This window comes from Colius striatus, chromosome 4 (assembly GCF_028858725.1).
Source record: "Colius striatus isolate bColStr4 chromosome 4, bColStr4.1.hap1, whole genome shotgun sequence".
NCBI classification, from domain to species: Eukaryota; Metazoa; Chordata; class Aves; order Coliiformes; family Coliidae; genus Colius; species Colius striatus.
This window is the reverse complement of record NC_084762.1, coordinates 23,765,009-23,907,569: the sequence shown is the minus strand read 5'-3', so window position 1 is coordinate 23,907,569 and position 142,561 is coordinate 23,765,009. Positions and strand designations below refer to the sequence as shown.

Here is a 142,561-nt window from a genome sequence, read left to right as displayed (position 1 = left end):
ATATGACTAGTAACAGAAATGGTAATATTTCTGCAAAGCACTTACCATCAATAGGCATCTTAGAAATGCCAGCTGTAATTAAAATACTTAGATACAGAAAAACAGTTGACTATTATCATGATTGAGCAAAAATAACTTAAGCAAGTAGCATCGCTATTTATATACTCTTTTGGTGGAGAAATCTCTTTTCAAAAATTATCTCAAAATGTAATTACTTTGAAAAAAACTTTTAGCAATTACCATAACTTAAATAAATCATTTCCTATCGCTTCACAGAATTTTCATATCTAAGTAAATGAATTGAAACTATGCCAATTGATCATTCCAGTAGTACCTGTATTTTATTAATAAATAGATTTTTAAAATTATTTAAAGCTCATTTTAAATTCAGTTTCCTGCCACTGTGATTTTCAGACCAAATGTAATTTTCTGATGAATTATTATGAAGATGATTAATTTTGCAACTGTAATGCTCAGTTTAAGACTAAAAGATTCAGAAGAGAGTATTTTATGAAACAGATTATATTTTATGTGAAACTTTAAGTGAATGTGTGGCATTCCCTTTCAGCTCAGTGGGCATAGGAATTTACCTGGGTGCCTTCCTTGAGCAGAAACTGGGAAGGACCCTCTCTTTACCTGGCACTGCTGTAACTCCCTCTGACCAGGGAGGAGGTTGTTTGTCTGCGGAGGTTCAACCCAACTCTTTCCTGCACTCACAGTGAGACTCTTTCCCCCTATACGCAGAACCCCTGAGAAATAAATGAGCTCAGTTTCTCAGTGTTTGCATATAATTTCTATGTCTGCCAAATAGATTTAAAATGCATCCAGTAGAGTGTATTTTACACTTAAATTTAACTCACTGTAGGATCTTTAGTCTGTTTCGGTAGCATAAATTAGTAGCAAGGCTGTTGAATTTAACTCCATTAGATTTTCAAGTTGCCCAATGAATCTTATGTTACTTTAGCAACTTTATATGGCACCCTTGGATTCCAGCCTTTGGAAGTGGCTTTTCAGGAAGCTGTGAAGCTTGAATCACCCTGGACTTGGGGGCAAATTACCTAAAATTTGCATGTGTTGAATATGTGAATTTTTCTTCATCTGTGTTCATCTCTGCAAAAGGAGCTATTGCTTACACCTTGTATTGTGCCAAGACACATACTCTGTATTAGTACAAGACAATGAAGAATCAGAGCATATACATTTCTAGTGCTTTAGGTTGCTTTAAATTAATTCAGAAATGTAATTTTTTTTTTAATTAGTACAATGGCTTTTCCCAATGCAGATTCAGATTGAAGGGATGAAATAATATACTGACTGATGAAATAACTGCTCAAATAATTTACTGGCTTTGAAATGCAGTTTAAGCAGTTCCTTTGTCCTTTATTTCTTCTTGTTGCTCTTTCTGTATGACTTAATGACTTCTTGATACTTTTTTTCTTATGAAAAGTGCTCTTTAATCCTGATCACATGCAGTCTTAAAATAGAGAGTGAGAATGGGAAGATCACTTATGCTAGAGACTGCTGCAGGAAGTGCCATTCTGGAAGTGCCTCCAGCTCCAGGAGGAGAGCAAAGATATTAGAGCCTGAAAAAAGGCTTGGAAAAAAATTAAAAAGCAGTGTAGAAACTGAGAGGGAGTATGAGAGTGGGGATTCATATGTGGACAGAAGCATTTACTCACTGAAATGGCTGCTATGCAAGTGAAATGTGTACTCAAGAAAGTACATCTGAAAGAGCATTTAATCTGACTTTCTCAAAACCTAGCATGCAATGTCCTTGAAGATACCAAGCAAGTAATTCCAGTTTTACATTATCAGCTTTCAGTAACTATATTGCTTCCACTCCTTCTAGTTCTTTTAAAATGAAACAGTTCAAGAGCTCCATCTTTGGGTTTAAATTATTATTGTAAAAAAAAATACTACTTTCCTTTTGCACTGACTGCGTAGTGCCTAGACATCCCATGTAGTTCAGTAAGTCTGTTCATACCTTGTCAGTTTGCAGTGCTTAACTTTTCTAGATGCATTTGTTCAGTTACCTTTTGATAAACTTTTACACACTTTCTTGTGTAAAGATTTCTGGTGTAGGGTCTAGAAAACAAATTTCTGAGGAGTGGCTTAGAGAAATGGGGATGTTTAGCTGGGAGAGGAGGAGGCTGAGGGGCCACATAATCACCTTCTACGACTTCCTGAAAGGGAGCTGTAGTGAGGTGAGGGTCTCCAGTAATGAATGAAGAAATGGGTTCAAGTTGTGCCAGAAGAGGTTTAGATTGGACATTAGGAAGAACTTTTTCACTGAAAGAGTTATTAAGTACTGGAATGGGCTGCCCAGGGAAGCGGTGGAGTCACCATCCCTAGAGATATACAAAATATGTGTATGAGATGCTGAGGGACATGGTTTAGTGATGGGCCTGGCAGTGTGAGGTGAGTGGTTGGACTTGATGATATGAAAGGTCTTTTCCAACTGAAATAGTTCCATGATTCTATTATTGTTGTTTTCAGGGTTTTTTTCTCATTATTTGTTTTTGGTGGGTTATATTTTTTGAATTGTGATACACAAATAAACTTGACAGTTCATAAAATATTTATGGACCATATGGACAGCTAGTAGTGACAGAAGGAAATTTAAACAGATTGATTTTCAGTATGATTTATAATTTGCTATAAATAAATATGTTTTTATTAAAATCAAAGCATATATAGATTTTTGTCAATGGAGAATCTGATCATATTCTTTTGGGAGCTGGATTTTAGTGAAATACTAGTTTTGTTTCTGCTAGTGCAGCAGAATTCTAGAAGAAGCCTTAACATAAATATTCCAGTGAGAAAAATTTAATCTAATATGGTTTTCAGTAAAACTCCTCCAATCCTTCAAGGACGTCTTTGGGGAAAATGAAGTAATTTTAAAAGTTCTGCTTCTCAAAACAGAAGTAAATGAAACTATTAATTATAGAAAACCATCATGTATGAGACCACTTTTATTATTGTCTTACCTCTGTGTTGTTTTTTTTTTTTCTCTCAAGCAAGGTTTTATTTCTTCCTACTTTCCTAAGCATTTTCAGTTGCATACTGTGCCTACATTCTAAAATGATGAGTACAGGCAGTTCCTTTAACATACTTTGATTATCTTGTCCTGATAGCTGGAGAATCTGCCTGGCGTCTGTTTTCCATAACAACATTGTAGAGAAGTACAAGTACCATTTGTATAATAGATAGGGTGAATTGATGATTTCCCATCAATATTTTCAAATATTTAACCTAAGTTAGCAACAAACACGGATCTAGTGCCACATAATTATGTAGCCCATCTTCATAAAAAAATTACACTGATGACATATTTGTTTTTTTAATACTGTCTTTTGTATTCAAGACTTTCTGTTCCAGTTACTTTTTCCCAGATTGCCCAAGAGAATTAAAAATGACAAGCATACCTTACCTTCCAGTAACTTACATTCTTTCCAAGCAGGAGGTGGAGACAAAGAACACAAAATGCAGAGAAGTCTAATAGCCATTGTTACCTTTCTGCTGGACACAGTTCTGTATCTCTGGAAACTCTGTGAAAGAAACTCAGATCTGACTTATACTAGAATGCCTACCTGAAAGATATGTCAGTATTCTTTCAGACGCCTTGTAGGTCTTGCACTGCTTCACAGTCTTTATGAACATGTTTTAATTTCTGTGTAAAACAGAAGAAATGCAAATTAAAATAACCATAAAATACCTTCTATTTAATTTCTTGGGGAAATTATGAAAATTACAATTATGACAGAAACCAAGTTGGTTGCTTCATTACTGGTCAGTGAATACATTGATTGACATCCCAGCTGAGGGTATCATAACAATGGAGATAAATATTTTCATTGTTTTGGACTGTGCCTGTCCCCATTTCCCCCACTGTGGACCATCTTAATTTAAAATGTGACAGTTCTTTTGTAAAACATGACTATACTTCAAACTAAACCTAAAGTTAGATGCTGTTCAGAATAAAGATGTTTTTCCTCGTATTAGGCCTTTGCCATTGTTTTTTATTCCCTTAATGAGAGTTATGTATAAAGACATTAGGCAGACATTAATATCCATTGAAGAACAAGTCTGTTAAAGGGTGTAGATTAACCTAACATATACTGCTTGCTTTTCCAGATAAATCATAGAATGGTAGAGTTGGAAGGGACCTTTAGAGATCATCTAGTCCAACCCCCCTGCAGAAGCAGGGTCACCTTAATCAGGTCGCATAGGAACATGTCCAGGCGGGTCTCGAAGACCTCCAAGGAAGGAGACTCCACAACCCCTCTGGGTAGCCTGTTCCACTGCTCCATCACCCTCACAGTGAAATAGATTTTTCTTATGTTTAAATGAAACCTTTTTTTGTTCCAGCTTCATCCCATTACCCCTTGTCCTGTTGCTAGATACCATAGAAAAAAGGGATGCCCCAACCTCCTGACACCCACCATTTAGGTATTTGTAAATGTTAATAAGATCTCCCCTCAGTCTCCTCCAGACTAAACAGCCCCAGTTCCCACAGCCTTTCCTGTTGTATGTAAATGGTTGTATTAATGTCACTGCTTGTTTTTTAAAAGTCAATCCTCAAAAAGATTTTTAAAATTTGCAGGGCCAACACATGATAGCTTGAAAATAGTGGGATCTGACGTATTTCCAGGTGTTCTTCTTTAAATATAATGTAACAAATTTTAGTGAAAATATTGTTTTTACCAAGAAAGGACCTTTATTTCATCATATCCCTTGTTGTTGAATTGTATTAAATAGTTTTAAGTGGTCTAATTAATTATAACTCTATACTGACTTAAGTATACTTATAAGACTATCCCAAAGAACATATTTCTGTCTTTGGAATTTATTTCTTGTAGGTTTTTTTTTCATTATTACTCATAATTTTTATGAAAAATCAAGATAATTATTTTCTGTAATTGTTAATAACAAAGTTCTATTTACTCTGCTACATGACTGTGGGATTCTTGCTCCAAAATACTGCTTTATTCCACTGTAGGATTTTTTACTTCATCTCACTTGTGATGTACACGAAACTTGAAGTTTGAAATTTATATTCCACAACAAAAATTTAAAAGACCTAAGAATTAATTTCTAAGTTAAATCTTTCAAGGTCCAGAATATAATATTGTCACTTTTTCTTCTCATTACACAAAACAATTAATGAAAGCATTGAAAATTAAAGACCAGTCTGTTCCCTATTGTCATATGTTTACTTACGTTGCTTTTTCTCTAAGTACACATCGCTAGCTTGGTTTTTTCTAATACTCTTCCCCACAGTTTTCTCCGTGTGTGTTTTCCACCAACAGTTTTACTAGTTACATACCTAGAAGTGATACTTCTGTTGTTTAGGGTAAAGCTAAAAGACAACATTTTTTTTTACCTTTTTTGATACAAATTCTTAATTTCTTTTTTTTTTTGTCCAAAGGTGAAACAATGCTTGGAAAGTATCTATTTTTAAAGGTTTCTCACAGTGGCTTATCTTATTATACTATTTAACGTTAAATAAGGGCACTGAATTGTCTAAAGGTTCATCCTATTAGTGTCAGTTTTCACTCTTCTGATTCTGACTCGTGTCTGTAAACATGGATACTACTTGAGTGTCAGGGAGCAGCTTGAAAGTTAGAAGGCAAGATTAAAATATTTCATCTCAATTCTGTTTCTAAACAATTTAGTATTAATAATGTTTCCACCTTCTCTGAGATAGACTGTTATTAATATACTATATTTGGCTCCAGTGTTTTTTTGAGATGCTGGACAACATCTCTATTTTGTGGGGTTTTTTTTCTAGCAAAGTTTGGTTAAATACAATCCTACACTTTTAAAATCCGTGACATAAATGTTCATTTTTTGATCACTAAGGTAAATATTTTTACAATGAAGAGAATATGAACAAAGAAGAAAAATAACAACTTTAATTAAAAGAGTAAGACTTCATTTTGAAAGCAAGAAAAATAAGGGTAGACTTGGTAGATACTTTTTCAGCCATTATTTTCTAGCAGAGGCCTTTCCGTATTCTATGATACTTGCTTACAAAAGTGTCATGGAAATTTACAGTGGTGGCAGAGAATTTACCATCTTGGCAGGTTATTATAATAGTGACACCATAATTTTATTACTTTTTATTATGAATAGGTAACATTTAGTTTTTTTCCATATTGCTGTAAGACAGAACAAAGTGACCTTGAGAAAATAAAACCTAAAACGTGAAGTGGGAGAGGTATGTAATGTGTACTATTTTACCTCAATAGACTACTACTAAAGCCAATAGATAGTAAATTTTGAGAAAAAGTATCATGGATTTGCAGTGGAAAAAGTCTTAAACATATTTCACGCTTTAGGGTTAAAAACTGAAACACCATCTGTAAATGACATTTATTTCCATGATATATTATTTTAACAATTGAAAAAATATCCTTTATTGTTTTCTGCAGTATAAGCTACAGTAAAAAAAATTATCAGCTGGGATGGACATACCTACTGATGAAAATTCTAAAGTTAATCTTATTTGTTAAAGGTTATACCTAAGTTTTTATTGTTTGAACAACTTAATACTGTAATGTGAATTTCAGTGGCTTTACATTTTTTATTAAAAGCAAACAGTCATAGTTGGAGAGGAGAGAAAACTATGGTGGCATTACTGCCAGTTGCCATAATGGAAAAGGAAAATTCTTTTCTGAGCATTAATCCTTTCCTGCAACAAATACTTAAATTATTTTCCACTTGAAGAGAGTCTGAAATAGTTGATGGTAAGATTACATTGTGATAATTTGCTTGTTTGATTCAGTTTTAATTATTACTCAGCTTCTCCAAATCACAAATGTAGTAGTTCAAATGTTTTATACTAGTTGTAGCTTTTCAGTGGTATTAGAGTGGACTGATACAAAGCATGGTATACTCAGTTTTAGACCTCATGAGAGCACATATATATATACCATCCCATAGTTCTGAAGAGAACTTGAGTTCTGTTACTTGGTTTCCTTCTGTATGTCTCTCATTTACTCTTTAGTAGTTTCATTTTTAAAAAGAACAATAACCATTGTGATGAATTTATAAACCTGTTTAATCTCTCATTTTAGTTTACAATTTAGGTTATGAACCATTTATCCTTTTACAGTGACAGTGTTTCAAAATCCCATTTTCTTTCTCTTAGTCCATACTAGTGTCTATCAGAACTCTTGGTCTTGTATTTTCCTGTTACACACTCTCAAATACCATTTACGCCATAGGTATACTTTATTATCATTTTCTACCTACCAACCTTCAGAGTAAAGCCCTTCACATTTATATGATATTTAATCTGTGTTTTTGCTCTGCATCTGATAACAGATTTTTAGCATTCTTTACTGCAAAGAAGTATAGGTGTTTTTTTTTGTACTTAAGCCTGTGGGCTCTGTTGTTTTACATGAAACTGCTCATCTCCCTTGGAATGGATATATTCTGGTTGTCTGAGTGTCATGCATTGTAACTGATGTATTTTGATACCCAATCTGTATCATGATAGACAAAGTATCAGGTATATTGTCATGTGCTTAAGTACTGAACTGAATCTAATTGGAAGATAACCTCCTGATTCACATTTAATAAAAATTTCACTCCTCTGACTTCTGTTTACTCAAATAGCAATTTCGATAGTGTAGAACAGAAAGCCATGGAAACATTGAACTTCTCCCAGATGACAGATTTAAATCTCGTTGGGCAGATTGCTTCAGTAATATCCCAAGTTGCTGTGCCGACCTTGGTTCATTAGAAAAAAGCTATGGTGGAATGGCTCTGTGGTGACTTCAGGTGTACTAGAATCAGCAGGTGGGCAAATAATATTTCAATAATTCTATAGGGATGAGATAAGTTTTAGAAAAACTTTCTAGAAAGAGCAGTAATGAGAGGACTTCAGCTTCAGCCACCACAGTTTTGGGTAAATACCACAGAGGTACTTTTTAGTATCCTAGGGACTGTTGAAACTCTTTTTTTTTTTTTTAATTAAAAAAAAAAAAAAAGACTAAAGGCTATTTAAAGTTTCTAGCTTATTAAATGGTTGTGGTGGTTTAGCCACACCAAATTTAGTTGGTTTAGTCCACCAAGTCATAAAGTCACTCCCCCTCCCAAACTGGACAGGAGAGAGATAAGGACGGAGAAATCACTGGCAATGGGGCAAAACAGACTTGGGGGAAAAAACCTCTCCTCTTCCAGGGACTACCTTTCCTTCCGCCAGTGGCACAGGGGAGGGGGGATGGGGGTTGCGGTCAGTTCATTACAGATGGACTTTGCTGCTGCTTCTTCTCAGGGGGAGGCCTCTTCACACTTCCCACTGCTACAGTGTGGGGTCCCTCCCACGGTAGACAGTCCCTCACAAACTTCTCCAGTGTGGGTTCTTCCCATGGGCTGCAGCTCCTCACAAACTGCTCTGGCGTGGGACCTCCCACGGGGGCAGCTCCTCATACCCTGCCCCAACATGGGTCATCCACCAGGAGAACAGTCCTTCAGGAACAGACTGCTCCAGCCTGGGTCCCTCACAGGATCACAAGTCCTGACAGCAAACCTGCTCCAGCATGGGCACCTCCTCCATGAACTCCTACAGGGACAACCTGCTTCACCATGTTCATCACCACATATCACAGGGGAGCCTTTTCTTTCAGTGCCTAAGCAGCCTCCTCCCGCTTCTCCACCGACCTTGCAACTGCACAACTCTAATCCTTCTCAGGCGTTACCTCCATCACTAATTGGCCAGGCCTGAGTCAGGTGCAGGATCCTGCGTAGAATTGATTGTCCCTAACCCTGTGAGCTACAGGGGAAGCATCTGGCAACTCTTTGTTTAAAGAAGCCACCCCTGTAGCCCCCCTGCTACCAAAAAACCTGGCCCGGGCAAAACCACTACAAGCTGTGTAAAATAATTTGATCACTATGTCTCCATTTAGAATGTGTGTAATCCACCTGAAGTGGTAAAAATTATGTGTTTTGATGTGACTGGCTTGTCTTCTAATACTTATCATAGAAAATCCCTGTAACAGTGGGAAATTAGGATTCATAAACCTTGTTTGATACATTATTTCATACTTTTTCAGTGTGGTTCTAGGAAAGAAAAAATATTTTCATTGGAAATGTAGAATGGTGAATCAAGTTTTATTATGGACTAACAAAATTAATGCAATTATTTGTGCATAAAATCTCTAGGAAGAGAGCCTATCTTTCATTGTACTGTCTGTTGTAGTTAGAAAAATCAGATTCACTTTCAGGCACACCAGCCTTTGAAACACACCCTAAGATGGTTTCATACCACAAAAGTCTGTCTAGTTATATACATCAAACCATGAATACAGTAAAAGCTCACAAAGAGAGTAATAAAGACTTTTCTTTCTGTAGCCATTGGAAAACAGTTATGTTTTTAGAACAAGCAGCTTTGTTCACAGATAGTTTCAGTCCACTTATGTGCAATTGAAAGAGTAATGAAAAATACTGCAGAAAATGTAATTTAAAACCATCAAAACTTTAAAATTAGCACATCATTTATCTTCATTTGGCATAGTGACTCTTTTGTACAAAGATCTGGAAATCGCATTTGGAAGTTTTTAAAAAGATGTTGAGCTGGTTGAGAAGAAGAGTTTTGCAAAATACGCTTTAAGTGGAGGAAAAAAAACCCCTTCAAAATAATTGCTTCTTATCTGGATCTTAAAGTCTTATTGCGTAAACCAGCATTTTTGATGGTGTTCTGAATGGCTACATAGAACAGAAAGTATCTGTATTTCCAAGTGCAAACATTAGAATAGGTCTGTTGTAGTTTGGCGAACATGAATCTAGTAATTTGGATTTACAAGGAAATTACTGCTTTTCATAAACACTGACACATAGTATATACACACAGGAATACTTATGTTGGAAGTTCATGACTATCCTTCCATAGGACTGAAAAAAGTGTGTACTGTAGTGTCCTGGTTTGGGCTAGGATAGAGTTAACCTTGATGAGGAAGTAGGAAGGGGCACAGCATGGGCAGCTGACCTGGGCTGGCCAACAGGTATTCGATACCATACTGACATCATGCCCAGTACCTAGAAGCAGGGAGCCAGTCGGGGGCGGGGCTTGGGGAGCACAGGCGGGGCTGCCGGTCGGAGGGGGAGTCGCGTCGGGTCCCGGGTGGTGAGCAGCCGCGGCACGCGCCATTCCTTTTGTATATTCCCCTCGTGTACTGTTAAAACTGTTCCTTTTTCCCCCTGAACCTGTTTCTTCTTATTGTTGTTCTATTAAACCGCTCTTATTTCAACCTACGCGGGTTTTTCCCCTTTTTCTCTGGTTCCCCTTCCCGCTCCACCGGGAGGGGAGGAGTGAGCGAGCACCCTCGTGGCTCTTTGTTCCCGGCTGGGCAAAATCACGACATGTAGTTTTGTAAAACAAAGCAACTGACAAATCAAATACCTGCACTCAACCTCTCAACTACAAGCTAAACTCCAGATATTTTAAAATCTTGTATTGGTTTATCAAACAATTATTCTGTGGAGAGGGAGACAAAGAGAATCAGAAGAAATATGAAGCTGCTTTAAGGAGATGCATTTATCTCTATACTCATGCTATCCTTATAACTGATGCATTACTTATATATATGTTTCCCAAGAGACTGTCAAGTCTTATTTAGGCAACAAAACTGTGTGTTTCATTCCAAAAGGATTTTCAGGTGAACTCAGGTTTATTATATACTGTGTTTGTTTCTGTACATGATCACTGAATTTACCTGTTAAGACATCTTTAGATATTGCCTCTATTTAAATTTGATCAAGATTCTCAGTAGTTGAACCTGTATCATCTGGATTGATAGCTGGTTCTAAAAGTCTGAAAGATCTCTTTCTGAAAATTCCATTGGCCTGATTCTACCATCACTTACTTTTGTTTTTAGTATATAAATTCAAAATATAGAAGCTGGTCTGGTTTGAATAAGAGATAGCATAGAAAGATGGGGAGTAACATTTATTTTTTACATTGAAAGAACTGGAAGGAGATTCAATCAGTTTTAAGTTTAATAAACAGAGAAACTAAAATACAGGAACACTTAGCTTTAAATATAGTTATACAAGGGTATGAAAAGTTAAGGGATTTAGTCTCCATAATATAATTCTCACAGAAACAGCTGTTTTGCATCCTTCTAATTCCTGAGGATCCTGGAAAATGGACTAGCTTCCTCCCTTAACATGAATTAAAAAAGAATTCTGTTGTGTTTTAAATCATGACATTTTGCACTGACTCCAGAGAACCTCTGAACTTGATCACATTTCTTTTGGTCCATCATGCATGTGAAATGCCTCCTGTGTAATAGAGGCATATTACATCAAATACTGTAATTCATATCACAAAATGTCATGAGAAGTCCTGCTCACCTGTCTTACTGAACCTGCTGCAAAGCAATAATATGGAAATAATATTAGATTTCATAAAAAGGTGGATAGCTTAATCACTTGTAAAATTTTGTTTTAAAGTGAACAGTCTGTGAACCCAAACTCACCTGAGCAGACAGCATTCATCCAGATAATCCCAAGGAACAAGGCATTTTAGATGTGATTTCTTTTATGACAGCAGTGATCCTCCCCCAACAAAAACGTAACAGACATACCATTAAAATAATTAATGGTTGCCAAGTAAAATTTCTGATCTTTTCTGGTATGTGAATAATAATCAGTAATTTGGTACATCAGAAGAACACTTTTCCGTTTCTCTTAATGCACTTTCAAAAAACATTTGTGACCAAATCTCTTCACAGGACTTCCAAGCTTTGTCTTTTGCAAACTTCTTGTAATCTTTGCAGTTCCATAATGCATTTTGTGTTCTGGTTTAGCAAGGAGTAGCTTTTGGCTTAGTAACAGGGGGAGCTGGTTGCAGTGAAGACCCGGTAAAGAGTTTGCGGACTCTCCTCCCCGGCTCCTGGGTTCACACCCACCTCCGGCCGGGCTGGGCCAATGTGGCGCCTCTGCGATCACTATTTAGGGGACGGGAATTTGAAATGCAAGGCAGGAGGTGTAAGAGGGATAAAAGATGGCGGCGACTACGCGGACCCTTCAGCCAGAGGAGGAAGGAAGGAAGGAGAAGCAATAGACCAGAGACTCCTCTGCAAGCCATGGCGAGAATGCAAGGTGTGCCCCTGCAACCTATGGAGATCCATGGCAGGACCGAGGGTTACCAGCAGCTCCATGTGAGTGAGCCCGGACGGGCGAGGGACTGTGTGGGGAGACGGCCATGGCCCAGGCCGTGTTGGAGAGCCTGCACGCCGCAGAGCAGCCCCACACGGTAGGCAGAGAGGAGCTGCAGCCTTTGGAATAAGTGCGCATCAGAGCAGGCTGTGCAGGTCTGTCATGCGTGTGAGTTACCCCACGGACTTGCAGGGAGGACTGGTGTGGAGATGGCCCGTCCTGAGGAGGGACAAACGGCAGAAGCTATCGGGAACAGACTAACTGAAACCTCCACTGCCTGTCCCCCCGAACCGTTCGGGGGGGACAGGGTAAAAACACCGGGATCAGGGCTCTGAGCCCGGGAAGAGGGGAGGTGTGGCAAGAAGGTGTTCTTAAAAAGGCTGGTTGGACTCTTCATTGATGTATTACTCTGTGTTGTTTCATTTTGGTTATGTTTTGGGTTTTTGGGGGTATGTTTTAGTTGCTGTTGCATTAAATTATTTTTCTGTTTTCTTCCCCAAACCGAGTGGCCTGGTCTGTTTTGTCCTGAAGCTTAAGCGGCAATTAAACTCTCCCTGCCCTTGAGCAGTTCTCAGCCTCTTCGGTCACTCGAGGCTAATCGTGGTCTTTGTTCCCTGATGGGCCTAAACCATGACAATTTTGTAAGTACACAAAAGCTATCTGTGATGGATCATAAAGATGATACAGCTATCCAGTCAACTAAAAGTGTTGTTGCTTTTGGCCTACACAGGGCAGTTGCATATGACAAAGATAGTTCTGAAATGCATGCTGTTTTTCTGACAATATTAATTTGATAGCTATTCCAACATACAGTAGCAAATGACATTCAAGTTTATAGACTTAGCATCCTGAGTAGTTCATCATCAGATTAAAAACGTCTTAATTATCCAAGAATTCGAAGACGGTGTGCCATTAATGTGAGAGCCTAGGCTCACGTGGAATTCCAAACCATTCTTGTAAAAAAAATGTGCACTTTCAGTAATTTTAATAGTATACTTTTTTACCAGCACATTTTAATTATAACACAGTGATAGATATATGATAAAATTAATTAAAAGCTGAAATAGTTTCTTGAGGAACAAAGTTGTCCTACAGCCTCCTGTCAAGTATGTAAAAATATGCACTTCAATCAAGCTATTTTTTCCCCAATATCTTTCTTAAAATCACATACCAGAAAAATCAGCATGCATCTACAGTGACGTGTTAGTTTGAACAGGAGTGTGGCTTTGAAGTTAATTGCTTGATTGGATGTACTTACCACGTTTTGTTTGGACCATGGTCTGAGTGCACAAACTGGCTTCATTTTGGATGAAGGTAATTGGAAGGGTTTGCTTTCAAAAATAATGTGTGCTCAGTCAGTAAAATAAGATTTGGACTGAAGTAAAACCCCTAAGATGTATGATAAAAATTGTTTTCTAGAACTGTTTTGTCAACCAATACTTAAAAACACAGCAGCAATAAGGCATATTTGTGTAATGCTGAACTGAGTGACAGTCAGCTTCAGTTTCTGAATCCTATGTCTTCTGCTGAATCCATAATATTATGATCTTATGCACAGCTTCACACAAATTAAATTGCCATTTCAGCATTTACTTTCTGCATTTTCCCATGACAACAACTAAATTTCTGTCATTGTGTTTACTAGAAAATAGCAGTGCGCAAATATCCCCAACGGGAACTTTAATATGGAGACAGTTCAACCTGAGTGAAGTTTTCATTTGTTTCATTCTTTATAAGCCAACAGCGATGTATCCTGATGAAACCCCTGTAATAAAGTATCTTATTCATGGTACCTGACCAGGTGTGTTTTTATCTTGAAAAAGTTTTCTTTTTTTAAAATGTGTTGCTATTTTTAAGTAAGTGGACTTCCTTAGGATTTAACTTGAAGAGACAAAGACATTCTGTAGAATTGTATTGTAGAATCATAAAATGGTAGGGGTTGGATGAGACCGCTAAAGATCATTTAGTCCAATTCCCCTGCTAAAGCAGGTCTACCTAGATCACCAGGAACGCATGCAGGCAGGTTCTGAAAACTTGTAGAGAAGGAGACTCCAAACCCTTTCTGGGCAGCCTGTGCCAGTGCTCCCTCACTCTTACAGTAAAAAAGTTTTTCCTTAAGTGAAACTTTTTGTGTTCCAGCTTTTGTCCATTACCCTTTAACTTGTCACTGGACACTACAGAAAAAAGTGTTGCCCCATGCTCTTGACGTACGGCTTTTAAGTTCTTTTAAGTATTAATGAAGTTCCCTCTCAGTCTCCTACAGACTCAACAGTCACAGATCCTGCAGCCTTTCCTTGTATGAAAGATGTTCCAGTCCCCTGATCATCTTGGTGGCCCTGTGCCGGACTCTCTCTAGAAGTTCCCTGTCCCGCTTGAGCTGGAGAACCCAGAACTGGACACAGGACTCCAAATGAGGCCTCACCAGAGTAGAGTAGAGGGGGAGGAGAACCTCCCTTGACCTGCTGGCCACATTCTTCTTGATGCATCTCAGGATGCCACTGGTCGTCTTGGCCACGAGGGCACATTGCTGGTTCATGGTTAGTTTCTCTGGGAAATTGGTTTTTGTTATTAGTTACTACCAGGCAGTTCATTTTATATAATTTATAAAGACTTAAATGAAGCTCAGTGTCTGACTGAGAAACCTATGAATACTGTTATTTTTAAAAAGAAGCATAAACCATATAAAACAAACTTGGATAGGCAATAATCCTTCATAACGTGAGTATCATTTTAAAATGAATTATTCTGTATGAGACTAATTTTAGCACAATTGTATGGATTTATTTCACACACGTTAATGGCTTAAATATGATCTGATTGTGTTAATTATCAATATTTGTATCTTATTCTTTCCTGTTCTGATTACATTTCCTTCTGCCAGCAGGTAAAAAGCATTTGATAAAGTCAAAGATTTTAAAGGCAACATTACAATTATTATACTCCTATTTTTTATTTAATATTGTGGTCTATTATCTTCAGCTTTGGGTAAGTGGAATGGTTATCATGATGTAACTCGAAATGCACTTTTGATGGAACATTAGCTTGTTTGTAAAAGATGTCCAGATGTGCATTTAGCTTCGCAATAACAGCTGATCCATCAATAAAAATAAGTTTCATACCTATATGTAAGCTTTTTCAGTTACCTTTGCTCACAGAGAAGGAATTTGCGTTCTTACTAGATCATCTTCTATTGCTCTCTGGGGAAGAAGTTTCAGTTTTTAAAATACTTCTGTGATAGTTGACTAAAAATATGTAACACAATATTATAGCTGGCCATAATGAGTGAAATGTTGTGCCACATAGTAAAGACTAGTTTGCTTTAGCAAACCTTAGCATTCTTATTCCTGATCCCTTTACAGTAATCTCCCGCTGGTTTAAAAAATTAAAAAATTATAACAATAAAGAGTAAGACTTACCTATGAATAAAAATAGCAATGTTGGCTTGTAAAAACCTTGTTTCCAACTGGCCAAGCATATGCCATTTTATCATTAAAAATTATCTCTGGGTGCAAATTAGGGATTTTTAAGTAAATGAAAGATTTAAATCTTCAGTTTTGTTTCCAAATATACCAATTACTTTTCTAGTTTTTTCTGTTTGTATGTTCCTCATAATCTTCCACATCTTTTCCTGCAGCTTATTCTGATCCTAAAAACTACTACAAGTTCACAGCCTGGTATCATGCAGTCCTCTGCAACAGTTCTCATAACACTTCTTTTGAGAAAGCATTGCTTCAGATACTAAACAAACTGATTACTGAACTTTCTTATGAGGTTAATTAAGTCAGAATGCCATCATGTAAAGATGCAGAGAGGTCTACACAGTGTAATCTTCATTACATTTTCAGTTAAAAATCTGCCTTGCTTTTAAAGAATGAATTTTATAGTTGATGGAATGTATTTCAGAAAGTATTTCTGAATATTTCTTTCTTTTTATGCAGAAAATATTGTAAGGGTTTAATAATAAAGTTTATTGATTGTAAAAATGCTTCAAAGTACTGCATGTCAAATTCATATCAATAGTAAAAAGACAGTTGATTTACATAGGAGTGTGTATTTTACATCATTTCAGAAGAGTATTAGAACATTTTATAGCTGTTGACAGATCAATATGTTTTTAATTTTGTATCATAAACCATGTGGGAGTGCACCTACAACAGGTGTGTGAATCACCCCATAGATGTGTCTTAGGCTTTATGAACAGCTTCCAAATGACAGACTAAGGCTGTATATCTAATTTTGAAAACCAAAAGTTAAATGAGATGATGAACCTCAGAACTTCTTTAAGTGCCAATAATTAAAGAGAGACACTTCATTATTTTCTATTTATTAAAACAAAAGGACTCTAAATTTAGGAGACCTGGGTAAAACTGAGTTGCCCAAACTATTGAGTTGTCTTGATTCAAAGCAAACCATTATATGGCTTGGGAAGATGGCACCAAGAATGACATGTTAATGGACGTTAATGTTCTTAGTGAGTGTGATTATGTATTGTAATAATTATAAAATCTTATAGCTTGTATTTGGGAGTGTTTAACATGAATGAAGACTAGCTCTCCTTCTTTAAGGGATATTTTATTCTTGCGGAGATGTAGGCAAGAGCTTATTGCATTCAGCAGGAACTATGTGTGATCCTGAATTTAAAATGTGTACCAGTGCTCATTCAGAAACATGGTACAGCACAATATCCTAAATTGACCTCTGATGTTAATTTAAATTCCTAAATAGTTGCACCAGAAATGACTAGGATCTTAAAATAGTTAATAAAAAATGTCAAATTTATTATTTTATAAACAGATTGTGTTTTCTTACAGTTACTTCCTTAGAAAGAGGAAACCACAATATACGTCAGCAAAGTGCTTGTGATGCATCTCATAGACTAAACAAGGTACAGTAGATGAAAGAATAAAAAGGCAACTAAAATGATAAGTTACTGATGGTAAGTGTAATGATAAGTGTAATAGCATAAAAAATGAAACACTTTGTTTAGTGGATTAATAAACTGACAAATTGTTAGTGGATATAAAATATCAGTTAAAATTGCTGGTATTCTGTTGCTGTTATGGATCAGGCAGATCACACTATCAGTCTGTATTAAAAACAGTATAATAAGAGTATGAACCGTGGTAAGACAATTGAGAAACTTTGAACATGTGCTGTCTTATAAATATCAAACATGCTGTTTTGCAGGGGGAGTGCCTTTCTGTCACTTCACAATGTTTATTATTGATATGGTAGATTTTTAGCTGCTTAAAGGCATTTGGCTTTTGCAGTAGAGAACCAGAAGCTGGAGTCTGGGTCTGATAAGTCTGAGGTCTTTAAAGAGGAAAGGATAAAGAGGAAGTGAAATAAGTGAGGATATCAAGAATCAGAGGGTATGCAAATCATGCCCTGGGATTCCAGAGGAGGGATGAGGGAGTCTAAAAAACATTGTACTCATTAAGCAGCTTCCATCCTGCCCACTGAAAAAAAATGCTAAGTTTGTGGGGAAGGTTCATGATGAAATTTCATACAGACAAGAGAATCAAGAGAGAGTGAATAAATTTGGTTTTGCCAATTTGTGTGTGTACATGTACGGAAAATTCCAAGCCTATCAAAGGGGTTTTTTTTCCAGCTTTCTGCAAATATATGCAATTTGTGTATCCTGGTACACAAATTAAACACTGTCTGGATATAAAGCATTGATGCTTTTTACTGTTAGTTTCTGAGATTGCTAATGGGTCTGTTTTTTTGTTATATATTTTATATTTTGTAGCCAATTAGAAGTCACATTTTTAAGTGCCATGACTTAAAATCTTTAATGTTCCAGTGGAAGACACTTCATAAAATATTGTCCAAATTCCAGCAAAAAGAAAAGATTTTAAAAAATAAATACTGCCTTTAGCAAGACAGATGTAAATGAGTACTAGATCAGGTTAGTGCTTGGGTAGAACTTTCATAAGACCTTAATGATTTAGATTTTCAGGCCAGACTCACAATTTCTATGGATTAATTTAAATTAAAATAAATCTGATTAAGTGCAGGTCTCTAGATAGCAGGGAGGTTTTTGGAATTAGCACAGAAGGTACATTTCAAGTGCTGTTTTATAGTAAGACAAGAAAGACAATTACTTCTGTTCTTAAATTTATAAAAATTTATAATGCAGTGTTTTCATCTGTTTACAAACTTAAATGTTATGTTCCAGATATGAGTAAGAATAACATATAAAATAATCACCCTGTATAACTTTGCAAGTTGAAGTTAAATTTGTAAATATTTCTGATCCATTTGGAAGAATAAGGAAAGGAAGTGAATGAATTCTGTCAATTTTTTGTCAGTCCTCATATTAAAAATAAGTGATATTATTCTCCTTGAATGCTAAGGAGCAGATTAGTGTTTTAAAGAATGCCTTTGCTAGACTGTGTTTTGCCCAAGAAAAGGTTATTCATATGACTCCCAAATATTGAGCCTGAGGTCTGAAGGAAACAATGGAAGACAAGACACATAGAGAATAAATCTGTAGTCAAGCTTTTGACAGAGATGATTCCCTATAGACGTAGAAACAGTGAAAGAAAACATTGGATTACATCTGGAATGATAGTTTACAGAATGGAATACACTTCAAAAAGAAATAACAAGAATATAGAAGAAAATAGAGACAACTCTAAAATCACAGGACATGCAAAATGTTTAATATGTGATAGCTTTTTCCAATTTGTTGTCTTCACTAGGAGAAACTTAAAATTTTGTGGTCCATATTTCCTAGCAAAAAAAGTGACAAATATCTGGAAAGGATATATATAAATACAACATTTATTACATGTATTGCAATTCTGAAAATTGTTACACATGATTTCAAGGAAAGGTACATGAAAATCAGATTTAGAAAAGCATGTCTTTAGGATGATTTGTTTTGTACTGACTGCAATTTTGTTTTGTGTTTTCCCCCAGAATACCTTACTCCATTCTAATTGAATTTGGGTTCTTTTGTTCTTAAAAACACAACTTTCATCTTATCTCTGGTAGCTGTTTAGCATAAGCAGTAAAACTTAAAACTGTTTTCTTAGCTGCCATGCACCTTTACCTACAGTCCTAGACAGAAACAACTATATAGCCCCACACTAGTGTCAACCCAAGAAGCTGAGCCCTCTTCAGCTGGGATCATAACAGATTCCTGTGTTAGATACAAAGGCACGCTTTCACATCTGAGATGAATCTGACCCAAGAGTCTGACACAGCCCTGAAACATGACCGATTACTACTTCCCATTGTTGAGGACATCATTCTGTCAGCGTTCTCAAACATATACTCTTTTCCTTAGTTTACTTCTTCGTAAGACTAGTAACTCCCTTTCCCAGGATCCAAAACACCGTGTCATAGGCAGTAAAACTGAAAGGGTCCTCTGCTTACCATTCTACCTCAAGGCAAGATGTGACCTTCACTCACTCCTGACAGAAGCATCCGGCATAACCTCTAAAACCTCAGAAGACTACATGGACCCCTAAGGAGATGTAACTCAGGATTGTACATCCTCATCATTAGAAAGCTTTTTTTTCCCCTAAGATATTTATATAATTTCCCTTACACCTGTTACTTTGTGTTGTCTCAGTAAATCTGGAAATGATTGTTATCTTTGAAATAGCTTTTTATATCCTAGAAGACTCAACCATTTTCTTTTTCTGATACTGTCTTCATTAAAATAAATTGCCTCAAATTCAGGCTTCTTGGTTGTGTTTGACAGACCTCTTTTCAGTCTGATTACTGTTGACTATAAGTTCTCTACATTTGTTTTCAATGCTTCAAACTTCATGCAGTAGTTCCCAGGAGACCATGCTAACGTGAATTAGTTGTGATTTGCTAAAATCCCTAGATCTGCTACTGAAGTAGAAAATAAAATAATTTTCCCATATCTGTTAGTGGGGGAGCTTTTTTTGAAACATGCATTTACTCGTAGAAACATTTTGATGAACACATTTCCATGGAAGTACAGCAGAGTTCACCTTCTTGGGTCACTCAGTAGTTTCCCTTGTAGTTGCAGGAACTAGGTCCTGTAATCCAGTTAAAACAGTGCTAAGGTCCATTTTAGAACTATTTTTGAGTTTTGGTCTCTTTAACTACTCTTGTTAAGTAATTAGAAGATCAACCTTTCAATCTAAATTCATTCACATCAAGTTCATACTGTTTTGCCCTAATGGCCAGGTACCATGCTTCCCCTTTTCACTGTGACCAATTGTGTTCACAGTCAAATCAAACAAATATACAGGCTTTGAATTAAACAAATATACAGGCTTTTCTCATTCTTTTATTTCTTCCTGCCTATTTAAATCTTGTCCTTATCCACAGCTTCTCCCAGTTTTGTTGTCAGCATAGTTCACTGTGACTTTCTGTGATAATCTTGGTAGTGGAAATTTGTAGTAAAGTCTGTCCAAATGCCAGCTGATGAGTAATGCCTTTAGCAATTTTCACTCCCACTCTTATTTCACTTTTCAGCATCATTCAGTACTCTTTAAATTTCATTCTAATGGTAGTCTTCTGTAATTTATTACATTTGTATGTTCTACCATTTCAGGCGCTTTCAAATTAATTATGTGTTTATTGCAAAACAATACCAAATTGTATTACGTTCGGCTTACCTGCATGTGTTTCACCGTTCATGAACTCTTTACATATATGGAGGTCAGATCAGCTCTGCTGTGGTTTCTTGGATTCTTTCCCTTTTCTGAAAAAATTATAATACATTTGTTGCCAGTCATAGAGTATCACTGCAGATATATTGCAAATATCAGATTATTGTTTGTATTGTCCTTTCATGGGCACTTCTGTTTTGGAACTCGAAAATAGATGTTACTCATACTTTCCATTTTAAGTACATTAAGTGTGACTGTTTCTAGTCTCTGGATCTTGATAAGGATATTACAGAATGGAAAAAGTTATGGAGTAGGCCCAGGAACATGGAGAAATAAAAAAAGCTATGCATGTCCTCTACAGGTTTCATAAACAAACTTACTCTATTTTTACTTCTCATCCAGCAAAATAACTGAATGTTCAGTTACACTTATTCATTCCTCTGTTACTTTTAGAATATCTAGTTTCATGTAGTGTTTTAATAGTTCTGGTAGCTCTGTGCTGTTGTGCAGTGCTCTCTGAACGATGCATCATTTATTTTACGCTGCCATTGCACAGTCTGTGCCCTAAGTTTAAAACTTTCACTTACTGCATCACCTACTAATCTAAATCTCCTGTGTTAGGACTTGCATTCATTTTCTTCCCCATGCTTCAGTCTCATGTTCCTTTATATCATGCTATACCCTCATTTGTTTTCCCCTTCTCTGCTTTTAGAGTAAAATGGCATTAAATAGAGCTGTTGCCTCAACTTCTATTCATGTTTTCTAGTCTAAATCTCTTTCTGAATCAGTTAAACATGTTCACCTGATTAGTCACTGTGTGATGTATCTATCTTTAGAAGATTCCTTTTGGCAGAGAACACCGGTGACAAAAAAGCAAATTTTTGTTCATCGGGTACCAGATAAGCCTCAGGCAGGACACTTTACTGAGTGATTTTGTAGAGGTAGTAACTTAAAGACATGGAGTTACTGTTGATTGGTACTTCCATTTAGTCTTTTGCCTTTGTAAAGCAGCCTTGAATAAATAGAATCAATGAGTACAAACATCTTAAAAATTATTTCATATGATTTGTCTTAATTTTTATGTTTTTCTGCTTTTAAAGCCCTGTTTTATGTTAAATAAAACACGTTATTCCAGGATAAGTTTTTTAGTAATAGATACATGAGGTATGAACCACCATTACATTTTACTTGAGTTACTGTCACATCATCAAATTTTCTAAATATTGTTTTTCTTCTTCAGAAATGTGGTGTGTTTTTTTTTTAATTGGATGTGGCTGTGAGATTAATACAGTAAAAATGTCGTATATTTCTCAGGGCTTCTTTGGAGATAGAATTTGATATCATATCCTGTACTAGCTTTATGAAATATTTTTTTTGTCCTGCATTATTATTCTGCAGAGTTTGACTTCTGTGGTATTTTTAGTAGACTAGATACTGAATAGTCAGTTCTAATTTGGTTTTATTCAGTTGCTTTTCACAGTATGGTGGGTATTTATATTACTGAAACACAGCAGCTTGAAAGTTCAAAGGGAAATACATTATTCAAGAGAATAGTGAAATAGTCATAAAAGTCAGAAGACTGTGCAAAGTGCTAGTTAGATTATAGGATTGAAGAACAAATTTAAGATGTGTGCATTTCAGTTTGTGAGGTCTGAAGTGGCAGGCATATAAAATATGCTATAAAGATAAAATATATTGCTAAGAAGTTATACTTTCAAAGTGAAGCTATACCAGTAGGAGCTGTACCTTAGTGAAAAGACTGAAACGAGTTTACTGGTTAAAGAAACTTTCCAGCACATGGCTAAATAAGCTGCATATCCCTACTTGAGATTCTTTTCTCTTTTTTGTGCTTTTTGCTAGGTAGCAAACAGATGATGCTTCTGAGAAGTAAACTTTTTATCCCCTTGTAAGATAAATCTACCTTGCTTAAATTAAATAAGCTGAACATTCTGAAGGATTTAGTAGAAGTGTAGCTATAATCTTCATAAAAAGAGTAGAATTATTCCTCTGGTACACAAGATAATTGATTTTTACAGACAGATAGGTTGGAGAATGTCTTTATTTACATATATTTGTAAAGCTTTCTCCTACAAAAAAAGGAGAGGTTTTGACATCACTGACAGAGGACTCCTCTCTTACCTTTCGTAAGACTCTCTACAGTCAACAGCAGTGTCAAAGTGTTACTGAGAGATCTAGATAGGCTGGATGGCTGGGCCAAAGGCCAATGCCGTGAGTTTCAATACAGCCAAGTGCCAGGTCCTGCACTTTGGCCAAAACAACCCCCAGCAGTGTTCCAGGCTTGGGGAGGAAGGGCTGAGGAGCTGCCAGGCAGAGAAGGACCTGGGAGTGTTGATGCCAGATGGAGAGGGACCCGGGAGTGTAGATTGACAGCCAGCGTAACATGAGCCAGCAGTGTGCCCAGGTGGCCAAGAAAGCCAATGGCATCCTGGCCTGTATCAGGAATAGTGTTGTCAGCGCGACCAGGGAGGTGATCATTCAACTGTACTTGGCTTTGATGAGGCTGCACCTCGAATACTGTGTCCAGTTTTGGGTCCCTCTCTACAAAAAAGACATGGAGGTACTGGACAGGATCCAGAGGTGGGCATCCAAGGTAGTAAAGGATTTGGAGCATATCTCCTATGAGGAATGGCTGAGGGATCTGGGGCTGTTTAGCCTGGAGAAAAGAAGGCTCAGGTGAGATCTTCTTGCTTTCTACAACTACCTGAAAGGAAGCTGTAATGAAGCAGGGGTTAGTCTGTTCTCCCTAGTAACAATCAACAGAAAAAGAGGAAACAGCCTCAAGTTGCACCAGGGTAGGTTCAGGCTGGATATTAGGAGGAATTTCTTTACTGGAAGGGTTGCCAAGAATTTGAACAGCTGCCCAGGGATGTGGTGGAGTCACCGTCCCTGGAGATGTTTAAGAGATATTTGGATGCTGCACTTAGGGAAATGGTCTAGTGGTTGACAGGGCTGGGACAAAGGCTGGACTCGATGATCTTGAAGGTCTCTTCCAGCTGAAATGATTGTATAATTCTAAAAAAATAAAGCTAGACAAGCTAATAACAGCCACTGGGGTTCAAATGCATCCCACAAGTCTCAACAAATGAAGATAAACCAGATCCAATAGTGAAAATCCTGCAGACAGTTAGTACAGCAGTGACTAAGTCATTATGAAGCCAGGGAGAACCCAAGAACCAGATAAGCACCAACTTTGCAAAGGAAGAGAGGATTCTAATTACCTTTGCATACTGAATACTAATACTATTAATTAAAGATCTGTCATAAAGAATTTAAGTATGATTTGGGATAGTCATAGTCAAATAGTTCAAATTCTGCTTTTCTCTGCCAAGAGCATAATGCTGAGTTAACTGTAGCAGTTTATTTAAAACATTATTCGATACAGACCATATTAAAAGGTAATTTATTGGAAAAGTTTAGATTGGAGACCTTAAATACTGTGTTCAGTTCTGGGCCCCTCACTACAGGAAGGACAGTGAGGTGCTGGAGAGTGTCCAGAGATGGGCAACAAAGCTAGTGAAGGGTCTGGAGGACAAGTCTGACAAGAGGCAGCTGAGGGATCTTTGAATCTTTAGCCTGGAGAAGGAGATATGATCACTCTCTCAGCTACCTGAATGGGTGTTGTAGTGAGGTTGGGGTTGATCTCTCTAGTAGTGAACCATAGGACACAAAGAAATGGGTTCAAGTTGCACCAAGGGAGGTTTAGATTAGACATTCATAAGAACTTTTTCACTGAGAGGGTTGTTAAGCATTGGAAGGGGCTGCCCAGGGAAGTGGTGGAGTCACCATCCCTAGAGATATTCAGAAGATGCATAGATGAGGTACTGAGTGATATGGCAGTGTGAGGTTAGTTGCTAAACTAACTGAAAGGTCTTTTCCAACCAAAACAATTCTATGATTCCAGGGCATATGTCTGTAAGTAGATGGAGTGAAAAGTGATGAAGAGAAAAATACAGTGTAGTAAATAGAGGATGTATAAAATATGTAACATTTTTTTGTTATCGGCTAGCAGAATGCTGGAAAAAATTGATTTTTTTTTTCCAAATAGATAAAGATGCATCCTAAACATTTAAAAAAATAAATATTTTTTTACGAATATCCCATTTTTTCCTTGCTTTTTTTTTTGTCCATAGTTGTTACAGCCCAGGATCATACAATCGTGGTAATGGAATTCACTGTCTTCAATGAGACTGCAGTTCACTATATGGAGCAAATAAATGCTAATGGCTGAGCAATTTGCACTCTTGAAATTTTATTATTGAAATAATAAAATGTATTTTAACATGGTAATGTTAATAAATATTTTTTAAATCTGTAGAGTTTGTTCACTAGAATACAGTTGTTTTTAAGAATGGTTAATCATCAGCATGAAGAATGTTTTAGGTCATACCACTTAGGACTACTTCATTTTTAAGGTCTTTAGAATATCTGCTAGGTTAATTCAAATAGAGACAACTAACTATTTAAATCACAAGAAGAAAATACAAAAGTAGAGGTATTTTGCATACTTAGTCCTTTTCCTGACAGTCCTCAGCTCCTCTTGACAGGGACTGGTCTACAGACTCTCTATGGTAATTTAGATCTACCTGTCAATTCAGTTGTCTGTTACAAGGTCTTTAGTGACTAGCTCAAGGTGTACATCAAGTGTTGAAAGGTCATGAATGTTGCAAGGTAGCCTCAAATGCAAGAACATCCTAAAAACTTTCTTTAAAGATAAGTTATAATATCACTACTGACCAGTTGGTAACTTCTTCCTGAAGAATGTAAAATTCTGCTTGGGTCAGTCATCTGTTCCACTTTTAAAAATATTGTGTGATAACACTTTTGCTTTTACCTGAAGAAAACAAACGGTAACTTAAAATACTCTGCACTTTTCCTGACACTTCTTTACTTTTGTAAGACTCTTGAGAAATACCAAGTGGTTGGCTCAATGCATTCCTTGTAATTGTCATTCATTAACAGCCTTATTTAAGTTGACATTCAGTAACAGAATCCTGTTTAAAATACTATTTGTTTTGTATTTGCAGATCATACTCCAGTTTATGCTCTCTTTTCACCTCAGCTCTTTTTTTCTATCTAGTTCATGTATAAAAATGTAAGCTAGATGTTAAGGCCAATTTTAGCTCTTCGTTGTGTCTCGAAAGTGATTCTGGGAAAGTGGGGTTTGCAGGTGTTTGTTCTTTCAAGCACAAATATGGACCACAGGTTTAAATATGTATGTCTTCAGGAACCGTACCCTGAAAAAAGGAAAAAAAAGGAATAAAAATCTAAGAAGTAATTTTTCACCTTGATATATTATCTTAGATACTACATTATAAACATCCTACTAATATACTGTTTATGTGACAGAGCCTGAAGCTCTGAATATATGATATGTGAAGGACACAAAAAATGAAAACAGTACATTTGAAAGTAAGTAGTAAGACTGCATCATTTGGCTTTTGAGTTTGAATGAAGTAACTTTTTATATAAAACATATGCAACTAAAGGCATTTGAAAAAAAAAAAGGGAAAAGAAACATTATTCAGATTCCATAGTGACACTGTTTATTGCTCAAACACCAGTAAAAACAGCATAACCAGCAGGATATTTAAAATAGCTCTTTTTATCAAATGCTATTTGAAAAGAAATAGCTAGGAAACAGCAAGTTAAAAAATATTTAGCAGTTAAGAAATTAAACTATTAAACTGTAATCTATTGAACGACTAAAAGCTACCTATTCCTTTTTTTTTTTGAGTGGTAGTTAGGAATGAACAGACTACATCAGGCTGAAACATTGCACCTCCATATGTTACCTCTGTAATTTCCCACTCACAAGAGCACTAGTTAGCTTTAGATTGGCTGAAGAGAGAGCATAGTTTGCAGTATTGTCTTTGTAAAAATACAGTTTGTTTTTGTTAAAAAAACACCCTAGGAAGCCATATCAGCACATGGAGTGTCCTACAGCATGGACTGCAAATTAATTTGAGAATTACTCCCTAATATGAATGCAGCTTTTTAAGGCAATAACAATATAGATGAAGCAGCATTTTGACACTTTTGTACATTTACCTTCCTGTTGCATATAAGAAACAGCTAGCTCTGGCAGACCATTTCATCAGTTCAAGGCATTTATAGAATTGTATTTGTACTTTGAGGGAGGATAATAAAGCTGATGTAGTTTTCACTGAGGTATTCTACACATGGAATATTCTCCATGCATACATTTATGGATTTTGTCAGAGTATAGAAAAGATGTTTTTTGGTCCTCCTGAAAGGTGAAAATCACTTTTAATTCACAAAGTTTATACGCCCTTTCAGACTTACTGAAAAAGTAAAGTTAGTGCTTATAAGGGTTTGTCTTCAATTCTGCCTGCTATGATCAGAAGCACTTTACACAAGTACTTGTGAATTCTCTCTCTCTTTCACTGATCACAGACAGGTACAGTTGCTTTATTATAGGTGCAGTCTGTGGAAGAAATCCAGATCTCAGTTAACAGTATTAACCTGGGCTTCGAAATTTCTCTTGATTTATGCTGGTTTAATCAAGAAGATTTTTTTTTTTTGCATGTAAAACCATGGAAACCATCCTTGTTTATCTCTTCCCCAAAACGACAACAGTTTAAACTTGCTTTCATTTCCTTATGCTATACCTGCTGTATGTTTGCCATTTTTCTACAATCTGTGTAAACTAATATTTGCATTCCTTTTTCACCATTTTTTATAAATTCACCTCTTTGCCACAAGGTACAATCTGTGCACACAGAAAATACTCAGCACACACCACCTTTTCACTTAGTCCTGTAGTTTGTTCAAAATCTGCAGCAGTGCTCGATATCCTACTGGAACTGAGTGCTTCCTGTTTATGTGGGGCTTCACCCTTTTTTTGCCAAAGAAATGTGAAGCAGGATAACTTCTTGAGTTCTACTAATCTGAGGAGATTGCTGACCAATTTTAGTGGCAAACTCCATGTTTACACTCGATAGAGCATACATATGCAAGAAGACTAATTTGCAATTCTGTTACTATAATCTACCTGCCATTTTCAACAATAGCTTTAATTGCACTGTATGTTTCTTAAAAGCAATGATTAAAGACAGGAAACTGTTAAGTGTTGCAGAAATAGCATTACTCTTAGCTAATGAATCTGACATGAATAATGTAACAAACATTTCTGGTAAGTTGGGAATTTTTATGGTTTTTAAACATCAGCTTGTGTGCTGCTAAGTATGTGTTTTCCTATCACCAAGCAATTAATATTCTATATCAGTGTTTCCATGTAGCCTCAACAGGTAAACAATAAAAACTTCTGTCTAATTGATAAGTCATATAGCAGTTTTTCTGTACTTGTTTTAAAAAAATATAAAATGAATGACGCATGTATTATGTATGATTAATTGGAAAAACATACTGGGTTGTGTTTATTTTTCCTCTGCTGTGGGAGTTGTTTAATGTGACATTTCAAAAGACTGAAAATTGTAGTCAAGTATTTTTTAAGAGGAAAGAGGATTCTGGGAAGGAGTGGCTGTCTTCTCAAAACTGAACAAGTTGTAAACTTTCTGAAGTAGTGCTTACTTTTATCAAAAAGGGATACAAAATTTGAATTCTTGGATAGCCAGAAAACTAGTCTGTGGTATTCAGTTCAATGCTGTCTCCCCAGTTGTTTTTTGTTCTTAATGCAGCAGGAATAAACAAACCCCATGGTAACACAGGCTATGAAGAAAATTCATTGCCTGATAAGGGGAATAAACTAAGCGTTTAGTTGGATTGCATTAGATTCTTTAGTATGCTTTCCAAAGCCTCCTAGGTATAATGGAGCTATCAATTTAGATATTAAAGTTGCCATCAAAAGTAACATCAAATGCTTTACAATCATGACAGTACAGTTTATATTACACCATTATGAGAACAGAAGAGACTCTGCTCGGGGTTGTGTCCAGTTGGGTTTTCACCACCCTCAAGGATGGAAACTCCACAACCTTTTTGGGCAACATCCTCCAGCATGGACTCACCTCTACTGTTGATTAGTATTTTTCTGAATTTCCTGCATTTCAATTTGTGCCCAAATAAGTGTATCATTTACTAATGTCCCATTTACTCACTTACCTAAGAAAGGATAGTCTTTGAGAATCTCCTTATGAAATACTCATATGACATTGTAGCTATTTTTCTTTTGAAACATTCATTCAGCTCTCTTTCTCATGTCTTTCCTCTTGTAACCTACTTTTTTCCTCTTTTAAATTTCAGATAAGTACTTCAGCAAATAGCAGCACTTCCCTTTTTGTGGTTTAAATGAGCAGTATGAAGAATCCTGTTGTACATATAAGTATGCAATTTTATAATTACCCAAAACCATCTAGAATACCATTTTTTCAGGCACCTACATAAACAGGTTTGAAGCCAAATTTAACTATAGCTCAATTCTACAAAAATGAATGAGGCCATTAATTTGTCTCGATTTCAACTGGGAAATAAGCAGAAGCAAGCAGAAGCAGAAATCTCATATTCATGCCAATGCAGGTACATAAGAACATCTGATATTATCTAAGCCACAGATGTTCAAACATGGAAGTGTTCATGAGCTATCAGTGTGTCTGGAAATACAGCTTTTACAGACACGATCTACCTGCAAAGCTGAAGAACTCCTCATATGCACGATGCATAACAGTGTCTGCACTAAGGAAGAACCATATGAGTACCTAGGCTTTGGTAGGGAAGCCAATCTTCCCTGGAGTTTGGGTCCTTGGAAATGATGCAGACAGTTTTTCTTGTATTTTTTAAGGTTAAATACGAACGGGTGTATTATATGACCAAATCATAACATTCAGGTAAGTGCATGTGGCCACCACAATAGTTCTGTTTTTTTGCTTAGAGATTAAATTAGTTTAAAGGTGAATGGTTTCCAGCTGCATTCCATAGTGGTTAACTTTTAACTTTAAATCTTTTAATTTCCACGTTTTCATTTTCCACTATATAAAGAGAAGGGAAGTTTTCTGGCTCTATGTGAAGTGACATTGTGGAGCAGGCTGCAGCTTTTGGCTCCCCAGCTTCCCTGCTGAAGGTCCACATGCCACTTGGTGCAGTTGCCCGTGGCAGTTTTGCCTGCAGGGTCTCTGGGTTGCTGAAGCCATCACTGCATGCTGGGTCTGGCTGGGATGGAGTTAACTCTTTCTAGCAAGTGGTGTGGCGGCTCTGTTTTAGATCTGTGACCAAAACAATGCTGATAACACACCAGTATTTTGGCTACTGCTGAACAGTGTGTCCACACTGTCGAGTTCTTCTCTATTTCTCATTGATCCCCAGGGAGTCAAGTAGGGGTGCTCAAGAGCTTAGACGGGGACACAAGCAGGCAGGTGGCCTGACCCAACCAAAGAGAGATTCCATGCCATTTAACACCCTGCTCACCTGTAAACAGGAGAGCAGTGGGGTTTGGGTAGGTTAGCTGCTGTCTTTTGCCTAGGAACTGGAATCCAGTGCTCTCTCCATGAGAAGTGATGGGTGATTGCCATTGCATCCCTTCTTTTGTTTCAATTTTTCTTTTTTCTTCTATTTCTCCCCTCATTATTTTCATTGCATCATTTTCATTTCATCAAGATGAAAATAATAATTTTTCTTGCTTTTACTCTTTCTTTTTTTTCCCTACTCCCCTGGGGGTGGGCAGCGGGGGGAGTGAGCAACAGTGTGGTGCTTAGACATCTACCACAGTTAACCCACGACATGCTGCCTGCCAACTGTGGTTCCACAATGGGGAGACACTGGTGAGATCTGCCCAAGAGGAGATGCTCAGCCCATTTCCCATCTCAGGGATTACCAAAGAGCTTTCACGTAATAATACGACTGGGAAAACTGGATGTGGCCATTGACTGCAGCATAAAGAAGGTCCAAAGCTCATTATGACTTCTACCTCACTACATAAATAAAATCAAAAGACTTGAGGTTTATGTCTCAAAAAGAAACATATATCAAAATATAAACTCTTTAAGAAACCACCAACAGAGCTGGTTGTCAAGATTAATCTGTGCAGAAAATTCCATATGAAACGGAAAAGACCAACCTATTACTAGTAACATTGACATGAGTATGTTGGTACCAGGACTGAAAGACAGAAAAATATTTTGAAAAATTATGAAATGGGTGATATTTGTAAAAGCTACACTAGAAACACACACTTTTCACTTACTATTTCAGTAAAGAGAACTTCCCCAAAGAGCAGAAATTCAAGCCCTGGGAAACAGTATAAGGCTTAACAAGAACCTCCAGTGAAGGAGAAGCAAAGGGTGACTAGTCTGAGGTGACATTTCCAAAAACTTATACATTATGGCCCTTCCTGGAAAGATACAAATTCTGAGTATCTCATAATTTCACTGCAAACACAAGGATCTCTTAAAAAGAGACAGTATAATCAGTGTATTAGGAAAGGCAATCCCACGCTGAGTTGCAAGTCCACCTTTTCTTCTCTTGCTCATATCCCACAGCTGCTTTCTATGAGGGGTGCTTCCACTTGTCTTGAGGAGACATGCATGGAAGATGCCTGGCGCTCCTGGCACTTTGTCAGAGCTGTGCAAATACTTGTTTTCAGTAAGCAGAAGCCTACTTAGCCATGAAGCATGGGTCCTACTGATTTAGGAGTTAGCTTTCTGTCATAGGGGTACTGAATCTTACAAAATGGGTAGATGTACTTAAAATAATACTTTCTCTTTTTTTAGACAAATCATACTTATGTGCACATCCGCTTAAGGGAACCCTAATATTTACCTGATTTTTGTGTGGTATAAAATTATTTAAATTCAATAATCCGTCTTCCCCTCTTCTGTTCTTCTCATGAATAGACTAATACCCTGTGTGACTGTCACAGGAGTGTCTGTGCAAGCGATGGTTCCTTGATTTCCAATTCTGTCACTCTTCTTCCTCTCCCGTACTATCACTGAAATCATTGGCAAAAAATCAGGATTCACTGGCAAAAATTCCATAGTCTTCAGGAGTAACAGAAATTTATACTTCATATGGATGCACACCTGATAACCAGGTTACTCCATGGGAAGAGGCAGCAAAGAGTAGGTGAGAATCTAAGCATTAGTCTTCTGGTTTTAACTATTCATAGAAACAGAATGGTTTGGGTTGGAAGAGATCATCCAGTTGCATTAAGTCTTCCCTCTAGCAAAAGCTTAAAGGTAAGCCTGTGTTTAAGTGTTTTCTTGAGCTGTTAGCTTAACAGGTACTCAAAGCAGACAAAACATAGGAATTGGTGGTAAACTAAATGGAAACCGAAATTAATGTAAGCAAAGGCGGCTGGTGACTGAAGCAGGGAGATGTGATTCACCTCACCTGTAGTCAGTGTCAGCTTCTGTGCTAGAAATATTTTTGTGGAATCAAAGAGCTGGTTCTAGACCTTCCTCAACAGAGTCTCACAGATCCTGTACAGACTGCCAGAAAGAACAGAAAAGTTGAACCAGCACCAGCAAGGTGGCAAGAGCAGAGTCTAGGGAATGGTGCAGCTACTAAGCAGTTCTCCTACCCATGGACTAACAACGTGGAGTCACATCAGTGGAGGTTGGTTTGGCTGCTGTAGCCCTCCCAGGCTACACTGCTCCACATTCACCATGCGTTACATTAACAATGCCTTGTGGTTACTCACCGTCATTTCCACCAGCTGGATGATGCAGTATGGATTGCCTCACAGAAGAATTTGTCCCACTGAAATGTGTTATGGCTGAACTGAATATTAGAAACTGATTTTGTCTGATTGCATTTTTAGAACAACCGCTCTGAGAGGCCAGTTTCCTGTTACCCACCACTCCAAGTTACCTCAGCTGTGGACGAGTAGATCTGTGTCAGTGGAACTAAGAGGAGCTGACCTGCCTCTACACTACAGCAGTATCCATCAATAAGTGCACATTCCCTGAAAGCATATTCTACTCCATTTTTTCCAAAAGTGAGAACATCATATGTTGTCTCTTTCTTGGCCTGGTAAACTGAAAGCAAAGAAACCCCCAAAAATCATAACTCAAAGAAATCTCAAACCAAAAACAACCCAAGAAAACCCTCATAGGATGAAACTAGGACAGAATTGCAATGTTTTAGCCATGGTGCATGTAGATAACAGGACAGGCAACGATACAGTACTTTAATCTGTATTGTCTATATAAAACATTTATTTTTGTCTCTATAATGGTATTATAGAAATACACAGAATATTTTATAGAGTGTATTTTAGTGTACTCACTGTGAAAATAACACATTTAAGACAGGGATTTTTATGTCCGAATGTTTTAAATATATGCACTTCTTTGCCTTGCAGTATTACGTTACTTTGAAAACCAAAGTATCAGTTATTTTGTTCTTTGCTCCTCACCAGAGTCTTCTCAATCAGATTCCCCTGGGTCATCTAGGGTGCTCACCACTGTAAGTTATTTTATAAAAACCATGGAAAGTACTTGGGTTTGTAGATTCCTTATATTTGTCTGCATTCATGTCTAGTGCACATCGCTTGCCGTTCAATTCTCCAAGTGCCTTCTTCATAAGTACAGTGGCATATAGTGCATTCATCAGTTTTCACCTCCCGGCCTGCTGGGATGACAGTGGTTTCTGCAAAGCAGTTCGGGCCTAAAAAAAGGAAAGAGTTTATTACGTGATATTTGTAGCACCCTGCAACTCAGCACTGTTCAGTGGTGATCTGGAGAGTGGGAAAGCTCAGGCCAAGCTCAGGCCGCCACGTATGTGAAATGGCCGCGAGCACTGCTTGGTGCAGGAGGCTAAGGCAGCAGAGGAGGACTGGTGGCCCTCCCCGTGGCTCTCCAGCCCTGCATGGGCAGCGGGCTGTGCAGCCTCTCTGTGAACATGCCAGTCTAGCACAGGCCTGGGTGCAGGCTGATGGCGCAGATGAACACAGGTTTAAGCTGGGGAAAAAGCCTGCAATTAATGCAGCAGTGCTGCTGTAGGCTACTAAAGAGTGATTGTAAATGTTACTATGTTTATTTACCATTGGAAACAAGCACTGTATCTTGTGTAGTAATCAAAGGTAGGTTTATTTTCCATTTCATGAGAAAATAGTCCTTTTCCAATAGAATGGAATAGCTCCAGCCTCTTCTGAATGAAGATGCTTTTCATGTACAAAATGAAATATTATATATTATATAACTCAGCAAGTCTACAAACAACCCTTTTCAGAGTAGACTGAAATAACTTCCTTTCCAAGGATGAGGCAGGAGAACAACCCACCAGCACAATGTGCACAAGACAAACTTAGTTCTTTTGAAAGGTGACATCCTCGCATCTCTCTGCCACAGAAGGCTACGAGTGCTGTATTATCCACAGTTCTTTTAAAAAGAAAATCCACACGTGCTTGCAAAGCAGCACTAAACACAACCAACCACCTATTCATCTATACACTGACAGGTCTTTGGAGAAACCAGACGTACAGGGCTGGACTGGGCAGAGGTGGGCAGCCTGCAGGGATGGGGCACAGACAGGACCCTCGGTGCAGCCCTTCCTTGGCCCTGCCAGTCCGACGGATGGTGCTGATAAAGCAGCTCATGATACGAGTTTCCATCTGCGTAAAATGACAGCAAGGAAACTGAGGAATTGAAGTTTTTAAGCAGACAGTGGGGCAAGTGAGCACACAAAAGCTGAGTCAAGAGTGTAATTTTTTCCCACCTTCGCAAAGGGAGGCAGAAGCAGGCGTTTCCTTCATATTTAGAATAGATAAGCTGCCCTGAAGGCATGGCATTTGCTGAAACTACTGCTGTGCATCAAACCAGTAGCATACCCTGATTTAGCACCATTTTTCAGGTTCCCATAACAAAGGGTAAGATATTTTTGAGTTTTTAAAAAGTTTTCAAAATTACCTGACTTGGCACACAAAAGCATTTCTAAGTAAATCAAGACTGTTTCAACTCCAAAACACTGGTGGGCTTTTTGATTAGACATTGCTGCTGAAGGAGCAGAGCATCTCTTTTCCTTGGTCTACAAAGCAGGCTGCCTGCCTGCTGAGCTCTTGCTTGGTAACACCACAATGCCTGACTTCAGCACTTGATACTCATTCAGTGCAGTAGGACCTTGTTTGAGCTTGTTTGATACATAGCATAAACTTCTTGGGCCCTGTTCCCAACTGTATACACTTCTATAGCTCCAGAGAAGTCAGTGGTGATGCACATCTTCACAGGAGATGAAGATCTTGCCATATCACTCGTAAATCTGTCAGAAAATTCAATATGACACATTGCACCAATTCCACGTGCAGTTTGAAATCTACTATGACAGCATTTGTTTTCCTAAAGTATTTCCTGGTACTGTCAGACTGTTTGACCCATTCTATGCTGCTATCAGCAGAGATTTCCTTCCTAGAGCTAAGGTACAGTTGCTGCCATCTCAGTGATGTCTTGAGGCAGCAAGTTCAGTGCAAATCCTCAGTTTTCACACCAAGCACTAGATTGGCACCCAGCGGTCGTTGTTCTTACATCTGAAGTAATGAATCCTAGCTTTGCAATTTATACTGGGATCTAAGGAACTAGAAAGGCATACTTGGTGGTTAATTCATTGAGAGGGTATAACGGGATCCTCACCTCTGAAATGTTTGCAAACTAAAAAAATTAAAAAACATTATTGGGGTAAATGCCACTATTGTCATTTTTTCAAAGTCCTTATGCTGGTCCTGCAAAAAGCTTCAAATGACTTATGTGTCATGCCTCAGTGTTGATAAATGCAACAGTGTAATTAAAATGCAAATGTTGTTATCTTGGAACAAAACAGTCGATACCAGTTATCAGCAGAGAATGTTCAAGCCACTCACCTACGGAAGCACTAGCACCTGTAACCTTGACAACTCTGCAAGCAGCTCTCTGAAGCTTCTCCTCCTCTTCCCAAAGCCAGCTGTGCGCTACAGAGCTGTGCCTATTTCCTCTGCAGCCTGACTGCTTTCACACGGGCACATCTTCTCATCAATTCAAAATATAAGATATAGCAGTTTGGTAAATCGTGTTTTAATCAACTGTTTTCATCACTGTTTTCACTGTTTTCATCATCCCTGTTAAGCGGAATTATGGACAAAGAAATCTGTTGGACTGCACATTAACGCCTCTGCCTGCAGCATAAATCACAGCACACGTTTTTTGCCAATTAGAACTATAGTGACAACCTCTGTAATACAACACTTTGATGTAAGACTGCTCAGCTCCCTCTTAACTGCCCTTTTAACAGCCCCTTGTCACTTCCAAAGCACCCGACAAAAAATCCAGTCAATCTACCCTACAGTTTTATGGCATTCATCAGAGTGGTACTGCAGCACTCTGTAATAGACATAACCTCAACACTTAGCTTAGCCCCTATTTTTTTTAATATAGATATACTTCCCATGCCTCCCCCTCCCCCAACTTCGTAGAGAGATTTCCACTGGTAACAACATGAAAAGATAGATCTTACACTTTGTCCTGGAAGTCCTGAGAACCATGACATTATACAAGAGATAGCTGTGGTGACTGAGATCAGAACAAACAACAGCCAAAAGGAGATGCATGTAGAGACAGAGCAAGCATGTGTAGCCAGCTTCCACCACTTTCTGCATCAGACACTTTATAAATGGCTCCCTGTTCTGGTTTAGCAAGGAGCAGCTTTTGGCTTAGTAACAGGGGAGTGGGTTGCAGTGAAGACCCGGTAAAGAGTTTGCGGACTCTCCCCCGGCTCCTGGGTTCACACCCACCTCCGGCCTGCCTGGGCCAATCTGGCACCTCTGCGATCACTATTTAGGGGATGGGAATTCGGAATACGAGTCAGGAGGTGTAAGGGTGATACAAGATGGAGGCGACCACGCGGACCCTTCAGCCAGAGAAGGAGGAAGGAAGGAGAAGCAATAGACCAGAGACTCCTCTGCAAGCCGTGGCGAGAATGCAAGCTGTGCCCCTGCAACCTATGGAGATCCATGGCAGGACCGAGTGAGCCCGGACAGGCGAGGGACTGTGTGGGGAGACGGCCATTGCCCAGGCCGTGTTGGAGAGCCTGCACGCCGCAGAGCAGCCCCACACGAGAGGCAGAGAGGAGCTGCAGCCTTTGGAACAAGTGCGCGTCGGAGCAGCCCGTGCAGGGCTGCCATGCATGTGAGTTACCCCACGGACTTGCAGGGAGGACTGATGTGGAGTTCACCCGTCCTGAGGAGGGACAAACAGCAGAAGCTATCGGGAACAGACTAACTGAAACCCCCATTGCCTGTCCCCCCGAACCGTTCAGGGGGGGACAGGGTAAAAACACCGGGATCAGGGCTCTGAGCCCGGGAAGAGGGGAGGTGTGGCAAGAAGGTGTTCTTAAAAAGGCTGGTTGGACTCTTCATTGATGTATTACTCTGTGTTGTTTCATTTTGGTTATGTTTTGGGTTTTTGGGGACATGTTTTAGTTGATGTTGCCTTAAATTATTTTTCTGCTTTCTTCCCCAAACCGAGTAGCCTGGTCTGTTTTGTCCTGAAGCTTAAGCTGCAATTAAGCTCTCCCTGCCCTTGAGCAGTTCTCAGCCTCTTCGGTACTCGAGGCTAATCGTGGTCTTTGTTCCCTGATGGGCCTAAACCATGACACACCCGTGTGCTAAACTGATAAGATTTAATAGATTTTGTTATGATTAACCTGTCCAACATCCTGCTGAACCCATATAAACATTACTTGGCAGCAAGGAGGTTCACAGCTCTTGCACACAGGGTAGAACAGTTTTCTGTTGCTGTCAGACACCTTCTACTCACTATCTAAACTTGATATTCCCCAGTCCTCACAGCAGAAGCAGGATTGACCACCCGCCTCCTTTGCCACCTTATAGACCTATATTATCCTCCTCTTTCCTCCTATCACCTCATCCGTGACCTGAGTAGGCTGGTTCTGCATCACCACTGTCCCTGCCCACTTCCCCAGGCCTCTCCCAGTTCCACTGCCTCCTTTTTGGGCTGCCAGGACCAGGTCTGTGCATGACACCCAAGCTGTAAAAACACTGACTTGCACAGTTGTGCAGTGACATTCCTTGGTTCGTTTACTTTCTGCTTCCTGATGCTGGCCTTTCTTGTTGTGACTCGATGAAAAAGTTGAGCTGATGTTTTCATGACATAATCAATTTTACAACAGATAGAAATCTTACAGAAAAAAAATGTTTCATTACATTTGAATCAAGCCTTCTCCTATTTTTCTGTTACAGAAAAGTATCACTTTCCAGCAATGCTACTTGACAGTCTTCCACGTACAGCAAGAGTGTTCCTGTTTTCAGTAACTGCAGGAATGTGCCAGTGAAAGCAAAGCCTTTCCTTCCACGTTTCTGATCTTTCTTCTTTCTGACGTTTTGAGACTTTCTCCAGGATCTACTGCAGATGCCAGAGAGACTAAAATGCTGAGGTGGAAGAAGAAATGTAGACAAGCTCCCTGTCTGCACCTCAAGTTAGCTACTGCTGCAGATGACCTGGGATGTCACAACGGAAAACCAAGGACTCTACCACACCTCAGCTGGAAGTTACACTGGGGAGCTTGGGCAGCCAAGGACCAAACCACAGATGAAGAGTGGCTGTGTCTGCTTCCCTGTGCCCTGGGACACAAAGTCCCTTACCCACCTGCTGAGATAGTTGAGATGGGTTTTGAAACATGTTGACACACCATGGTGAGATAAATTAAGGCAGCACTGCAACATGGCATCACAGCAGCAAGATTGCTGAGATACAGGCATGGTCTCCCTCATCCCTCTCAAATCTAATAACTTCCTTCAGAGATTATATCGGTACCTACTTTGTGCTCTTCCAGTCTCTAATCTCTTCCCATGAGTGTGTATCTCCCTCACTTGATTTTGTTTCCTTCTTACATGGACATGGATATACTATGTCTATCTCCTGCAAAATATCAGCTTGGAAGATAAAGCACAAAAAGCATCTGGCAAAAGTAGTCTGTGACTAGGATTACAGCTGACTCTTATTCTCTCACAAAAATGAATTCATCATCTCTGCTGCTGTCACGATTATGACTGCTCCCAATCCACCACAACCATTTACTCACCTCAGTACCTTTGGATGTGTCATGGTTTAGGCCCATCAGGGAACAAAGACCACGATTAGCCTCGAGTAACGAGGGAAGAAAACAGAGAAACAATTTAATGCAACATCAACTAAAACCCCAAAAACCCAAAACATAACCAAAATGAAACAACACAGAGTAATACATCAATGAAGAGTCCAACCAGCCTTTTTAAGAACACCTTCTTGCCACACCTCCCCTCTTCCCGGGCTCAGAGCCCTGATCCCGGTGTTTTTACCCTGTCCCCCCCTGAACGGTTCGGGGGGGACAGGCAGTGGAGGTTTCAGTTAGTCTGTTCCCGATAGCTTCTGCCGTTTGTCCCTCCTCAGGACAGGTGAACTCCACACCAGTCCTCCCTGCAAGTCCGTGGGGTAACTCACATGCATGGCAGCCCTGCACGGGCTGCTCCGACGCGCACTTGTTCCAAAGGCTGCAGCTCCTTTCTGCCTCTCGTGTGGGGCTGCTCTGTGACATGCAGGCTCCCCAACGCGGCCTGGGCCATGGCCGTCTCCCCACACAGTCCCTCGCCCGTTCAGGCTCACTCACATGGAGCTGCTGGTAACTCTCGGTCCTGCCATGGATCTCCATAGGTTGCAGGGGCACAGCTTGCATTCTCGCCACGGCTTGCAGAGGAGTCTCTGGTCTATTGCTTCTCCTTCCTTCCTCTTTCTCTGGCTGAAGGGTCCGTGTGGTCGCCTCCATCTTGTATCACTCTTACACCTCCTGACTCGTATTCCGAATTCCCGTCCCCTAAATAGTGATCGCAGAGGCGCCAGATTGGCCCAGCCGGGCTGGAGGTGGGTGTGAACCCAGGAGCCGGGGGAGAGTCCGCAAACTCTTTACCGGGTCTTCACTGCAACCCGCTCCCCCTGTTACTAAGCCAAAAGCTGCTCCTTGCTAAACCAGAACAGGATGCTACTGAAGCAAGTAAAAAAAGAGTTTTCAGTTTCTACAGAAGGCAGATTCAGGTAGAACCAATTTTAAGAGCAATTTGGAACCCTGAAGAACCATGAACTATTTCTGTGGTCTATCATTGTGTTAGCATACTGATAGCCAGAGAATCATGGCAAATATCCTAACAGACTTCCAGTAAATGTGTATACATATGACAGGAAGAAGAACAATAAAGGTATTCATGCATTTTGCAATTTTATCCAGCTGCTATGGGAAACCACAAAAAGGCAATGTATGTGATGTGCTGCCTTTCATGAAAGCAGCATTTTGTTGATGCTAGACAGGGCCTTGGTGCTTTTAAGAATAATAAAACCCCTCCCTCTGTTAGGGTTGTGTTTTGTTAGATGCACAGAAAACTGACAGACTGGAAGAAACCCTGCCAAGGGCAAAACAATTAAAAATAGTGGTTTGCCACCTAATTTAGAAAGATGGCTATAGAAGCATCTGCTGTGAGTGGACAGATTGAAGAAAGCTCAATGAAGTTCTCCCGGAACTCAATAGGGTGATTATGTTCTCAGTGGCACTGCTGTGATAAACCTCCAGCACTGGCTGTAATCTGTGTGCCTCTGTGTGTGTGAGTGTATGCACATGCTTCAATTCAGAAGATAAAACAAGCTAGAACCTTACTTAGAGCTGGGTTTAGGAGACTTCTGCTTAGGAGACTCACAAGCCCTGTTTATGATTTAAGTTCTGCTGGTTTACTTTTTTATTTATTGTATGTGACAGCATTCTTAAGAAGCGTTTGGTTCTGGAACTAGTCCTAGAAATTGGAGGAGTGTCCAAAAACTGCACAAAACACAAAGCAAAGCCATCACGGCCACTGGACTGATCCCTTCCACCTCGCTTCTTCCCAACTCTGATCCCCCATTGCCCTGCACTTTACGGTGATGTTAGTGTCCCTGGAATGACAATGCCAAATGCTACCAAATCCAGAGCTGCACAGTTACTTTTGCAGGAACGGAACGGTCCATGATCTGGCCGCTGCTGCTCTCCCCTTGCATTTTCATATGTATTCAGAGAGTAGAATTTCAGATATCTGCTTTTTGTGTACTGAACAAAAAGAAGCAAAGGAACATTGAACGCTGCCACAATCCAATACCACATGAGCCAAATAGAAAGCCTTGGAGCATAAAAGGGCTCAATTAAATAGGAGGCTCGAGTGTCATAAACTACATCAAACAACTTCCTTTATCAGAGAAAGTATAGAAAGACCTGAATACTCTACTTAAAATGATTTTCAAAAGTCCTCCAACTTGCAAAGGGATATTGTGTTCCATCAAAAAATGGCACCAATTAAACATGAGCTGAACATTGTATCTTACTGAAAATTGTATAAACAGTTAGAAGCCAGCAAGTTGTGCATCAATTTTGCGCTCAGCTTTTGACAGCTCAGTCACTGCCTAGGTGATTAGGAAGTTAGAGACATCAGGCTTGAATACATTGGGAAAACACCAATCCAGTGGCTTAGGCAAGAATAAGGCTGTGGGACTGGCACTGCCCACCTGTGGCCCACTTGCTGCCAGCCCTGCCTGCCGGCACCAGCTTTTCACCGCTGTGGCACTCCCAGAAAGCCACACACCTGTGCTGTCCCTGGCTCTCTGCTCCCCCTCCGCCAGCCATGCCAGATGGTGAAGCAGGAAGAGAGGAGGGTGGTTTTGGCCCAGGCTATGCCTGGCAGCACAGTATCCTGCAGAAGCACTCCTGAGGGAGCGGAGCCCTGCAGGGGAGATGGAGCACGCAGCAAACACATCGGCCGTTTGCTCACAGACTATTTTTGATGTCCAGTTAGGGCAGTCACGTCTAAGAAAACAACCTGATGCAAATCTAATTTATCCCTCTGATACAAAAACTGCAGCAGGTAGGATGTTAGAGAAACTGCCAGGCACTGTACGGACAGATGGACTGATAATGATGGTGGGATGTTGTGTGGGCTGCAGCAGGGTGAGCTGGAGAGCCTGCCCCAGCACTCGTGGCATGAGGGCTTAAAACCTCTACTGCTGAGGTTAATGGGGATAACCCTTTCTTCTCTTAAGCTCTTTATTCATCCCAGTGACCCTGTCAGCTCAATGGGGTTACTAGGGGCTTGGTGAGAGACCTGCTCAGCACTAAGAAGTCATCTCCTTAGCACTGGGCGCTGGGAAACATGGATGGCCAGTGGCTACTTAGTGCTACATGGAATTAGTCCATCAGACCAACAAAACATTTCCAGTCAAACATAAATAATTTTAGAATAAATACACTGGCAACTGTTAAATCAGGGGTTCTTTTTCTTATTGAGAATCATAGAATCATAGAATGGTAGGGGTTAGAAGGGACCTTTAGAGATCATCTAGTCCAAACCCCGCCCCCACTAAAGCAGATCCACCTAGATCAGGTCACACAGGAACATGTCCAGGCAGCTCTTGAAGACCTCCAAGGAAGGAGACTCCACAACCTCCCCGGGCAGCCTCTGCCACTGCTCCGTCACCCTCACAGTTAAATAGATTTTTCTTATGTTTAAATGGAACTTTTCGTGTTCCAGCTTCATCCCATTACCCCTTGTCCTGTTGCTAGATACCATAGAAAAAAGGGATGCCCCAACCTCTTGACATCCACCATTTAGATACTTATAAATATTAATCAGATCCCCCTTAGTCTCCTCTTTTCTAGACTTAACAGTCCCAGTTCCCACAGCCCTTCCTCGTATGAAAGATGCTCCAGTCCCCTGATCATCTTGGTGGCCCTACACTGGACTCTCTCCAGAAGTTCTCTGTCCCTCTTGAGCTGAGGAGCCCAGAACTGGACACAGGACTCCAGATCAGGCCTCACCAAGGCAGATTAGAGAGGGAGGAGAACCTCCCTTGACCTGCTGGCCACACTCTTCTTGATGCATCCCAGGATGCCATTGGCCTTCTTGGGCATGAGGGCACATTGCTGGCTCATGGTTAGTTTATTATCAATCAGGACTCCCAAGTCTCTCTCTGCAGAGCTGCTCTCCAGCAGGTCAGTCCCCAGCCTGTACTGGTGCATGGAGTTGTTCCTTCCCAGGTTCAGGACTCCACACTTGTCCTTGTTGAACCTCATAAGGTTCTGCTCTGCCCAACTCTCAAGCCAGTCGAGATCCCACTGAATGGCAGCACAGCCAGTCCTCCCAGTTTGGTGTCATGAGGGAATTTGCTGAGGGTACGTTCTGTCCCCTCATCCAGGTTCTTGATGAAGATGTTGAGAACGATTTATACCAAAATGCTGAATGTAGCGTCATTAAATTCAAGAAAGATTGTCACAGCAAACAGTGACAACTCTCCTAATTAAATAGTCTCCTTGCAAAATTATGTGTTCTGTAAGGGCTATGTTTGGCTTCTTTTATTGTTATTTTGGGTTTTGCCATCGTAACATGCTTTCATTTTTCTTGTTTAAGTTATGACCTTAGGAGCTTGCCTATATAGACAGATTTCTAGTGCTTCACTTGTCCACATTCACTGGAGTCCATTTGCTCCGGTTGCAGTTGTATAGATGCACCTAACATATCTCTCTCCAGGTAATCTGCTGCTGACATGATACACACTAACCTAGAAAAAGGCATCTCCACTGATGGAGCAGCAGCATTGCCAGCTACAGAAAAAAGGAAAAGTTGAGACTCTTCAAGATAACAAAGTCTGTGTAATAACAGAAGTGGTCTGTCAAGTCTGAATGGCTCAGCTTCATACCTGGAAACTTTTGTCCTGTGGCAGTTTCTGAACTGTATCTGTCGTGTGCTCATTTTATCAATTTCCTTTGAGTTACATGACAAAAGACAAGAAACCAGCTGAGACTGATCCCAGCACAACTTATTTAAAATATAAAAAAACTGTTTCACAATGGACTTTCTTTAATATATACTGAAGACTGACTGCCTTCTCTCCCCCTTAAAATATTTTCAAAGATCTGCCTCCTAAAAAAGATAAATAGCACTCTTTATTACAGAGATGGAAGTGGCAGGGATCTATGCCAAAAAAATTAATTATAATTATCAGCATGTCATACATCACTTTAAAATATAATAAATTCTAACAACATTCTTTGCCATGCATTATCAGCTTCATTAACCGAAATAAAAAACTGGACTTCTAAAACACAGGTGTAGTGCATTGGCATCAGAATGCAAACCAAAGAACCCATTTACTTACTAGTCCTAATGAATTACTACTATCTTTAGTTGTGGAGATTTACAAAACATACAGTCGTACATGCTGGTTGATACTGGTATTATATAAATATACCTGTAAACAAAGATGTTAAGTTTTCCTAAGAAAAGATTCTTTATCAGCTTTAAGATGCAGCTAAGTTACTCCACAATTGAGAAAAATCACAGTATTTTTATGAGCAAAAGAGAGCTTATACTTTGCCTTCCATGCTGCCATATCAATAATTCTACCTTTCTTCCCCTTGAATGATTTTCCCCTGGTGATTTTAAACACAGCACTGAGACAGCTTGCTTTGGAAAGATTGTATTTTGTACCTGCTCAGGCAGCCAAAGAGAAAATATCAGAAAGGCATTGCTATGAGAGCACTCCCATCCTTCCTGCCCCTGGGACCCTGGCATCAGCTCTGCTCCTGCAGCTGGCCCGGATGCCACCCAGAGAAGGTCTGGCACTGGCGCCTGCTCCAGCACACTCCTCCCAGTCAGCCACAGCCCTGCAAATGGATTTGTCACTCAGCACCCAACTTTGCCACCTGAAAGTGAGGATCTGGTCCAAGCCTGCAGCCCCCAGGAATGGAAAGGACACTTCTAGGGACATATCACTGTACCTCCTTTAGACAGTGGTTCATGAGCCTGGTCTGCAGGCTATCCCTTTCATCAGCATACAGATGCCTTCCTCATGTTTCAGCCCAATTGCTGACATGGGTTTTCTTACCTTAATGAAGTCTTGCACAGAATCAAGCCTGAGACGCTAAAACAGCATAGCAGCTCTGATGACAGAAATACTCAGGGTAGGAAGAGATGCTTCAAATAAGAGAATCATTGAATCATAGAATACTAGGGATCTGAAGGGACCTCTAAAGATCATCTAGTCCAACTCCCTTGCTAAAGCAGTTTCACCTAGATCAGGTCACATAGGAACATGTCCAGGAGGGTTTGAAAACCTTCAGAGTAGACTCCATAACCTCCTTGGGCAGCCTGTGCCAGGGCTCCCTCACACTTAACAGTAAAGAAGTTTTTCCTTATGTTTAAGTGGAACTTTTTGTGTTGCAGCTTATGTCCATTGTCGCTTGTCCTGTCACTTGAGACAACAGAAAAAAAGTGCTGCCTCATCAGTAGTTATTATCCTGTTGCTCTGAAACTGGGAACAAGTCCGAGCACAACATTTAAGATCTCATTCCTGAGGAGACCTCTCACATTCAACTTAGGAGCATGTCTGAAGGCAGCTGTTTGGACATGCAACCAGATACTAAGTAAGTCTAAATGTATTAGGTTGTAAGACAGAAATCCATTACTACCAGGATTAATTCCTTCCCGTTTCCGTCTGCATCACCCTTACATAACTCATCAGAGATGCTCTGAGGTAGGTAGAGTGGGAAACTGAAGACAGAAGCGTGATTCATTGCACAGGCAAAAGAGTAGGAAGCCACTGGTGGTGTAAGAAACCAAATTAGTGGGACTGCAAGCAGGAAGGGAAAAGGCGGGAAAGCGGGGCGGGTGGGTGGCAAAGTAATTTTAAGGGTTCATCTTTTTGTGGAGATGGAAAGACAACTGATTTGATGTGAGAGACATGAATTAGGAAAGATACAGAAACTGATTTTGTTAAATGCAAAGATTGTCTCCTCCGTGACACAAATCCTCTCATCTCAGAAACAGAAATTGCATGTCGCTCACAGGGGCAGACATGGAAGGATTGGCACTACCCAAAGAAATCTTCTGCACACTATCACTCAACTTCTTAATTTCTGGTCTGAATCCAGCACTTTTCTCACGTGCTACAACATTAAGACCGCTATTTGATACTGCAGCACTCTTCTCCTGAGATGTTATTAGTGCATATTCTTTCTTTCTTTCCATTACACAGGTGTGTGAAATTTGCAGAAGTGCAGCAAAAGAGTCAATTCCCTTAGAGCTGCCAGATTTCTATGTACATGGATGTATGTCAGCTGGGTTGGGGTCTGCTGAAAAAAACCCATGAGGTGGTGCTGATACGCTGAATGCTTAACACTCCCACTGCAACTTCTTTAAGAGGTATCAACTGATCTGGTTTGCATATAGAGCCATCAACCACAATGTCATAGGCTGGGCTGTTTTGGCTAGGAAGATGTAACTGCATCTAAGTCAGACAGAGGGATACAAGCATACCTTCAAAAGAAGTTAAGGCTCATTTAGAGACTGCTGGTTATAGTCAACTGTAACGGACTAGAAATATACCTCAACATTGCTGGCAGGACAGTTTAACACTGCAACTTCATCACCATGGCAACCAGGAAATTTTACCCATCAGGAGCAGTGTTTTACCCTTCCTGCCATTTCGGAGCAGAGAGCTCCAGTCCTCTGCGCATGTGCCTGGCCCCAGGGTCGACTGAAGGCTGAGTTCAACAAGATCTAGAGTGAAGGCAGGGGTGGATTCAGACCCTCCAGAACTTTTGAAAACTCCTTAGTGACAGTACTGGGCACGCACCCCACTGCCAAGTGAGAGGCATGGCCATGCCAAATAGTTCCAGGAACTTATTGACTATGCAATGAGGCAATGCTATAAAAGGTGGGATCAGCAGGGATGGGACGGAATACTCCCCCACCAGACTTGAGAAAACATTAGACTGACAGGATGCTGCAGACTTGTGATGGAAGCTATCGTAACTTTCTCTTTCTCATACATTTCTTTCTCTCTTTTCTGTCTGTGCTATACTTGTTGTGGGCCAAATAAAGTGACTTGACATTTGACTCCGTTTTGAGTCTCAGTTTTGTTCCAGAGAATACATAAAACCTGGTCACAATAACCTTTTTAATTAAACATCATTCAGGAGTTAAGCCCAGCTGTCCCTAGTCACCCAGAATTATCTGACATCAGTTGGAAAGCAAGGGGTTTTAACCTCTGCCAAATTATTCAACCCAAAAGGAGACCGTGACACCAATGCAAGCTCACAAGCCAAATTCCCAGTCAGTAACTGAGCTATTTAAATGTCCTGCCACTAAGCCAAACACACATGAGGATGCAAGCACTACCAACATTACTAAAGCTTCTTTCACAGCAGTAGACATCAAGATCCAGCAAAGATACTCTGGGAGAAGTAAGAGACCAAATCAGGCCTTTTCTTCCATTAATAGCCCAGAAAACTCTGTCCTGACAAAGACCAAATTGGCTTCCAGGCAATGGCCACCAAGATGGCCAAGCTAGCACTAAGAAGCTGGGCTGCTTCCTGGATCTCTCTCATTTTTTTTTCCCATCAGGCCCCTGGGGCAATTATGGAGGCATGAAAGCCAGTCTTTGTATTTACAGTAATCATATTACTGTAAGCCTATTCTTAAATATTTCCACATATTATAAGTTTCTTCTTGTAAAATTATCTCCAAAGGCAAGTATTATGGAAATAAAAATTCTGGGGGAAAAACAGCTGGTGTTTTTATGTTTATTTGAAAGCTATGTTTACTTTCTCCTAGGCAAAACCAGAGCCTTATGAAATTGTAAATGATTCCCAAGACACTTGGAAGTGATTTTCTTAAAATTCAGATTAGTGCAGTAGAAGAAGAGTAGTAAATAAAATGAAAGTGGCAAAACTAACAATTTCATTTTACTTTTCTAATGAAGTTATCACTCCAAAGTGTCCTACAAACAACAATTAAGTGCTTGAATTATGATTACGATGTTAGCTACTTTATTTGTCTTTGGGGTATTCTTCTACTCTACGGTAATAAAAATCATCACTGCTCACCTACTTGCAAACACAGCATAAGAAAGACCTGGGAAGCTGGTGTGGAATAGAAGTTATTATTTTACAGAAATCCTCTAGAAGACTAAATTAAAAGGAGGAGCTCCTAAATCTAGAGTGGATCTGAGTGTTAATTTTGTGTGATTCAGAGACATGAAAGGGGATGTTTTCAAGAGAAGAATCGATGTCCTAGCAAAGGGGGGAATGTCATCACACTCTGGAAGAAAACCATCAGCTCCTCAGACTTCTCTTTTGCAAGGTGTGGTTTATTCCTGTCTTACTCAGGGGCTTAGTTTGCAAATATTCTCTTTGTACTTGACGCTAGAGGCTTTAGCAGCCCAATACATACTTGTAAAGTCTACAACCATCAATGGATTAGTAATTTCTGTTCTCATTCTTTATTCCAAGTATTTGTGTAATTTATGCACATTCCATTGACATCCGTGTATTAACGTGCATAAAAAAAGACTTCTGCAAGGAAAGCTTTGGATGTGTTTTCAGGAGAGGACAGATGATCCAGTCCACAAATGGCAAATAGCCTAAGAGTCATATGAGGCTAATCGTGGTCTTTTGTTCCCAGGTGGGCCTAAACTAGGACAAGTGAGGAAAAGTTTAAAACATAAATTAATTCTCTCACTGGTACGTTAGAGATGAAGAAAACAAAGAATTACTACAGTCTGAAAAGCTTTCAGGGCTCTAGCATTAGTAACACAAACATATCCACACATTATAACACTCAAAAATTAACAAGGTAGTTCTACAGCAATTGAGTTGCATATGTCATCTGTATCTACCAAACACTAAAAAGCCACTTGCGTGGCAAATATTTAATGTTCTCCACAGACTTTGTGACTCTATAAGCCTTGTTTATGTGTCCCCTTTCTCCATCTTCTTTCCAAAAAGAAAGAGTGGCTGCCTTGTCAGTCTGTTCTTGTCAGGCACCCCCATCCCCTCCAGCACGTTAGCTACTCATAGAATCATAGAATGGTAGGGGTTGGAAGGGACCTTTAGAGATCATCTAGTCCAACCTCCTTGCAGAAGCAGGTTCACCTAGATCAGGTTGCATAGGAACATGTCCAGGTGGGTCTTGAAGACCTCCAAGGAAGGAGACTCCACAACCCCTCTGGGCAGCCTGTTCCGCTGCTCCGTCACTCTCACGGTGAAATAGTTTTTTCTTATGTTTAAGTGGAACTTTTTGTGTTCCAGCTTCATCCCATTACCCCTTGTCCTAGTGCTAGCTACTATAGAAAAAAGGGATGCCCCAACCTCCTGACACCTACCATTTAGATATTTGTAAATGTTAATAAGATCTCCCCTCAGTCTCCTCTTCTCTAGACTAAACAGTCCCAGTTCCCACAGCCTTTCCTTGTATGAAAGATGTTCCAGTCCCCTGATCATCTTGGTGGCCCTGCGCTGGACTCTCTCTGGAAGTTCTCTGTCCGTCTGAGGAGCCCAGAACTGGACACAGTACTCCAGATGAGGCCTCACCAGGACAGATTAGAGAGGGAGGAGAACCTCCCTTGACCTGCTGGCCACACTCTTCTTGATGCACCCCAGAATGCCATTGGTCTTCTTGGCCATGAGGGCACATTGCTGGCTCATAGTTAGTTTATTATCAATTAGGACTCCCAGGTCCATCACTAATCCATGTTCCTTAGCACCTACACAGGTCTACACAGCTTTTAAATATCTCCAAGGATGAGGACTCTGTCACTTCCCTGGGCAGCCTGTTCCAGTGTTTAACAACCCTCTCAGTGAAAAAGTTCTTCCTAATAACCACTATAAACCTCCCCTGGTGCAACTTGAGCCCATTTCCTCTTGTCCTAGTTCAGCCACCTGAGATGGACTCAAGTCCCCTCCTTCAGAAAGACAAATACTGAGGAAACACAATGAATAATTATGGGCATCTGGCATTGCTAATCTATTATTTTAGTATATTATAAATATATTTATTTGGATGTTCCCTAATTCATGCTTGTAGAGTAATGGTACTTGCAGAAATCATAAATCAAGCAGAATGTGAAGCATCTTTCAAAGCAGTTCTGTATTAATTGCAGCCTGTGAACTTTAGAGGAGAAAACAGATACCTCTAATCTTTTAATAGAAATGCTTGAAGTTTCTTCTGGCACAGATTTAATGCACATAAGAAAACAAAATCTGCAGTTAGAACACCAGAAACACTAGAGGATAAACTCAAGTAATAACCAAGTTTACCCATCTAAATTTGGATGGGAAGTCATCCTTCTATCTGAAGGCTCTTTCCCAAATGGAGCTGCAGGACACAGCTGGAACTTGCTTTTTCCTTCCATGACGACCAGGGGATGGGAAAATTAACTCTTTTAGTGATGGAATTAACTCCCTTTGTCTATGCCCCAGGCTGTCACTTACTGCAAAGGTACTACAGAAATATTGCGCAACCACAGTGCAGAAATATGCCAGAATATAATTAGTAGCAAGTTCTTAGAGCTGTGGAGAACCTCCTCCGGCTATTTTCCTGATTTTTGGTTTGTAAAAGCTTTACTGAGCTGTTGAAGGATTCAAAAAGTTCTTTAATTAAAGAAAAGAAAAAGAAAAAAAAAAAGACCAGTTTTTCAGGCAGAGCAAGGATGTGCAAGAAGAGCTAGGTATATGAGCAGAATGGATTAATTTCTGTCCCCATGGACACTCCTCTTCTGGCTTCTTAAAAAGTGATCATGGAGGTGCCTAATGGTTCAGCCCCAGAAGTGGGTCTGGCTCAGAGTTGGGGAGAGTTTTGAGCAACTTCTTACAGGAGCCATTTTTACAGCCCCTTCCCCATTACAAGAAATGGCTCCACACAAAACCATGATAATAGTGAATATCAACTATTCCTGCCAAAGCTACAGCCCAGAGGAGCAGTCATCTTACCATTTTTTCTCCCAAAATCTGAGCTTTGTATGATTTTTTATTAAGTCTATAAAATATTCCACCATGGGTTTATATCTGAGAAGGGAAAGAGATTCATTAACCTACAAAAGCAGCAAAAAAACAAAAATAAAAAAACCCAACAAAACAGGGAAAAAGGTTAAAATTGTGCTCTTTGTGGAATCTAAACCAATTTCACCCCAGCATTAATTGTTTATGAAGAGGTTCATCTTTCATTTGCAAGAAAACATTTTCATTGTCAGAATAATATTTCCATTTTTGTTTTGCCAAAATCTGATAAAATGAATAAATGGAGCCACAAGTTACCCTGAATTTCAGACCACCAGAAGCCAATGCGAATGCAAAATGGGTTTTATTACATATTCAATGCCATGGACTATCCTGAGGTCTACAGGCAGACATTTGACAAAAGGAAGACATGTGCTGCTATAAAAATACATGGCTTTCTCAACCTGTACCATATTTAATGGCATAAATCACCACAAACACTGTCATTATACGTCAGTCTGTATACGATATTCTTGTTGTAATGCTATTATCAAGACTTTGTATCATTTAAATAACTTCAGACTATAATTGTGAGTACAAAACCAAGAATGGTATTTTAAAACATCAACATCAGACATGATCTGATGTGTTGGAGAAATTTTGTATGACGGATGATTTAAAATATGTTGAAAATATATTACAAAATTATTCTTTTTCTATGTGGAATATGAAAGAAAAAATATGAGAGAAAAAATATTTCATGTTTGTTTCCTTCTAAGCAATCCTCCTTTCAAAAGAAGGGTTTTGAAAATCTTGAAGAGAATAGAAGCTTTTTTGGTTTTTTTTTTTTTAATTAAGGTATTTACGCCTCCCTTTACTTCTTTTTCTCTTTTTCCTCTTTGCTTTTATTAAATGAGGGAGCCTAGCCATGGGAAAGGAAAAAAAGTAGTAAGTACTTTTAGTAGGAAAACTTAACTTTACAAAAATTTAAAAACCAAACTTGCACTAAAGCAGGCATTATACCAGAAAGAATTGTAAAAAACCAAATCCTGTGGATACATGCTTCATTCCTACTTGATGCTGATAAACTTACAAAGCATCTTCCATAGACCTAAGAGTCCAGTCACTACTGTATGAGCCTATTAAGTATAACCCTATTAAGATGATTTTCTCTGATACTGAAATACAAGTGCCTCCAGGGTAAAGCAAAGCCGATACAGTGACACCAGCACAACTGTATCAATACTTTAGGCAGAAAAACTGCTCAGGATGGAATCTGGCCAACAAATAGGAACAAACATACGAGGTGTTACCATGCATGCATGTCTTCCCAAAGAAAGGGTCCACGGCCATCCCAGTGCTTCCTAAATCCTCCTGTTGTAAGCCTGTTCCATGAAAGTGATGCCACTGAAGAGCCAGTGTCTTTTCTGCATTACCTTCGCTTCTCCTGAGTGCCTCTCAGGTGAGTCAGTACCCCAACTTTTGCTGCCACGCTAGGCCTTCTGATGTTCTTACACAGAACGGCTGTATGCTGTAAAATGCCAGGAAGCTGTGACAGAGGTCACTCTCATGGGAGTTACAGGAATTTCATGTGTGTTTACTCCCAAGGGGTTGACAGGTTGGAAAACTATCACGTCATGTCAAGTACAAATTCTCTGGTATTCTAATTTCCCGTGATCCCTCAAAGGACATGTTATTTTCTGTGTAGGATTTTACGTAGCTGCTGTAACAGGATGAAGGATGAAACCTTTTGCTCTGTGAGCCATTTTGGCACTGCTGTGCAGAATGCTGTGTCCCAAAGACCTCATTCCAAATTCATCCAGCACAACCTTACACCTGGAGTGTGCCGTGGACCCCATCACGATGCACAGGGGCATCTGTCCTTCCCCATAAGCCCCAGACACTGGGCTTCTCCTGACAAGTCCACATGGCACAAGTCCTGCTAATCATGATGGAGTATGGGCAGTGCTGGTGATACTGGGTGCATCTATACATTCAGTCAAATACATTCAGTCAAATAGGGATCAGGACAAATGGAAAGAAGGTTTGGGTTTTTTTTTTAACAAGGGGGGAAATAAAGGCAGAACAGAGTAACTTGGCTTTCCAAACTCATACCATAAAAATTTTTTTACTTCACTAATATGTTATATATGGCTATGGTAATTCAAAAACTGATTGCAAACAGAAACATATACTGCTGCTTGATATAATAATTTCTGTGTATATTTGAAAACTGCATTTCTAAGAAACATATCAAGTCAATGAAATTTTACCTAGGCTTTGCATTCTGAGAACACACTGAAGTCACAGTCAAATGGGCCACTGAGAAGAGAGAACAACTCCCCCTCAACTTCCCCTTCAATAGATCAATCTTATATAACAGACATAACTCATGTAGTTGTTTCTGTGTTAAAGTAGCATACACACAGACACACACACTCAATTTGTTAAGAAATTTAAAATTACCTATCTGCAACAGAAATGAAGCAAATATATATTGACAGAGGATCGGCATGGAAATCAACTGAAAAGCATGGATGGCTGCTTAAGTGGAAATTATACAGAATGTTCTCAGAGACACTAATTATGATACAATGTAGTACTATATAATAAAACTGTTCTGCTATAATTCACTGTCAGGCAAGAAAAAAAACAGATGAGAGAAGAGAAAAAGATTTCTATCCCCATCCTTTTAAATATAAGAAGGTTCTAAAATATCTTTTTTTTTCAAGGTTACAGGGAAACTGTGGCAAAGCAGAGGTTTGTATGAACATGTTTAGCAGGGATCATAGCACATGAAAAATGAGCCAGATCCATGGCTGTTACACACCAGATTAAATCCATTGACTTTTAAGTGTGAGCTTGAATGACTTGCACTAAGACCTCTGCTGAGAATGCAGAACAATGTTGATTTGCTGCACAGTTGTTAAGTTAAATGATTATAAATGAGGGCAAGAATTCAAGTGTTTTCCTTTTGAAGGCAAATATAAACTTTCGGCATGTAATCAGCACCTTTGCAAACTGGGAAAAAAAACCCACCGAAAGTAAAGCTAGCTGTGTCCAGTCCTGCACCTGCCAGGTGCAATGAACCTCCCTGGTACAGGGAGTGAGGAACAGTCACAGACACACAGTCTGGCACGGCAGGAAATGTCCAATACAGAGGCGGTTACTTTACGTTATGAGATAATTTGGAGAGACCAATTGGATCCAGGTTTGAAATGGATTTTGGTGAGACATACAGTGGCCAGGTCTGTGGTTAAAAACGCTTCCAGAACATCTTCTGGAATGGACTCAAATGTGAGTTTACACCAGAGACAGCTGAAAATTTCTTAAGGGACCCCTGTGTGTCAAGGATGTCCTCCAGTCCTTCCCAGTGATCAGTGCTCCAAAAAGGGAAGAGCCAGACTGGGGCTTATGGCAGAGACCTTGCAAAGCACAGCTGGAGGAATCAGAATTAAAAAATGAAAACATGCAGGGGCCCCAGGGAGCTCTACCAGGGCAAATGGGCAGCTGATGACAGACCACACACAGACCAGCCTCTGCAGTGCATTAATCTTTCTGCACAGCCCAGAAAAACAGCACAAGACAAACATTGGGTGCGAGGAGTCTGCAAAGCCATCCTAGTTTTAGGATCAAGCTTTCAGGCACTTCAGACCATCTGCAGAAATGAGAGCAACTTGCAGGCTGACTAACCACTGCTTGGCCCACAGCTACTGCAAACAGGATTTGCAAATTCTTCTAGCATTGGCAGCTGACAATTTTATCATATATGTACCTAGGATGTTTGTCTCACTAGTACCTATGGTTCAAGATAGGAAAACATCTGTGGCCCTGGTTTTATTATTAGAATGATTTTCTGCAAAACCACACACTTTTAAAAATTATTTTTAAGAACCTCTCCCTAAAAAAATCACTCCTCTCTCCCCATCAGACCTTTACATCATCTGCAGTAACTGCATTAATAAGCACTAGCTTCTACAAAGATGGATGGGAGTTTAGGGAAAAGTAGTTATCACTCAGCACCTCATCTCTGGACATGCTAAACTATACTTGCATTTATTTCTCAGTTCCTGTGCTCTCAGTAGGTGATACAAATGGGCACAGATACCAAGTTGTTCTAGCAGCTGACTATAAACAAAAAAAGGCTTTTGAAAATATGTTTGTTTGAAGGATTAAAATAGAAAGACTCTATGAAGGATTGGAAGACAAACAGTAGCAAGTCTGAAACGTCTCATCCCTTAAGCTGCAAGAGTCCAGGTATGGACCAGAAACTTCTGAAACTTAAGGAAAATTTTACCTAGCTAGAGGTGTGATTAAACATGGTTGGAGAACACACTTAAAAGCACCCCAAGGACTGCTCTTGGCTTCATGAGTTTTGTCTGTCTTGCTCAAAACATGGAACTTGTCCAAGCACTTTCAAGAAAACACAACAGACAATCAGTCTGCTCCTCGTGCCCAGCTGATACTCAAGGGTCTCATCCTCAATATGCCAGCTTGTAACTTCCGAAATTGGCACTGTGTGTTGAATCATACCCTTACAACAGAAATACACACAGTGAAGTTCCTTGCTGTGGGAAATAAAACCCGAACTTGTAAGCAGAAGAATCTTTGAAATTAGATAATGCTTTACGTTGAAAGGTGATTACCTAAAATGTTCTAACATAAAATACAGGATGGAGCAAAAAAATTTATTTAGAGGAAACAGCTGCAGGTTAGAGGAAAAGAGAGGGAAAAATCTATTATCTCATCAACATCATCTCATGAACCTGTGGGTCAACGAAAGTTAGCCTAACCTATCTAACAACGGAGATGAGCTGCAGAACAAGTTTCTCTATGTCTTTGATGAGGTGTCCTTCCAGCTGACCAAAGACCCTTGCAACAAAATCCCTCTTCTGAAGTCACCTCTGTAACACAAATGACTTGGACTTTGTGCTTCATCCTACACACAACAGACCCAAGTCAGTCCTACTTAATATTCTAAATCAGAGGAAAAAAAGTGTGCATGGTCAAAACACTAAAATATAGTAAAAAACAGAAGACTGACAATGACAATAATTTCTTCTTTTACACAGTTGCCAAGATCTGGGTTTGCTGTACTATGCCTCTTTAGAAACAGATGAATTTATTTCAAACACTCAAGCAGCATACAAATCACAGGGATGTACCCATGCTCTGTCTGTCCTGTAACCAGCCTGAGAAGAACATCAGCTGCATGGGAATGCTATTTAGGCCAACAGCTCTGCATGGCTCACTTTAAAGCCCTTACTGCAATAGACCTCAGCTCTGTCAGCATCCTGTCCACCTGTCCACAGTGCAAGCCGAATACTTGATCCTGTGAGTAAACTGCCTTCATTCATCTGGCATGAGAATTCAGAACAAAGGAAAGCAGAAAAAGACTGACAAAGTCTGTGTTCTGCAAGACTGAAATTCAAAGTTACAGGTTTAATTGATGGGGTTTTTTGTTTGCTTGTTTTGTTTGTTTGTTTGTTTGTTTTTTAAAACCACTCTGCTATCTAGAAAACAACAAACAAGAGCTCAAATTCCCTTACAAAAGAAAAGAAATGAGCATACAAGTGCATACTTCGTTTTTCCAGATAGTCAGCACAGCTCGCTTTCACTCACACTGTGCTTGGTACCTCTGTTTCAACAGTGCTATACTGGAGCAAAGCCAATGAACTCGTTTTCAGTTCCTTTGCCTCTTCTCTTTAATCTTTGCCTAAAAGAGAAACTGGAGCTGTTTAAGGAGCAGCAAGTCCATCTCTTGAAAAGAGTATCTTATGGGTCTGGAGGCTCAGGACTTCCTTGGGCTGTTGTGCCGGGCAGCCAGGAGCAGCAGTGGAGTCTGATCCCAGCAATGAACAGTTCTGCTTGCTCCTCAAAACTCAAAAAAGGGATAAAAAACTTCTGAGTAGTATTATTATTGGGCTCATACTTATGGGCAACTATTACAGAGGAGATGACAACTTCATCACCTGCCCAGAATCACTATCATCCCCAAAAATCTACTAGCAGAATCTGTGGTCATCTTATGGTAATTATAAAATATCCATTTTAATTAACCTGTACTCTTCCAAGGAAGTAATCAGAAACTCTAATAATCAAATTAAAGAAAAGAAAGAATTGTGCAACTGTATTTTTTATAGGAAAGTGCCAGTTTGTGGTTCCTTTACCTCTGAAAGACTGAAAACTGCAAGGAAAGAATTTATTCATGAGCTTCCAATTTTCATTAATGCTTCCTCTTGTAACAAGAATAGGGTATGAATACAGTATGCATGGCCAATGGAATGTCATATGGTGTACTTATTTCTTATAGCAGTTTTTACCAAGTTGTAATACTGAAATAATTAACTTAAACCCTTAAAATATCGACACGGTATGTTTACTACCAAGTCTTAAAAATAATTGGGTCATTGTCATTAAAAGCTCCTTAACTGACTGCAACTTGAAAGTGCTCGCTATGATGGAGCTATGATGAGATATGAACATGTTTATAATCCCATTTTTAATGCTTTGTGATCTAAACAACCAAGACATCAAAGATTTGCACAATTTCTAACAGAGCGTTTTTCAGTTTAATGGCATCCAGTTTTCCATTGCACTTTCCTCTTTGTCTCACACCCTTCAATCTTCTTATTTATTTGAAATTACATTAAACTTGCAGCAAAGACACACATGCCACTATAAAACTACACCTGTATGATCCCTGCAGTTGCACCCCTTGTTCAGAGCAGCCAGCACTGCATCGCTCAGAGGTCGCTTTGTTTCCTTCTCAAATAATCGTTAGCTTCAAAGCACAGGCAAATGAGTCAACATATCCTCTAATTATCAATAATCCAAACATGGCTTACGGAGAAAATGAACGAAAACACTGATGGGCCAACTCCCCACTACTGGTTTTGTCCCAGTTTCCACTGGAGTTTAACCAAGCTTTCATGGACTAGTTTGACAGCACACCCAACTACCACATTGCTGCATACTGATATGTATCCTTTAAACCAAAGGTAGCTGATAGACGGTTCTCTTCTCTGCCACAGGGTGTTAGAGTGGCTTCTGGGTGCAGCAGCTGCCCCTTGGGAAGCACTGCCAGCCGGCTCAGCTCCCCTGGCATGGCAGCGGCCCATGCTTTCAGCTCCAGCCATACTGGAAACAACCTCTTCAGCCCTCTTAGATTTCTCTCAGGTGTGTTTCTTCTCCATTGCCAGTTGTTTCATGCTACATGAGCTGCTGGGACTAAGCTTTTTGCTAGCCAGGATGCCTGGAAGCCAGGAAAGGAGGTAGCAGAAATCCATGTGCAAAGAGTCGAAAGAAGGGGGTTTCTCCCCAAAACCTCCTGCATCTTTGTGCGTGAGCAGGAGCTTGAAAAGTGCATAAAACTCCAGGCCAAAGATGGGGAAAGGATAGGTTTGAATGTCTTGGAGAAGACTGGGCAGCACCAGAAGGAACCTGAAGCCTTACTCAAAGGAACAGTGCAGGGATCTCTCCCTATTTCAGTCTTTCCAAGCCATCCATGTTTCAACTTGGGAGACACAGAAAGATGTCCTATGATGAGACACACTCCAAGGCAGCTGTTGACATGTAGGACAATAGTTTGGTAGAGAGTTAAACTCACAGGCAGCAGGGGGCAAAAAGAGAACTTCTGAATAGTTCAATACCTTGAGCACTTTCAGCACTAAAAAGTAGTGAGTTACACAGCAATCTTCACACATCAAGATAGTGTGTGTGCAAACACAGTGTGACCTTCTTCCTTCTCCCATACTCCTTATGCTTCCACAATTATTTATTTAAGATGAGAGCTGTTCAGAGCAGGGACTCTCTCATTCTCACTTCACAGATGCCTTTGCACTTTCAATAAACACAAAATAAAATAATACAACTCTGTCTTTACTGTAAGTGGACATAACAGAGTGATGTGGGTCAGTTCATTTATTTTTCTGTGGTGAAATGCAATCGTTGATGTTTACTACAGGTATCAACAGAAGATCTTGTCCTAGATAAGGATCCTGCTGCAGTGTTGTTGTGTTGTCCTGATGTTTTCTTTTTGGTGCTTTCTTTGGTTGTTTTTTTGTCTTGTTTTCCAGAGATAAGTTTAGAAAACAGTCTAGCCTAATTTCAGTCTGTTAGGACTGCATGACCACAAGCCATGCAACACAGCCCAACCAGGTTTGGTAACTCAAAGCTCCATCATTCTAAATGTTTATATACAAGGCAAGGAACTCCTTCCTTGCAGTTGTGCTAAATAAAATCTGTAAAATTCTTAAAATGGCAATCTGAATTCTCCTGTTCTGCACAACTGCACACAGCAGAAGCTCACAGTAAACACTTGTGCGTACACAACACCTGCACTGTCTGTTTTGAAAACACTATAAATAGGCAATGACCCCAATCTAACCTGGCTACAGTCCAAACCAGTGAGACAGAAGGCTGGCAATTAGAATTATATGAAACAAGAAAACAATTTGAGAGACATTTCACCTTCATTTGGATGCAAATCCTTATCAAAGAATCTAAGAATACCTCTTATAGTTGGGTGGGTTTTTTTTCCCTCCAAAGATATCAGGCACCAAGGCAATCTTGATGGCACTAATAAATGTCTGACTACACGTCATTAATAAACAGATTGGGCAAAGAAATGGCAAGCTCCTCCCTTACTTAAACATTTACACCTTCTTTGTGGCTTAATGAAAGGCAATTAAAGAAACTAAAGTCAGGGTCAAATAAATGTCATGGTTTGATATGGAGCCATTTTGGGTAATGGGGAAGGGGCTGTAAAGATGGCGCCTGTAAGCAGTTGCTCAAAACTCTCCCCAGCTCTAAGCCAGACCCACTTCTGTGGCTGAGCCAATTAGACACCTCCACAATCACTTCTTAAGAAGAAGCCAGAAGACGAGGGTTCTTCCTGTTCCTTTCTTCTTCTGCTCCTTCTTCTTTTCTGGCTGGTGGTGGTGCAAGGAGTGGGAAGGGAGAAGGAAGCAACCATGAGGACTCAAAGGCCAGTGAGGGAAGAAAGGAGGAGGTGTACTGGAGCAGGTAACCCCCTGCATCCTGCTGAGAGGACTGGTAAAGCTGAGATTTGTTCGCATTTTGCTAAAGACCCCACATGAGGGGCAGTGATTCATTTTGCTAAAGACCCCGTGCCAGGGACAGTAACTATGCCCAGAGGAGGCTGTTTCCTGTGGGAGGGACCCAATATTCACAGAAGCTGTAACTGTGGAGAAGAACCCAGGCCAAAGAAGCTCATTAACATTATGCCCAGAAGAGGCCATGCCCCAAGGGAAGGACCCTGTATCTGCAGAAGCTGCAACTGTGGAGAAGAACCCATGCCAGAGATATTCACTAAGGACTGCATCCCATGCGAGGGACCCTGTATTGGCAGAAGCTGCTGTGTAGAACCCACACCAGAATAGTTCATTAAGGACTGCGTCCCGAGGGAGGGACCTCGTATTGGAGCAGGGGAAGAATGCAAGGAGTCATCCTTATCTGAGAAGAGAGAAGTGGTAGAGACTATCTGTGAGAGGTTGACTGCATCCCCCATTACCTGCCCTCCTGAGCCATTGAGAGGTGAGGAGGTAGAGGTATCAGGAGCAGTGAGCTGAGCCTGGGAAGAAAGGAGGGATAGGGGAAGGAGATCTTAAAGTACTGGTTGTAATTTTCTCAATTATCCTACTCTCTTTTTGCTTTTTGTTCTGTTCTGTTTCTTGTAGGTAGTAAACTAAACTTTCCTACTTTCCTGTCTAAGTTGAGTAGTGGAGTCTGTTTTGCCTGGAACCACAATTGGCAGTGAGCCCTCCCTGCCCTTGTATCAATCCACAACAACCTTGGTTATTTTTTTGTTTCCTTCCATGTCAATGGGGCCTTTGCCAACGTAATGAGGGTGGGGGTGGATGGGGGGCACTAAGCAAGAGACTGTCATGGTGCTTCATTGCTGGCTGGGCAAAACCACAACAATAAACAAGCTTATTAAACTAGAATAAGCATGTTAATGAATAATAATTACTTTTAAAGGTGTCCTGAAGGATCCTTGCTTCATTCACTGGTCAAGTTTCCAGACTAGTGATTGATATTACTCTCTAATTTTTCAGTACTTTCAAACTTTATCTTGGCCCAGGATGACCAATGCACTGTACCAAATTGTTCCATTCATGAATCACAATAATGACCAGATTTTTTCCCTTCATCCTTGATACACACCCTTGATATACTCACATTTGATACAGCGTTAGCCAAATTCCCAGTTGTTACAAAAGGTGAGAATGAGAAAACCACTGTGCGTACAGGACAGGCAACTGATCAGCTCCCCATGGACAGTCTGGGAACTGCGGCATTAAGAATTCTACTTGTAAAAACAATAACATACTCCTCACAACAAATTTTCATTTAGGCTATAGACTTGTTAAAGCAGGGATTTACTTTTTATTCTTCACTCATATAATACTTTCTAATTAACCTAATCCAGGTTCATGGATTCAGAGTCCTTAGTGCTATTGCCAACATGAACAGGCCAGTTAAAAACAGTGAACGCTGCCCCTCGACTGTTTTGAGCAAGAGACTTTTTTGACTATGTGGTTTGAGGAAGGAGGCATTAAGACGTCATGATACATTGCTTGATCTCATCAATAAATTTATGCTACAAATCCTTTCTGATTCTGCAAGCAAAAGAAAAGCATGCAAAGGTGGGAGGCAGCTGGGAGTAATTTTATCCAAGCAATGAATCTGTTACCATTGCCAAAAACTTCACGAGCTACAGGTGTCACCAGAGAGATCAGAAGTGATCATTTTAGTACTTCTCATTTGAAATGGATGTCATCTCTTGAAAATGAAAGAGGAAAACCCAATCATTCCTCAAGCCTCAAATACATTTTTTCCAGTCAACACCAGCTTTGATAGTGACAAATAGATGGGCATCAATTTCCCTATGATTTTTGTGATGGTATCTTTACCACCTACAGCACTGAAACCTTTTACCAACAATGGAAAACATCATGTCTGTTTACCCAGGAAAAACAACTCAGAAGAGAAATAATTCAATCTTTCCTTAAGTTCCTCTGCTGCTCACAATTATATCGAAGGTCATGAAAAATCTATTATGACTAAAGGCAATACCTAATTTAAAAAAACCCTAAAAACAAATCCCCCTATGAATTTTCAGCTAATAGTTCTATTTCTTGAATACACCTGTTCCTCTGCCGACTAAAGATCTGTACCACCAACTACTCTTATTTTTAAAAAAGAAACACCCCCCCCCCCAAAAAAAAAAACCATTTAGCTGTGCCAAGCTCCCCCTTTGTTTCATACATTTTGGATAAAACTCTCCTGCCAAAGCAACAGAAACATACTGTGAGGAAAGCCGTTGTCAGACACATATAATATCTCAATAAGCTCATCAATACAGTGGCTGCTCAGCTCTTATCCTAGGAGGAAAGTTTTAAGATGATGATGGATAACTTTGTTGAGGATGATTAAAACAATGGTGCTTGCAGGAGTGCAGGATGGATTCAGAGAAGACAGAGAAGCGTGTACCCACACAGTTTGCTCCTGTCTGCCTCACAGGATTATAGCCAGTCAAGCAGATGCATGGGCCAGGCAGAACATACAGCCACTATGGTGCTCCTTCTATGGTTCACACTCTGTAATTCTTCACCTGCAAACATTTGGACATGACTCTGTGGCCAACTGTATTCTTCTCTCCTAAACACTGGTAACAAGAATATACATCAGACTGCAAGTAAGAGTGTCTCTTGCCTATATCATTATGGGTATACAACCTTTTTCTTCAGTGTGCCATAGGCTAATTCTCCCTTTCTCACCTTCCTTGATGCCTTCTCCACTCTTTCTTCCTCTTCATTCTTCCCTCTCATTTTTTCTTCATTCCCATACCTTCCATCTCCTTTCCTTTAACCATTTAAGCCCTATTTCAACTAAGGTGTTGTCAGAATTAAAGATCATCTTAGACAATGGAAAACTATCTGCAATTATAATTTTTAAAAGCAATTATAATTGCTTACTGGACCAGTGTACCAAATCAGATTTATCCAGAAAGGAAACAACATTACTTTGTTCTATATTACCAAAGTATCCCAGTTTTTTCTGAGTTATATTTCAAACAAAAGAACAAGCTTTTTGTTGAAACATTTCACATTTCAATAACTACATAGAAAAAGCACCCAGATTTTCATTGTGGTACCAGATGAGGTGATTTTACTCTCTCTACAAGCCTGCATGATTACAAACACAGACAACATGGGCTACCCCACTCTGTTTTACTAATTTATGAAACTATTCTAGACAGAGGTGGGGCAAAGAAAAAAAAAAGCAAGCTTTTCCTTTGAGTTATCTCTCCCTTATTACACTTTTTCAAAACCTCTATGTATCAGTACATTCCTAGGACATAATAATATTTTGTTTTCTTTATCATTCCAGTTCATATAATCTTTATCACAGTTTGGCACAGCTGTGCTCTGTGCCTCTGCTATTAGGTATAGTTCATACTAGTGGGAAAATGGTTGGTGACAGAATTCAGGCTGCACCCCTGACAGCTACAGACCTATCTCAGCAGTCTCAAAGCCCATAGAGAAATAACAGAGACTGAACACTTGTTTCTCATTAAACAAAAAAAATGGATTTTTATCAGTTTGACTGACACCTTTTACACAGCACTGCTTTGTCAAGAGCCCCTAATGAAAGAGCTTAGCAGTAGATAAAGAACATATAGCTTTGAATTCATAGATTTGTCTAAAACATTTTAGAGAATTATATTACATTCCTTTCAGAGCTAAATAAGGATTACAAAGCATGGAAATAGATGTCTTAAAATATATATCTATATTATTGCATATGACTAAGCAGCTTCATTAATAACAATGTCTCTGAAGATTTCAATTGCCAAGAAGGCCAATGGCATCCTGGGGTGTATTAGAAGGGCTGCAGGCAATAGGTTGAGAGAGGTTCTCCTCCCCCTTTGCCCTTGTGAGACCACATCTGGAATATTGTGTCTGGTTTTGGGTCCCTCGGTTCAAGAAGGACAGGGAGTTGCAGGAGAGAGTTCAGCACAGGGCGACAAAAATGATGGAGTGGAGCATCTCCCTTATTGATGAAAGGCTGAGGGAGCTGGGGCACTTCAGCTTGGAGGAGACTGAAGGGTGATCTCCTTAATATTTACGAACACATAAAAGACAGGTGTCAGAAGGATGACATCAGGCTGTCCTGATGTCAAATGATAGGATATCAATGATGGCAACAGGTATAAGCTAGAACATAAGAGGTTCCAAAGAAACATAAGGAAAAACCTCTTCACTATATGAATGAGGGAGCATTGGAATGGGCTGCCCAGATGGGTTGTGGAGTCTCCTTCTCTGGAGACATTCAAAACCCACCTGGATGAGTTCCTGTGTGACCTACTCTAGGTGGTCCTGCTCTGGCAGCGATTTGGGCTAGATGATCTTCCAAGGTCCCTTCCAACCCTTAAGATTCTGTGATTCTGTGAAAGTTTGAATACACTGTCTGTAATCCTTATTCATTTTGGCTGCCATTTTGAATGGATGCACTAGTAAAGACTGGAGATTTTTAGTAGTTTATATGCTAATATACAACCCAAGAGTTTAGATGTTCATTTCCTTTTTCATCATCTTGTGTGTCTATGACCATGGACATGGTACTTGCTCTACCAGCATTCTTCTCCAACACTACTTCTACATTAGAGAGGCAGCGAGTGGCTGAACTGCACAAGAGATGGTTGGGCTGATGACATACTGTGCTCACAGAAGTCTGTATAAAAAAGCCTTAGACAATGCTAGCTGTGTGATACTGCAGCTTCAAGATCTAGAGGTCTTTCTGAAAAGTTCAGCTAACATTTCAGTAGTACCAGAAGAATGAAAGAAACTTCTCAAAAATTGAAAAGAAGTTCTGAGTCAACACATATCTTTTAACTGTCCTCTGAGACCACTACAAGAATTAGTTAAATAAAACCAACAAATCAAAAACAGGACAAAATCAAGAGTCCCAATGGAGGGACAGTAGAGGAAGTTCTCCCCATAAAGCTGGCGGTACAAACTTGAGTCCTTTCCCAGAGCCACATCTACAGCTACCCTGGGCAATGCAGCTGACAGCAGATACCTTTTGGTTCAGCTGAGGAGTCAGATCTGAATAAACAACAAGCTAATCACATCATTTCTTTGTGCACATGAACTTGAGAAAACTTGTGTGCCTCAAGTGCGCTCACCAGATGGGATAATTAGGCTCAGAGAGATCACTGACCTTAATAAAAATAAAATCTGTGTCACGTTATCAAACTCCTAAACAATCATGGAAACCCATCTATACTCACTCATCCAGCAGCTTTGTATTCCTGTGGGTGCATCTCATGAAGGCTGAAACCATTGAGTTTTGGATATCCTTAAGTATTTCTTGCATTTTCTTTATGGAAAACAGGCATTGAGAGTTCACTTCTGAGAACTACTCAGCTGTCTTTCTATGAAAATGATGAAAACACATATATATGTATTTATGCTAAGCTATTCTCTTTTAATTATCACCAAGGCTGGTTTGTCACACTAAAACCATTTTTGGGAAGTCAAAGCTCTGAGACATAACAAAATGCAAATGCCATTTCACCTTCCATACATAGAAGGCATGATGCCCATTTAAGAAATGAGACACCACACTCTCCCTGAAATCAGACAGGTTTCCTTCCTCTCCCCAATCAAGTCTGTTTTTCTTCCTTGATGTGTAACACAATGTTAAAATCCATATTGATGAATAATCACATTCTCATGAGGCTACTCTTATTTTCCAGGCAATGTCATGTCATGTCATGTCATGTCATGTCATGTCATGTCATCTAATTCCTTCCCATGTCAATATGCCTTAAATGAGAAAGGATTAGACACAGTGACAATTATTGCTAAGCACAATCTGCTATGAACAAAGCACACACCGCAACCCCAAAGACAAACAATTCTGGAAGTTCACAGGAAGAAGATAACAGCAATTCCTCAAGAGTCCCATTACTCCCATAGAGATCACAGCTAGCTTAGTGAGACACAGTGACTGGCAGCTTCTTTTCCTGTACTTCTATGGCCTGGCATTCTCAAGCAGACAAAAAATTAATTTTATCCAAAAGCTTTGTCTGAGTACAACCTACAGACACATTACATACCCCAACACTGGCAATCTGCACCACTTGGCCATACACTGCTCATTCTTGCCTGAATAGATCCATCTTGCTAGTTGAGATTTACATCTATATACATTACTTGCACAAGCAAAAACTGGGCATCAAAAGCTAGTCCTTATTTCAACAAACCACAAATATACCAAAAATCAAAATAACCAAATACTCAAATTTGACTCTCAGCGAGATCTGACTTTTACACACCGTTCGTCTTTGACTGGGATATTCAAAGGTGACTGAAGGGGCCCTGTGATAAAGTTGAAGGCAGGGCTTTGGTGAGGAAGTTCTATGTTCTATCTCCACATGAGATGCACTCATACACATAGACACCACCTCCTCCTATATATCCACCTGTGGATGTGCAAAAACCACCAAATTGTAACAGAACTGTTAACAGGATCTGTGTATCTAACCTCTGCTCCCAATTCCCGCCAGAAAATTACTTTTACAGCTATTCATTTGGAACTCTGCTAATAAACTAACACACACACTTAAAAAGAAACACAGATTTTTAATTATAAAGCAAGCAAGGAAGCAGGGAGGTAAAACAAAAGATAATATATCACATCATCTTGTCATTGATCTGAAAGTAAATCTGCAGTCACTCCATCAAAATAAGAGGGGTTACAAGAACGTATGAAATGAATGAACCCAACTATTTATGCTCAATATTTTACTAATTTCATGCAAGTCTCACCTGTCCCACAACCACCCACAGCCTGAACTTACAGACAATTCACTACAAGAGATTTGATCTTAAAATTACTTTAACACTGACCTCTAGTGACAATAGGTGAGAATTTACCTTTTTATGGGGCTGCTCAGTTGGGAATGCATCTTTAGGCCACTCTAATTAGAGAGCGTGCTCTTGCATCTCCAATCCATAGCTACCTCCACTGCAAGAGACTAGACTATACTCGTTATAGTCACATCTGAATTATGGGTGATGTCTGTAGAAACATTATGATTAAATCCAAACCTTGATTTTCACATTAAGAAGAGGAAGAGGCAATGAAAAAGAAATATAAACGGTAGATTTTGAGCCTCCTAACTGTAACCAAGCTAATGACAACTGCCTACATCTTCAGGCAGTCAAACAAAATGTTGTCTTTCATCTCAAGGACTGTAATACCAAGGCAACCTCTCCTCTTCTAAAGCTCTGTAGCAAAAGTAGACTTGCAGTTCTTGGTACAGTGCTCCCACAGCTTTCTCTGCAAAATAAGGGTGTGAAGCTCTGTGTGCCCATGGTAACAGGCATTTCACCTATGTATCCATTTCAGTATAGTCCAGATGGAAGGATGAGCATATTACAGCAAGTTGCCAACCACCTTGTCTCAAGAAGGTGGCGAGGAAGCTACGGCTGCCACTGCACTACACAGCCCATCTTAAAATCCTTGCATGTTGAAACATAGAACAGTTTGGGTTGAAAGGGGCCATAAAGGTCATCTAGTCCACACCTTTACAATGAGCAGGAACATATTCAACTAGATGAGGCTGCTCAAAGCCCCATCCAATCTAACCTTGAACACTTGCAGTCATGGGGCATCAACTACTCTAGGTAACCTGTTCCTGTGCTTCACTACCTGCATTATAAAAAATTTCTTCCTTATATCTAGTCTTAATCTACCCTCTTTTAATTTAAAACCATTACTTCTTGTCCTCTCACAACAGGGCCTACCAAAAAATTTTTCCCTGATGTCTGGGAGGTAAAGTAAGTGGGTAATGGCCATGGCTCACTGTGGGGAGGCCTTTTGAGTGGCAGTTTCCAAAGTGGAAAGTGCTATCACTAAGCATGGTGTCTGATGACCCCTGCAGTGTATGCATACACACACACACACAAACATATAGAACACTCTTAGTCAGAAGGTTGGAAATCTGTCAGCTAGACCTCAAAGGGCAAGAACCACCTTTGGAGCTGATCCCAGCTTGGGTAAATATGAGTGGGGTTTATATCATCTGAATCTGTAAAGTTTCTTTTTGCATTGTCCAGGTGTTGACAACCCTGTATTTCACCTGCATTAATGTGACTTGTGTCAGGGGAGATTTCCATCCCATGTGGTAAGAGCCCTCAAAACCGGAGTCCAGAATACTTTTGCTCTCCCCAAAACTTGCTTCAAGGGCTGTAAAGGTTTCCAGTCTGCTCTTCCATTTGGCTATACCACAGGGATCTTCATGGAAGCATCTTCTGGTGCATAGCTGTAGCCAGGTGACTGCACAGCCAGCAGCATAGCCAGGGGGAAAGCATCAGGGCCTTGAGGGAATGTGCACCACAACAGACTTCAGAGCCAAAGCTGTATCAGTCATACCTTGGCACAAGTACAGACCTGTTTACCTCAAGATAATTGACTTGACTGTCCAGTCACTTTGACTGGAAAGAATCAGCTGTCAGAACAAACTTAGAACTAAGACTGCAGTTTACACGTGACTGATGTGAAATTAAGAAGTCCTCTCACACTGTCAAATATATAATCTATTGATAATGAAAACTGTGCAATGGATAAAACGTCTCTGTTGAATGAGCTGCCAGCAAGAAAAATCAAGGAAGTGGTGATTCTTCAGCACCACAGGCATATAAACAGTGCACTTGATGAACCAGTCTTTGGCAACACACCTGGACACTACCCCACTATCGTTTTAGCAACTTATCCAACCACAGCAAAACATGGCAGCCGCTGGAAAAGGAAAGCATGCCTTAGTTAAACACACTGAAATAAAAACCCAACCTACAGGCTTAATGTTTAGGTTACAAACTAGGTAATGAGACTCTCACATATGACAGCTGTATGTATGAGTGCTTAGCAATGTACATATATAATTTTAAGTATATATGGAAAAAGAGAGAAAGAGAGATACATTAAATCATGGATACAGAATTGCCTTTAAGTTGTCAGAATTATTACCTGGCTTGGAGTTGAGCATCAGCATGAATTGTTCTTAAAACAATCATTCGCTGATGTTAGTGGCTGCCAAACCTCCATCTAATCCATTCATTAGCAATAGATCAAGTTAGCAAGCTGCCACGGCAGGAAAATAATTAGGTTTCCATTGCGGGATGGCACATTCGCTATCACATTGACTTAACAAATAGCTCCATAAACTGCTATAATTTATTTGCTTCTGAGCCTTTTTATTCACTTAATTAACCCTTCAGTAGATTGTATTAAACACATATGAACTATAACTCCAGATAGTCCTTTGACCAATCTCAGAAGCCCTACACTGTACGAACAGTTATTACACAAGCAATTGCTGGCTTTAGGTCATTTAAGTAAAGCTTGATAGAATAGCTGAAGGCAGACCATGCCAAAAAGCATGCTTGTTAGGTCTCCTCCATCCTCTGCATGCACTGATTAAGGTGCTTTTGTGTCCCAGCACAAACCACAGTAAAATGGTTGTGTGGGAGAAGGACTGCTGTTGTTTTAAAGCTCTCTTATCCAGGCCTGTATTCTTGCCTTAACAAGAAGGTACATGTACTTGCAGGATGGGTTTGGCTGGACAAAAGTCAAGACAACACAACATTAGCTCTGCAAAAGTGCTTTAAAAAGAGGCAGTTCAAAAAGGAAATCCTAAGATGTGGACAGTAGGAAATAATATTACATGTGAAAATAAACGCTTGCAGGCAGATTTCTACTCAGTTCTACAGCATGTCACCCTAAACACTTTCACCATAGCTAGGTTTAGGTGTTTTATTCCTTCTATCAAATATATGATTCTTACTTTAATCCTAGGAAACTGTGCATCAGCACTATCTTCTGCAGTGTGTTCATGGGTTAACTACATGGTGCATTAAAACCATATTATGTACAATGCTTTTTTATTTTCTTGCTTTGCCCTTGATTTTGTATTGTGAGCACAGAGATTTTCATTGGTCCCATCCCTCTCCCCCATTACCACATTTTATCGTGTGATTTTTAATTCACGTGCTATCATTGCTAGAGACCTCATCTGTTCTCACTAGGGAATATTCAGCCTTCTTGCTGCTCTTCTCTCTGTACTTCTGCAACCTTTTCTTGCTGAGTGCTCGGCAAACATGGAAGATTACACAAATCAGGTGGGAAGAACCAGTCATAACATACTTCTAATAAATGCAAGCTTTTCTTAATGAAGCCTGGCAGATGTTTACATACAGCATTTCACACTGATACTGGAGGAATATCTTAACAAGAGGTCATTAAAATATCCAAACAATTTCTTTCACTACCTGACATATCGTTTTGTTGAATTTCTTTTACCATTGTGCTGTCCTGTTACTTGGATTCATAAGACACTATTAGTAGCCACTACTCCTTCTCTGTCTTTAATAGGACTAATAGGACTAATAGGACTATCTCACTCAAAATTGCCCAGCTTAACCAGTTAACTCAAAATGTTCAAGAAGATTTGAGATGATACTATCAGAAAGGAATAGGAGATATTGGGGAGCATAAGAATTAATACCTTTATTTTTTCTGGGAAAAGCAATTAACACCACACTCTCTTGGAACTACCTTAGAGAAAGGAGGTAACATTATAAGCAAGTATTTCAAACACAAGAAGCCCAGAAGCAATTGCTTGGATATAGATCTTCTTTATTCAGTGCTATTCACCAAGTAGTATTATGAGTCCTGTTACAACACACTGTTCCTATCTTCTTGCCACTGCTCCATCTGATTAATTCCATTGGAAAAGAAAAAAAAAATAATGTGTTGAGTGAGCACTCAGTGAAGATACACTTATCTTTTCCATGGGTGATAAACAATGTGTGATTTGCTCCTTTCAGGTGCTTCAAAGAAAAGTCAGTAACCACATACAATGGCAATGCATTACGATGAGAGAAGAAATAATGGAAGAGTAAACCACTCGTTTACAAGACTGAAAGGCAAGTTGGATTCATGCATGTAACTGTTTAATATCACCCCTGCCATCCAGGGGTTACTGGCGCAGAAATGAAGAAACAGAGTTGAAGACTGAGCAAAAGAATAGGGCATTTAGAAGAAAGTGACACTTTCAAGTAAGGAGTCATTCCTCTAATGAAAATTTAACTAGCACCAATGTAGGCAGCAAAAAAACACCATACATAAGAGTGTTTTCCTAAATGAAAGTAGCAATCAAATTTTTTGGTTGCCAGTCATCTTTGGAGTAATAATCATTATGGTTACTATGCTGGTGAAGGTAAGGCATTACTTAAAACATGAAGTTTTCTTTTTTTCTTTTAAATACTCTTTTAAATCACTGTTGTACAGCTGAACATGCTTAATGAAACTGCATGAATGATTACTCCCATGGATGCAATCCATGGGGGTAATCCAAAGCTTCACAAAGAAAAAGCTGCTTCCGACTTAAAGATCAAGGTTTTAAATTAAGAAAGCAAGTCTTTAGTTGGTAAAGATGTTTGATCACTGGGCAAAGGTAATCATCAGGGACTTAATTCAAGACTCTCACAGCACAGAGTGTAAAGGGGTTCCTCAGTGCAGTAGTTTGAAACAGAAAGATGCTATTTAGTGCAACAAGAAAAACAAGCAATGCAATTTTATAAATATTAATTAATGTCAGGAAAGGAAATAGGTTTTCCTGTTCATCAGATCTGTACTTCATTCAGAAATACAGTACAAATAGGACTGGAAGAAAACTTCTGAGATTGCTGTTATGCTCATGTAAGACATAAGACATATGCCAAAGAATGAGGAGTTACAAGGAGCTTATGCAGACCTTGCATTAGCAGTCCTGCACCTCATGGAAAGGCCACCGTGGTTCCAAAGCACAAACCACAGAATAGCAACATGTTAAGAAATGAAGTTTAACAAAAATCAACCAATCCTCTGCTTCCATCAATCAGTAAGTCACCTGGATCAATTAACATCTTCCTTAATGCCTAAATCTTAACTTCCTGTGAAAAAGAAGCAGAGAAAATTACATTGCACTTAGAAGTAAAAGAAGATTTTGAATATATCATTTATCATCAGAAGGATGCACTGCCAATATACTAGCACACCAAAACACTTTAATATTAAAGTGTCTATCTACCCTCAAAGCCAAGCAAACTCTTTGATGCCTCACTTAACATAATGAAATAGCAATGAAAAAAATCTGAAATAACATAAAGCAAAACACACAAAGTATGTCTTTTTCTTCATTGCTCCTTTTAATCACACTACAAAATAGTAATCAGCCATATAGTCCTAGTACTGTATCACTCTAACACCTAGCTAGTAAATAGTTCCTATTTACAACCAGGATTAACTGTAAAGAATGCAACTGAGAGCTCATGCAGACAGTGACAGTGCCTCAGCTAAGACTGGGTAATGTACTTACCTATGGTAACTCAGTGTGGAGCAGGACAAAGTTTCAGAATCTAAAAGCGACTAAATTAATCAAATAGTATACTGTTCTACCGGTAGGGAATATTATTCTAAGGATGTACCATACAGCAATATGTACACAAGTATTTCAGAACTTGGAACTGTACATGCCCCCCAAATCTTCACCACAATTTCAATTAGTGACACACACAAAATTTGAATACACATCCAACAGCAGAATGGGGGAGCAAAATCAACACTGGGAATACTTTCTCTCATGAACAGCATAATGAATAAGACTGTATGTCTCTCAACATTACTTTTCTGAACTTTCTTCAAACATCAAAGAGAGCAGCATGTGGAGGGGGAAGGAGGACCAATGTGAGCTTTGGGATTTTTTTTTTTTTTACATCTTAACTATCTCCATATATGTTCATAAATAAAACTGCAATACAAACTCATAAAATCCTATATGAAGAACTTAAAAACCCAACCAACCAACCAACCAAAAATCCCAAAGCAACCAATCACTTTATTTTGAGGAGCACAGGTTAGTTGTTTCATTAGAAAACACACAAATGCATAAATACACCTCTGCGTGAAAGTGAAGTTTTCAGGGAAGACAAATCAAGTAATAGCACATTGCTACGGCAACATACTGGCAGATACTAGCACAAAGACACTTTCCTGTCTGAACTAGAACCAGCACCCAGGACTACAACAGGATGTCAGGTATGTGAAACCACCATGGAGAGCAGTATAAGGTACATCAGACTTCTCTGTCTTTTTTTCAATTGTTTTCTTTTTTTAAACACATGAAAGTTGCCAGAAAAGTTATTCTCCTTCCCCTATCCAAGAATTTCAGTGTTTCTTTTTTCCTACCAGCACAGAGAGCATATTCATCTTACTGCTCTTGAAGCAGCAGATGAACTAAAACATCTCTTAAGAACACAGGAGCCACAACACACTGAAATTCTGACTCCACTATGAGAAGCTTGCAGATTGTTTCTCAAATCCATCTGGGACTGTCACTGCTAAACAACTGTTTGGGGCACATCATCATAGACTATTGTTTCACCTACAGTAAAGAGACACCTTCTGCAACCAGTTGCCACAAAAGTGACTGATACAGCAGAATTCAGCTGTAGTTAACTCAGCAGAGTTAAGCCTGCAGTGTCAAGTAAGAGGAGAAAAACTACCGAAGTAAATAACGCTTCTCAGACTCACTGTAGCAGCCTGTCATGAGAAAATATTGCTAAATGAGTTCCGGAAAGCTTAGAGGATACACTGCTTTTCTATTTTAATAGTCTCTTCTACACCCTACTTAAGTATAAAGTACTGCTTTAAATACTGAACACCACTGAGCTTCTGGTTGTCCTCATGTGTCTGAACAAAATGACAGGTTGCTATACATTCATGGACACTTACTGCTATTGTTTGACAGCAAATTCCCAACACAAAGCATTTTGGCTTGTTGGTGAAAAACAGAAACAAAAACATAAACACATAATGCAATAAATACATATACTCTATATAAACAGATTTGTCCTAGTAACTGATTTAGGCTCAGTATAACTGGATACTTCTGCCATATCTTCAGACAGATCCTTTTCATGCTCTGATAGCTTTCTAGCTTCCTAGCTTTTCACTAGGATAAAAAAAAAAATCACACAGCCTGGAAGTCAACGTTAATTTGTACACTAAATAAATATCCTTAGAGGAAATAACAATGCCTACCACTACTTAAGGCAGCTCAACATGAAAATACCAAGTCAACACTGGATCCCATACACATGTGCATGCATGTGACTTGGAAACTAGAAGGCCTACATGGCTTAGGCATAAGTTTTTGCTCTGCCCAGCCTGCAGTGTTAATCTATGCACATGTAAAAAAGCAGAAAGTGGAAAAAAGAGCACAAAAAGAAAATTCTGTCACTTCTGCACAGGAAGCACATGTAGAACAACTTTCCCAGAGCAGAGAGAGAAAATGAGGCAAGCAGAGAGATGAAATGGGATTAAAGGAATTCTTTGAATTAAGATGACAGACTGAATTTCCTCTCAGCTTCATCATCAGCAAAAGCCAACAGCAAAAACTACAGCAACTAGTTTACCAATATCATCTATCAGATTTGGAAGCCATTTTAAATGCCCAGTGCAGCCAAAAAGATGCAAGTATGATATTTATTTGTTTTCAAGAAATAGCAGCCAAAATATCTGCTACAGTTTTTCAACCTACCTGAATATTCACTAGGCAATTTTAATCACAAACAGCTGTTCATGCAACTTTAATGGTGTTTTTTCCCCCTGAAACATTAACTCTCCCTCAAACTTTAATATTTCCTGGTTAAAAGTCCCATATTATGTATCATTTTGTGAAATATAGCTTATTAAAGCAGGAAGTTTATGCAAAAGCTTTTGCTAAGCAACTCATGCACACAGAAACAAGGAACAAATACTACCATGCATACACAGGCATCAAAATGTCTGAATTAAACACATCAGAAGGGAACAAATCACATTGGTGCATGCAGTATTAGTGAAACTAGGATTAGCTTGAAATGATTTCTGGTTCCTTAGGTTATTATTTTTTAATGTAAATTCCTTTTTTTAGAGTTGAAATATTGTTTCAATCTTTTAAACTAGAATTTTTATCTGATTCCTATATTTTGCATCTAGAAGAGACCACTTGATTTGATCCCTTCCTTACTACAGAATGAAAAACAACTCTCGGGCTTCAAAACTTCCAAGTTGTCTTTCCTATATATAAATTAGCTACCAAAACATGACTGAAAGAGGTATTTAAAATGAAAACAGAAAGAGAGGACAATCAAAGGCACTGTTTATTTAAATTTCACAGCAACTAAATTCCTGATGTTTCCAATAGTCCTGCCTTGACCTCTACCTTCACTGCTGAGATTGAGGCATATACGGTCACAGGCATATCATATTTTATTTAAACACACTGCAGAAAGACATTAAATTTTACAGGTCAGATTCTCCATGGTGCTTGAGCAAAGCTGGGACTGCAGGGAAGAACAAACAGTCAGTTCACGTGAACTGCCAAGGTGCAGCTTCCCGTTATCCAACAAGAACAAACATCCTCAGCCTTACTGCAGCTGGACAGGACCTCAAGACCAACACACTCTCTCTCCACCTGGATTTTAGAAGAATAGCAGCTCACAGGGGCTACGGTACTGCCTCAACCAGCACAATTTTTTAATAGATTTGAGTCTTGCATGAGACAAAGTCCCACTGCACAAATGGTGGCAAAAGGCAACAGCAGCTTTGCCAACCTTTATCAGGTTTTTGCCACTCTTGAGAACTCTCTTCATGCGGAGATCCACATCTGCCATTCACAGGTACTTTCACGTTACCTCATGCCTAAACATTGTCATTGTACATTAAAGGTACTAAAGCAATTGTCAGTGAGTTAACCTCACCGTATGGGTATACAAAATCATGACCATTTACACTCTTCTGCCACATCATGTTAGACCTGCACCTTACTAGCACCAACCACTTTAACCACATGACACATATCTTTCAATCATACCTATGAAGTCAAATATGACATGAGGTCCTGACTCATCCCACGTAAGGCACCTGACTGCATCCAGAGTAAAGTTGCCCTCTTGCATGGCCTGTGACAACAGACGAGACATCTCCTGTGGATGTTACAGCCCTGAGAACACATGTGTCCCTCTGGGCATCAGCACTGTATTTTTGACTGCACAGCTATGAGTCCTCACCAACAGGAGCAGCTCAGCTCTCTGTGCTGCAGACAGAGAAACAACACTGATGCACAGACACATAAATGTTAGGAAGGCACCCATAAGATCACCTTCATCTTAACTGGGGCAATCTTTCAGCCACATAAAATAAAAACCTATCGGGGACCTTAGAACAAAATGATTTTTCTCTAGTAACCACACCTCTCCCTCCAGGCTCCATGTTGGCTGTGAGTTTAATGCCATTCTCCTGCAAAGATACCAGCAGAAGACACCCCTAACTCCATTGACTGCTCTGTGGCTGCACGCTTCAGGCAAAGCAGCATTCAGCTGTGTATGCCTATTAGGACTCTAATACTGGAAATAGAAGTGGAACAGGCAACCGAAGTAATTTAATCTAGCAAGATAATTCACTTTCAGTATTACTCCCACCTCATCCTACTGCACCAAATGAATCAGTGACAAGTACCTAGCCTTCTAATGGAAAGGGAATTGTACGCCTATTACCTTTACCTTTCACTCCATATAAACTATAGAAACGTCTGTACCTGATTCTGAGCTTACTGATATCTGTGACCAGGAAGAGCTTCCACAGAAATAACTATGTTGCTAGTAGTGTAAAGCAGGACAGAGGTCTGAATTGTGCACCTGTTACTCTCTGAAGTCAGATTTCCCTTTCTTGACATTTTTTCTTGTTGTTACTGTTGCTTTTTAAGCTCAACATGTCAGACCACAAGAGAAGAAAGCCACTCCTCCATTCTTCTCTGTCCCCATCTTGTTTCATTGCAGAGTGCGTATGTAAGATAAACACAAAACAGCTTCCTTAGCTGTAGTGGTTTGAGAAACAAAAAGCAGAATTTTCCTCACTTCAGGATTTTCTCAGTGAGGTGTCACCTTTTATCCCTCCTATAGACTATTTTTAAGAGCAAGATACTTCTTTAAAGTATGCCAATGGAATCCCGGGATGCATCAAGAAGAGTGTGGGCAGCAGGCCAAGGGAGGTTCTCCTCCCTCTCTAATCTGCCTTGGTGAGGCCTCATCTGGAGTCCCGTGTCCAGTTCTGGACTCCTCAGCTCAAGAGGGACAGGGAAGTGCTGGAGAGAGTCCAACGTAGGGCCACCAAGATGATCAGGGGACTGGAACATCTTTCATATGAGGAAAGGCTGCGGGAACTGAGGCTGTTTAGTCTGGAGAAGAGGAGACTGAGAGGAGATCTTATTAACATTTATAAATATCTAAAGGATGGGTGTCAGGAGGTTGAGGCATCCCATTTTTCTACAGTAGCTAGCAACAGGACAAGGCGTAATGGGATGAAACTGGAACACAAAAAGATCCATTTAAATATAAGAAAAACCTATTTCACTGTGAGGGTGACAGAGCAGTGGAACAGGCTGCCCAGAGGGGCTGTGGAATCTCCTTCCTTGGAGGTCTTCAAGACCCACCTGGACATGTTCCTATGTGACCTAATCTAGGTGAACCTGCTTCTGCAGGGGGGTTGGACTAGATGATCTCTAAAGGTCCCTTCCAACCCCTACCATTCTATAATTCTATGATTCTATGAAAGTACTCCCTGTCTCTGCCCATACAAAAAACATAACATCTTCAGCTATGGAAGCATCTAGGCTCCTTCTCAAAAGTCAGTATGTGATATAGAAGATTATTATATCCTACACGTAAGATTGTTCACTCTGCAAGTTTTCCATTCACTACTTCTTACCCTCAAGGTAACTCTGTACCTACACCCGTGTGCAGTAGTGCAAGTCTCATCTGCTGTTACCTATCTGTCTCTCATCAGAAGGGTTGCTAGCACTTATGCAGAACCAGTTTGCAAAAATCCAGTACATCTTATCATTCCCACAAGAGATAAAGCACAGTATCTCACATCTGCTAAGTGACTGAATTAATTAATTTCTAATAATGGCAGGCTTTCATTAGATCTCCTCCATAATTCTTAATCAGGCATTTGTATGTGATTGTATCCATGACAGATGTAGTTGCTCTCACTCTGTTGGTTCAGTGCCAGCCTTGGCCAGGCAAGTTGGGGAAGTGTTACATGTTATGAAGTGCCAGGAAAGAGAGGGAAATCAGAGTTGAATTCTGTGGATTTTTAACACACATGTGAATGGGGAGAACTCAAACTTCATCTCCCATCCCTTCTTGCTCTATCAAGGGTGAGTCACCTCACTTGTACACCTTCTATGGCTTCATGTTCCCCATCACTAAGGCTATGTGCTTGAGCTCCCTGTACATCACTCAAACTCTCTTGGGTCACTAACACAATGTCATTGATGTCATTGCTGCAATGCTCAACCCTGAAGCACAATGATTGTTTCTCCGACTCACATTCACAGCACATTTGTTCCAGTAGGCTTGAAAATGAGGGGATGAGGCAGGCTCAGTAGGTTTTTGCTTCAATCTAATTAAAAACATTCAGCAATTCACTGAAGTTCCTTGCAATATTGCACGTGTCCCATGCTTTAAAATAAGCTCTGAAAGCAAATGGCCTGTTTTTTTTAAATGCATTCCCCAGACGGTGAGAGCTCCTCAGAAATTTCTTTGCAATAATATACTGAAGCTGCTGAACCAGAAAAGCTGAGCTGCTTCTGAACTATCCTGGTTTTGTTGCTACTGTTAATGGCTTTTTTCCTCATTTAAAAGCTAACGAGGATAGCCACTGTTGGTTCTCTGACATGCACAGAAGTGATAGTACAGCTCACTGGAAACAGGCAGCTATGGTCACCTTGGTCTGAAACTGGGTCAGGGATGTCAGTTTGCGGTTATAGCCAAGAAATACACAAGTAATACTGGGAATTCAGCTGCAGAGGACAAGACCAACCTTTTCATGCAGGCAGAACTCAGGTAATTCAGCTTTACCAATTGGAGAGAAGGCAGTCTCCTCATCACAATTAAGGCACATTTTATGTACTGGGTTTTTTTTTTAATGGTAGGAAATGTGTCAGAGCATCTATGTGAAGAGCTAAGCCAAGCCCCGCAGTGCTGTACCACCCCAGTCCAACAGCAAGAGCCCACCGGGAGATGGGAACCACAGTGCATTATGTTGATGCTTATGGTAGAATGTGCACTGATGGGGTCAATCCACCTCCAGTGTTAACAATGCTGGAGAAATTCAGTGGGAAACACTACATAAACATAACATATGTTTCTAACTCTGTCCTTGATACTGAAAATGGACTTTTTGCCTGTCAAGAGTCATTCTGACTTGGGGAACTGCATCAGAGCACAGTGCACACAAAAAGCCTGTGAGAACATCAGGAAGGCTCTTGCCATCAAACAAGTAGTAAAGGATCCTCTGAAGCTGCTTAGCTATCACAGCTAAGCTAAAGGCTCCCAAACTGAGCCTTTCTCAGGAACTGTCCCTAAATGCCTCAAAAAATGAGTACTCATCTCCAAAAGCAGAGTGCCCTTAAGCTGTTAAGAGGAGAACAAATTCTTTCAGGGCTGTAACAATCAATTAAGGGATGTGAAGCAATTACTTTTATACCCATAGAAATGAAACTCCTCCAATAGAATTACCTAGCCCTTATCATCTACTATGGAATTTGCAGAAAGCATATGCTGTACACTCTCTCCTTTCTTAGCTTTTCCACAATTTTAATCAGTTTGTTTTAGCTAATGTAATGGAACCCACCTATTCTAGAGAAATAATGTATAGCTGCAAATTATCTGAATTTTTTAAATGTCTTCTTCCATTTTAAATATAATTTCATTTGAGATTTTACAGCTTTCATTTCTATTAATAAGTTAGAATTTCTTCTTTATAAGTGATGAGCTAGTGTGTCATGTAATTTTTTTCTTCTAAATAGACCAAGACTTTGATCTAATGAAAGCCTGTGCTGGGAGTGTGCTGGGAGTAGAGAGACTTTCTGTCTAATCTAGTTACGAAAAATATTCAATTAAACTTAGGAGTTTAATTCCATTTAGTTATGAAAATTAAATGAGCTCAACAAGGTACATTTGATTCACCTCAGGAAAAAAAAATCTGTGGAAGGGGAACAAATCAGAAAGGAGAACAAAAGTAACTTTTGCTTCTAAAATTGAAAGATAACATGAAGAGCCTGAGTTCTGTTTTGTGTGCCTATATAAAACATATCCACAAAATATTAATACACAATTTATATCCAGAAGCTGTATTAACATCCTAACAGTCTCCTGGGTAACAAGAATCCTTGTAGATCATAATCAAGCCCATCCCAGTCAAGGGAAGATCTGAATTGTACCAGGAGGAGGCCATCCACACACAGCTCATCTCAATCTTTGTTTGCAGAAAAAGGGAAAATATCAGAATTCTTTTTTAAAACAAGAACAGGGTAAGATAGATCTGTGTGACAGCAGTCTCAGTTTTGCAGCCATCACTTACCATTTTTGCAGATAGGACAGCACTGATCAGGCTCATACACCGGATCCACACACTCAGTCTGGGGACAAGCTGAGACAGTGCACAGCACTTCACCATTGCCTTCACAACGACACTTCTCACATGGAGAAACCTGAAACACAAAGACAGTCGCTTCTTAACTTTCACTTAACGTGCTCCTGTCATGGGTGTTCCTGGATCCGCTTTTTGCTTGGAAATAAGGGGAGGGAGCTGCAGTGCTGGTCCCAGTAAGCAGTTCTCGAGGTGGATTTACCTTCAGACCAGCTGGACCAGCGTGGCGCCTCTGCTATCACTATTTAAGAAGGGAAATTTGAGCCAGAAAAGGAGGTGAAGGAGTGGTACAAGATGGAACTGACCATGCAGAACCCCCAGTCAGAGAAGGAGGAAGGAAGGAGAGCCAGACCAGAGACTCCCCCCTGCAACCCATGGCGAGAATGCAGGCTGTGTGCCCCTGCAACTTGTGGAGGTCAATGGCAGGACTGAGAGCCACCAGCAGCTCTGAGTGAGTGCACCCAGACAGGCAGGACACTGTGTGAGGAGGTGGCCATCGCACAGGCCATGCTGGAGAGCCTACGGGCCGCAGAGCAGACCCACACGAAAGGCGGAGAGGAGCTGCAGCCTTTGGGATGAACACAAGTCGCAGTGGCCTGTGCTGTAGCAGGGAGGACAGTCAAGGAGTCCATTTGCCTTGAGGAGAGATAAACAGTAGCAGCCATCAGGAAAAGACTGAAACACCCATTCCCTGCCCTCCGTGAGCCACTCACAGTGGAAAGAGGTAAAGACATCTGGATAAGGGCTCTGAGCCCAGGAAGAGGGGAGAAGTGGTGAGAAGGTGGTCTTAAAGGGCTTGTTATGCTCTCCATCACTGTATCACTGTGTTGTTTTCATGTTTTGGGGTTTTATGATTTTGGTTGTTGGTGAATTAAATTTTTTCTTCCCCAAGCTGAATAGTCTTGTCTGTTTTGCGCAGGACCATAAGTGGCAACAGAGTCTTCCCTGTCCTGAAGGCATTCCAAAAGCCCTTGGTACTTATGGCTGTTGTGGTCTTTTGTTTCCAGGATACCTAATGAGGTGTGCAATGTCTACCTCCCCATTCCCATTGTTCTTTCCTTCACCTCTTTTCCTTCCCCACTTCAAAATGAATGCTTTTTGTGGTCTGAATAATGTAGAGGAAGGCTGGGCTCCTACAAAATCACAGAACCACAGCAGAAAAAAAAACCACTGGTTCTGGTCTGAATCCGTGTACCAAATGAGAAAGTCAAAGAGATTTTGGGAACAAGAACACTTTAGACTTTTAGCAAAAATAAAACAAAAATCCAGTTTAATTCTATTAGCAGTTCAAAAATAATTTAACAAAAAATATTGCATTTAAGGAAGAAAAATTATGCTAAATGAAATATCAAACTTCCTTTAATGGAAATTATTATTTTAATTTTTCAGGGTTTCAGAGCTTTTTGGTAGCAGAAGGCTGCATTTCATTGAAAATTATCATTTTTAAAGGGGAGTCAGGAAAAAAACATCTTTTGCATTCCAGTACTTCCCAAAGGTAAATTGTATTTGGACCATTCTTTTCATACTTGTAACTTTCTGAAAAGAAATTGCAATCCAAAGAAGTGAAGCAAAGTACAGGTCATCCTTTTTACCTACTGAAGTCTTAGTGGTTTTGAAGAACTCTACAGGATAGGAGTATCATGAGTTAATTACTTGAATGACCTACTTCAGTGAAATTAATTCAAAACAAAAGAGCATCAAGGCCTTATTTAGGAAAAAATGGATTTTGCAATGTCTACATTTGCCGCATGCAATTCCAGCTGAACTCTTCAGGTGTTACACACTGCATTGTTGACATCCTTGTACCACACAAGGAACTGGAGGTAGAGAGAAGCAAGGGTGATAAAGAGCAATAAATGTTATAATGTAAACTTCCTTGCTGTACTATAAAAAGCACACTGGCATCCAAGCTCAGAGCACAGGATGAAAATGCAGCTGAATGTTACTATTAGTGAGCCTCTAAATCCATAATCTGTGTAGATTCTAGGCTTACTTAAGAATGAAGTATTTTTTTATGGATATGTTTTCATTCCAGATTCTGGCTGATCCAAATAACCACCACTGCCTTTCTCCAATAAAAGTAGACTAAGTGAAAATAAAAATAAATAAATTAAAAAGTTAAATAAATAAATAATTTTCTGAGAAGAATGGTCCAGATGTCTAACTTGCAGATTATCTGTTTACTTCTCCCTATTTCTTAGGCAGTCCATCACATCTTTTTCATCAAATCCGTTCTCTGCTTGCTTGCTTCTTTCACATCCTTTGCATTTGCAAACATGCTGATTGATGCTTGCACAGCATCGTCTCTAACTATATGCTCATCTATGCTTTCCCACTTCTCTTCCCACCTGTCAGGGTTTTACTGGCTTATGCACTCACATATATTTCACACTGTCCCCTCTGCTTAGAAAGCCTAAATAGGTTCTCTTGATGCATTGCTCTCTGCTTTTATTACTATTACTTATTTCAGACTCCTATTGCTAGGAACTCACTTCCAGTTTTCTCTTTGTTATACAGTCAATCAAGGATAACACCACATCATACACTGGTAAAATGCTTCAATGAGGCTGACAGTCTGCTAGTGCAGAATTTTATTGCAGGCTTTGGAATAAGAATTTTGTCCTGTAATTGTTTATTGTCACTGTTTATAAACTGCCACATTCACTTGCAGAGCTGGAGTGTCAGCAGATGAAGAGGTTTCTGATCCAGTGTTCAGTTAAGAGGCTCAGGTATTCCAGGTAATCACTTGAGTTGCACATGAAATTTTGAGTGTCAGCAAATCTGAGCTCCCACCTATCTGCAAGAAAATAATAAGAATCCTTCCCTCTGGGGTTATATCCAGAAACAACATCTAGCAATTTTGAAAACATACTTTTTAAGGACAGATTATTTATTTATTTGCGTACTTATTTTATAGGACTCCTACTATTTTGAAGGAAATATTCCAAGGAACGGGGTCAAAAAGGCAAACCTATAGCTTTCAATCAGTTTTAACATCTTTTGCCATGGCTTCAAAAAGATGCAAATTTTCATCACAGTTCAGCAAGATCTGTAACTACAACAACAGATATTATCTCTCACAGGACACTGCTTAGTAGCTGTGCCATTCAGTGTTAGAAGTTGTTGTGGTTTTGCCCAGCCAGGAATGAAGCACCCCAACAGTCTCTTGCTCTACTCCCTCATCAACCCACCCTCCTTAGGGATGGCAGAGGTCCCAACAAAATGGGAGGAAACAAAAGATAACCAAGGACCTTGTGAATTGAGACAAGGGCAGGGAGGGCTCACTGCCAACTATGGTTTCGGGCAAAACAGACTCCACTACTTGACTTAGGAAGGTAGGAGAAGTTTATTCTACTGCCTACAAGAAACAGAACAGAACAGAACAAAAAGCAAAACCACAGCAGGATTATGAGAAAATTACAACCCGTGCTTTAAGACATCCTTCCCACATCTCTCCTTTCTTCCCAGGCTCAGCTCCCTGCTTCTGATATCTCTACCTTCTCCCTCTTCAATGGATCAGGGGAGTAGGGACTGGTGGATGTGGTCAGTATCTCATAGATGGTCTCTGCCACTTCTCTCTTCTCAGAGGAGGATGACTCCTTGCATTCTTCCGCTGCTCCAACACAAGGTCCCTCCCACGGGACATGACCTCCTCTGGGCATAGTCACTGCCCCTGGCATGGGGTCTTTTATGAATTAGTGATTGTGGAGGTGCCCAATTGGCTCAGCCCCTAGAAGTGGGTCTGACTCAGACCTGGGAAGAGTTTTGAGCAACTTTTTACAGGAGCCATCTTTACAGCCCCTTCCCATTACCAGAAATGGCTCCACACAAAACCATGACAGAAGTGATGCAAAAACTAATGTATCTGAAGATAATCTGGAAACAACACAGTACATAGATGTTATTCCTAAAATCTCTCATCTGTAAAATTTAAATATATTCTAATTGTGCTGATTACTATAATTCCAAATTTGACATAAGTCTAAAATTGTTAGAACAAGAAGCCATTTAATGAAGCACTGAAAATACTACTGAATGAGAAAAAAAATTTGAATCTAGCCTTTTTTCTAATAATGGTGGTTCAGAACAATACATTTCTGTCCTACTCAGCTGTAGTGCGCTTGCATGGACAGGATTTGGTAGCAGGGGGGCTGCAGGGGTGGTTTCTGTGAAAATCTGTCAGAAGCTTCCCCTATTGGCCCTGATAGGGCCAATGCCAGCCAGCTTTAAGACAGAGTTGCTACTGCCCAAGGCTGAGCCAAATAGTAACAGAGATAATGACTCCATGATTAACGTATTTGAGAAGGGAAAGAAGTTACTGCTCAGGTGCAAGACTGTAGCAGAAGAAGGTAATGAGAATTTGAGAACAACTCTGCAGAAACCAAGATCAGTGAAGAAGGAAGGGGAGGAGGTGCTCCAAGCCCAGAGCAGCGGTTCCCCTGGAGCTCCTGGTGCAGTCATGGTGAGGCAGGCCTTGTCCCTGCAGTCATGGAGGCCACGGGGGAGCAGAGATTCACCTGCAGCCCACAGAGGACCCCACACCGGACATTCCTGTGGACATTCCTGTGGACAAGGCCCACATTGGTGCAATCTGTGAAGAACTATTGCTTGTGGGAAGGACTCATGCTGGAGAAGTTTATGGAAAGACTGTCTCCTGTGGGACCTCATGCTGTAGCAAGGGAAGTGTGAGGAGTCCTTCCCCTAAGAGAAAGCAGCAGCCAAGATCATCTGTGATGAACTGACCATAACACCAATTCCCCATCTCTCTGTGCCACTGTGAGAGAGGAGGTAGAGACCTGGGCAGAAGGGAGGAGAGGGGGAAGGTATGGGAAGTGTTTTAGTTTTTATTTCTAATTTCCCTACTGTGTTTTGATTGTTAATAAGCCAGTTCTCCCCAAGTTGAGTTTGTTTTGCCCCTGAGGTAATTGGTGAGTGACCTCCCTGTCCTTATCTCGACTTGTGAGGCTTTTGTTTTTTCTCTCTCCTGTCCAGTTTAGGAGAGGAAGTGTCAGAATGGCTTGGTGGGCACCTGGCAGCTAGCCAGGGTTAACCCACCACAACAGCACCTACACTTGAAGACTACATCTTTCAGGAACAGAGCACACTGTAAATGTGATACTGCATGAATACTCTTCCTGTGAGGAATACAAACAGCACACCTTTCATAAGTACTGTTGTCTGTACAACCCATCACGTCGAATAATGGTAATAAGAAGGTGTTCACATGCTTATTTCTACAAAGTTTTTTTCAGGCATGTAAGTGAACCACAGTGGCTGTTAAAACGGTGTCAATCTTTATCTGTTCATCTTTGCACTAAAAGATCGTGTGTTGCTTTTTATACATCAGCAAGGTCCTGCAGGAACTGTAGAAAAAGTCCACTTCTTTCTTCATCTTAATGGCAGCTCAGTAGAGACATAATCAGTACTAGAGACAATATGACAGTGTGTGTATGTAACGACAGCTAAATAAATCAGAATTAAAGAAACATTTGGTCCTTAATTTCTTCTCTTCTACCCTTACAATGTAAGTGCAATCCCTGCAGTGCCACTGCTAGAGGCAGTCAACGCAAGGACCATCCCACTTGTTCTTCTGGGAAATGACCAGCCCAGCAGTACTCATGCTTAGCGTATCTGACATAACCAGGCTAGACTGGAGATACTACCACCTATCAACTGCTCTTGGAAGACTAGTGATACTGCGTCTCTGTGGTCTACAGATGAACCTATTAACTTCACAGCAGCAGTAGTTCTGCCAACGCAAAAACTGTGGGAAGACAAGGAGAAGCACAGAAGTCTTACGTATTCACCAAGTAGATATAAAACCCGTATAAAAAAATGGAAAGATGGAAAACACCCAACCCAAACCTCTTATTTAGAATTGTTTAAAGGGAAGTTTATGAGCAGATATAGAAATCAAGTTGCAGATGTGGCAAAAAAGCAAATATACTCTTGCATAAATAGGTAGATTTCCCACTAGTGGGGCATGAAGAAAACTGTAGCTTAGTAAGGATAGTAGGTTTATCCAGCAATTTAAATTGTCATAATTAAGAAGTGACAAATTGTTTGCACTCATCAAAAGTCTGGTCCAAAGTAATTTGAGCTTTCTCTTCCCTCTTTCCACTTGTCAAACTTTAATTAAAACCCAAAAAAACCAAAAAATAGACCAAAAAATGTTGAATTTAAAAAAAAAATTACATGTGATTCCTTGAGCTTTGAAAATATTTTAATTAAAAAATAAATAAATCATGATTCCAGCTGTTGTGCTGGAATTTTTATTAGAGGAGAACACGAATGGGGTTCGGCTGATAAGAATAAAAATACCAGCCTTGTTTTTTACTTTTCTTTGCCTTCGAAATACCACAATGTTTCAAAATCCATTTAGGTTTCTTAACTTATTCACAAATAAATACAATTTTTAGTAGGAGAGAAATTCTAAAAAAGACACACAAAGCAACAACTTTCAAAAGCATAGGTCCTTCCCAAACGCTACACTTCTGAAGATAACTTATGGTCCTTGTAAGGCTACATTATATGCATCTTCAAACATTACTGTAAGACTGGAATACATCTAGTGCACAATGTGCTCAGCAATCTTCAGCTCCAGTGCAGAATTTTATCACATTTCATCAACTAAGGCTTTTCCTTCCAGTTCCATTTGTTGGATGCTGTAATCCATTGACCATCCTGCCTGACAGTATCCACAAAGGAGTAAATTGATGCTGATGGGACCTCAACCTTTCTCCACATCTGTGTCATGATTTGTGTCAGCACCCTTATCATTTTGAAATCAGAAAAATGCATGCACGCACACACACACACACACACACACACACACACGAGCAAAGCCTGCAGGAAGGATTGTAAATCAAAGAAGAAATGCATCAGAACTCCCATTCCCTACCACTCTCAGCAACCAAGTTAGAACTGGCTCTAGTCAGAACACTTCTTTTGCCGTGCCAAACCATACATGAATTTTATATAAGCAAACTCCCAAACTTGCATGCCTATTTACACATCTATACATAAATGTTTTGTGCAGATACTGTCACTTAAAAGTTACGAGATCACCTTTTTCTGCTTCCAATATGTCTTGTACACAGGTGCAGACACAGAGAAAAATGAGATCACTGTCCATTTATAACTCCTTCCTTGATCTTAATCAAAAGATAGCATATAAGTAATCTCTCTTAAGACCATCAGCTTCAAACCTGTAAAATGACCTTTGACACAGTGTGCAACTACTTGCATTTGCAACTTCCTCCACTGAACAGTGGCAGGCTGACTACATCTGTAACTTGCCTTGCCTGATGTTTTTACTGATTGCAGTGGCATGGGCAAATAGTTGCATTTACAGTTTTATGCTCACAATATTGGAACCAACATTAAAATTTAACTAGAAACCAAGGTCCTCATATGTCAAAATGAACAGGCTGCAGCTCCACTGCCTAACAGTATGGGCAACTTTCCTCGCACATCCTGAGTAGGCATCCCTCCTCACTCACCTCTCCAAAGCTGGCTAACACAAAGCAGTAAGGGAACTGATGTTTCCTTACAGGAAGGTGTCGACACAAGGGCTGAAGGCTGAATGGGGTTGAAAAGAAAGATGAAAGCCAAAGTCGTTTCAGAACATTTCTGTAAATGTTACCATTCATCATGACTTTTTTACCAAGGCTACCAGCCATGTTCAAATGTAACAAGGTTTTATTCTCTCACCACATGCTTAGTACAATAAGGTATTTTAGGCTTGCTTTACAGCCATTAATATGATATCACTATAATAAAAAGACAAAGAAATGCAGTTCCTTAGAAATTATGAACGAAGAGTGGGGAGAAGGCTTTAAAACTTTAACCTACAGAGAATATGTTGGGAAGTATCACTGTTCTGGCCACCCCTCAGAATTTTCTGGGAAAGGAGGGATCTCACAGTCCATCTCTGAAAAGGTCACACCCACTAGCCTCTGTTAAAAGTACTTTCCTCCTCTTGAAATATAAAACTGCTACCCCAAAGCTGAATGCAATCCTTAAGGGTAACATGGAAAAAGAGGATGACATAGTGCTCAAAACGTTACTGCCTAAAGAGAGCTAGGGGAAGAACTTATTTATTCTGGAGAGTAGCTCTGCTGCTTTATTAATTTATTTTTCAATAAATTGAAGAACATGGAAAGACATTATGAATCAAAGTTAAGTTTCTGAGAACACACAAATACCACAGACAGCAAAGGTGGCAACTTATTTACAGCCTTCACAAATACACTTTCCTTCTCTCCATCCTGAGAAAGGATCAAGCTTTCAAAACCCTGAACTAGATTTCATACTCCTTACAACCTATTTAGCTCAAAAAACTCTAGAGTGTTCAGAAACAGGTTTTGAACCAGCCCTGTATCTAACAGTCACTTGCAAGCAAATTTTTAGAGCCTGCTGACAGATCTCAACCACCATAAAATTCTAAAGGGAAAAAGGCAAGGTAAGCAATAAGGAAATTAGCCCCAACTCCAAAACTTTTCAGTGCACTATACTTTACATTTTCAACGATCATGATCTTGCACAGTAATGATAAAATGGCCCTAGTCTGAAAGAATTTCCCTAAACATAAAGCTTTTTGAGTCCTTTGTTTAGGTATAATTGTAATTCAGACTGCAAACTATGCTCTTATTAAAAAGAAGGCCCATAGTCACTCTGAGAGAGAAAACGTTATGCAACCTTGGTAGCATAGTTTAAACGGTTAAAAAGGAAAAGAGAAATCATGGTTATGAAAAAGGTATCATCACAGATGTTACCAGGAATAGAAGTCAGCTCATAAACAAAACCTTGCTCAATCCCTGTAAGGTAGAAATTTCACAGTTAATAGTTAAGTAAGGAAACAAATGTACTGCTAGAAATTTAAATAAAATCCAAACCTCCACCAAGCACCATTCTTTCCAGTACCATTTTTTACTGTAAATACCAAAGGAATTAATAAAGATCAGCCCCCTCATTTAAAATGTTACAGTACCATAGAGTCAGAAAGGTCATGTTTAAGGGGAATATTGCACAGCAGTGAATAAGTAGCATTAACACAAAAATGAAAAGGGGAGGGGGAGACCCAGGATGCTTTCTGAGAAAGCACTTGAAGAACATAGCACCACCTTAAACGAGAGAAGGACCAACAAACTACTTTTGGCCTCAGCCCTTACCATGAACTCCTCTAGAGTCTGGTAGGTTTTGCCTCGAAACTCGCAGTAGTTCTTCCTCTCCTTGCACTGCGGGCAGCACTGCGTGGTGTCCACATGGACGCAGCGAGGGTGGAGTCTGGGGCACTCGGGCTGGATGCACAGTGGGCCCTCTTCAGTGCAGAGGCAGGGACAGGCAGAGGGGCCCGGTGCAAACTTCTCCCCGATGGCATAGACGAAGCCGCTCTCGTCCACGCAGCCTTTCCCGCGGTAGTCCGGGTAGGCGTACTCCTCCGGAGGCTCGGGAGTGACACTCGCGACAGCTTCGGAGAGAGACAAATCTTCAGCCACCTTAGGTTCCTCGGGAGCTGCATCCCTTTGCTCTTGTACTTGAATGCTCCCGGATTTACTGCTTGTCCCCTGGCCATTCCAAGCCTGCTTTTGCTTAGTCCAAGACTCCTTGTTCAAATAGTTCCTGTTTCCTTTGCTTTTCCAGTCCCTGTTACCCTCCTCCCTCCCACTCCTGCTGATCTCATTCATTTTCCCGGGGCCTGTCTGGCTGTCCCTTGTAGACGTATGATCCCTCTTTTCCTGGCTCGTCTTTATCTCCTGTTTGTCTTGAGCCTTGGACAGTTTTTGTACAGGTATAGTGGAGCTACAGAGGGCAACCATGAGGCAGCAGGTTACAAGAAGAGAACTAGAGAGAGCTCCAATTGCCATTGCAGTAGAGCTGGGCATCACCTACTGCATCCCACAGGGGACACTGCATTCACATCGGAGGGAAGCGCTTCGCAGATCCACAGTCCCTGGGAAGAGATGGATTAGGAACACTTAAGCTTCTACACTTCTTGCCCCCACCCCCCGCCATGGATGCAACATCTCAAGCAACATGCAACCTGCCTCGGTAGTTTACGCAAAAGGCAAACAACAGCCTGCTGCTGCATCCCTCCTCCTTCTCCCTTGCTCTACCAAGTCATATAAATAGCAGGGCTCTGGACATGGACCGGGTGTCTTGAGCTCCCTGAGAGCACCACACAGAACATCGGGGGAGTTAGGATTTGCAAAAGCAAGTGCATTCAGAAATCCAGAACATTTGAGGATTATTTTCCCTTTGAAATGACAACACGTGAAGAGGACCGACACACACCAAATTAAATGGAGCTCCTCAAAACACAGCAGAGTCCGGAAAAGAAATCATCCAATTATGTCCTATTCGCTGAGTGCATGCACGATGATTTTCATTAACCTCTTATTATTAATCTTTTATTCAGTCTGAAATACGCCGTTGGTTTGGATTTGTTTTTTGTGGTTTTGATTTTTTTTTTTCTAAATACCTACCAGTGAACACATTTCTGTTACAGGCAACTAAAATCAAGCACATTCAACCGAGCAGAGCCAGACTACCTCTCTCCCGAACTACCTAAATAAACCACGCACCACCTCTCTCTCCCCGTGTTTTAAAGGCAAAGCAGAGCCGTTAAGAGTTTCCGCAGCAGAAGCTCATTTAACCCACACCCTCCAGGAGTTCAGCAGTACTCCTAGTTCCTGTCCTTAAAACCCTGCACACTAAATCGAAACAAAACAACGACAGAGCCAAACCAAAATACGTACACTACTCCAGCCACAGTAAGCAAACGCGCTCCAGCTCCCCGTCACGGCCCCACCTCCACGGTACCACTCCTCGATGACATTTAACCTCCCCACCCCCTCCACCCCACGCCTGCTTGCCTGCCTCCCCCGGTCCTCACCGGCGGCACCGCGCTCCACCCGCCGCCTGGCCACCGCAGGGGACGACAGCGCCGCGCCACCTGCCCAAACTTTCCGGCGGGCCGGACAGTGCCGCCCTGACCCCCCCCGCCACCTCCCCCCGCCGGTGGGGAGCTGGGGCCAGCCCCTTCCTCAGCCCGGCAGCCTCCCCTGTGGCCCAGCCCAGCACCTCCCTACCTGCGCTGGCGCCGCGCTCAGCCCCGCCGGCGGTTCGGGGTGGCGAGCTTCGCCCCCCACCCAGCTCCCATGGCGGGGCCGCGGACGAGCGGCCGGCGTCGGCTTGTTGCTGCCTGCCCGCCGCCGCCGTGGACCTGCAGAGCCTGCAGCGCGGCGCGGCGACCGGGCGATTCGGCCCCGCCGCCCCGGGGGCGGGCTCCACCGCGGCCTCCGTTTCTCTCACGTGGTGGTTCCGCGCCCCCGTCCTCGGGGGCGGTGGCAGCGGGGCAGGACGGGGTGGTCCCCACTCCCTCTTTCCGTCCGTCCGTCCTCCCTCTGCTGCCGGGCGCAGGGCGCGGCGCTTGGAGTGGATTCGCCGTGAGGCGGTTGCGCCTGATGCAGCGGCGCAGAGCCCCTCGCCGCCCCTCCCGTCCGCGGCCTGGGGATGGGGGAAGCAGGAGGTTAGGGCCCCACGGCAGGCAGGCTCGTGGCCTCGCAGCGAAGACGGGGGAGCTTCACGCAGTGGGCAGGAGAGCGGCTGTCGGGAGACAGCGTGAGCTCGTTAGGGGTCGGCCCTGCACCCCCACGGGTAAAACTTTGCTGGCCTAAGGGTGTCAGTTCGGGACGTGAGCTTGCTACTCTGCCCGCGCAGAGCTTGCGAGTCGGTGCGGCGGTCATGAGCACGCACCTCGCCGGGTACCAGGCGCCCACGCCGCCGGGGCTGCCGCCTCCGGCGCGGAGTGTGGGTGCCCGCCCAGCGCAGTCCCGCGTACCCGCTGGGCCCACTGCCGACCCGCGCAATAGCCGGCCGCCGGCGGTTGAGCCGCGTTTAATGGGGGGAATGCAGGCTGTACCCTTGTCTGACGGTGCACTATGCAGCATCGGACTAACCTGCTCTTTCTCCTGCGAGCCTTTTCCTGCAATGAGGCGGGACGTGATTTACTAGTTGAAATATTTACTTAAGCTTTTGTATGGCCGATGCACACTTACGTACTTGAAGATAATTGCTTTTTGATACAGAAAAGGGCAGAATGGTCTATTATAAAGGTCATGACTGGAACAGAGGCAGGCTATTGGGACAGAAATGCGAGAGAAAAGCCAGAGGTGCTTCATGTTCTGGACCTGAGCAAGGGCTTGGAACACAAAAGGATATTTGGTGTTTTATTTGTTTTAAGCTGCATTAGATGACACACCAATATAATACTCTATGAATTTAGCTTTACAGATGTTCCAGAGCAGTCCCAGCTGCACTAACCCTTCCACCGCAGTAGCTCTTAAGCAGCCAACTAATGCCTTGCTTGTGGCTAGGGCTGGATTTCCCGAAGTACTTCTTGTCACTATAACTGAAACCTTGACTAGGTAAAACTTTCAGATTTTATTTCATGAAAATGGTGGCACTGCAATATGAGTACTCAGGAGAGGAATTAAAATCTGCTGGACACTAATGTTTCACTGTTAAGTACCTTCATGGGCACCTGTTATTTGTGAAAACCCAGACACTTAAAACTCATTCACAGGATGATGCAGGTGCTAAACTCTTTTGGCTGCTAGGTTCTTGCTATAAACATCTATCGGTCCTGTGTCGTTTACAAAATTATTTCTATTGACGACATCTCCCATCTTTCAGTCACATATTCACGAGCTAAATAGTTGTTTAATCCTCTGAAATTCTAAAATACAAGATTAAAGTTTCGAGGGATATGAATAAATAAAATGTTTCAAGACATTGCAGTAGTAAAATAAAATTACAGGTTGCTCTGGGCTTTCTAGATTAAGTCTTACAGTGTTAAGACAGACCTTTCTCATTACCAGGCTGACAATTATTGAGAAGTATTCGCCTTCAAATTATCATCTCATTACCTCTGAATAAAGAATTGAATTTTTGCCTTTTCTAAAAACAGGAGTTCTTTGCCTTATATAGCTTAAACCTTGCCATAGGGTGAGCAACCAGTACACTACATTGTTAATTGTAGAAGAACAACTTGAAGACTGTACTTCCTTACTTTGCATTCACAAACCTGTAAGCTTTGCTGTCAAGCAGCAGCTTATTGTGGCTGGAGCAAGGCAGAAAGTGATTGGGTACTTCTGCAGGCAATGCTTCATCTGTGATAGGAGAAGACACCAGTTTACCATTCTGACACTTTCACATGTTCCCAGGTGAAATTTTGATAACAAAATTTGAGATATTCAGCATCCAGGATTCTGTAGGGCTGCTGTCTTTCCCAGACCTAGTTACATGACATGGGGATCAGCTAGGGCTGAAGGTTGAAGATACTGCTGGCTAACAAGAAGGTCAAAGCCTCAGAGCACTTTCATAGTAATAAACTTGCAGCTCATCCCAGCTATCTTGGCAAAGGAAGAGATAAATGCCCTAATTTCTGCTTTTAACAACATCTTTAATGTAAATTTTATACTTCTGATATATATAAGGCCTGGCGACTGAAGTCCTGTTTCTTGACAAGATAGATATGGCATAAAAACACAGGTGTAAATTTCCCCACTGCTCTTCTGCTAGGCAATTGCAGGAAGCACAATTTTGTCTCTGGATAAGAATTTAATTCTATGTCCTGTTCAGCATACTTTCCTGCATCTTTGTCTGCCTGATGAGAACTTTGCATAGCTACATCAGAACTATCATGTGCACAAAATCTGTGCTGGGTTTAGCTTAATTTTACTAGGAATTAGTTTTACTAGGAAGCAGTTGAATGGAAAACAAAAGGTAACTCAGTAGCTGATATTAAAATAGTGCTGGTGAGGGATGACTTAAACAGGTTCAATAACCATCTCCATCAGACCAGGCCCAAGACAGAATGGATATGCATGCTGAAGATAGCTGTGTATTAGTTGGGAAAAAATTAATTAAACATCTATTCCAGGAAATTAGGGAGATTGAAATACTGAAAGATACTAAGAGTGGCCTTGGTGTGAAGGAAAAGAACCCAAATGTAGGATACATCTTTTACCAAGTTACAGTTGGTTGCCTGCCTGGTTAATAAGAGTAAACAAAACCACATACATAAGCACTTCTTCTGGGCATCTGAGAGCTCTCAAGATAACCAGTTTTAGCGTAATATATGGATAAAGTGAGACCCGGGATATGCACGTATTCACCCCATCATAGGCAGGCTGCCTCCCCCTGTCAGATCACCTAAGACGTGCATCTCTTCACATGATCTCTTGCAGGGAGCGTGCCCGAGCTTTCCCGTTTTATTAAATGAAACATCCCCTGTTTTCTGTGAGAAGATGTGGAAAAAAGAGTAGGAAGATCCATGAGAGCGTATGGAGCTGGACAGAGCCAGGGATCAGGGCGGTGGGGGGAGGAGCAGAGCAGAAGAGGAGCCCCAGTGCTATTGGGGAGCAGGGGGATGTTTAGAAAATCCCCTTCGATAGCGAGATTGCCTTCAGGGACAGGGTGTTTGCTTGAGAAGACAGGGTGTGCTTGGGGTGCAGCAGGAGGTGTGTGCCACATGCACCCATCTCATCTCTGAAATGCCAGAAGTTGAGAGGGAAGAAAATGTCCCCAAAGTGTGACTCTGGCAAAATGGATGGCTGTGCCTTTTTATTTTGCTTGGTTTCATTATTACTCCTGAGAATAAGAGAGTTGTTACATGAAAGGTATTTTTTATTGTGGTGCTAAAGTGGCAGTTGTTTAGGCAGGTTCACATCACAGCCATCAAAAGGTAGCAATTTGTGCATTGTATTAGTCCAGGCCTAAAAATAAGGCCTTCAAATAGCAGTCAGTCTGAAGAGAGAAAGAGAGACAAAGCCAAGCTACATATTACTCTAACAAATCATGTATTTGAAAGGCTAGATTTTAAAGCAGCACTTTAAACAACTCTATTTTTTTTTAATAAAAACCCAAGCTTCCATAACTATTTTAAAAGTAGGTTAGCTTTCATCTTTTAATTTTTATTCTGTTTTCTTCATGCCTCTTGTCAAAGGATAGTGAACACGTACTGCTCTAGTTCTTTGTTTTTTCACTAGTCTGATGTGTCTTTAGTTGACTGATAAATAGTTGTTGAAGAATTACACAAACTGTAGTTACATCATGTCATTATTTGGTTTTAAATTATTCACTTTTTCATGGACAATGTGTTACAACATTATTTTATCTGTTTTGCATGCATGAAAACAAAACTTTAAAAAAACCCTCTGTCATTTAAGATATTCAGTACAAGGACTCTACACTTCTGTAAATCACAATTTGCATGCTGGGAAATAAATAATGATTTTTTATTTTTAATTTTGCTTTTTACTTGTCATACAAAAAAATCTCCTCACCACTGAGAGATTTAAACTTTAGAAGTCATAATTTGATTAAACATCTTTTAAAGGAGATTTTTGTTGATACTTGTTTGATGTTCTAAGAACTCTTCTTTTAGTTTCCAATTTCTCATTATGAAGCACAATTTGAATATAATAGTGTGCAAGTTTTGGCTGGGATAGAGTTAATTTTCTTCATAGTACTGGTATGGGGATGTATTTTGGGCTAGTGCTGCAAATGGCATTGATAAAACAGGGATGAGCTCTAGAATGGGCTGCCCAGATGGGTTCTTGAGTCTCCTTCTCTGGAGACATTCAAAACCCACCTGTGGATGAGTTCCTGTGTGACCTACTCTAGGTGGTCCTGCTCTGGCAGGGAGTTTGGACTACATGATCTTTCAAGATCCCTTGTAATTCTCCGATTCTGTGTTGGTTATTGCTGAGCAGAGCTTGCACAGTGTCAAGGCCTTTTCTGATCCTCACCCTGCCCTGGCAGAGATTGGGTTGGGAATGCACAAGAATCTTTTGAGGTCCCTTCCAACCCTTAAGATTCTGTGATTCTGTGACACAGCTGGGACAGCTGATCCCAACTGACCCAAGGGATATGCCAGACCATATGACATCATGTTCAGCATATAAAACTGAGAGAAGGAGGAAGAGGAGGCAGATTCAAACTATTGGTGTTTGGCTTCTGAAGTCACCATTACGTGTGCTGGAGCCCTGCAATCCTGGAGATGGGTGAACATCTCTTTGCTGATATAGTGAAGCAGTGAATTGATTCCTTCTTTTGTTTTGCTTGTGTACACAGCTTTTGCTTTATTTATTACACTTTCTTATTCTTAATCCATGAATTTTATCACTTTTCCGATTCTCACCCCTATCCCATTGTAGAAGACTGAGAAAGCAGGTGTGTAAGGCTTAGTTGCTGGCTGTGGTTAAACTACAACAAATGAAAATAAAGGGCTTCTTGGTTTTTTATAATTTAAAACATCCTAATTAAAAGTATTTATGATGAGGCTTGTTTCTAAATGTTATGAAGAAGACTAGTTTTGTTTAAAACGACTCAAAAACTCTTTCTGTGATGAGAGAAATTTCTCTGCCCTCTGAGCTCTGAGGAGACGTTACTGAGGTGGAAAATGTTCATTAATGGTTCCCGTCTAGATCCATGAAAGAGAGAGGGAAATATGTGTTACCTTTTTGTATATGAGTTCTACTACTTTAAATCACTTTTCTATTCTTCCATGCCTGTTACATCTCTGATGGAGCTTTTTGTCAATATTAACTTCAGAAAAGTATTACTATCTTAATGACAGTAGTTAAATAGTATTAAAAATTGTGTAGTAAAACCTTTGCAGAGTGAGGAGGATTGAATTCAAGACCTGTGCATATGGCCTCATTCTGAGGAAAAAAAATTGTCTGTTCAATTGTCTGCTCAATATATTGTGCTTGTAATTACAGGACATGAGAGAGATTATAAATGTATTTTGATGCACCTATTTTCACCACAATTTCAATAGCCCAGGGAAATTGCATGTTAATCATGGCTCATGATAGTATTTGATATTTGTGCTTTTTGCTCAGAAAGAGGTAATAAATATGCACAAAATAATACAAAACATTTAAATGCACAACTTTTCATATGAACAAATAGCTTGTACTTCCCTTTTGCAAAGCCAAAGGATGCACTACCAGTATTTTTTAGTTTTCCAATATCGTCATGTAGAGAAACTGAACAAAGTATTTCTTATGCTTGCGTTTAACTCTCTTCAGATAGAATGTGAAATTCAGTTGAAAGTACAGATCACTATTACTTTTCCCTTTATTATTTAGAATTCCATTATCATTTTATTTATTTGTAATATTTAACTTTCACTAGATACATTTGTGTTTACCATATGTTTTTTAATAAATACAACATCGACTATCACAAGGTTTACGAAAACAGAAAAATCACCTCCTGTGTTGTTCCACATTTTAAGTTAATAGATCTCATCTTTTCACTGCTCTTTAATATTATTAGAGGAAAAACAGCCCCCCCAAACAAAACTCCAGCTTTACTCTCTCTTCAATTCTCACAGGATTTCTTGACATTTATTGTTTAAATATTGAATTAAACTTAATGAATAAGTGGCATTGAAGAAAAAAGTCTTATGTACCTTACAGGTAAAAAGAGCCATGAGACAGGGTAAAATATGAGCCATTATTGTCTAAACTGATTTAGCCTGGTAACTCACACCAATATTTGCTTCCATTCTCTAACTTTGATTAAAATTTCCATAATAGGAATTTTTCTGTGTATTTTTTTTCTTTAAATCATTTCACCAATAGCATAGGTCATTTTTTGAATTATATATATATACAAAATAAAAAATGTTTTAAAAGACATTGTTCTTATTCAAATACTTTAAAAATTATTGATGTAGAGTAAAAAAACATTTCTCTTATGGTTGGTAATTATAAAATCTTGTCTCCCACAAAGACAAACCCTTAAAAATAATTTTTAAAGTGTCTTCTACATTTTTTGCATCATAAAACATGTAAAATGCTTTATGTCACAACTGAACCTTTTTTTTTTCATTTTTGTCAGAGAAGCTGACACACATTGAAATAAAATTTGCCAAATCAAGAATTTGAAAGGTAAGGAATTCACAGTATGTGAATTGCACATTGTGGGCAAAAGCCTATGGTCTTCTCATGGTTTAAAGAATTGTAATATAACCACCTCATCCTGTAATATAACTGTAGACTCAGAGAAACATCATGCCTCTTAGGAGATATTCTCCAAAACTTACTAAGCACAAATCCCTAGTTAAGAAGCCTTTGGTAATGTGCTTCCCAGAACACATCTTCAAACTTTTCCTGTTCATTGCCCTCCTTTTCTCATTGTTGCTATATACTTTGTAAAAACGTAAGCTTTTGTAATGACACTTCATGCATAGTGCATAGACAGCTCATCCTGCTGCCCCCTTATTTTTTGAACCTGCTGACTGAGCACAATCAAGGAACTGAATTCTTAAAGCTCCACAGAAAGAGGTGGTTTGGTAGAGAAGAGCAACCTCATACTGGTTGTCACTGAAGATGTGCTGTGACCTCATGCCTTGTTACACACCAGCGACTCCAGGTAAGACAGTACCCATATAAATGCCCAGGCAGTAGACATGGACATATCCATGTAATACAGACACATATAAAATGTTAGATCATAGAATCATTATGGTTGGAAAAGACCTTTAAGATCATTGAGTCCAATCACTCACCTCACACTGCCAGTCCATGTTGACTTTATTCCCTGGTAAGATACTGAGTGTATAGCTGCATAGCTGGTATACTACATCCCTTGTATGTGTACAAACATTTGTTGTTACCACTGGGCCTTGACATACTGCGCCACTGTAGCAAGCAGGGTGCTCAAACACCACAGTACAAGGTCTAACACGAAAGAAACAGAGATATGCTGTGATTGAGATAATGAAGACAAGTTGGTCATTCTGGTTGAGTTTACTATTTGTTGAAAGATAACAGGAACAATGCATTGTCCCAGGCTACCCACAGTGCTGCTTAAGAATTATTACAGGCAGGGCTTGGTGAATAATTCATTTTTCAGATTAGATGCTTGTAAGATCAATAAAGAAAGTGACAGCTTAGATACTCACAAAAACTCCCTTGTGATACTAGTGACCAGTAAATCAGGGACTAAGTGCCATGCAGAGCTACAAGTTTCCTCTCTCCCCTGCTTAAGGACATTTAATCCCATAGCTTTACCTTCTCTAATCACCAGGCTACAGGTAACTAATTTCTCACTTAATAATGTTCTACTTTGTAAATATGAAATGTTTTGTTGGAGAAGAGACCAGGACTTAAGTCATCACCACTGTCTAGGCAGAACAACTCCAGCAGGAGAATATAAGAAACCTTATATAACACTGGTCTACAGGTCTGCTCAGAGCTTAGAAACAGGTTTGACAGATATGTTTTCTTCTACTAGTTGTGTGAAATTTAACTCTAACCAGAAAATATTCCATATGTTGGCATATGGTTATTCCACATTGCCCAAATAAATTTTCACGTGAAGAGGGCCTTGTGCTCGAAGGTGTCAGTCCCTACTTCTGTTCAAAGCCTGTTAAACTTGTTTTTAGAACAGAGGTCATAGACCAAGAACTGCCAAAAACTCTGGCTATAAAAAAAATGTAAAAGTTGCATGTTGCTCTAGGGGTAAAAATGTTTGAAATGTATAAAAATATTAAAGTGACCTAGCCATAAACTGGTGTCCTGGTTTAGGCCCATCAGGGAATAAAAGACCACAATAGCCTCAAGTACCAAAGACCTGAGAATTGCCAAAGGGCAGGGAGGGCTTAATTGCCACTTATGGTCCAGGACAAAACAGAGCAGGCTACTCTGCTTGGGGAAGAAAATAGAAAATAATTTAATCCAACATCAAGTATAACCATAAAACCTCAAAACATAAAACACAGCACAGAATGGTACAACGTTGAAGAGTACAACCAGCCCTTTAAGACCACCTTCTCCCCACCCCTCCCCTCTTCCTGGGCTCAGAGCTCTGATCCCCGTGTCTTTATCTTCTCCCCTGCTGAACAGCTCAGGGGGGCAGGGAGTGGGGGTTTCAGTCAGTCTATTCCTGGTAGCTTCTGTTTGTCTCTCCTCAGGGTAAGTGGGCTCTGCACCAATCCTCCCTGAACCTCTGAGGGGTATGTTATACACCTGGCAGCTCTGCACAGGCTGCTCCGACGTGTTCATCCCAAAGGCTGCAGCTCCTCTCTGCCTGTTGTGTGGGTCTGCTCTGTGGCGTGCAGGCTCTCCAGCACGGCCTGCACCATAGCTGCCTCCTGAAACAATCTGTCGCTGGTCCGGGCGCACTCACCCGGAGCTGCTGGTGGCTCTCAGTCCTGCCATTGCCCTACATGGGCTGCAGGGGTACAGCCTGCATTCTTGCCGTGGGTTGCAGAGATGTCTCTGGTCTGGTGATTCTCTTTCCTTCCTCCTTTTCTGACTGTGCGGTCTGCATGGTTGCCTCCATCTTGTACCACTCTTACACCTCCCCCCAAGCACTTTAAATTCCCATCTTTAAATAGTGATTGCAGAGGTGCCAGATTGGCGCAGCCAGGCTGGAGGTGAGTCTGAACCCAAGAGGCAGGGGAGCATCCAAGAACTCTTTACTGGGTCTTCCCGCTCCCCCTGTTGCCAAGCAAAAGCGGCTTCTCGCTAAACCATGACAATTGGTTTGCCCAAACCAACCAGACCTAACTTGGTAGTCCTCACAGAATGTTAAACTCCTGCCTTCAAAGGGTTTCAGAATACATCCTTCTTTACCCATTATTAAAATTAATGCAGCTTTAACAAGATTACTGTCTCGTAAAGCAGATTCAGGCTGCTGAACTGAATTTCATGGAGAGCAATACATCATCTTCTGCCTAAGAACAGCAGCTGCGGTAGAGAAGATCAATGCATTTAGTACTTTCAAAATTCAGGAAGCCTTCCCCCATCCTAGCTAGCCCAGAATGCAACTGCAATAACAAGGAGTCAGTTTGTCAAAGGACCTCAGCCTGCTAGCCACTGAATTGCTCTGCAAAATGTGTCAATTAGTATCACAGTAGAAACAAGCAAATGGCCAAGGCTTCTTAAAATTTAGCCCTGAACATGCGCTGAAAACATTGCCCAGTTCTTTTACTTGGCTCTTAACCACAGCTCAGCCCTCATCACTATTTTCTCCAAAATAGCTATCAGCTGAGAAAGCAATCTAGGTGTTGACATTGAAATGAGCTTTCTTTCACTAGCTGTTTGACTTCTGAAACTGAGGTAATTACAGTTCCCTCTTCCTCATGTCATCTTTTGCCTTCCTTTATTTAAAATTTCTTTACTTAAATTTCCTTTTCTTGACAGATTCAAGAACAGGTGTTTATTTGCACATTTACAATTTTCATCAACTATTGGGATGACTTCTAGAACTTTTATTCAAGAAATTAGTTTTTGTTTTAAGTCAGTGACTTCTGCATAAAGATGATTCAAAGAACTGGGAACCTAAGTTATTCCCTAGTGCTAAAGCTCTCATACCATTCATTCTTTTTATGCCTGATATTCTGCTTGAGTTTCATTTCCTTTTTCTGTTGGAAATCAATCACTTCCAATTGTATGTTTGGGGAAGGGTTGGTTGGATTTTTGTCTTATTTTGTTTTTAATTAAGGAGGCTAAAAACTGGTATGAGTTGTAGCCACAACAGTAAATGCCTTTGCCGCTACTCCATCAAACACTGTCTGGGGCTTTGGAGAGATCCTTCTGTAACAGCTTGCAACTACTCTAAGCAGTCACATTTCTCTCTGTAATTTTTTTTTTTTTTAAGTCTCATTTTATCCTGAAGGCTGAATTTTTATTTCAGTAAATTCTGATCTACAGAGACTTCTACTTCCTATTGAAGTTGATCAGAGCTGTAGGTGACCAGTGCCTCTATAGCCCAGACCCCTAGGCTGGATTTCTCCCACAGCACCAATATATTATTAATATGAGCTAGCTATCTCTTTGGCTAAAAGCTTAGTGAAGAACACTTTTATGCTTTTCATAGAAGTGAGGTGGTTGATTGTGACACAGACTCCCAACTCTCCTTCTCAGAGCTTTTTGCCTGGAGGTTTTTTTTAAACACTTTTTTTCTAACAAAGCCTTAAGTAAGGAGTAAATATGTAAGAACAGACTCTCAGAATTTTCCTACTTTTTCAATTGAACAGAATTGAATGAGATAAAGGGGAAAACCCACAAAACCTCCTTCCTTCTCCAATGCTTTTTTTCTCAGTTGAGATTAATTTTTTTTAGAAAAATAGAGGTTATAACTGTTTTTGAAAAAAAAAAATCAAGCACACCTGAGATTTTAAACAAACAGTTCCTACTGTTAAACAAACCCATCCTGTGTTGTAGATGGAAGAAAAATCCCTGAAGCAGAGGCAAAAATCCAGTAGTAGTTTGTTGGGTCTGTATCTAGGCTCTTGCTTTGGTACTAACGGGATATCTTTGATAGATTGACTAGAAGTACAATTTAATGAGAATATGTTCACAGCTTCCTTTGCTGTCTTAGTTTATATGTTTCGTTTCTGGCTTTGCTTTTTAGATTCTGCTTTCCAGAGAACACAACTGTAATTTAATTTCTGTGCACTTTTGTGTTCCAGTACTAAGATTACACAAGAAAGAACTATTTAGATGTGTACCTGACAGAGATTAATTTGCTGAGAAGTTGGGTCAAAATAACGAATTCTGTCATTACTCTTTGCAACTCAAGATTGCCAAACACACCACAGTATAAAAGAAGCTGTACACACCACAGTATAAAAGAAACTATGTAGATAGATATGTTACTCTTTTTACTTGCCAGTTGGCAGACAGACAATCAAGGGCCCTTGAATTATTAGACGATGTTTTGTTATTTGGTTGTTGATTTATGGCAAATGTGTCCCACAGTTCTTCTTCATCTTAAACAGAGGTTTCAGCAGGTGATTCAGGAAGAAGCCTGCTTTAGATGATCTATTAAATTCTTGTCCACAGGAGAGAAATTTCGTGTTTTGCTGGTGTGATAAGCCCTCAGTCCCTAGGATTAATTGATAAAAATTGCTGAAAAGGGCCGTCAATGCCAACAGTCAATTATATCAGGGATGTAGGAGCTTGATGACAAGCTTCAGGTCAAATCTCTCAGCAGAAATATGTGCAATATTTTCTCAGATGCATTGGTGCTGCATAGAATCATAGAATCATAGAATGGTAGGGTTTGGAAGGCACCTTTAAAGATCATCTAGTCCAACCCCCCTGCAGAAGCAGGATCACCTAGATCAGGTCTCATAGGAACATGTCCAGGCGCGTCTTGAAGACCTCCAAGGAAGGAGCCTCCACAACCCTTCTGGACATCAGGGAGAGTAAGAAGTAGTAATATAGGCAAAGCTGAACTGCTTTGTTCAACTTGCTGGGGCATCACAACTTGGATTTTTCATTCTCAGACTAGAACTAGCATAAAGAAATAATGAATTATTTTAGCTCTAATCATCTAAGAAGAATTTGGAAAATAGACCTGAAAATGTCATCGCAGAATTGCATACTTTAAATGTTAAAACAAAACCAAATCAAATACCACAAAAAAACCCAAAACAAAACAATCCTCTTCCTTCCTCCCACCTTTTCCCTCCACCAAACAATAAAACCTGATGGAATCGTAAATAAAAGATGTTTCAACTCTGCCTATAGAGTTACTCTAGCGATACAGCAAGTGGCTTGTGGCTTGCCTGGAGGAAAGGCAAGGAAGTGAGAAGGTGGCAAAGGGCCAGTGAGAGTTTTAACAAGGTGGGTTGGGCTGGAACTTCAGCATCCATCACTCTGTGTTTGCAAAAGTCTCTGGTTTTGTTTACTGAAATATTCCAGTCTTCTAATTTTCTGTCTCTTTTTACAGTTTTGTTTGAGATCGCTTCATGCAAGGTAGAATATAAAAGGATATATTCAGGAAAGAGAATACATCTGAAACTTCTGTGGTGTTTCTAGATCACTGACATAAATAATTTCCCATTCTTTTTAAGTGGTATAAAGTTGGATTGTGATAAAATTAAATAATTGATATTAAATTGTATTTGGTGGTGAAGAGCTAAATGACATCCCAGTATTAAAATATGTAATTTTAATTGTTCAAAAGCCACAGCTAGTTCAGTAACACTCTCAGTGCTGCATCTTCACATTTACTAGCCCTGCATCTATGATTGATTTATAGACCTCAACATCTCTTTCTGAATCAAAGATTATTTATGTACATGTGGAGAAAGAAATACATGCATCAAAGATCACCCAGTGGGCACGAGTCGCTAGCAACTTCTATAGGCAACAATGCAGATACGAGTACTTTCTGCATCCTATGCAATTGCCCCAAACCCCATGTAACACTTACTGTACTGCCACACAAATACCTCCTGATGAAAATCCCAGTGAAACAGCTGCACTTCCATGGCTATATTCAGTCTTACTCAATCAGGACTGTTTGACAGAAACTTCTTATTAAAAAGTCACCTTTCAGCAAAGTGCAGAACTATACTATGAGGCTTTAATTTGTGGCAGAAAATAATTGCTTCCGTTTCTTTCTTTCACCTCTAGCTCAAGATAGACCTACTAGACCTTTTCTTCTCCACTGTTCTTTGAGTGTCTGGACTTAGTTACAATTCTGGTTTTATTCACCTGCTTCAACAGATTTTCTCATGTGTGCATTTAAACTAAAGTAAGAGTAGAATGAATCTTCCCCCTTTATGCCTTACATCCTTCTCCTCCACATTATATGAAATTTAGATACAACTCTAGAGTGTGTGTATGTGTCAGTGCAAGTATGTTCTTGGTACTGACCATAACAGGATGATCCAGCATATTTTATTTCTGGATTTCTGTCACTGGAGAATAAAATATTTTAGTTTTGCGAAGGAAATAGAAACCTAGACATCTCTTTGCAACAAACTACATCAGGAGCCTTTGGAAGAAACAAGGCTGTAATAGAGAAGCTAAATGAATTTTTCATGTCTGTTCACTGTGGGAGAATCTTTCTTTACATTGATGCATCAAAGGTTGTATCACAAACTGAAGGTTTCAGAACAAAGTTGATACCAAGTACAGAAACCATTCATCAGGATTCAGCCAAGAGTTCTAGCCTAATGCTGAATTATAACAGCAATGTGCAATTTCTTTCATCAGCCTTTGTATGAGAAGAATGTAATGTATTCTTCTTCAAGGGTTTCATGGGGTTCCAGAGATAGCCTGGTTCCAGAAAAGCCTGACATAATGTGAAAATCTGTAGAAGGAAATCTGTGTTCTGTACTGGCTTAAACAATACTGAGGAATAAAAATAGTAGTCATATAAACAAAATAATATACTATGGGAGAGTCAAGCAAGATATTTATTCCTCACAAATTTGTTGATGTCCTTTGAGGAAAATCAGGGGATGTAGATGAATGTGGTCCAGCTGATAACATTAATCTGGAGGGAGAAAGCTTTTAAAAGTCTTTCCCAAACTACTTTAACTAAGACGGGTATAATGGAAGACTTTCTCATGAACTAATTATGGCCTAAAGCATAGGAAACAAGGGCAGGAGTAAAGCATCATTTTTCACAATGGAAGAAAATAGCCGTCTGTGCTGGCGCATATTCAGTCTACTGTATTCATAAATGATCTAGAAAATGGATTAGATAGAAAGTAAGTAGTCGGAGGGTTAAAAACTTAAGGTGACTCAGAGCTATGCAGAGGATGTCTTACACTAAAAATAATCTGCAACAAAATGGCAGATGGAATTCTACATCAGTAAAGCATGAGAAAAAAAAAGAAGAATTCCAGCTAATCCACAATGATGAACTGTAAAGTAGCTGCTACCACTCAGGGAGGAGATTTTGAAGTTATAATAGATATCTCTAAGAAAATATCAGCTTGATGCTAATCAAAAAGGGACTATGATGTTAGGCATTATTTTGAAAAGTATGGATAACTGCCATACATGAACTTTTGATTTCCATCATCTCCTAACGAGTTCAGCTGGATGAGGAAAGGAACAGAAAAATGTAACAAGCACGAAGAAAGAATTCAACCAACAAGGAAAGACTGCATATATCAAGACTCCTCAACCTATAAAGGAGATGACTCCATTGAGACATGATAGTCAGGAGTGACAGGAAGAAGTTGAATGGAGAATGATGATTCATCCTTTATCAAAATATCACAATTATAAGAAAGGAAATAAAGTCACATTTTCACCATATCTTCCATACTGAACTGTGAAATCAATTGTCGAAAGATCTTGTGGATGGAAATGGGTTCACGAATAGAACTCACTTAGGTAGAGATGTACAACTATACAGTGTGCTAGCTTTACTGTCCCCTTGTCATTTACTACTGGTCCCTTTCAAAGGGAAGCCAAACTTCAGAGTTCTAATCTAGCACGACTGTTTTTGTGTCCTTTACTGTACCAGCGAGGAGTTATGTGTCCTCCATCTCCTCTATGAGGCCAATGAAATGCTGTCTCAGGAATTATTCTATATGTTCTGAACTTCTTTCCCAACAGTGCTTGATTCCTCTGAAGTTATGTCAAGAATGGTGGAAGGTTTCAAGTTTCAATGCAACTTCTGACACAATGAAGCACTTAACCACCAATTTTCTACAAGATACCATGTTGTCATATTTTGTATGTTTTAAAATTTTAGGATTGTCTCAGAAATCATTACAGTTTGGGGACACATAGTAATGTTTATTATTGCAATTTTTCTAACCATTTTTTAAAATTAGTTTGGTGCTTATGACCAACTTTGGCCTGTCTAAATCTGGAGACATATTATGACAGATTGGCAAGAAGCAGCAGGATATGCCCTTTAGCACAGTTTTTTCCTAAATATAGAAAAGAAAATAAAAGAACAAAGTGGAATGGAGTAAAAGAATAGAGATAAAACATGAAAGAATCAGGAGACTTTGATCATACAGAATCATTACATATTAAAATTCCATACCTAAGTGCAATCAGTATATATTCAATGTGTTACAGAAGGTATAATTCACCACCCAAGCAAGATGGTGGTTCATAATGATGGAAACTATTACATATACTATTAAGTAGAGAAAATTCAATAATAGAGTGATTCACTTATCCCCAGTGGTAAGCATTTGCATCATTTCACAAGAAGTGATGCAGACTACATTTTTAGACATTATAGTGTATTTGCGTATTACGTTAGAGTATTTCTTGAAAAAGTAAGAATTTAAAAAAGGAAAATTTAATCTAAAGCAACATAGAATCTGGGAAATATCTATCTGACAATGATATCAGAAAGACTTTAGAGGTACCTTGTCAATGGCCCAGACTAAACTGAAATCGTCTGTCAAGAGAAGTTACTAGAAAAAGATGGTGTAGTTTTAATAATTAAGCAAAGTAGAGGAAGTTATCAGAATTAGTAGATTAGTTCAAAGTTTCTAATGCAGAACTTCAATAAGAGATAAAATATATATAATACAGAATGTATTATAGGGATATATTAACACAATACATTCTTATTGTATACATAAACAAATACAAAAATACAAAACCAGCAAGTTAAATGTAAAACCAGAACATGACAGACCAAAAAAAGAATTTTTATGGAACATTTGGTAAAACATTTCATATCTGTTTAAAACTTTTTCCAAAACTTTAGAAACAAGAATTGGAGTAAAATGTCAAATAGAAAACTGGAGTATCAGTGAAAGAGCCTTTATAACAAATAAGTAAAACTCTTAATAAACCATCAGAACAGAGGTATAAGATTTCTAATTGGATTCCAGGAATCCTGAAGGAATTTAAATATGAAATTGGTAATAGTTCAGTACTGTGTGTGGGAGAAGATCATAGAATCATTACAGTTGGAAGAGACCTTTAAGATCATCAAGTCCAACCACTAACCTAACACTGCCAAGCCCATGACTAAACCCTTGTCCCTCAGCACCTCATCTACACATCTTTTGAATATCTGTAGAGATGGTGACTCCACTGCCTCCCTTGGCAACCCATTCCAATGCTCTCACAGTGAAAAAGTTCTTCCTAATGTCCAATCTAAACCCCCCTGGCACCATTTGAACCCATTTCCTCATGTTCTGTCATTCATTACTGGAGAGATTGACCCCCACCTCACTACAACTTCCTTTCAGGCAGTTGTAAAGAGTGATAATGACTCCCCTCAGTCTCTTCTTCTCTAGGCTAAAGATCCCCAGCTCTCTCAGCTGTTCCTCATCAGACTTGTTCTCCAGAACCTTCACCAGCTTCATTGCCCATCTCTGGACATGCTCCAGCATCTCGATGTCCTTCTTGTAGTGAGGGGCCCAGAACTGAACACAGGATTTGAGGTGCAGCCTCACTAGTGCCGAGTACAGGATATGGCAACGTTTTGGGTTTTTTTTCAACATAATAGAAGAGACTGTGAGAAGAGGTGAAGAAGGAGTGATAAAGTTTCATACGATGTGTCAATGAACATTAGAACAAAGAGCAAACAGTTGATGGACTCAGAATCAGGTACACTATCACTCCTGAGGCACTGTTGGTAGGTATTCAAAAATCTGCTGTACAAAGCTCACTGGCAGTCAAAGACAAAGAACAAAATATAAGAAACTATTAGGAGGAAACAGAAAACAAATAGGAGACCATAATTATGACACTGCATTAAATTCATATTCCAAATGTTATCTATGGTACCAAAGGTACCTATGAAGATAAACAGAAAAGTAAAAATATATTTAGTGGTATAAAATACTATATATTTCAGACAAACTAAACGTCGAAGCCCACACTAGTTTAACAAATAAATTACTTTTGTGCACAAGGAGGAAATGGAAATAGAAATCTGTTGGATAACTGTGAAACTGTATGAGGAAGGAGTTAAAGGAACATTTTTTTCAACATTTGTTGTACTATAGGAAGTAGAGGTTCCTAATACCAACCAAACAAGTTTAAAGCAAGCCAAACACACTGATTTTTAATATAATACATTTGTAAATGATGGGATTTATTTTAGCAGAATATGGTCTTCAAAGAGCAACTAAAAGTTAAGAAAATAATGTCAAAGACTAATAAATACAATGGTCCAGATGCAAGCACTGGTTCAGGATGTCTCTAAACTGCAGATTGCCAAGACCAAGAGTCAACAACACAAAGACTTTAATCCATTTTTGACCTGTTTTTACTATTTCTCCATAGCCATATGCTATGGACTATGGAAAGGGACAGAAAAATAAGACTATGTAAATGTGCCTTGTGCTTTTTGGGGATTACATGTAGCCTCTAATTTGCTCTGCATGTTTATTATTTAATTTTGTTAGCATCGTTTTGCAATTTTCAGGGATGCAGTGCAACTGCCAGTTTAATTTTAAAAAAAAAAAAACAAAAAACAAGGAGCCTCCACTCTTTGTACTTTTGTATTTTAAACAGTTTTTATTATAGAAAAATAACTCTAGACCATCATTCTCTAAAAAGACATCATCAACTTATATTAAACAGTTTTAATTCCCTCTAACTATTCCCCATTGTCCAACACATTTTCAGAGATCCTAGGAAATACCATTTCTTTCCTTATTGATTTTTTTCTTTACTATGAAACAAAGCATTGATTTTCTTCCTTCTGTCTTGTATTTCTAATGGTACTTAAATTAACATGGTTCATTTATATGCCACCTCACCAGGAATAATGCATCCTTCTTGTCAGAGCAGCATCCCTAATAATAGAATGTAGGACCCTCCACTTAATCAGCAACCTGATAAATGCCACACCAGTTGACAAGATCAATGGTTGGATTCAGTTTTCCTCTGTGCCCTTGGGCAAGTCTCTTAATCTAGACTGCCTTTCAATTTTAAATGTATAGAGTAGGGAAACTGTTTATCTATCCCATATATGTTTGAGGATGATAAATACCCGTTAGTGGATGTTACGTGTGCTCAAAAACCTCTTGCAGAGGTACAACATGCAGTCCCATTATTTGGATTCAGAAGAATGAACGTATCACAGTTTCACTGGCACAAACTCTCTCATTGATGTAGCAATCAATACATCCTTGAAGCTGTAATATTCATCCTCTCTTGCTGGAAGGTCTTCTACTTTACAGGTGCTATTCAGCATCACTGAATAAAAAATTACATAAAAAAACCGGATTCTTAAACTCCCTTGAAAAGTATTTGCCGCCACTTATTTTGCTTCCTATGAGTTTCTTTCAGCTTCCTTGCTCTGTAATAGCCGCTAAATACAGCAGCACTACCATTATACCTTGCAGAATTATTAGATATGCTCATGGGTTTTTTTGTTTGCCTAACATTTCTGTGATTCCCAAAAATCACAGAATCTTAAGGATTGGAAGGGACCTTGAAAGATCATCTAGTCCAACTACCCTTTAACTAGCATTTATCTTTTGCTCTGTTTTTTTCACCTCTTGGAGAATCTTGGGATTTATTAAGGGTTTAGTTTTAGTGGGGGGAGGGGGATAGTTTAATTTTTTTGGGGAGGGTAGTTTAATTTCAATTTTGGCTTGTTTTCTTGGTTTTTTCTTCCTTGACATAAGGTGATGCCAATGCATACAGATGCAGAGCAAGCTGAAAGAACACAAATGTAAAGGAGTTTTAAAACAGTTATAAAGACAATACATTACTCAAGAATTTGGCAATAAAGTAAACACGTTTTATATCTCAGGACAGGGTTCCACAAAGAAACAACTCAAAACTGAGTGCTGGAAGAAGCATTCTCAGTAATCCAAGTGCCGTTTCTGTCAATAGGAGTGCTGCCAAAAGAAAACATCCGTGGAGCTGGACTTGCCTCCTGCTAGTGCTTAGATCCGGAATAGCACCTAGTGCTATAGGATTTGGTGATTCAGCACAACTCAAAACCACATGGTAAGTGCACAAAGAAACAGAATCCATTGACCATGGCATTAGAGATTGCTCCTTTAAAAAGACCAGTTTCCTAGATGGAGGAAGACAGTTGTAAAACTACCTTGGTCTAGTAATAACAGCACTTGGAAGTACGTCAGCGAACAGAACTTCTACCAAGCACCACTGACCAGTTCCTGATTTTACAGTCCAGATTTTACAGATCAGATTTTATAGACCAGACTCCAACAAATAACTTATTTGGACTTACTTATTCTTAAAGTTAAATGTTTCTAGAGCTGCAGTTTCTTTTTGCATATGTTATACAATACTGGTATGGCTGATGTTTATAAGCTTAGTGGTGAGACAAGAATACCATTCCTATGGACAAGGCACGAAGAGAATAAAAGGCTTTAAGTGACATAAGAAAGTTTATTAATGTTTTTTCTTTCACTAAATTCTGTATCAATTCAGAAAGGAGGATATTTAAGTGAGATGGAATATAGTGAAGTAAACTAAATTTTGAAGAAATCTGTGTAAGAAGTAGACTGATCATTCATGTAAAATTGCAATGCAAAGCATGTTGTACATCCAGGTAGTAGCTCATCTGTACTGTTAAAAGTGAATTTTGCCAGTAAAATTGAGCATCAGAAGAACCACACAATAGAAAAATACAGTGTGAATCATTCATACTTCTCAGAATTTGCTGATTTTGTACAATGTCTCCTGAGCCTTAAGTGGGTTCTGAAAAAACTGAAAAGAAGTCTTCAATGCTATACTCAGATTACCAGTCAGCACATATCTTTTTTATTTTCCTGAGCAATTTAAAAAAGAGAACTGACTAGTTACAGGCATTTATTAAATGACTAATGAAAAAAAGGCAGGTGTAAAAGAATCTCACATGCTTTGGCTTAAAAAAAAAAAAAAGGAGTTACCTTTCTTTCTTGTGCATCACCACACTGACCATGTAAATCACTTGAGATCCTTTGGCAGCTGTGGCAATTGCACATAAATACAATTATCTTACAGGGAAGTGTTCCAGAGAGACATGTGATCTCCAAGGGTACTTACCAAGTGCAAGGGAAGGGGTTACATGTAATGAAATTCTTCTCAGGATGAGAACCATTCAATTGGAAAACTATTGTATTGTATAAGGTTGATACTGATCTGTCAGACTTTTACAGACTTCTTAATTTTTCAAGAGTAGATTCAAACCCAGGAAAAAATGCCATTAATAAACTGTTGTGAAGCATGTTGATAATTCCCCTCATGGGAATTAAAATTCCATAGTATTTAAACCACCACTCACATAAACCTTTGCTGACTGGAATCCTTAGTTATAGTGCTAGTGAAGACAAAAGGGACTCAACTGGCACCAAAAGCTGAACAACCTTCTCATTTTGTGTGCCTCAGCCTCACTTAGTCAGAAGTACAGAAGTGAGCAGTGTAGTTACATGTTGATCTGTTATGCAGATTAAAAGAATTTTTTCATATTAGTCTGAAATGTTGCACCAAGACTGAATCCCTATCAATATTTAATTAAAGGCATGCCATATATGACAGCTTTGTTAATAGGCCATGAAGCACCTCTTACAAGTGTCTCTGGCTGCTATGCATAAGCTTTAAGGTTTTCAGATGTTTGCATAGAAAATAGCTGTGTTGAGGGAAATCTCTCCACTAAAAACAAACTGGTTGAAAATATATCACCTTGTGTCTGCAATGAATGAAGAAATAATTTTGAATGGTGCAGATCTTTAAATGTTTGCAGCAGCAAACAAACCACATCTCTGGATAGTAGTGTATAACCTTGACATATAGTTGTGAGGGAAGTAATATTAAAATGATAGAGGAAGAAATGCAGATGAGTGAAGACAGTGATATTCCATATGTCAGTAAGCATACCTAAGGAAGTCTCAGTCCTCAGAGTATAGACAGATCAGGCTAAATGATCTCCTCTGATATCTCCCAAGTAAAAAGAGGTTTTTTCCCCCTTCATACACACAACACACAGTCACAACCTCAGTCTGGTTAAAGTTGAAAGCAGTCAATTTGTTTAAAATGAATGAAATCCACTTGGAAAAAACTTCACAAGCTGAAGTGAGAGAGTGATATAGTCGAGAGAAAGGATCAGATTAAAGTGGTAAAGCCTTCTTATAAAAGTGAGGAAGCCAGGAGCTGGGAAACCAGCCTATGAAAAGCAAAGGATCAAAATATTTCATCTGAAGTAAAAAAAAAGGCTACATAACACACTGCAACTCTTTTGGATTTTTTTTCCCCTCTTCCTGACTAGAAAAATCCCTATAGGAGGAAAAAATCCTAGTGAGCTTCATCCTGGAACTGATAACAGATCATAAAATAAATGAATACTTGTGGATTTCAACCTGCCTGCCTTTGAGACCACACAACTTAGACTGCTCTGGGAATGTTTGAACTTCAATCACCTCCCTGGGTTTGTCCCATGTAATATAGACTCTACCTAAAGCTCTGTATAATCTTTGATACTGATCTGTCAGGTCCTGTATTTATAATTTCCATGTTTAAACTTGCATGGAGTAACCAGAGGGCAATTTCGTGTCTGCTTTCTGCTGTGTATGCTCAGAGGAGTTCCCCTCTTGCTATTACCAGGGACTTTTGAATATCTTCATACCTTTTATTCATTTTAATTTTGTGAAAAGGGGCAAGAGTAAAGCTGCAGGTTAGCATGGGAGCTGTGACAGAGTAGTGTCTCCTTGAATTATGTTGAGCACATGTATTTGCGTTCATGTTCACTATAAAAGGCACACATCGTGCTACGTGAACGTGTTTGCAAAATCAAATAACTTCAATCTGACTGACAAACTATCCCAAAGAAAATGCTCTGAACAATCCGTTAAAGAAAAGAAAAGAAAACAGAAGTAAAGATATCATGCATGGAACAATTTATAGGCATTCATTTAACCGACAAGGCTTGAAGCAGACTAGCAAAGTATTATTGGCCTTTTATGAAGACATAACAAAGTGGGTAGATGAGTGTAGTGGATGTGGTTTATCTCAATTTCATTAAAGCATTTCACACCATATCCCACAGCATCCTGGCAGCAAAACTGAGAAAGTGTGGGCTGGATGATCAGGTAGTGAGGTGGATTGATAACTGATTGAAGGGAAGAAGACAGAGAGTTGTGATCAATAGGGTAGGATCTAGTTGGAGGCTTGTATCTAGTGGAGTCCCTCAGGGGTTGGTGTTGGAACCAGCGCTGTTTGATATATTCATTAATGACCTTGATGAGAACAGAGGGTGCTGTCAGCAAGTGTGTTGACAATACTAAACTGGCTGGCACACCAGAAGGCTGCGCTGCCATTCAATGAAGGCAAGTGTAGAGTCTTGCATCTGGGAAAGAACCCCATGTACAAGTATAGGTTGGGGAATTAACTATTAGAGAGTAGTTAAAGGGGAAAGAGACCTGGGGGTCCTGGTGGGCAGCAGGTTGAGCATGACCCAGCAATGTGCCCTCATGGCAAAGAAGGCATCCTGGCATGTATTAGAAGGGATGTGGTGAGTAGGTTGAGAGAGGTTCTCCTGCCCCTCTATTCTGCCCTTGTGAGATCACATCTGGAATATTGTGTCCAGTTCTGGGCCCCTCAGTTCAAGAAAGACAGGGAGCTATTGGAAAGATTTCAGTGAAGGGCCACAGAGATGACGGAGTGGAGCATCTCCCTTGTAATGAAAGGTTGAGGGAGCTAGGGCTGTTTAGCTTGGAGGAGACTGAGGGATGATCTTATTAATATTTACAAATATGTAAAAAATGGGTGTCAGGAGGATGGATCCAGGCTGTTCTCAATGATGTTCAATGACAGGACAAGAGACAACGGGTAAAAACTGGAACATAAGAGATTTCAAAGAAATACAAGGAAGAATTTCTTTGCTGTGAGAGTGATGGAGCACTGGAATGGGCTGCTGCAGCCCAGATTGGTTTTTGAATCTCCTTCTCGGGTGACCTTCAAAATCCACCTGGCTATGTTCCTGCGTGACCTAGTCTAGGTGGTCCTGCTCTGGCAGGGGAGTTGGACTAGATGATCTGTTGAGGTCCCTTCCAACCCTTGAGATTCTGTGATTCTGTGATTATTTTCCTTCAACACAGGGAATACAAATTTGCATAATAGTGGGACTCATCAGTTACTTAGCTTTAGTTCAATGAAAATTGATTTTACAATACAGCATTTCCCACTTCCAATAGCCTTAGAAATTCTTGAGGAAATACATATTTTCTTAACTTTCGTGACATGAGTCCTCAGCTAGGGAGCTCAGAAGAAAAGTTCAGAAATGAAATAATTACTGAAGTTAACCTAAGTAGACAAGAATTTTATTCTCACTTATTACTTGTAAACTTTCACTCTCATCATACAGCACCCAACAGCAGAGCTAGTTATATTTAGAGGATGACCTGATCTGACCCTACTGCAGCAAACAGCGGCGCTCCCCTTCACTTTTGCAGTGTACAGAGACATTAAATAATACTCATTTCTTAACTTACCAGAATTTCCAGCTATCAAGTTGAAAATCCCTCGAGTTTCAATTGTTTTTTTACACTTGTTGCATTCTCAAGTCTGAAAATATCAGAGTTTCAGCCACTGGTGGGCGAGAAGTGGAAGAGAAACAACTACCTTACATTAAAAAAATAAAATGTGGTCTTTTTTGAGCAGCTTCACAGATGAATTGTGGCTTGAAGCCCAACTCTTATAAAGGTGGACTTTTTTTCCGCTGAAGACCATTTTTGTGCTTGAGAATGAAGAGACTGTGAGAATTCCTTGCTAATGATGCACAACAGATCAATACATCCCCTTCTGCAGCAGATTTTGAAGGCACAGGGCTACATGCTTTCAAATGATGGTAATGGTGTTTAGTTCCCAAGTGAAATATCTGACTCCTTCAGCTTTCTTTGAAAGTATTCTTCCAATGCTAGACACATTATGAGTGACTTCGCTGTTTTGCGCTGCTCCTCTCCTCATTACAGCTGACAAAGACGAAGATGAAGAGATGGATTTTGCAAAGCCATATGTTCATTTCCTGAAAACTAAGTAAAACAGGAGGACTTAGAGACTGTGTGTGTGAGTCAAAACAATGTTGCTCTCCTCCATGTGACCCAAAAAAACGTCCAAACAGCCCAGCAGTTCAGGCCATATGCAGTGTATGAGTTGGCACTAGAGCCTTGCTTGGCAAGCTTTCTATGGATAATACTTGAAATAAAACTGGGGCGGAGGGGCGGGGGAAGGGGGGTGGTGCGGAATGAAAAAGAAAAAGAAAAAGAAAAAGAAAAAGAAAAAGAAAAAGAAAAAGAAAAAGAAAAAGAAAAAGAAAAAGAAAAAGAAAAAGAAAAAGAAAAAGAAAGAACACAGCTTCAGCAGGCAAAGTCTATACACAGCCTGGCTGTGTATAGAGGAATATAAACTGAAAAATTCTTATACATATATTCACTTTAATTTTTCATTTTGTCTTCCTCTCTGAAACAAAAATTAACCTTGTGTAATCACGTACTCTACAGAAAAGTTAATCTAAATTTACTTTTACATCAAATCCTTCCAGATTTACCACACAAATCCTGCAGAAAATGGACAAAGGAGGCTTTGCATTTTGGGAAACATCGTTCTCCTTGTAAGGTATTAGTAATATGCCTCAACACTGCTGGCAGCACGGTTCACCACCACCACCAAGGATTCTGCCTGTTGAAGGTGCTGTTGTCTTGCACTGCACGTCCCACTGTCTCAGGATACATGCGCCTGGACTCAGGGGCTGTAACCTTGACGGACTTTTAGGGACTTTCTAGGACCTTCAAGAACTTTCCAAGACCCTCCAGAGACGGTACTGGGCATGTGTCAGCAAGAGGAGTGTATATAAGAATGGGATGCGTGAAGGCACGCTGTCCTCCTTTTCGTCTTCCCCGCCCCGAACCGGACAAAGCAGTGGAGCTCTCAGACAAAGGGACTACTGAGGGCTCCACATGAACTCCTGGCAGTGACTATTGTACTTTTCTTTCTCTCTTTTTCTTTCTCCCTTTTTCATTTCTTTTTCCTTCTTTTCTTTCTCTTTTCATTGTGGATTGTTGTGGGTAAAATAAAGTAGTTTAGCGCTACTAAGGTTTAAAAGCAACAGCTGTCATGGCCAACCTGCCAGCCCAGAGCATCCATCTGTGACTGACCAGTTGCCACATACCCTCAGAACATGAACATAAAAACATGCTTCCCTACGTTTTGCCATGCTGTCTCTTTTTCTTTTGTGTCTGTTTCATCAAGTGCATTTTCACACGGATTAACTTGAGAAGTAAACAACACAACTTTCTGGCTTAATTTGACAGTCTAGGGAGACTCTCTGACAGGCTCTTTGGGCTAAAGAGGCTTGCATGTGCTTTGCTAATTTCTCTTGCATAACTGCTCAGCCTCAGTTTCAGAATTTAGTGTAATTTAATTTTGACTTTGTGCTATACTTCAAATATTTCCAAAATGAGATGTATGTTTTCTAGCATCTTCAGACAGAAATGTAACTTGAAAAAGTTATACTCAAAGGGTGAGCCATATTGATTAGAATTGCAGAAAAACAGGATTTCACAACAACAATAGGCTTTACTCTCTGCATCTTGTTATTTCTTTGAAATTAATTTCTCATTAGTTTAGAGTCTACGGGAATAAACTATTATGGAAGGTGCAGCCTTGATTTGCAGAAACACAGTAACTAGTTATATACTACTTACCATATCACTTAATAAGAAGCAACTTTATAATCAATTAATTCCTTCCCCCTTTGCAGTTTACCTTTCAGTAAGTAAAATTCTCCCTGCCATATTATTTCTTTCTGGCCTTGTCTGATGATGTCTGCTGACAATGTCTCCATCAACTGGTAATTGACGCACAGCTACTCAGAAAAGGAGAGTTGTTTTACAAAGTTTACTGCATTAGTATAAAGGATGATAGATGCAGGTATGACTTACCTGCAGGTAGGATAGATAACTCAAGCACAGAATGAGAGGTCCACAGGAGTTACGGATAAAAGCAGAACAGACACCTTTGGACTGATTTCTTATCTCTAAACAACTAAGTAGTACATTCTACTTACTCAATGAGTTCTCCAGGACCAGAGCAGTCTTGTTCTCCAAATCAAAGTGGTTTCAGGCAAAACTGTCTCCAGCCTTCCGGGAAAGGCTAGTCTAGCTCTCATGATTTCAACTTTCTTTAGTAGCCAAGTAGGGAAGACTGTTTCTAACTATTGGGAAAAAAAAAACAGTGTCATTGCATGTTATCACACAGAAGTGCCAGCTTCATGTAATTTCTCCCTTAGTGACAGAAGACAGTGAGTGGAGTGCACGAACTGCTGCTGGCACTGCCTTTCCTGCCAAAAATAGTATCCCTATTTTGTGCATGTTGTATATTCACTTCCCCTGTCCAACCATCATGGGAAGATTTCTGGGTAGAAACCTCAGGCAAAGTAAGCTTTGTTTAATTTTTTTTTTAAGCTCAGCTTTCCCTTTCCAGTAGCAGAGAAAACTGATTTCCTTTTCTTTGGAGAGACAGCTTTTCTGGAGATTTAGGTGAATAGTTCAAGTAATTACAGTAACTCTGTGGTTGTTCTTCCCTTGTTGACTAACACCACATAGCAACAAACCCTGCTTAGAGAGATTGGATTAAACTCAGTGGCACATCACTTTGTTTCCTGGCTTTTTTTTTTATTTTAAATAAGCAAAGATAGTATATAAAATATGGGAAAGACTGATACCAATCTCAGCTACAGTGATAAATACATTTACAGAAACAATTCATCAATACTCTTTTTTTTCTTTCTTTTTTTGTTAACAGGTGCATATTTGGTGCTTCTGTGCTTCTATGGTGCTTCTGTGCTTCTTCTAGAAAACATGCTACGCCATTGAAAGAAAATTGAAGGGATTTGCCAGATGCCAGATGACCTGCTGCTCTTTAACTGGTGCCAGCCCTTCTCTTGCTGTCAGTCTGAGTTGGACCATGCCCACGAGGTAATGCCATTCCATGTAGGGAGGTTGGTAGCTGCACAAAGTCAGGTACTCGTGGACATGAACATCGTCAGTAATGCACCCTCTGTAAATTTGCATATGTCTCCAAGTTGGATGGGTGCATAGACCTCCTTGAGGACAGGAACACTCTTCAGAGAGACCTGGACAAACTGGATCCAATTGGCTGAGACCAATTGCATGAGCTTCAACATGGCCAAGTGCCAGGCACTGCACTTGAGCCACGAAAACCCCAGGCAATGCTACAGGCTTGGGGCAGAGTGACTTGAGGGTTGTCTTGTGGAACAGGATCTAGAGGTGTTAATCAACAGCCGGCTGAACATGAGCCAGCAGTGTGGCCATTCTGTACCAGAAATAGTATGACCAGCAGGACCAAGGAGGTGATTGTCCCCTTGTACTTGGCACTAGTGAGGCTGCACCTTAAATACTGTGTCCAGTTCTGGACCACTCACTACAAGAAGGACATTGAGGTGCTGGAGTGTGTCCAGAGACAGGCAACACAGCTGGTGAATGGTCTGGAGAACAAGTCCGATGAGGAGCAGCTGAGAGAGCTGAAGATCTTTAGCCTAGAGAAGAGGAGGCTGAGAGGAGACATGGTCACTCTACAGCTACCTGAAGGGGAGTTGTAGTGAGATGGGGGTCAATCTCCTCTCTCCGGTAACAAATGATATATAACATCAAGAACTGGTTTCAAGGGGAGGTTTAGATTGGACATTAAGAACTTTTTTACCTATAGGATTATTAAGCATTGGAATAGGCTACCCAGGGAGGTAATGGAGTCACCATCCCTAGAGACATTCAAAAGAGGCATAGGTGAAGTACTGAGGGACATGGTTAAATTTAGTGATGGTCTTGGTAGTGTGAGGTTAGTGGTTGGACTCAGTTATGGTCTTTTCCAACCGTAATGATTCTGTGATCCCCCACCTGCAGAGGTGCTTCCCTATACAATCTCATCCTCATTTGTCCTCAGCTGAGCTCCACCTCAATTAAACTGCACTAGTTAAAAGAAGTTAAAAGCCTTCAGTACTATTAATATGGAAGAACTTGATGATACATTCAAAAGAATCCTTCTTACCTATGGGAATGTTTTATGGCTGGCAGAGACCAGAGACTGGGTTCCCTGGAAATGTAGCCTTTTTGTAGGATGACTGGTGTAGCCTTTACTACAAAGGCAATTGTAGTTAGATGGAAATAAAGATCCAGACAAGATCCATTTCTGAAACCTTTATATGACTCTAATATAATTGCAGACTTTGCTTTTTCCCATATTCTCGTACTGTCTGTATCAAACATAAAATAGCCATAAAATGACAACATTTAAGTAGATTACTATACTACATCTGCCAGATAGGAGACCAAACCCACTCTAATCTGGTTTTAAAGTCAAGGGCTCTGTTAGAAGAGAGGTTATTTGGTACCCAAGGAGGGCATCTTCCATACAATGACAATCCTCTGTACAACATCTCTACTGAAAGGACTCCACCTCATGTTAGATGGCCTAGATTTTGGTCCAGGCACATTTGACTAATCTTGCCTATCATATACTGACTAAGTAATTGTTTGATGGTCATTTTTATAATTAGGACAAAAGCTACAGTATATTAATCACATTATTAATGAAGCTATTGACACAAGATTTAGGTGAATTTGGTATTAATTACTAATGTTACATCTCTTTTCCTGTTCATTGCAAATATGTAATTTCTAGAGGAGCATGGTGACCCAGAAAAACCCTGCTTCTAGTATATCTTAATTTTTATTCTTTTGCAGTACTGTTCCTTCTCCTCTGATAAGCCTTACCCAAGACAGTTTTCACTCTATACTACAGATATATTTCCTTCCTAGTCAGGCTATTTTTCCAATTGTAACATTTATATATTTGGATGGAGAGTGAATTAAAATTAAAAAAAATAATATATAAATTTTGATAAAGTCTTAATAGAAGGCTGAGAGAATATGAAACAAATGAGAGCCATTAGACATGAATTATTATCCTAGCAGCTGAAAAGCCAGTCATCTGGGATATGAAGGACATGATTTCAAATATCTTCTTATTTAGTCTTATTTAGACTGTTCATGTTAAAGCAGTAACTAAAATGGTACTAGGGCTTGATAAGTAAGAAATCTGAAAGGACAAGAGCTCACATTCAACTCTCTGTTTTTAAACCATAAAGTACTTTTTGTTCTGCACTTTGAATAATATCAATCTCTTCAACAGTAATGTTTCATATAAATTGCAGCTGTTATTCTTAATTCAATGGAAATATTGAAATAAAGAGTCTACAGCTCTATATTTTCTAAGTTCTGTGTGTGAGAATTTTCTTGCCTTTTTGTACATGCTTTTAACATATATGACAATATTTTTGGCCCAATATCAATGATAGCTCCACCTATGTAGAAGGGACATAAGCGATTTGTTTGTTTTGACAGTTTTGACAGAAACATTTAAAAATGTGAAGTGTGAAAACTTTTTTATTTTTTAAGTAATTATATAGTAAGCATTTGTTGAAAATATAAGAATTCAGCATATTCAGGGTAGAATATGTGAGGAAAAGGAATACAGTCATAATTACTTACATAATAAAGTAACAAGAGGACAAGAAGAATGCCCTGTGGCATTGTATTTGTTAAGAACACTGGCTAAAGGATGACCCAGCTAAAGCCATTTGCATATCTTATGAATACAAGTGATCCAAATGTTGTAAAGTGGTAATAGAAACATGCCTGGAAATCTGCTTAGCATTTTTTTTCCAGGATTTAATCAAGGTATAAGCATTTAGCAGAGAAGATTTCTTCATAAATATGCTGCATAATACTCACATACAAATAGTACGATATTTACTCAAATATTATGTCCTATATATATTATCTTCAAGGCTTTCAGTAACTACTATTATTTCCATTCATCCTGTTTTTCTATGTGAGAATGTACTAATAGTGACCTCCCTCAGTGTCATGTCATAGCTTTGGTCATTTCAGGAGACTTTATACACTATATGTTTTATGAACTACAATTAGATGTGTGTTTGGTGTATACAAATAACCTAAATGTACTATTTTATCACAGACTGCACTGGAATTTACTATCCGAGGACACTGTCAAATTGAACATATATACATTTTCTATCAATACTTTTGACAGAAATTCAAACCTGTACTCTTCTGCTGACAATTTCTAAAACCGTAGTTCATAGCTGTAGAAGCACATGTGAGCCCTAATGAAGACGTAGATGTGTATAAAAAATGAGATGAGCATGTTCCAGCACATACAGTATTTATCAGGCACCTGTATACCAAACACTTTAATTGATTTTTCGCAAAAACATTAATGGAGTTTGTGAGAGTGAGCTGGGATGGTCCTCTCTGGCTCAGCTGCAAGACTTCATGTAAATTTAATTTGATGCAGAGGTATATATTCATGTAGCTTCATGAATAGCCTCTCTTAAACATATTCTTTCCTTCTTTTGTTAATTATTACATCGTTTTGAGGCTGTCTTCTGTGCCTGAAGTTTCAGCTTTACAGTTCACGGCTCACATATTCCCTCGTGGTAGGATTATGCTGTTTCACTCTGCCGCCATGATGAGCAGAACTATTAATAGCTTGCTCCCTTGTGCTGCACTTACTGGGCAACTTGTGAACAGCCAGAAGAGCTGCAGTAACATAACACTATGTGTCCTTCTGCTATGGCCTTTGATCATTTCTCTGTAAGAAGAGGCCTGCTACTCTAAAGATCATCTGCTGGAATTCAAAGCTCAAATCCCACCTTTAGTCTCTGTACCTAAATATATCACACTGAAGAGGAATGATTTACTTTGTCTTGCCTGCAACCAGGACTGTTTCCAGACACAATCAGAACTGGCAGCAAACCCTCAGGAGTAGCTAAATGTCCAGGACCATTTTCTCCCCCTTGCTCATGCACCCTACAAAGCCAGAGCTACTACTGTTTTGCTCAGGTAAGGGACAGGTGCAGAACTAGAGAATAAATGGCAGCAGTCTCCCTTCAGTACTTCCCAGAAGCAATCATGACCTATCTCCTACCCTCACTTTGAATTGGTCATCCCACCCAGCCCACCCTCCGCCTTAGGTGATGACTGAGTCTGTCCTGCAACTAGAATCCTGTGTTGCCTGCCCACCTGAAAATACCCCAGCCTGATCTGTGACAGACTCTGGTCTCTCTGGGTCTTCTGTTTCTGTTGTAGCAGCACTGGTTTTGGAGAGAGATGTACACAAATAAGGAAAATTGCTGAAATCCACTTTTTTTTTTTTTTTTTTAATCTGGGTTGTTCAAGGAATTAGAAGGTAATTAGCCTCTTGTTAATGATCTGTGGGGAGTATCAGAGTCCAGTTAACTATCCCTAACATGCATTCCTCTCAAGACCATTGTTGTGATTTGGCTCAGCTAGCACAGCAGCACCATGACAGTCTCTTGCTCAGTGCCCCCATTCACCCCCACCCTTGTTAGGATGGCAGAGGCCCCAACAAAACAGGAGGAAAAAGTTAAGCAGGATTGTTGTGGATTAAGACAAGGGCAGAGAGAGCTTGCTGCCAATTACGGTTCTGGGCAAAACAGACTCAAGTACTCTACTTGGAAAGTAGGAAAGTTTATTCTACAAGAAATAGAATGGAATAAAAGCAAAAAGAGAGTAGGATGATGAGAAAATTACAACCAGCACTTTAAGATCTCCCTCCCCCATCCCTCCTTTCTTCCTGGGTCCAACTCACTGCTCCCGATATCTCTGCCTCCTCCCCCTTCAACGGCTCAGGGGGGCAGGGAGTGGGGGATGTGGTCAGTCTCTCACAGATGGGCTCTGCCGCTTTTCTCTTCCCAGATGAGGATGACGCCTGGCATTCTTCCCCTGCTCCAACACAGGGTTCCTCCCCCAAGACACAGTCCTTAACGAACTTCTCTGGTGTGAGTTGATCCCAACAGCTGTGGCTTCTGCCAATACAGGTTCCCTCACACAGGACACAGTCATTGGTGAATATCTCTGGCATGTATTCTTTGCCATGGTTGCAATTTCTGCAGTTACAGGGTCCCTCTCTCGGGACAAGGCCTCTTCTGGGCATAAGTTTAATGAGCTGCTTTGACATGGATTCCTCCCCAGAGTTACAGCTGTGGATATTGGATGCCTTCCTCGGGACACAGACTGCTCCAACCATAGTGTTAAAGGGTCCCTCCTTCGGGACACAGTCTCTTCCGGCCAGAGTTTTAAAGAAGAAAATCACTGCCTCTGGCTCAGGGTCTGCAGTGAAGTGGTTGGGTCCCCCCCATGGGACCATGTCTCATCCTCCGGCCATAGACACTGTCCCTGGCTCGGGGCCTTTAATGAAGTGAATCACTGCCCCTGGTCTGGGGCCAATTTTAGCAAAATGAGTCTCTGTCCCTGATATGGGGTCATTATCAAAATGAGTCTCTACTGCTGATGCAGAGTCATTAAAAAAATGAAAATAAATCTCAGCTTCACCAGTTCTCTCCATAGAATGGAGGGGAGTCTCTGCTCCAGCACACCTCCTCCTCTCTTTCATCACTGACCTTGGAGACCGCATGGTTGTTTCTCTCCTTGCACCACCATCAGCCAGAAGAAAAAAGAAGGGGCAGAAGAAGGAAGAAGATGGAGGAAGAAACCTCCTCTTCCGACTTCTTCTTAAATGTGATTGTAGAGGTGTCTAATTGGCTCAGCCCCAGAAATGGGTCTGGCTCAGAGCTGGGGAGAGTTGTGAGCAACTTCTTACAGGAGCCATCTTTACAGCCCCTTCCCCCTTACCAGAAAAGGCTATCATGTCAAACCATGACAATAATTTTATTTTGAAGCTGCAGTTCAACAACAGGTTACTTGATAGAATAGACAACTTTTGAAGACAGGTTCTGAGGGGTGCCCTTTTGCTGACTCCCAGCTGCAGTCTTGCAGCACATGCAGCTGGATAACAGATAATCCAACCTGCTTCATTATGTACAAAAAGATGCTAAAGGATGTGTAGTACTGGAGGTGGAAAAGCAGGAGCAGAATGTGCAGATTGCCCTCTCTTCATGGGAGATAACTGGCCTAAAATAGAAGGAAAACCTCAAGTTTTCTCATTATTATGAGCTTATGTATTTGAAAGATAACAAGGAACATCTTTGTGAGACTATTTCTGCAAACTTCTGAAGAACAAAGCCCCATTTAAAAACAACAAATAAATCCATGATGGCATGGAGGCTGAAGAAGTTGGGATGTAGAGACAATTTTCCTTCAGCCCTTTTAAGACCTTCCCATGCTTATCTATCCTTTTATATACACTCGATCCCATCCATTTTGCTATTTATTTGTTTGTTTATTTGACATGCAGAGGGGTAGAGACCTTTCTGAAACTCAGGAAACACTAAGCTGAGAAATCTCAAGGAACAATGCAGAAGAGCTTCTCTTTTCTTGAAAAGTCTACCTTGTTTTGAAGAAGCCAGATGTGCACAACTTTATTGACAGTTTTAATTTGTGTTGGGTTTTTTTGGGTTTTTTTGGTTTTTTTTTTTTTTTTTTACAGACAAGCTATGCAGGTTCCACTCTGCATAGATAGCTTTGAAGCTGCAGCTTTTAATGCCTCCTCTGCTGATGTTGCAAGAGCACCTGAGCAGTGTCTTTTCATGAGATTGTTTACAGTAGCCATCATGGTCAGGGTAAAAATGTAGCAGATCAAGTCCTCCTTCTGTCAATCCAAAGTGCCAGCTCCCTCATATACTGGGAGCTGAAACACAACATTTTGGTCTTTCCTCAACCGAACTGCAGCATGCATCCTTCAGGTGTTTTAGTAGGAATAATAGTGTTGGAAAAGAGAGTTTACAATTCATCCTTTGATGAATTCATAATCCTCCACCATCCACCGAGACACAAGCTGCAATTGTTAATGCCAGATCACAACACAGGCAGTAAATGATTCCTTGCTTTTAACTCACAAATGTGAGAAATGTAGCACTGGTGACTAACCAAACCAGATACCTTTTATAACTTATTTTGAATTAATGTCTCTCTGTCCTTCCCTCCCGCCTCATGTTAGACTCTTACTGCAGTTTATTTGCAATATTCAGTTTATAATAAATGGGATTAGCTTCAGAAAAAAGAGCTGAGGCTGCTCGCTGAAAGAATATTCTGCACTTTCAGGAGGGAAAAGAAGCTTCTGTGCAGTACTGAGGTGGAATATTCAGGGGAAATTTCAAGACTGTTAATATTTTTTTCCTTGTTCTTATTCAAAGCTTTTCTGTTCACAGGGGAAATATTCAATTAGGAAACGCCTATGGAGGAGACAGGGAACCCAGCAGGCAAGGACTCAAAATCTCAGCAATCAGCACTGATAAAGGGCTGTTATTTTGACAAACAGGACAAAAAAAAAAAAAAACCAAAAACCATAAAAGGCTGCAGTAGGAGGCCTGAAATGGACGCTGAGCACTCTCCTTACTCAGCAAGGACGTATCAGCCACGGTAAGTCAAGTGTGATTGTTGGAGTCAATGTTCTCTGATTTGTCACTGCTTTTTATCTTATTAGCAGTTACTGTAGTTTGAAATGTATTAAGCAGAGAAATACTGTGTGTGTGAAATTCTTTCAAGAGTTTCAGTGCAGCATTTTGATTCACAGGCCTTATGCTCTGAAAGAATGGTTTGGATGGTTTGCCAAATGGCTCTGTCAGTTGGGATTTGGTATCTGCTCAACTCTAGAAGAACACCCAGAAAATATCCAGAAGTCATAGGCTCAGTTCAGCAAACATATACCAATGTTTTACAGCCTTCATCTTACAAATATCTAAAGGACAAGTGTAAAGAAGATGGGTGAATCTTTTTTTTCTGCAGTGTCCAGTGTCAGCACAAGCTGGAACATGGGAGGTTCCACTTGAACATGAGCAGAAACTTTTTTTCCTGTAATGGTGAGGGAGCTCTGGCACTGACTGGTCAGGATTGGTTGTGAAGTCTCCTTTTCTGGAATTTTTCAAAACATTCCTGGATATGTTCCTATGTGACCTGATTGAGGTGAACCTGCTTTAGCAGGAGGTTAGACTGGATGATGTCTAGAGGTCTTTTCCAATCCATACAGTTCTGTGATTCTGTGATTTGTCACATGCATTGGGGCCTACAGGGCATCACATCTGTTATTTGACTCTCCACCTTCTACCATATTTCAGAGAGTGTAGGTTGGCCAACAGGTTGTCCAAAGCTATTTTCCATGTCCCATCTAAGCATGGTGACTGGAGAACCAAACCAGTGGAAGGCAAGGAGGCCATGTTCAGCACGATCATCACTTTGCAGCCTCAGCACTGCAACATGCAAACCTAGCACCATCTGCCACAGAAGACAAATTGTCCATGACCTAGGAGCCAACCCAAACTAACACTGTATAAGCACAAAAAGCAATGGAGAAAAGCCCAGAGGGTGGATATAGTGAGTTAGATCTGAGACACTTGCAACTATTAGCATCCTGAAATAAATCAGATTAATTTCTCAGCCAGAAGTTTTCAAAAGCTGAGTCTGGATAATTAAAGAAAATGCAGACCCATCTTTATCCAACTTTTGTAGGAGGGCCACACGCTTCTAACGATTAGGACATCAAAGTATCCTATAGCTACATTTCTTGCTTCACTTGGCCTATGCTGTGATGTCTGATAAACCTGTTCAGCTCTCACTGTTGAGGATTTTTTTTTAATCTGTAAGTCAGGATTAAAATACTTGCTACCATCCCTTGAAGCACGATGGATGTGTACACCTCAGGTTGGAGACAATGATGAATTATCTTTGTGAGACAATTTAGAATTGAAAGAGCTTCACATGTCTGCTAACATCAGAGTACACGATATTACAATCAAAGACTGTCCTAATCTGCAGAATCTAGTTGTTTGGAAAACAATGCATTTTTCCAGTCAATGTGAATACTTTTTAAAACTGCCCACATATATTTTAATCCTAAGGCAGTTAGTAACACGTGGTCTACTTAGCATGTTGTGATACAATATTCATTACAAAGTGATCAAAACTAATCATACAGATAAAATCAACTAAGAAGACAAAAGCCCTGAAGAACAGTAGGAGATTAGCAGCTTTTCTATATATGGAGTATGATGCTGACAAAAATTATGCCTCAATAATTTATAAAGCCAGTCATTTCCTCCAAAGACCTATAGATCTCTTTTGACTCCTAAAGGGCAAGAATAAATGTATCTGAAATAAAGTAGGTAGATTCTCCACAAAAGGGTTCAGATGCATAGTTAATACAGAGGTCCAGTCCTTTGAGATAGATTAACTGAAAATTTACATGGCTGTTTGAATGAGCAGCCTGAATTTTGAGGTATGACTCTGAGCTCCAGTAGGCTGACTATGGGAAACAAAGAATCTTATGAGTCCCAAGATAATTTTCCCAAGTCTGCTTATAGACCACAGACAATAATAATACAAAAGTGACCTGACATTTTCAGAACTATTTAGTGTTTAAATATGTAGATATCAAATTTTAATATTTCAGAAGTTCCTAGCACTTGTCCCTGAAAATTTCTGTCCCTTTCTTGTATCTCCAGTTGTTCATTTTGGCCATAGTCTGAGGCTTTGTTTGCATCAAAATAAAAATCCATTTCTTTATAAACATGTATAATTTTAGCAATAAAGCCTCCTTTAAATTTATCTTTCCTTCCTGTTTTAAATTCTTACTGTTTTCTGCCTCCTCCTTCCAAATTAATGAGTTGGTTGTCTGTGTTCTTAGCCTTGTAAATTTTTAAATTTTACAGTGTTTGTTTATACTACAGATTCTATTGGAGCAGGGGCAAGAACAGGTGAAAAAATAGTTAGAAAGGGCAAATACAAACACACTGATGGTGCAGGAAAGAACTAGAAGAAATCACAAGCTAATTTGAAGGGTAATACAAAGGTAAGCCAATCTATAAAATCGCTAGGTTTTAATATGGTTGCACAATTTTATTTCCTACTATTCAATTATATTTGCTGTCTTAGACAGCAGTCAAGAGAGTTCACTGAGCAGTTACCAGTTCCCCTCTCTCTGTCTCAGCTTTTAGGAGAATATTGAAGCAATCAAAGTCTTGCACTAGTGAGATGTGTGTGCAAGCATTCAGGGGAATGCAGTGTTCTAAAACCCTAAGAGACAAAAGCATTAAATTTGAACAATGTTTTTAACAAAGCTCTACCTGATGCCAGATTAGACTTTTTGTCTCTCATGCCACTTCTGAGCAGTTGTCTGATAACTGTGTGTGCATAAGATACTCCAAAGAGGCATCAGGGATGTCAAGAATGAGTGTTCACATCATTTTCTGTATGCAGTTAAGGCCCTGTTGCAGCAGCATGGTTTGTCACGGTGCTTCCTCCCTATCACTCCATTCCAGTGTGATAAAAAAAGACCTCTCTGGCTGGTTTACACTTCTCTTCACCCTAGAGGACTCATTACAGCCTGTTCACCTCTGGAAAGGGATTTATTAGCTTCGGATGAAGAGACTTTCTTCAAAGCCAAGGCTGAAGCTTTCACTGAGTTTGTTGACAAAATCCCACCACTTTGGGCCTAAATAATTGTGGAGCATCATTTAAAGACCAGTTTCAAATCTCCTTTCTCCAGCTCAAAATCTCCCTTGTGAAATGGGCATCTTTTCATTCTTTAATAGAATCCTGATCTTCCCATAGAGAGGAGTGAAAAATAAATTTCCTCTTCCAGTTACCACAGCTAAGGAGTTACAAGAAAGAATACTTTTTTTTTTATCCTCTATTCTAAGACTAGTATATTTACACCATAGAAAATAAGAATTTAATTACAAGTTGTTGTTTTTTTTAATGCAAAATCTAATGATATGTATATGATTGGTTGCTCAAAGAATTCAAGTGCCATAAAATTGTGATGATGGATATGAGGAAGAGTGTCAGAATTGACAGTAGCCCACCAAATATAGACATGAAGCCAGACAGCCTAAAAATTGTTAGTAAATGCAGCAGTACATCCTATTAGTAACAGAACTCCTTAGAAGAAGGACTTCAGGTTATGAAAAGCACCCACAAGTGAAATGAGCACTCAGAAATCTTTTTCCATCTCTGCTACAGCTTTCCTTTGATAATTTATTCCTACCCAGTCTCCAGCATATTGTGCTTAGTCATCCATACAAACATAAAGCAAATAAAAACTTATAATAAATTAATCAAACCATTTCTTCTATCTCCAAGGAAGAAGGGGAGTAGTTGTTAACTCTATTTCAAACTCTAAGGTGACAGCCATATAAGTATTTGAAGGTAGATAAGTACAGCTTCATTAAAAGAATGAAACTCTAATTCATGTGTGCTGTCCAGGACTTTTACTGCACACTAAGCAGAGTCCTGTTCAAAGTTTACTCCAAGGAACTTTTGCCGCAGTTAGAGCAGGTGTGTTTGTATATTGGTTCTCTTTTGTTCTGTCACATTTAACTGTCTCCTTTCTACTAAGCAGCATCAATAACAGTAATGTTCCACCAGTGAGAGAAAGTGGCTAATCTCTAAGGATGTCGTATAATCCCACATCCTGAAAATTAGTCTTAGCAAAACAGAAAATGTAATCATTACATGCACAAAATAAACTAACATGTTTTTGCCATTATCAGGCTGAAAAAAGAAAGCCCAGTGATAAAAGCAGTTATAAAAGACCCAATATAATATTTGTCCCAAACATTCAACATTTCAGTGCTGCACTAATGAGAGGACAATTATGGTTGAGGTTGTGCCTTCACCTGGTTCTCAGGCATGCAAAATCTAGCTGTTTTATGACTGCAGCCTGCTTAGCCCCTCCAGAGGGAGCAGGAACACCTCATTATCAGAGATGGGGGATTTGCAAGAGGAAATCTTGGATAAGAAGTACCTTATTAGACAAGACTCTTCATCATTAGGAAGTGAGAATGAACCAAGGATTTCTACTGGGCAGTATCTTCTGAATGAAAACTACCTAAAATATGTGTCTTATTGTAGTATTTTCTTTAGGAAAACTATATGAAAGCCACTGCTGGCAGCCAGTCCTGCCTGCACATCAATTGTATAATCAAGGCCAGAAACCCTAGGGCCTGACAATCAGTGACTTTCACAAAATCCTACTGTTTCAGTGCAATTTAGAGAGGATTTTTCTAACTTTTGCTTTGATTACTTTCCTCAGGAAAATCCCCTATAATTTTTTTCCACTATTCCTGATCTGGCTATTTGGTTCTCTTTTTTTTTTGTTCTTTTTTTTCCCACTGAACATGGTTTAGATAGTAGACATTCATTTTAAATAATTCAATTGCTCCTACTGCTGTGCAGTTTGCCTTAAACTCCCTGTTTCTACACCCAGAGCTATGCTCATAGCAAAAGAAAAGTTCTAATTAGTTGGACAGTTTTGCTCTGTAATTATAGAAGATCTTTGGCTAGAATGACATTTTCAAGCAACAAGGAGAAGTTTATTAAAGAAAGATAACAAAATAACTCTCATAGCCAAAAGCCTGAAATCTTTGTGTATTCCTTGTTCTGATATAATGGAACACATTATCATAGTGTTGAAGCAGGTTTAAAGCCTGGGGGATGGGAGGGAGAACAAATAATGTAGCATATTGAGAGTGTGAGAAGCACAGCTACTGTCAATACTGATCTTTCTAGTCTCTGAGCTCGATGTTTATCCTAAGAACTGTTGTCATTTTGCTCAAGGTCCTTGCAGGTTTGGCTAGATCCTTAAAAAATAGAATAACAGAGACCTGTGGAAAGCAAATGGTGACCACCATATTTAAATGTCAGCCCTGCTCTCTTGTTTCTCATGTAAGTGTGCTTGCATTTCCAAGGAAGTTTCCCTGCTGACTTACACTATCCATCTGTCTAACTAGCTTTTGGGTATCTTTCCCTTCTTTTTCCTCTGCCCCCTCTTTAATTTAACTCCCAGTGCCTTGCTATTGCCCATTTACTCCACTGTTTTTGCAGTGCCCTGCTTACTATGACTTCATATTAGGTCTGTGACAGATTTTTTGCTCTTCCTCATGGTTGTGGGGTTTTTTTGTTTTGTTTTGGTTTGGTTTTTTTTAATTATTTTTCAGGACAAGAGCTCTGCATTCTGAAAGATGATTCATTCCTTTTTGAACAAAGACGTAAAAAGTGCTCCCAACCACAGCTTGGCACTTACAGCATCACAATCAGCTTCCTACTTCTTAAACTGAAAACAGCAGAGGGAATTTCATCCTACCAAACAATGAATTATCTCATCTTTCTCAGAAAGAGTCAGCTCATTCTGGAATGCAGCTTGCAGCAGAAACTCCCTAAGGGGTTAATTGTGTGCTGCTGCTGCTGCTGCTGCTGCTGCTGGAATGTGGCAGCAGCTCCTGACTCTGAGGGAGAATTTTTACACCCCTCTGCTTCCCAACATGCCTGCCCCCCCAACTCCGGCAGCAGCTTTGGCACCAACTCTGACAGCACTTTTCATGCCACTCTAAGCACTGGTTATTAGAAAAGGAGCAAGGTGCATGGAGAACATATCTCTGAAAAGATGATCCAAGTGTAAAAATACCTGACCTAAAGCTTAGTTACTACAGAAATATGAGTATGTTCTGCCACAAAACTTATTCACATAAGGAAACAAACATTATGCTCACTGAATTAAGTAGGATACAATTGAATACAATTGATGGATTCTATCATTTCTGGAGAACTATTACTACTGAAACTTTTAACAGTCAAGAAGAATGAAGTTATTTGGATTACATATCTCTGAAATGAAAAAAAATTCTTAAAATAGAAAATACTTTAGGTTCACCCACTGCATATTTTTTGTGCAATGAAGAAGAGTCTTAATGTTAACTTCTTAAATTATGTTTCATTATGTATTAAAATATGCTCTAGTGTTCAAACATGCAGTAAGAAAAAATACTAGAAAATCAGGTACAGACAAGTAGACAATCTATTGATTGGACAAAATTATGATAGATAATGAGAATTTTTTTTCTAAGTGAATTAATTGTGGGTTTTAAGTGCCCATACCACAGAGAACCTAACTTACAAGAGTAACTGAATTTCTGTTTAGGTTATGAGGATAAAGCAAGTCAGATTTTTCAATCACTACCATTCCATGACAGCAAAACTGATGTAAATGAAAAAGTACAACATATGAGAAACACTGCTACAAATGTAAAGTGTTTAACATTCTCAACACTTTTAAGAACATATGCACACAGAATAATTCTTGTACATTTTGTACAGGTTCAAGGGTAGCAGAACTGTAAATATGCCCAGAGGATTGTGACATTCAGTCTAACTGCTATGAGCCTCATACTGCTGCACCCACTGCTGATATCCTTCTGAGAGGACCTCCTTGCAAACTCTGAGTGGGCTGATACTAGTTACATCTGCTGCCCAGGAAATGCACTCAATCCACACTGTCCCTTGGGGTTTTGCTTACAATCTCATTTTGTCTGACATATCTTAAAGTATAATCTCCATCTCTAAATCAAAACCTGTCATCAATTCAGAGAGTGTCTATAACTTCCCTACCCCCAAAGGTGTATCCTTGTCTCATTTAGAAAGTTCTTCTCCCAGACTTTGCACACTTATCCTCCTAATCACTTGACTTTGTTGTCTATACCCAAGGACTGTATTAATCCCTAAATACATCACTCTGCTCACATTAAGCATGACTGGAATTTTGCCCAACTACATGTCAAGAATCCTTTATTGCTGTTTTTGCCACAGTGTATGCTATGGGCTGATTACATTAACTATAGGCAACCACCAAGCTAGTAGGAGAGGGAGCAGTTCTCCAGAGACTGCCCTCAGACACTTTCTCTAAGTGCTCAGTTCCAAGAGTAAATAATAATTTACTCAAAATAATTCATGGAATAAAAGTGTGTGGCATATGGTACTATTTCATATCTGCATAATGATGCTGATAATGGATCAGGCTTTCTTCTCCTAGAACAGTGATGTATGTAGCATCCCCAGATCAAAGCACCAATGTTTTCTTTTGGTTTAAAGCTTCTATTTTAAAGGAAACATTTTAAAAAAATTTCTTCTGCATTATTAATAAATTAACATATAAAGAACTAATTTTAACCAGAACCAAGCAAAGTTGATATTCTACATAAAACTATAAATGTAGTCAAACAAGTTGTCTTCTCACTCCCAACTTAGCTCAGGAACACTGAATATTCTTATCCTCAATAGTGGGTCAACAACTTTCTACAGGTTTCTCAATTCAGTTGTGGTTGATTTTAAGACTAAGAGATTATTCTTAGCAGAGAAACAAAGAAAAAGAATAGGGAATAGGATAAAATAAGGTGAGGCAATTCCCCTGAGATTCAGGATTAAGACTTGATAATGATTGGAGGATCCGTTATATAGCAGTCCTGTCCCCAGCTTATCGACTCTCCTGCCTGTGACCTCCTTCCCCCCCCCCCCCCCCCGCCGGTTCTCATCTTAGTGTGATTCACAGACATGCAAAATGATCCAGATCATTAATAAAGACATTAAAAATTTTTGGCTTTGATGTTCACCGCTGAGGGATGCCACTTGTTACAGGGCACCAGCTGAATTTTGTAGCACTGATGAACACTCTTTAAGCCTGATAATTCGGCCAGTGTTCCATACAGCTTATTATCTACTTATCCAGACAAAAATTAATCACTTTGGCTACAGGAACAGTGTGGAAGACCGTGGCCTTCCTAAAATCAAGGTATACAATATCTATTGTTTCTCTACTTACAGAGCCCTTCATCTAATTGCAGAAGGCAATAAGGTTAGCCAGGAATGATACACCCTAACTGAATCTATGCTAGCCATTCACAATGGCTTTGAGAAGGGTATTTTTCCATGGCCTTCCCAGGAACTGAGGTTAGGCTGACCTGGATCTTCTTCTTTGTTCTTGAAGATGGTCATAGCAGTTGTTCTCTTTCAGTCATTGGGAACTTCCTTGATCACCATGACTTCTGAAACATGATAGGTAGCAGCATTGTGGTGACATTGTCCACCTCTCATAGGCACATGGCACATTTCTTACACAGTTAAAAGTGCTTCAGTTCCATTTATAGGACTGAAGAGAAGTCAATGCTTCTCAAACTACTGGAAGAATAAGTAGTCTGTGAGACTTGAGTTTCAGCTCTTGGCATGGATGTCTTGCAGAAAGAGAATATCGTGATTTTGTGTATCATATAGTATGTGTGTATATATATGTAACATATCCAGGCCTGGGTTCACAGTGTTAAGCTACTTTTAGGGAGCAAGGCTTCCTTTAAAATAGTCTTTCAATTTTCTCTGCTTTGCTGCAGGCTCCTGAACTAGCCTCATTTCATTGATGGATGACAGATCTGCTAAAGACCTTATCCTAGTTTATGGAGACATAGCTTAAGAAGAGGTGGAAATAGTGCGCCAGAAGCCACACAGTGGAGGAGGAGAAGGGAACAGAAGCTGGAATGAGTCTTCTACTTAAAACCCAAACACATCATGTTGTGCTCTGGAGTTCAAGACTACTGCTGTAGCACTGAGCTTAGACTTTTAGCTCATATGTAGTCCTGGGAAAAAGAATGCTCAAGAACTGGAGCCACTGCTACAGCAGAAGGTTGCAGATACTTTTTAGAGTTGGTACCCAAATGGAAGGCATTGTGAAAGGTTTAAAGAAAGTCTCAAATGTGAGAGATGGAAGCCAACTTCTAGAAATGTATTAAGATAAATCATGTAAAATCTGTAATTATTCACACAAAAGAGTTGAGCAGACCACAGAACATCAAAACAAGAGTATTTTGTTGGCAGCCTAAGGTATGTAGGACATGTAGGAAGAGGTTTGGCATCTATTTGACTACATTATAGTTTTGAAAGAATTTATAACAGAGTTTTCCATTAGAAGCTAATGACCTGGGATGATGAAGCAAGCACAAGTCACAAGAATTTCAATTCAGTTTTCCTACTGCCTGACACAAGAGACGGTATATGGAGGCAGAGCTTCCTTAAAGAAATGTCACTCATTTTTCCAGAATAAGAGAGTCTCACAAGTTCATGAAGGACTTATGAGTTTAAAGAGACTAATAAGAATAAATTACTGTCCCCATTCAGATCCTCTTTTGATTTCTTTTTGTCTGACTAGGACTGGCCTCTTTATTGCTTTCACAGTACTCTCTGATTCTGAAATCGCCATGGAAGACTAGCATCTCTTTTTCAGGATATAAATCTATAAACAAGGTCAAGTGCAGAGAAGAGTGATGTATTTATTTCATTATTGCCTGAAGTATAGATGGGATTGACTTCCGTTTCACCTCAGACATTTTAGCAGTGCTAATGTAAAACATGAAATCATTCAATCATATCCAGGGAGACTTAGGAATGATCATGGCTTGCAGTAAGGAGTTAATCAACTGTAATAATAACTCTAGGGTCGGAATTACATGCATCCATTTAAGACTTTTCATTTTCCCTAAAATTGCATATCGAAATGTTCATCTGTTAACTTCTCTTATTAAGGAGTCAGTAGTCTTTAGATGTTCTGACTAACTGTTACATTTCACCCATTAATATGATTACTTTACATACATAATCAGGTAGCCCTGTAATACAGCATCGCCAATGCTTTGTAATGAGTTTGCAAGGCCTCAAGACGGAGGCATATCAGGTCTGCCATGCTGGAAGGTTTCTTGACCTGCCTGCAGCTTTGTTTTACTTGTGTGAACAGTAATTCTTCTCATTGACCAGGTGTCTATGGCTAATTTGTTTTACTTTTGTTTTTCTTTCTGTGTTACAGCTGTAGTTTTATATAGATAGCAGTAACAAGCAGTTACTCTATGCAAAATGAGGTATTTATGTTTCTGCAGTGAAATTCCCTTGCTCAGTTTACAGGTGATTGCTTCATAATGCATGGATCTTTGAGATGCTTGGTAATAGCTGCATCTGCTACTGAGGCATTTAAAAAGCCTGTTTTTTTTCTGAAAATGAAATCTCTCTCACAAGTATGTTGAGGGGGAAAGGATTTTTTTTTTATTGTTGAAATAAGCAAATTTTAATGATAACCATATATTCTGGCTATAACCCTGAAGCAAAGGATCCAATTCAGAATCCTGGATGTTTGTATAGAGGCTCTATTAAATTCCTTAGCTCTGTGACCATTTACCTGAGAACATGGTTTTCCATGAAATTAACACAGTTGATGTTCACAGACTGGAATTAAGTGGATAATTCTTTCCTGTGCTTGTACCCGTCACATCTATACAGAGCAATTTGGTAACCATATTAGAAAACCAAAAGCAAATGATACATATAATCGGTATGGTATCTAATTAAGGTTCAGGTATAAGCACTTCAATCTATTTCCTGATCAGTAGTGTTTCAAATGAAGGATGTGTGTGGAAGTGCATTTTGGTCTGAGCTCTTGTCTCAACAGCACCATTGATGAAATACCAATAACTGTCTTGTAATTGACACAGTTCTAAAGGTTCAATCCATATGGTCAGTACAAGAGCTCTCTGTCTCCCCAGCTCCATTCATGCTCTAAGGCATTTCGAAGGACTACATTTCAGCAGATCAGTTATGTTGGACCCAAGTTGTCTGTGTGCAGATTGCTGGTTCTCATGGGGGATTTCAACTACCTGAACATCTGCTGGAAGGCTTACACAGCTAGTCACTTACAGTCCAGGAGGTTCCTTCAGTGCATCAATGATAACTTCTGGATGAAAATGGTGGATGAGCCAACTAGGAGAGGAGCACTACTGGATCTTGTACTCACAAACAAGCATTGTCTGATTGAAGCCGTGAAGTTTGAGGGCAGCCTTGGCTTCAGTGACCATGAGATGGTGGAGTTCAGGATCCTTTGTGGTAGGAACAGAATACTAAGCAGGATTACAGCCCTGGATTTTAGCAGAGACAACTTTGACCTTTTCAAGAAATTGCTAAGGGACATCTCATGGGGCAGGGTATTGGATGATAAAGGGGCCCAAGATAGTTGGTCTCTAGTCAAAGATCATTTTTTTCCAAGCTCAAGATCAGAGCATCCCAGCAGGTATCAAGAAATGGAGCTAGGAGACCTGCATGTTTAAATAGGGAACTGTTGGGCAAGCTCAAGTGGAAGAAATGAGTTTATAGATCACGGAGGGAAGGGATGGCCACTGAGGATGAATATAAGGCTATTTTCACAGCATGTAGGGAGGCAACTAGGAAAGCTAAAGCCTTGTTGAAGTTGTACCTTGCAAAGGAAGTGAAGGACAACAAGAAGGGCTTCTTCAAATACATTGCAGATAAAACTAATGCTAGAGGCAATGTAGGTGCCCTGTTGAATGAGACAAGTGCCCTGGTGACAGAGGATACAGAGAAGGCAGAGTTACTGAATGCCTTCTTTGCCTCTGTCTATACCGCTGGAGACTGTCCTCAGGAGCCCTGGACTCCAGAGGAAGTCAGGTTAAACGAAGAGTTTTGTTTGGTTGATGAGGACTGGGTTAAGGATCAGTTGAGCATAAATCCATGGGCCCGATGGGATGCACCCGTGAGTGCTGTGGGAGCTGGCAGAAGTCATTGCTAAACCACTCTCCATCATCTTCAGTAAGTCCTGGAGAACAGGAGAGGTGCCTGAGGACTGGAGAAAGGCAAATGTCACTCCAGTCTTCAAAAAGGACAAGAAGGAGGACCCAGGTAACTACAGACTGGCCAGCCTCACCTCCATCCCTGGAAAGGTGATGGAATGACTTATCCTGGTTGCTGTCTCCAGGCATTGAAAGGACAAGGGATCATTAGGAGCAGTCAACTTGGCTTTACCAAAGGGAAGTCATGTTTGATCAACCTGACAGCTTTTTATGAAGACGTAACCAGGTGGATAGATGGTGCTAGTGCTGTGTATGTGGTTTCTCTTGATTTCAGGAAAGCATTCGACACCATTTCCCACAGCGTCCTGGCAGCAAAACAGAGAAAGTGTGAGTTGGATGATCAGGTAGTGAGGTGGATTGTGAACTGGTTGAATGGAAGAAGGCAGAGAGTTGTGATCAATGGGGCAGAATCTAGTTGGAGACCTGTATCTAGTGGAGTACCTAAGAGGTCAGTGCTGGGACCAGCACTGTTCAATATATCCATAATAATATATTCATAAAACATTCAACAAGGGCAAGTGTAGAGTCTTGCATCTGGGAAAGAAGAACCACCATGATTAAATCACCACTACTGCAAACCTATTCAGAAGATGTGTAGTCACTTGCTTTGTGCAAGTCTATTAACTGACTTGGTTGCATAAATGTTTTTGTTCTTTTTATTATTGGTAGTTTGCAAATTTGAATATGATTTATTTAGTTATCCTTCCTTAGCTGGTTTTCATCTTACGATATTGAGACAGATGTAGGTTTTCTTTATGGCTGTGTTTTTTAGAAGCTTTTGTTCTAAACCAGTACATTTTTATAAGCCTCACCTGGAAAAGAGACAGCCATGTCCTATGCTAAAATGAGTCATACAATTTGTCGGTGCCTTTTCAAATAAAGTCAAAGTAAGTAAACCATGAATCCTTTTTCATTTTCACTGAATCTGGCACTTATGCTTAAAAATCTTACAAAGTGTCAGTTAGGGAAAAAATATTGTGAATACTCAAGAAAATCAATGTCTATTTTCTTTTAATGTCAACCAAATATGTGAAATGCATCTTCTGGAAGTGACTCACAACAGGTGAAAAAGGAACTTTAAATTCAGTGAAAAAATTAGACATTTATCTGAAACTTGAGGCTTTGAGATGAAAGCAAGTGGAAAGAAGGAATGCATAAGGTGTGATTCTTGATGGGGGCAAATCAATGAAGCTCCTTTGTGGTAGAGCTTTACCAGATGACAGCAATGAGGATGTAATGACATGATGATGTATGGGGGTCTGCTATACAAGTTCTGTCCGTGGAAGATTTTTCTACGGAATTTCTCTATTGCTATATTCTTCTAATTTCTTCAAAAGAAATATTTTAAAACTTGGTTATGTTACTACTTTACTATTGTTATTTATGTCAGTATTTGTGTCATGGACTACTGGCAAGCTCCAGCTGGACTGGGACATCACTGATTTCAGGCACTTCAGGTTTCATAAACCTGAACTGATTGGTTTCATTTATGACCTTTCATTAAAAGGTGTTTAGGACATGAATAGGGTGAAAATACATTGTTCTGCAAGTCTAAATCAAGTGTCTCTATACTTGATAGTTTGGCAGTTTTTATCTTCATCTGAGACTGAACGAAAAAGTACTCCAGCCTGTTGATGAGAATGAGTCAGGAAAATAAAGAAAAGGACACTTCCAAGTTCAATGAGTCCAGCATCATGATATTTCTGACAACTATGGTGATAATTTGCCTAGTTTGTTGTTAATAATCATAGAATGAGTTCATCTTTCCTGTATTTTTGGAGACTGCATTCCTGTGGCAATAAGTTCTGCAGTTTATGGTTAATGAATGAAATTTTCCTTGAATCAGTTTTTAATTGATAGCTTTTTAATGTCATCAAGTTTCTTTGCATTTGTATTATGTGACAAAGGAACAGAATTTTCTAATTTCTAATGCTTTTCTTATGTAATGTACGTCTATGTATATGTATATAATGGCTCTTTCTCCTGTATGTTCAGTGATCAATCCTAATTGCTCAATTTCTTTTCATATACAAGTATTTCCACTCCATTGGTCATACTTTTCAAGAACCAAAGTTCTGCAATGTCTCATTTGTTATAGGTGATCAGCACTGTGTACTCCAAATGAGGTCATATCATTAATTATAAAAAGTCATTGTATGTCAATGTTAATTACCCTGTTAGTCCTTTAGAGTCCCAGCTAGAGCTGCATATCAAGCAATACATAGCAATGTAGGAGTTGCTTACATAAATTTAAAGCCCTTTGAGTGTTGGAGAAATGGAACTTTAATCTTCAATATGAAATAAAACATTTATTGTGTTGATGAGTAAACTACTTTAATTAGGTCTCTCCAAAGTTTTTTCAACCTCTGTGACCTTTCCTGACTAAAAAGTGATATCTGCAAACTTTAATAAGTAGAATCACCACTGTCCTACAGTTCTTTTGAACTATTGACAAACATTAAACAATAGAAACTTGAATGTGATAAAGTGCTTTCTGGGTTCAGTTGACTGGTTTGGTTTGATTTTTAATTGATCATTTAATTGTACTCTTTGGCTATTTCTTTATGACAATGTTGCAACTCCTCTCAAGTTTATTTTGTTTTACAGAATCATAGAATCATAGAATAAAATCATAGAATATCTCAAAGTGGAGACAACTTGAGTCCAACTTAAATTGGATTGATCCTGCTCCTCACAGGACTACCTAAGACTAAACTATATGACTATGAACATTGTCCACACATTCCTTGAGCTCTGACAGGCTTTGTGCCATGACCACTTTCCTGAGGAGACTGCTCATAAGTCCTGCCCTTGACACCTTCCACTGTATTGGTCACATAGTTTGATGTCTTTATATTGAACAGTTTAAAACTGCACACAGTATTTGACATGAGGCCACACCAGTGCAGTGTAGAGTGAGAGAAGCACCTCCTTCAACTGGCTAGTTATGCTGTGCTTGGTACAGCACAGGACACAGTTGTCTCTTTTGGAGTGTTTCTTCTATATAATCTTTTCGAGGACAATGTCAAAGACTATTCAGTAGTTTTATTAAACTATGTGGACCACTTTTTCTTTTTCTGTCTTGTTATAGATGTGTTCAAAAATTAAAAAAGAATAAAAATTTATTAAACAAGGATTTCCTTTGCAGAAATAATGCTGGTTGTACTTCATGATATCCTAGGCATTCAGAATTCTACTGAAAATAGCTACACCAGTATAACAAAATTTAGGTAGTCCTAAAGAGTAATAGTGTTGTTATGTCTTTAATTCACTTTAGAAGATGACTGATCAGCCTAGAGAGGGCACTGTGCTAGTCAATTCACTATCTCATGTCTTATTCTCTCTGGCAATGATTAGAATAGTGTACCTTGAGATTTCCACTACTTAAAATGCTCTTATATTTTTGTTTGAAGAAAAACGCAAGGACAAGCAAATAATTTTCTTGAAAACCGTTGATACCTTTTTCCTGTTATAAGAATTGATCACACCAAAGATGTTTGGAGCTGAAGAGCTATGACCATGGTCAATAGAAGATCACAGAATCACAAATGCTAAGGGTTGGAAGGGATCTCTAAAGATCATCTAGTCCTAGATATCTAAGCTAAAGTACAAGAACAGTATAAATAAGCAGTGATATTTCTTGAAAATACTCTACAACCTTCAGAAATGTCTACTTAGGTGTTTCTTCATCTAGATACCATAACTGTCTGTTTAATAACCCTCAATGGATTTTTTCTGGGATATTGATCAATCACTCTAAATTTTTGTAAACTTTTAGCATTCACATCATCTTTACTAGCAGGGCACCCCTCAGGGAATCTCAACAAAAGTGAATTGAATTTTCTGTGGTATTGTGGAAGGGATTGAAGCCATGTTACTAATGTTTAGTCAAAGTAATATAGCTTTTTTTCCAACACAGAAAAAAGCTTGGAATTTACAGTGGAATTCTGTCTTGCAGGAGGCATTGCTGCTGCTGCTGCTATTAATCACTATTTTACACTGGACATCAGAGCAAAATCAGTTAATTAGGCAAAAAGGCTTATTGTTGGAATAAATTATAAGATTCCATGATTTCACTATTAAAGCCAATGTGTACACAAAGATACCCTTTTTAGCATCAGTTTGTATATATTCCTCCTGCCAAGATACTGGTGATTTAGTCTTCAATACAGTACCTGAGTGGC

General features: G+C 39.7%; 1 protein-coding gene across 2 annotated transcripts; it reads right to left on the bottom strand.

The window, feature by feature from the left end:
• Nucleotides 1–32,997: 32,997 nt before the first annotated feature.
• VWC2 (von Willebrand factor C domain containing 2) lies at nucleotides 32,998–91,334 on the bottom strand. Of its 2 annotated transcripts, none has more exons than XM_061995506.1 (4): nucleotides 91,220–91,334; nucleotides 89,300–90,081; nucleotides 80,058–80,187; nucleotides 32,998–33,371 (listed from the first exon to the last, which is right to left on the bottom strand). In XM_061995506.1, exons 2-4 carry the CDS (start codon nucleotides 90,011–90,013, stop codon nucleotides 33,220–33,222), a joined length of 996 nt encoding a protein of 331 aa, XP_061851490.1. In that variant the 5' UTR covers nucleotides 90,014–90,081; nucleotides 91,220–91,334; the 3' UTR covers nucleotides 32,998–33,219. The 2 variants fall into 2 exon arrangements, with proteins under 2 accessions (XP_061851490.1, XP_061851491.1); XM_061995507.1 differs by lacking the exon at nucleotides 91,220–91,334 and adding an exon at nucleotides 90,887–90,925.
• Nucleotides 91,335–142,561: the final 51,227 nt, after the last annotated feature.

Bases quoted from the DNA above. Each gene is read 5' to 3' on its own strand.
- VWC2 (XM_061995506.1), bottom strand. From the start codon at position 90,013: ATGCCCAGCTCTACTGCAATGGCAATTGGAGCTCTCTCTAGTTCTCTT. The intron at 80,188-89,299 runs GTAAGGGCTGAG...TTTGTGTTTCAG, and splicing joins AGACTCTAGAGGAGTTCATG to GTTTCTCCATGTGAGAAGTG. The intron at 33,372-80,057 runs GTAAGTGATGGC...TCCTTTTTTTAG, and splicing joins CTGTCCTATCTGCAAAAATG to GCCCGAACTGCTTTGCAGAA.